Genomic DNA, 130,989 nt, shown 5'->3' with positions numbered 1-130,989 from the left:
TCCAGAACTGTGTGAGCGGAATTTGTTTTTCCTTGTTTGGCTTCCAAATAGGAGCATTACAAATCCCCTTTCAAAGAAGGAATGGATAAAGTATGCAAAAGAGGAGCGGAGGACGTTCAGCGGAGTCTGATAAAACTGTTGGGTCTGATAAAAATTCTCCTGGTCTAATAAAAACTTTGGGGGGGAAAAAAATCCCTGTTTTCATACGACTCAATAAACGCAACAAAGAGGTCATGTTCCAGCCCGCTATAATGGGAAACAGACAGCAGTGTGTGTGTGATTACAGGGAACCGGAGCAATGATAAATATGGGCCAAAAGTCGTTTACTGTAATGTTGCGTGAGCCTGACGAGGCTTTTCCACAGAAATGCTCTATGCAAGACATGGGCGTGGGTAAACAGCATGCCTATTCCCGGATTTATATCCTTTTATTTTTGAACATACGGGTCACGGCGTCCTCTTGCCACCAGACCGGTACACCTACAGTATATCTAATCACATTTACCTCTACAGGCATAACCTCACCGCGCAGATGGACGGTAGTTTCTACTCTCTCTGGGTTATCAACCCGATTATAATGCCACTTCCTCGGTAAGGAAACACAGGCTTTTGATTGTGCTCCCACTCTGAGCGCGCTTCCCGCTGGAGGAAATGTGCCATGTGCATGCGTCCGAGAGCCGTCTGATCATATTAGAATCTGGCTCCACGGCTGTTTATTGGTAACAACGAATGAAATGAAAATATCTGCTGACTGAACTTAAATCACATTCTGCAACAACAAGGAACCTTAACAGCTGGCCAATAACCCGTGTGTCTATATGCTTGCATCAAGTGGTGTACATACCTGTTGCATTCACGATGAGCTCTGTCCATTGCTAGACAGCTTCTAAATTGCTCAAGGTATGGTATGCATCTGCACTAATGGGATTTTCGGTCCTTATTATGCGCGTAAAATGCGTCTGTAACATTTTATCTGCTGGATGAGAGCTCTCCAAATGAATTTGGCATCTGGAAATCGCTGGCTCAAACATCATATCAATCTGCCACCTTTCAACACCACCTGCACTTCTAAACCTGGACAGTTTCGTCGTATAATAGCGATCACTTAGATAATAAGAATTTAAATTCTGATCTCAAAATGCATTTCCCCCTTTTTGCCAAACGCGTTCAGTGCGTAAATATCATATCATATATCGCCTCTGTGCATAGATAGCATTCGACAGAATTCAAATCGACTGTGTCCGAAATACTTGTGCACAGATCGCACCCTGCATCTGTTGAATCACCGATGCAATCTGTGTCATTGGGTTCACCCGTTTTTCCCCCCATGGCAACCGGCAGAATTCCTATTTAAAGCCAATTAAAAGCGCGCAGGATAAAAAAAAATAAATAAAGAATAAGTAGACATGGTCATGCAAAGCAGCTGTGCACTTGAAATAAATTGTTTCCTGGTGTTACCTGGTAGCTTGAGGTAGAGATCGGACTTCCGATCGTGCTGCTGCCGCTTGTGAAGGACTCTGGCTGGGCCGGAGAGGTGCTGCTGCCGCGAGAGGAGGTGTCGTAGTTCCCGGAGTAGTCCTGGTACATGGTCCAGGAAAGAGGAAGATTTCAGTAGACTGGTTGGGCTCTGAAACCTTTCTTTTTTTTTTTTTTTTTAAATCCCCGCAGTTAAAAAGGCACCGACAGAAAAAAACTTGAGACGTTGTTAATTTGGAATATCCAGAAAAGAGTTAAAAAAAACAACAAAAAACAAAGTGCAATTATGCTCCTCTAAAGTAAATCATCCTACAGATATTGCAAGTTAGAATAAATATTTTTTCCTTTTCCTGCTTTAAATTCTATTTGTTGTTGTGCTTTTATTATTCTTGAGCCGCAGGTAAACTACACCGATAAAGATCTTCTCAGGTGCGCAAACTTCAAATTAAAGTCAGCAGCACACCTTCGGCAGTCAAATCTAGCAGAGACAAGTGAACCTGTATTTAGAGTGACTCACGCAGGTTAACATTCGCTTTAAAGCCAATTGCCTCTCTTAATCTCCTGAATATTTTCCGTCGCCTTGCCCACTACACTAGCTGCTCTGAGCTCTCTGCTGTTCACGGAACAGTTCTAACTTTTTTCTTTTCCTTTTTACCACACTTCCTAGAGATGACTCACTTCAATGGCACTAAGAAGAACTGCAACGGCTTTTCAACACCAACGAAACAGCCCACGTCACGCCTGGGCGTTGCAACTTCAGCCAGGGAGGGGTTGTGTCTGGATAAGGCAGTGCAAAAAAGAAAGATCCGCTGTGACCAGCCTTCGCCCAGCGGACACTGGAGATATAACCGAAAAATCTGGAATGCAGTAAAAGCAGCAAAACACATCTCTAGAGATGTATTTTTTGTTTCGGACGTCAGTGCCTGCTGCGGAGTTCACTATTTGTTTGACTTGCTTTGGTCCATTGACGCATGTTTCCAAAAATGGGCAGTTGCGTCAGAGAGCGCGTGTGGGTTTCCTTGGTAAATGAAGCGTCAGACACTGGAGGGATTCCCTCCCCTCGCTCAGTGCGCTCCGGACTCGGAACTCACAGTGCGCGGGTCCGGTCCGGTTATTTTACCAGTAAAGGAAAACGAAGATATTAAAGCTTAACGCATAAAGATATGAAGGTATTGATGGCTTTCGAGACGTACTTGCGCCTGCGCTCAACGGGAGACAGTTTAGCGCACATAACGCGCCTCTTTCTTTTCTGTACCATATTAATTCCAATATTCTCACCCCGAAAACGAATCTGAATCGAAGGCAGAGATTTGAACACATCAGCATCCAGTGGCGCTCATCTGCCTCTGATGCTGTTAATAAAAACCACCCAGAATGATTGGACATGCAGCGTTTCTTCACAATTGGGAGTCTTTTTGTTATTTTGGCACCGAGGCATTGTGCGTAATTTGGAGAGATGACATGGAGCGAAAAAAGGGATGGCACAAAACACAGCACGGCGCCGCGCGGATGGTCAAATGAATATGGTCCATTGGTTAGGGTCTAACAGCTGCTTCAAAGGAATCTCATGTGAAATGTGGGCTAATTGTAATTCGGACGCACCTCATAAACAAGGGCACAGCGCCCAGAATATGACACGTTACACGATATAAAATGGAGTATTAAGTATAATCCAATCTGCTATGGTTCCTATTTTAATCTGTATCACCATAACTGTTCTGCTGAGCTCTCTTAAAGCTGTTTGCCGCGCATATCTGTGCCAGATAGAGTCCCTCCCGTCAAAAAAAGTTTCAGCTGCAGTCAGTAGTCACTCGGGGAAGTTGTGTTGGGGGGAAAAATAATCTGCTGGGGGTTTTCTGAGGTGACCATCCGCTGCGCAGTAACCGACTTTATGTGCTTGCTCATAACGTGAACACGTCAATTATACATACTAGGTACTCCAGGCCTCCAATATGTCACCCTTTCCAGAGTTACTGGGTGTCATTTTCGCTGCATTGGCTTTTGACCTGCGCACTGATCTGTAACACCATGTGTGGAGCATCAGCGTCTTTAAAGCCAGACCACTGCGAACGTTCGGTCTCCTAAAACATAAATCACGCGGATGTTCAATAAATCTTTATTTGAATTATATTAATTAATGATTAACGTTCATCTTGTGCCAACGGCACCGCTTTTGAACGGTAACGTGTTGCTAAGCGACACCGTTTCTGTAAATTGCTTCGGGGAATGTAATTTGCCATAGTCCTATAATTAATGCTGCAATATAATTTGAGATGCACCCATCGGCATCAGTTTGGGTAAAGCATCAGCAAAGTATGGCACCGTGACAGGTTCTTTTCCTATATAAGTCCAATTTTGATCTTTAAGTATGTAATGAGATATCCAGCAAAATTGGGATGCACAACAAACAGTGTTATGTGATGCCTGTCAGTCAGACATTACTGCTCCAGTTTATCATTAGTTCTACGGATGTTAAATGACTCTGGGGTAAAAAAAAAAAAAAAAGACAGACACAGAGTGCAGAGGCAGCCGATCAGTGCCACATGGTCCAAGGATGTCAGGTCAGAACAGGCTTGTGGGTCAGTGTGCGCACTGATGCCAGCTGATCCTCAGGCCGTGCGCCACTGGCGCGTCGGTCTCTCTATCACACATCATAAGGAATCAGCTGCACGTCACACCAAGCCTGCCGTACACACAGGAACAGTGTCACCTGACAGACACAAGAAGCTTACTGGGCCGTGCCCCACGCAGTACAGGTGATTGTGACGCAAGAAAGCTGATGCCTTCAGGTACCGCTTGTTAAATCCGAACGAGGTGGTAGTGTAGGGCAATTACCCCTTTGGTAAAGCGCGTTGGGTCAAAAAAAAGGATACAAAAAAAAACATATTAATTAAAATTATAATACGCAGAAATACAGACTATAGCAGCTGTCTTTGCAAAATGATGCAACACAAACTCAAAGACAGACTGCTGATGCTACACAGGGGCTAGTTCACATCATCTGCACATGTTCAATCAAAATCAATATGTTTTGAAATGATTAAAAAATGTAAAGAAACATAATCAAGAACAAAAGTGTGAGATGGAAGAATGTTTAAGTAAATTACACCTAACTGCTGCAGGATGCCACTGTTATGTAACCATCAAAGTATGATCTGCAACTCTGAAATGCTGCCTACACATGTAGGCATCAATATTAGTGATCCAATCATGTGCTCTGCAATGGAAGCATTATTTAATGTTTTCTATCTTATACTTTATGTGTGTTTTTTTCCCTGGTGATGCTCATGTGCTGTTTGCTGTTGTTGGTCCCTTTGGATTGATTTCAGGCTTGACTCAGGTGTGTTGTTTGATGGTTAGCCAGCTGTTTATGTGAAGTAGAAACACATTCAAAAGATCTACTCTAAAGTGCCTTTTACAGTGTGGTAATGAGTCACCTCATTGCTAAATAATTAGCTAGAAAAAAAAAAGGCTGAGCGGGGCAGAGAAAAGGAAAAGCAGTTCTATCTGAGCTGAACTTACATTGATTGTGTTTCATATGAAATGACTCATTGGCTTTTTCTGCCCTTGCATATCCCTGTTTACCTTTTTTCCCTTTGTCCTTTTGTTCACCTGTCATGCTGTAATGCCTTAACCTGGATAATAGCTCAACATGATCAGCATGGCTAATCTCACAGCTCAGATGCTGCCAGTAGGACACACGCAGGCTCCGAAGTGCTGACTATAGGAGCAACAGAGAGTGGGTTAAAGAACAATCAGAATGACTGACAGTGGGATTTCATGTTGTGCTAGTGCCCCATTAACACACAATACTGGCTGTAAATTCAGTATAATCCTGTCGTATCAAATCTGTTTAAACTATCATATACAGTGGTTTGCTGTGAAAACGCTGTTTTCACGGTGAACATGTGCTCTCTTGTCACAGTATCTTGTGCAAGTGGGACTTTTTAAATAGAAATCTAATCAGCAGTTTCATCAGGATGCCCACTGTGCAGGAAAATGGCTTTAAAAAAAGAGGCTACATGCCAGACTGGCAGGCAGGCTCCTGTGAATTAAAGTAACCATCCCTCAGTGATTTCATTTACTGGTTGCCTTGGTGACTCATGTTCAGCAGTCAAACACAACAGCACAGAGGGATAATTTGAACGTTCTTGACCTCTTGAGTGAGGGATTGTGGAGAAAAGAATATGAATTCATTGGCTGTACATATCCTCCAGTATCTCCAATCACATCCAGGTATGCAAAGAGCACTGCAGCTGCTCGCCTGCATGTACGAGTGGCCCCCGTCATGTTGATCTGTGTTTGCTGTAGTTTCAGTCTGAATGCCACATCCCATTTGCAAAAGCAATTAATTGACACATCTGCAAGTATTCAGTGACAACTGCAGCCTGGAACGGATTATATCACGAGTAGTGGTGTGGGACATGTCGCTACGCACATTGTGATGGTGTTTCTTTGTGAAGACAGAACTCCTCTTATAATTAAAACACAAACAATGCATTACATTAAAAATGTGTCACAAAAAAGGAGAGAAACATACAGAGATAAATATCACCACCAAACGGTGGAATCTAAAGAACAGTGCAGCTTTTCTTATGGTGATGATTAAGGCCTGATGCACTATCTTGGGGAGTATTGATTATGTTAAAAGGTTCCACTTCTATAAATATCAGTCAACACAGTTAAAAGAAAAGGTAGCAGTTGGGAGAAGCGCTTACTTTCCTGCAGGGCTGAAGTGTGGTTAAAGTGTTGCAACCTGAAACCCTGCCTACACATCACTACTGCTGGATATGGAGCCGACTCGCTCTCTACAGTTAACAAATGCATCTTTAACCATTTTTTTTAATAACGTATAAAAAAAATCTTTGACCTATGACAGAGCAGCGAATTATAAAATGCCATTATTTGTTCTAATAGTGAAACCTATATGAGCTTATCAACCTGTTTTAATGTCCCTGTGCAGCTCCACTGTGTGGCAATAAGAGGGGATGGGGATGGAGAGTGACCACAAGTCAACAGTCAAGTGGAGGGACACGTAATTACCTGTACTGAGCGTACAGTACCTTTCAATCAACACGTCCGAACACACTCTTTGACAGTAACTTCACAAGCACCGAAGGCATCAGTTCCTGATACAATGGAAGGAAGTGCGTCACAGACACGCTGCACCTCGAGACAAAGAAGAATGGAACGCCACACGGGCAAAAAACAGCAGAGAGAGAAGAGAAGAGAGAGAAGGGGAAATGTTGGAGCATGTGGTGGAAGAAGTGAACAAATAACAGGTCTCTGAGAAGAAAAGGCTGCGAGTGGTCGGGGGACTTCTGAGCAGGCAACCAGCGGTCAACACAGCCACCTGCAGCTAGCACATAAACAGGACCCTGGAGTTCCTTCCACTTTTACTGGACTGCTTGATTTCAGTGGAAGAAAACAAGCAGTCCCCTCTGCCCCCCCACTACCCTACCATAGAAGAAAGGGGGTGAAGGAAAATGAGGGCTGCCTGGCAAAAACAGGCTCGGTGACTGTATGTTATTGTTGTTTTGGTCATTCTGCGACTTGTTTTCCACGTCGTCAAATCACACAACATTTCTGAGTGGCGAGTCGCATTGCAGCAACATTTCACACGCACAATGGGCAAGTTTATCTCACTCCGTCAACAAGGTTGTCAGTGTAATTTATGAGCATGCTGGTCTGAGAGGAGTGCAGCTTGGAATGTTAATGGTTTTTGGTTGAGGTTGTTGTGCTGTTTTTTTTTTACCCCAGCTGAAAATGAGCCATCGTGGTGGAAGGGTTGAACCATAAGCACCAAAGGATGTTGTTTTTAAATCACTGATCAGTGTGTGTAATAAATTCCCTGCAAATCTCCCGTTCAACCAAAAAAGCATGAGCTGGAAGTCAGATCACTTCCTGTGTACCAAAATAAGTGGTAAAAGCCGAGGTTGCTGTCTCTTACCGTAAAGACTAAGAAACCAAACTGATGTTAGTTCCAATACTGAGTCTCCTATAGTCAAGCAGAGCTTCAGTGGAAAACTTTACTTCCTGTCACAGCTTAAGGGAAGATTAGTGTTGGCATGTCTCTAGACGCAATCTTGCATTTTTCTGTGTAAACATAAAGAATTCTTTGTGTTCCTCTCTTTGTGTGCCAGGATCACGCTCAGTCTCTCACATGCCACTGAGGCTTACTGACGCTGCAGCATAATCCACATTGTTTTATCACCATGTATCTGGGTCCTGGGGAATCAGATGAGAAGATGTACTGTAGTGGTGATCGGATTTACGATTGGCCACACTGCTGCTTCTTTGATATCTTACTACATGTCTGACATCATACAAAGGTGGTAATGATTGTAGAGAACATTGCATATGTGTTTTTTTTTAACATAGAACCTCCTAGACCTGCAGGAAGAGGTCAACAACATCATCCTCATGGTCAAAATAGTGACCACAAATCTCCTGTTTTTCAGATTTTAGGCATCAGTGCAAAGCACACACTGTCACCCCCATGTCTCTAAAGGTTGTTGGATTTCACATGTGTCAGTAGTCCTGTCCATTTGAGTCCATTTAGCAGAGTTAAGGTGTTTTTGGGGACCTGTGCACTCACCTCACCTCCCTCTTGGAGAACACACTGCTGCTTTCTGAAGGGATGCTTTGAATTTGCTGACATGCTGTCAGGACAGATCTGGGGAGCCTGGGTGACACCTGCACGTCTTGAAAAGTATCTGTTCTTAATGAAACGACAATGCGACAGCAATCAGGAGAAAGTCACACAACTTGTTTGCCATTGGTCAGAGAGAAATGTGGAATTATGGGGAGGATCAGGAAGGAGGCAGGCGGTTGATCTTCTTCCTGGGGTCGACTCCTCCGGTGCGTCCATTCCTTCCAGCTCAATGGATGCTTAATGTGAGTGTGGAAAAGTGGAAAATTTAATTAGGCTGCCAAGGGGGGTTTGTGTCACTTCGCACGAGCCAACCCCCACCCATGACCACCATCACCCCCCCCCCTACAAACACACTTCTCTCCTTCCCTCCTCTTCCCCACTCACCCTTTTGCTCTTATCTCATTTGTCGCATTTTTTTTTCGTACTTTTACCCACAGTCCTTTGGGACTTGACACACTGGGCCAAAAGAGCAGATAGAGGTCAACACTTTACAGCTGCACCGAGGTTGTGAAGTGGGTAAGGGCTGTTGTGTGCATACACTGAAGCAGTGTGCGCCTGCTGCATGGGGGCAGAAGGGCAAACGTGTCAATTGCCATTTTTATCTGGATGCACAGTGACATTACTACCACTTCACTACTTCATTTTGGAGCTCTGCACACATGTGAGTAGAAGTGACAGCAGCGGAGTAAAGATGTGACTACAGAGCTGCACCGAGACCAGATGAATCGATTTTGTAGTGACACAAATTTCCAAGAATTACATTTGGCATTACATTACATTTCCTCTTAGATGTTAAAAAACAGCATAGCACGCCCTGTATAGGTGCGCATATCTGCCAGTTAGTCCACCAGCAGTACACAGGCACCATGACTGCAGACGTTAAAGTTTTGGTCTTCTCGGTAGAGACTCTGGGTTCTTCCACTGTTTACATCCTTGTTGTGAATAAGTGCGTGGACATTTTCCTGTGATATACCCAGCTCTGTGGGTACAAACCTTGTATCAGCATGGATAATCATGGATCATTGATCTTCTTAAGGGCCTCCATAATTCTGACAAAAGGGAATTGCATGATGCAGTTGCTGCTGTTGGCCTCTTTCTGCAGCTAATTCTATAAAGATGGGACTGAAAAGGGAGGAAATATTCTTCAAATAACATCTACACCTTCAGTCGGCCCCTGTAAGGTGTCAGACATGTAGTAAGATTTCTATGACCCCTTTTTTCCGTCTGAGAAAGAAATGTTGAAACTTTTTTTTAAGGTGCTGAAACAAACATGAAGCTCATCTTCATCTGCTTAGGCCACAATCCTATTAATCACATACCTATACACACACAATCCTCAAACCAGTGTGTGGTCTAACTGCCTCACATATACAGTCTATCAATCAGAATCTTGGGTGCAGTTTGTAGTAATTTGTCTGCTGGGTAAAACTTCAGCCGGGTGGATTATGTACAGTAGCAATGTTCTCTTTGTCAGAATTTCATTAGGGTTAATAAGCTGGATGGAAAACTTTTACCTTTAATTTCATGCAAATCATGAACAGAAATAACATTCAAACTGCAAGTTGACATAATACCGAACTGATGCCTGGGCCGAGCTTCGTCACGTGGCCGGATCACATCCGCTCAGGCTCAAAAGAAAACTTTCCCTCAAGTCGTCAGGAAACGTGCTCATCCCCTGTGCACTCCTACAACTTATGGATATTTATTTTTCGGAAGAAGGAGAGGCGGCGGAGGGGAGAAGTGAAGGGAAGCGGGAGAGGGTGGCAGCTGTGGTGGTGGTGGTGGAGGGGATGAAGGAGTCTTGTCACATTACATGTACCTGTCTGTGATCGTCTTTACTTGCAGCTGTCATCTTACCTGACAGGTCTATCAGTGTCCACGGCTGATCAGAACGCGTCCCTCAGCCTGACAGGCTGAACCGACAGCGCAGCAATCCAGACTGACAGCTCCTCAGGTAGCTGGTGGAGGATGGGAGGAAGGAGGAGGAGGGAGAGGGAGCATTCTCAGGGAGCAAAAGGAGTAAATAATCACTGTTCTTAATGCCGGTTTCTTTAATTATAATCATAAAACCACCTGATTCTGAGATAATGCTTTCTAAATGAGCGACTGATGCCAAAAATTACCTTTAAAAACTCCATTATACCTTAAAATCCTCACATAGGCTGCCAATTTTAGAATGTTTAAGCAAATTGAATTTCATCTTTTTATGACTATCACATATACTGAAACAAGGCCAAGTAGCACGCTTCCAGAGAGCTGTATTCCAAAGAAAAAACACCTGAGGGATGTGCTTTGGTTAACCCATGAAGGGTTTAAATCAAGTGTCTATGATCATCCCCAAGAGGGGAAATGAGGATGGAGCCCCCACCGATATTGGACCAAAATCTGTCTTTATCTTGTCAAAAGTCATCGAAAAACAAGCCCATCCCAAACGCCCCAACAACACGAGACAAAATGGGGGAAAAACCTACAAACTCCGGAGTGAAGATCCATTTGATCAGCTTAGCTATGCTCTCCTGGCTTCTCATGTACTAGGAGTAATTAGCAATTAACAATCAGGGTTTAACTAGATCCAGTTATTATCTGTAGAGAGGGGGGGGGGGTGAAGGAAAATATCTGCTGCTTTGACATGGGGGACTGCAGGAGCATTCCTGTGCTCCTCGAGTTTGATAAAAAAAAAAAAGAAGAGTGAGGGACCCGAGCAGTAATTCTCTCATTTTCACGACATCTCTGGGCCATTTTTTTTCTCAAATTCCCAGATCAAACAGGCTGTAACAAAAGGCCCCAAATCCCCCCTCCGCTCTCCTCCTCCTGCTCTCTCTTTCCAAAATTAGTTAAGCCTCTCAGCTCCATCATCCTCAACAACCCTACGCTGCTGCGCAAATGCCGCATAGCCTCTGAAATCCACCCCTCTCCCCCCTCACACTCCCCCATTGCACTTACTCCTTCAAATACACTCAAGATGGGGCTGGAAGACTCCCCACATGTCAGTCTGAATTTGGACTTACAGACCAGACTCTACAGTTTGTGATTTCACTTCCTTTCTTCTTCTAAGTGTCTTTTGTCTAATGTGTGAAGTCAAAAGGCTGCTGCAGAAGACATGGAACAAATAAAAGCATCAGCCGAGGCTGACAGATTGGACAACTCAGACACGGTGACAAGAGAGGAAAGTAAACAATCCCAAATAGCTCCTGTCCGCCTTTACCGCTCTCTGACACATTCAGGCCTTTTGGATGCTCCTTGTTTCCTCCTGATTACCTCACCGCTGCTCCGGCTGTTTACCGTCTCCGTTCATGAGGTGATGATTCAGGATTTTCAATCACTCTCACACACATGTTCCTTCCTTTTCTGTTATCGCTCGTTCTATGCATGCTGCCTGAAACTTTGTCCGCCTCAGTACGTACTTCAGGACTCTTCAAAAAGTAGCCCGACTTCTGAGGTGAAGCGGGGTGAGTGATGCCAAGAGCTAACTCTGGGTTATTGCCCAGGAAGGTGCACGTTGCTGAGCTTTAAGTGATCCTGTTTCACACACTTGTCAGTTCTCCAGGCTGGCAGGTCCTTACTGCCTCCGAGCTAGCTGCTTACAGGGTTGTCACCAGTGCAGTTAATGTTAATATAATGCTAATATTCATGTTTGCCAGCTGCTTTAAGCGGAGGACACCTGTTTCCAAACAGACTGGCCTTCTGTTAGCGAGGCTGTTTCCCACCACAGGATAACACCGCTAACCTAGCTGTCCCACTACCAGCGAGCTGCAGAAATTAAATTCATTTCACCTTAAGAAAGTGCATCTTCAATCACGCCTTAAATCATGTCTCAGTCCAGCACGGCCTGAATTTACAAACACATGTAAATATATATATAATTATATAAAAATATAAAACGGTCTCATCAATTTAATCATCCCCGACCAAAGATTCCAAGCTAATTATTCCAGCCTTTAATTATTCCATCCGACTGCCGTTGAGATCTCTTAAACACGGCTGGATTAGTGGATTTGGAGTATTAGCTCGGAGGGTTGGCAGACCTCTGCAATGTGATTCAGGGGGGGGGGGGGGGGGGGCTGAGAAAACACATCTTCAAAAGGTACCTTGAGTAGCACCTTCACAGGATCATTAACACAGGATAAATCCACGTTAAGTTGCTTAAAAGCGTGTAAAGGTGAGCCATGTTTAGGCGCAGACACTTTAGAGGCAGGAGGCTAACGAAATGTGACTTAAGCATCGCGACAGTGACACAGTTTAAACCACTTTGGAAGGAATTGTTTACAAGTTACTTAAAGGGCTTATGTCAACTTGGGTCAAGATCAGTGACTTCAGGAAAACTTCAGGAGTGAATGCTCCTTCTAAGATTGCCAGCATACTTATGCAATGTCATGGTCTGCATTCAATGGAAGGATTTAAGCTACAATTTTACAAGTAATTCAGTCCCTCTTTGTGATTTGACTAATGTTAAGCTTCAAATTTCACACACAAAATGAAAATCACATCACTGAAAATCAATGGATACCTTCTGAGAGCAGAGACAGGATATCTACAGCCTTCTGTCAAGTCAAACTATTCTCTGCTCTTGGTTGTTAAAGATGCTACCCATCATGCTGCTACCCCTCCTCTGAACTCCATCTCAAAACAGCCCCCCCAGCTCTCCAAAATGAGAGCAGCTCATCCGCCGCTTGACAGCGGAGATGTTTTGAAAGCAGGTCGGGAAAGGTTAGAGGAAGAAACATGGAGCGGGGCAGTGAAAAAGACAAAAAGAATCTTGCTTTTTAATTATTTTACTAAGACTCTTGATGCTATTAAATGCCCCAGATACATTCACCCTATAGTTCTCAATTAGACTTGACAGTTGCTGCATTACCAACAATAAATATAGCAAAGGGCTGAGCCTTAGGCTAGGAAGGACCCCTAACTATGACCCTCACATTTAATGATGAAAACAAGCAAGCGCACACTCTGCCTCACTCAAGCACACACATGCACATCCACGCATGGGCATGTGCATGAACACACACTCTTCCTGTCTGTGCTGTGGCTTTATATTACACAAGCATGCTAAGGGGCCTGTAAAAACAGAACCAAGGGTTTGGGGAATGCATTTCACTTACACATATTACAGATACTAGAGGTTTTTCTTGTGGTGGATGTGACATTTTTTTTGTTTAATATATTTTCTATCTTTCCATGGAAATGACTAAACTGATAAGCCATTGAAATAACATACAAGGAGGAAGAACGGTGGGTCACTCACTGAGAATCTAAGTTTGACTCTGAGGAGGAGCCATTACTTTGGGTATTTGTCCTGCTTTCAGTTGCCAAAGTCAGGCCATGGCCATGGCCATGACTAAAGGGCTGTGTGAACGTTTGTATGAAGCCCGAAAGGATTTCTTCACGGCATTCTTAACACATCACAGGATTAAAGGACAAAAAAAACATAAAGCCTTCAGACATGGCCGTCACCAATATGGAGACAGATCAAACAATGATGCACGATTAGGGGATAAACAATTTATATAGGATAGAAATAAATTTACAGTACTTACAGTACTGTCAACATGTCAGTAAAAGACTTCACAGTCTTTAGAGAAATAAAACACTATAACAGCACTTTGACAATTAAAAGGCAAGATGTGGATCATTTTAACATCAATAGTGGAGCCAAACTTGACAAAGGCAAACAACAGTAAACAAGTATCTTCTGCATTGTCCTAATAGCTTTTTGTGAGTGTCCATGTATGCAAATACTACATGTGTTCTCATACCTGGATGGAGTGTTGTGAGTCCAAACTGGCCTGAAGTCAGGTGTCATCGGCACAACACATCACAACAACAGTGTACTGTTAGGTTAAACCAGTGCAGTGCAGGCTGTCTCATCAAGATCCTGTCATAGTTCAGCGTTTCTTTCCAAAATAAAGGTCTTACATGGAAATAGCTGGCTTTTGGCTGTAGCAGCTAAACCTAAGCTAACCTAAAAACTGAAGATACTGAGTAAGAGGCAGCGTCACAGATTCTTTGCACTAGCTGTCATTCACTCACTGTGCTGTCACAGATCAGTGCATTTCTAACAAATGTAAGTCTGTGCATACAGGTACACGATGGTATGAACAAACACACACACTCACATACACACTCCCACTCCCACAGGCAACTCTCCCGGCGTGTTATTAAGCAAGAGAGTACTAGAGTTTCCCATTGGCAAAGGCTCCCTCTTGGAACTGAGGGATGAAGCTCTTGAAGTACGCCCTTGGTGAGTGAGAGAGAGAGAGAGAGAGAGAGAGAGAGAGTCAAATAAAGCATTATAATGTGACAATAATTGTGTTTCAACTGCTTCGAAGCATCTACAAATTCAGCCTCAAAGTACACATGAAAGGCAGAATGCGTTAACTTCCTGCAAATACAGTTCAACATAATGATACTGCACTCCACTGCAGAGGGACAAAGCTCATCAGGCACTGACACTGTCCACACTGAAGCTTGCTGAGAATATCATATCAACAGAGTGGAAGTGAGACATGTGATGCATATGTAAGCAGTGGCTGGTGTGTTCATATAAACATTAGACAGAAACAAGTTCAAGGATTAATAACTGCACTACTAGTACATTAATGTTGTTTGTGTTCCTGATAACAAACAGGAATTTTCAGGTAGGTGTTGAGCTGAATGCTCATTTTAAGGGAGGACAGAGAGAGCGAAGTTTGGGAATAAAAAAACGTTAAATGTATTTTCCAAGAAGAGTCTCAGAAAAAGGACAATGAGCCATTTGCACTGACCGCCCAATGGATGAGAATAACACTCACATAACCATGGTAACCATACAGAAAGGCAGCACCTCGAGATGCTTACACCCAAGCTAACTAAAAACAAATGACTATGAAGACACCAGTTGCCTAAATGAACACTGGAATTCTGAGCGTGTTTGGCCTGTCTGGGATGTTCAGCATGTTTTTTTTTTTCCTAAATCAGAATGACGCAGGGTCTGGGTTAAAAAAATAAATAAACATGGTAATGTTCTTATATACTAAATACATAATAATATTAAAAATGAGTTTTACTTACTTTGCCCTCTTAGCCATCTCATTGCCATCCCAGCGGGGGCTGTAGGGATATGACTTCTGCACTTGAGAATAGAGCTGACCACTGTTGGTGAAGTGGTACACAGACTGGAAAGTGAGGGTGGGCTGGTCCCTGGGGAAGTAGAGTGGGAGATCCACTACGAGGGAAAAAAAGATAAAATGAGGACTGTGTGATATCTGAATTCCAAGGAATCCAAACAATAACATATGTGTGTGTGTGTTTTCCCTACCATGCACGAGGAAGCAGAAGTCTTTCCACATGAGTAGAAGGGTGAGTTTTGTGAATCCCTCTGCATCATACTCCACCACCCCCCTTTATAATAAAGACAGATGGATTAATGACTGCGGAAGATCATGCTGTGATCACTTCAGTGGAGGAGATGTGAAACAAGATAGTTGACTCACATTCCAAAATGGCTAAGAAAAGCAGCGATATACTCTCTCCTCTTGTGATAGCCTTGGATGACATACTGCACCTAGTGAGGGTGAAGCAGAGCGGCTTAGATTTAAACAGGAAAATCCAGATCTGTTACTGGATGCAAACATTAAGTGTGTCCTAGTCAGATAATTACAGATATTTCAAATAGCACTGTGGACCTCCATGAAAAATATGAAGGATGTATTGTAGGGAGAAGTCTCCCTTTAAGGCTAAATAAATAATGGTAATGTAATTCAATTACAGTTATATAAAAAGACTCCAGAAGACTTAACATAACAGGCCAAACTATTAAAAACACATTGAAATCTTGACTGCGGCACACCCAGAACTGTACATATATGGGTAACAAAGGTCAATGCAGCAGCCATACTGTAGCTCCACCAAGCTGACTGCAGTGAAGTCTGAATACAGAAAACTGTCAGAGCATTTTTCTAGTCAGTGTCAGAAAATTTGACATAGTTTCTGGAACTTTTTTTTTCGCCCCTGGAATTAGACCTCGTGAGAAGAGCTACATAACATTCTGTGCACATACTGGCAGTACAGTACATGCCAGCAGAGAGGCTTTCAACCCAGCCACAATGTAAACAAAGACACAACCTGGAGACGGTGTTTCAATCTTTGCTTTCAGTTTAACACCAGCTCAGAGCACAAAAGTAGCACTGCATAGAACAGGTTAATTCAAATGTAGCAGAAGTCTTTAATTAACCACTTCATAGCCAAATAAGTTGGTGTTAACAGCACTAACACAAAGAGTTCTCTAAAGAGAACAGCAGTAGTGAAGCAGGGAGCAGTTCAGACTAAATTAATACTCTGGTATGCTTTCTGTTTTGTGAAAAAAAAAAAACCTTTTGACAGATTTCATAACATTTTATTTCATCAAATTCTTTACATGGCTGCCAATCACATAACTGTATACTACTGCTGCAGATCAACAATGTCAGAAGAATAAGACTAGCAAAAAAAAGCTGTAATGAACAAACAGAGAACATTTCAGTTTACTGACGTTTCTTATAAGAGCACATGTTTATGTACCCGACTAACTAGGTGTGGTGGAGAGCCTGAATATTAGTCATTAATATACAGTGCTTAAAAAATTTGAATACTTTGCACAGGCCCTCCTTTTGCGTGACAGACGTGTCTTTAGTGCATGTTGACAGGTGCATCTTTAAGAGGAGAAGCTCAGGGCTCGTTTGACTGTTGAGCATCCTGGGCAGGTGAGAAGGCCTGCAGTCAGCCAATCAGCCAGCCAGCCATGAAGGTGACTCGCTTCATTCACCTATATCACTGCACTGAGGGTTTGCTAGTGTAGCTATGATTGCTACATAATATAGCATTGTGGATACTTCAGCTGTGTCAGACTGTGTATCTCCTCAAAGCTGAAGAAAGACTGAACTCTCATTGTTTTATCTGATGCAGATCAAGTTATTTGTAGCTGCAGTCACATTTTTTTTCTAATGATGTCTTAATGTTAGCTGATATAATGGTTTGTGTCTGTGATGCCTAATAAAAGTTGATGATTGATTGTTTACAGTCAAAAGCTCGTAAACTGCACGGTTCATTTGAGGACATGATAAAGCTGGAGGTAATATTGCCTTACCGACTGCTACTGTATGTTTGTGATTACTCATCAAGCACGTATAAATGACGGTGTTTTGTTGAAGGAGAAAGTAGTCATCTCTGGAACACACAGCAGTGTGTATGACAGGTCTCATCACGGTAAGAACTCTTAAACACAGGCACACATTGTGACTCAGCCTCCTGTTCAATTATGTTTACATGAAACAGTGGAGGCGGCAATTTTGCTTTCTCAAAAGCTGCAAGGCCACAATGAGCTGTTTACGTAGTTACACTGTGTGTGTGTGTGTGTGTTTTAAGGGGAACTGCGGATCACTGAACTTACACACCCATACCGGCAGGAAAGGATTTCCTGCTCCCACTGTCACTCTCACATGCAGCCAACTCCTTCTATTGGCTGCCTGGAGGTCTGAGTGATGCAAGATAGGTAGGTGATCTTGCTCTGCAGGTATTCAAACCTGTCCGCACCCATGACTCTCTCGCCCGCGCAGCCATTTATTACGTTTGTGCATGTGTCTTTAGGGAGTATGATGCAATAACGCCGGAAGTGCTCGCTGCTGTGAGATTAAGAAATCTCTCCTTTGACAGTCACATTATGCATCACACCACCCACAGCTTGTAATAAAATGTGACTGATCTGATGTACGATTAAAAAATACATTAAAGAAAATGTATTACATGAGATTAAATGTATTGCTTTGGATTGTCCCAGTAGATCAATTTAACGTGCATTTTACACATCCGCATATTAGAAACATCATGACTCACTCTTGAGTTTGCCGTCTACTCTGCTTTTGGGAAATGCACTCACAAAGCTCTGTACTCTTTCATCATGTAGTAACTGTAAAGATTAATCAGTGTGATGATTCATGTGTTGTGCTTTGTAGTGCCACCGCCATTATTATGGTGGCAGACTTGAGCTGAGCACTTGTTTGTGGACACTAAAACAAGGACGCTTCAATTCACAATCATGTGAAAGTAAAAAACCGGCACTGTTAATGTAAACAATCAAAAACTCTGTTGTGTGGTAGGATAAATATAACACATCCATTTAGCAAAACACCGGTGACCCTGTATGCAGCATAGCGGTCATAAAACTAATGGCTAAAACACAAAATCCGGACACAAAGTGCAACATACTTTAAAAAAAGTGGTATAATAAAGACAGGCCAATATCTAAGGACTTGTCCTCCCTCATGTCCTTATTTTCAACCAGTATTTCTAAGCAGAGACTGTGGCCTCTTTCAGGGAAGCGGACGGAGCAGTGCTGACACTAGAGGAGACGGGAAAGACGGGAACGACCAGAGACACGGAGGTCAGTCAGGGACACAAGTGTTCCAGACGCTCTGAATATGGCTGGTCAGATTCCAGGTGAACAGGAAGACATGTGTGCATCCTGTGTACGCCTGTGTGTGAGGGTGCGGGGGATGGGCATTTGCCTTGAGAGAAATGGCATTACATCGTGTCCACACTGCATATCTCTCCTTGTCAACCTCCGGAGGCCAAGGAGCACTCAGACAGCCTATGGAGGTTGGCCAGTACACCCACGTCGGCAGATGCCAGACACACGTGCTATAACTATACACTCACACACACACATACATAATTTGACATCCCTCAGTGGATGCATGCCTAGCTGCACATAGGCTTACAAATAAGCAATAAATGATTCATATACCTGCCACACTCCCACATAAAAAGTATGTGATTTATAATATAATAATGCAAAATACATACAAAAAACATCCATACTATAAGACACACTTTTACCTTGTTGGTGAGTAGCTGGCACACTTGTGGGACATAATCAATTAGGCATCCTCCACTGGGAAATGCTGGGATGTGAAGTGCTGAAGAGCCTCCAAGAGCACTGATTGGATAAAAAAAGACGAGAGTTAGTGAGGAAAGTGTCATTATGTAGATTTTATACACTACAACATCCTTAAGTCAGACTGTTGCATGGTTCTGGACCAAATCATAACTTTAGCAACACATAAACAAATACAAATCACATTAACCTATGCTGCTTTGTACCTGACAGTGTAGAATTTGAATAAAAAAAATGGGTGAGTCATGCCTGTGGCTTCCTCCTGCTTCTTCGCCTTCACTTGTTCAATTATTATTTTTGACATCCTCCTGATTTAATCCAGCAGCACAGCTCCATTAGTGATTAGTGCATGCTTGTTTAATCAGGAAATCTGCTACTGCAGCTCTCCAGTGACTAACCCACTGGAGTGCTCATATTTTTTTTCCTGATCTGGGGCAAAAACAGAGGGAATACCCTGAGGATGGGTTAAAGGTCTTTAGAAACTGCGTATTGGCTTTTAATGCTCATTTTAAAGACATAAAGGGGGGATTTCTTCCACTGCTTGCTATTTGTATTTCATTCTTCATTATAGCAGTCACAGAGCCTTTAGAAATGCTGTGATGTCTTTCAAAATCAATGCTGATGTGTGTGGGGTTAAGCATGAATGATGCATGTATATTGTGTACATCATGCTACATTATGTCAAATGTCAAAGATCCCATATGCTAGGATGAAGGCCTTCGGGTTTCTTGCTCCTCAGTTGCCCGGAAAACCTGACGATGTAAAAAATGGTAGTAATATAAAAGGTGAAATACAGCAGTGAATCACCGACCACGATAATGATCCCACCAATTCCATCATATCATCTGTTCACAATGAAGAAATGGCCGCTCTTCCCACGAAGCATGATAATATTTTCCACATTCTCTCACTGTGACATACGCAAAAGTCCTGAGAATTTCACAAAGCATAAAACTCCAGTTCCACAGAAAGGCTGTGGGAGTAAGAAGGTGGAGCGCATACTGCAGTGCTCCACCTTAACAACTGGACTAAAACCCACAAATGATAAATTAATATGTGATATCAGAGGTCAGGAAAAGTTCAGCTGGACTCAGAGGAGCGTTAGGTGTTCTTATGATAGAAGACTCATAATGTCACAATAAGGAGGTTACCGATAGTCTGCGCCTGCTAAAAATGAGCTAAAGATGACAATCACATCCATCCACAGGGAATCAATATGTTAACAGCTTTTTGGTGCTAATGCTCAGCTGAATATTAATAGGGCCCTATTCAGAGAGAAGCCATGCATGTCATGAACCACTTTCATTGTCAAAATCCTTTTCTCAAGGACTCCAAAGCCACCATTTACAGTAGGCTTTGTGCACATAATTAGCATTAGCCTGTGCATTTTGCTGCGCACCAACAAATGGTCGATTGAAAATGGCTTACAGCAACAAGAAGAGAGGGCTTTGAAAATGAAAGTCTAAATGATGCCCATCTATCCTCCCACAGATCTAAGAATAGCTCCATATCATTCAGATGGAAATGCGGACAGAGACACAAAATAGATGTTGGTGCGTTCGTCATTCATTTCTGTCAATGGCAGGCATCTGAACAAATGTGATGCTTTTTAGATTTCAGTGCTTTTGCCCCTGGAACATTTGAAAGGAGGCTGAAAGGTCCAAAATGTCTGTATTTGATCAGGTCTGGGAGACTGGTCAACAGCTGGTCATGCACTGGGGTGAATTTAACTTATTAACATTAAGTCATGGAGTGCTAACAAAGCAACATACTTTAACAAAGGGTTTATTTGCATCCATCCAATCAGCCTTTCATTTCATTCAAAGCAGTCCTCAGTGCAATTTATTGGTTAAACTCTCCTGCTTATGTAGAAGATAAGTTGTTTTAAAGCTTGATTTTAACTCGGATCAGCTGAGGTGAACTGTTCACAGGCTGGGTGGTAGTACTCCCCATGACTAGTTGACTGACCTTTATGTGTAATACCACTGGAGATCCCCCAGTGGGCTGAAAAAATGTTGCCTGATGTGACAAGCTGTAGGTGACGGCTACAAACAAGTGTAAACCCTGTGAATCTGGGTTATGTTTACATCCAAACAGACAGTGTGTGCATGTTTGTTTCCCAAAATAATGGTAACAATAAATGAAATGTTCCTGATTGGTACTCTGTCTTTGTTAATGTGACCGTGTAATCAAGCTTTCAGCGTTAGCTTCTAAGTGCTTTAAACTGAGCTTCCTGTGGGTGGGCTCAGAATCTAGACATAATGGTGTTTTACTTTCCAAGAGGCACCCTGAAGAGTCCCCACTTCTGTCTCCACTGGTGACACCACTCTCAACACTACCCACACACACTAGAGTCATCATGCAGACATGCTGCCTAACACAAACCCTCTGAGCAATGCAATCTACTGTATGACATATTTACAGTAGACTGTGTACATGCATGCATGTAAACAGGCTCATGCTGTAAAGTGACGGGGTGCCTGTGACTTCATCAACCAGAGAGATTATCCTCTGTGACTCAGGTGGATGGTGACGAAGCTCCGTTTGTTTGTTTTTGTGTGTGTGTGAGAGAGAGAGAGGGTCTGTATATGGCAGTGCAGTGACAGCGTGAGAGCAGATAAAGGCTCAATTGGAAAGAGGGCAGCCATGATTCATTATCAAAGTGACAAATAAGGCCAAGAAGAACTGTTTGGAGATTCAAATACAGTTTCAAAGCAGCAACATTTCCATTTTGATTGCCTTCTTCCTTTTCCTAAAGCTTGGAGGGTCCTCAGAGGACCTTGTGAGTCTGCTTGTGGACCGTTTTGAATTGTAAAATAACATCCTATTTTTCCTCTAGGAGTGGGCAAAGAACCTTTGGATATTGGCAATAGGTGTCAATAACCTCTCTCCTATAAGGTGACCATCATATAACAGAGCTATATTGACTCAGATTCTCAGCATGTATCATCCATGTGGTCGCCTGGGGAAGAAGAAGCCAAGAAATAATCAAAATATTTGTATAATACTTGTGAAGCGCCAAAGATGGAAGGAATGTAGATCAGCTTGTAGGTAAACTATGATACTTTTGACTTTAAGGCCCATGATTATATGGTCCTACATAACAAATCCTTTTCTATACTATTCTTATTGTATGCATCCTTATCTCATTAGTTTGAAGTGGGCAGGGCTAAACAGGAAGTGTCATATGTCACATGCACCATTAGAATTTTGAATGATCTGGGTCAGCACCATAAATTAAGATGGACGACATGAGAACAATTTGATGTTGGATATTTGTCTGTGTAGAAATAGCTATGGCTCAAATGAAGGAGCATAGTTATTCTATGGGGAAATAGACAGTAGATATGTAGCTAACTGTCCATACAGTTTTATCTTGTGAGGTCACAACTATCTCATGACAGTTTGTGTCTTATCTTTTTTTAATTCAATATATTTGTTTAGATCATTTTTAATTTTTGGTGTCCCCAATAATAAAGTGGCCTCACAAAACTCACTTCACACAGACTTATAGAAAAACACATAATACAGAAGTCTTGAAGGAGCGAGGAGGAGGAAGAAGTGGCAGCGCGCTTCGAGCCGCTGAGAGCGCGAGAAGTGTCGGCACTGACATCTTAAGACTGTCAAGTGGGCTTGCTGGGTTAGTGGAGAATTTATTTTATCAGACTGACAATTTCTGACTGTGACAAGATGTTCACAAAACCTTAAAACATATCTGATTGAAATGCAAAGATTTTCAAAGGCTATGAAACACCTCTACAGACCCTGGAGAAGGGACACACACAAACTGTACACCCACACAGGCACATGCGCGCGCGCACACACACACATCAGCATGCAGGAAAGCATGTGTGCGTGCACACACACACATACACACAGGCACCTAAAGGCAAATGCAGATACACAAACATTAGTGCACTGCAGCCTAAAACTGTCTCTCTGTGTTGATTTTTCTGGGCTCCTAAATCTGGTTTGGGGGCAGAGACGGTGCCCACTCGATTCTTTTATGCAATGCAGCAGGTTTTCTGGGGGAAGGAGAGATGTATCCAACTCATCTCATGGGTGCAGTACAATCAGGTAAACGAGAAGTAGAAGTGCAAATGAAAAGGGAGTCTGGCTAGAAAATGGTTGGAAAAGACACAGAATGAAGGTAAGTCTTTGCAGACATGTGATTCTTGAAACTGAACTGTCAATCCTCATTACAGGCAAGATGCGATACTGAACATGTTTATTGCTGCAGATTACTGCACAAATCCTGTTAAATAGCATTGTAGTAATTTGACAATGTAGGTTTTCTGAGTTACATCACTCCAAAAAAAAAAAAAAACAGTGACATCATGAATAGAAGTGGAATTCCTTCAGCCTGTAACAGCTCAGGTGGTAGTCATTCAGGTTGGTGCTATTTCTGTTTAGGGATCTCCAACAGGGACGACTCACCAGCGGGACTAAGTCACCAGCAGCAGTTGCAGGATGCCACCACTAGTTATGTGATGGTCACCAAACAACAAAGGTAGACAGTGCAAAGGTAACATAGCCCACAGAGCCATAATATTATCATTTACAGTCAGCATCTAACTGAACAAACAACTCGGTGAAATGATAAAAAAATGAAGTAAGAGCAATGCTGCCTGAAGCCACAGAAATCGCAATCTATGTCATCTCTGCACAAAGTGTTTGATGCCGAGCAGCTTACTGGTGCACAAAAAATCCACAAGGACAGATATGTTTGATCTGCATCTTCTGAAAATTTCTGCTCAATCCGACAGATCTTAATTGGTGTATATATACTGTATATGCAAGCCAAGACTCCCTTGATCCTGTGACCGTACTACAGCGCTTAAATCCAACTTTTTTTTTCTTTTTTAGGCCTAACACTACCACAAACCTTCACTACAACACAAGTTATTAAAGATGTGATTTGGCTCGACAAAAAAGTCGACACAAAAACGCCTCCAAATCTCAATTTTTTTTAAACTCTCCAAATGTCAACATCTATTTAACACTTAACAGTTAGTTTAAATAAATAGGGAGGGAAAAAGCATCACAGCTACACAGCGTAACACCATGCCTTTCACAGTATATTTTCTTCTAGGTGTCCTGTTAAACGTTATATAACAAATGAACACTGAATCTTAAGCAGGTAACTGTCAAGCCCACAGAATAAGAGCGTTTCGACTTCTTGTAATCAATAATTTCTACAGAAAAAGAAGCAAATCAGAGAAAAGAGGCAATGCAACCGACTATGTACGCTGTACATTATTGGTAAAAATGTGGGTGTCTGTTGGGGTATTTCAATGTATTTTTCCCGCTTTGCCGATCTGTAAGGCAGAACACATTACCGCGATGGTCTGTTTGATGATAGAGAAGGAAGAAGCAACAGAGAGAGCAAGAAAGGGAGAGGAAGAGGGAATAGAAATAGAGGTATAACACTGTAGCTCACGGGGCTTACGAGTCTGCAGATCTCTTAGATCCAAGCTCCTGCTGAAGGAGAGTAAAAGTGAGATATCAAACAACTCAGGAGTGATGGGAGAGAAGAGTAGAGAGGTGGAGAAAAGAGAAAATGAGAGAGAGGGAAAAGCTCTCCTTTCCCCTGTGTTGTGTATGCGTTGTGATTTTTTTATTTTTTTTTCCTCTCCTTGCTGCGTTTCAGTCGAGCAAGGGACGACCTTGCTGGGTAGAGCACAGCGCTTCTCTCTCTTTTAAGTCCCACTCACTCTCTCAGTTCCCTTTGAGGATCAGCCAGAGGGATCAGCAGAAGAGAGAGAGTGATAGAAAAGCAGAGAAAGATGGAGAGAAAAGAGACAAGCAGCAGACATGTGCAAAACAGGAGGGTGGTGGTGGTAGCGGTGGTGGGGGGGGTGCAATGTATGACCTGGGACACGAGTTAAAAACTCAAAAAAAAAAGTGAATTAAGATGGACGGGAAGACAATGAAGTGCACCAGGGAGCGAAATAGACAACAAATGATTAAATGCAGATAAATATAACTGGGAACAAGGACACTCAAGAGATTGACTCATATCCAGTCTAGTGAACGTGGTAACATGACGGTTATCTGTAAATAAACATTTAGAGAAATGGATGGAGGAAGATTGTGGTTTGTCCATGTTTAACTGCAAAATGGTTCCACATAACAGCAACCAGGAACACATGAGTGATCAGGGAACACTGTTCTGACTAATCTCTACTATGAAACATTTTTTCGGATATTTATAAATAAAAAAAATCTATCAAATCAAATAAAAATGTCAGAAATTTACTTCTTGAACAATATTTTACAGTAAGAAGGAAAGGGTTAAATGTAAAAGCAACCTTTGCAATACGGAAGAGAGTGAAGGAATAATGTAGGATAATGTAGGATATAAAATAAAAGATAAAATGTCAGATATAAAGAAGTTTGGAACATTTTGACACTGAATAGATGTAGCTGATATGACACCTTGTACCAACACTGAAATCTACCCGTGCCAAAGCCCAGCTGAGCCAGTTAATGAAGTTGTCAGCTGCTAACATTCACGGTTTGACAAAATTAGGTCTGATTTAAGCAATTTGAAAATCTGTGTTGACATGAATTTATATGATATTGTGAACATTTGTGGTCACTTAAAATGCAGAAACTCTTGAATGTTGCAGCCTATCAAATGCTTGAAAACGCTGAACTGTCCAGGCACACTGCAACCAATGAGCTTTCCTCTTCACTGGAGCCAATGCAGAGATAATGGGCAGCTACACAAGACCAAAAAACTAACAAGGGTCAGCAAGGACAAGGAGGGAATCTAACAGGGTAACAGATCTGCATAAACACGCAGACAGCGAAAAGGCAGGCTCACACACATCTGCATGCTAAATTAAGTAGCATCCACGATGAATATAACACAAATGCACTCATGCACACATGCGCACACACATGCAGTCGGTTGTCTTCAAACAACGGTGAAGAAGACATACATTTTTTGCCCCTGGGTCATGAATTAACACACTCCCACACAGCTGACAAAAAAGGTGCACAAAAACATGCAGCAGTGGATATTCATGGATGGCCTTGATATGCATATGTGCAAATATCTCAAGACAAAGAGGCAACATTAAGCAGGAAAAGAAGGGTGATAAATGAGAGCTTGGCTTAATGTGGCACTGCATTTTCAAATGTTTCTTAGAGGGTTTACACGAGGAGGGTTTGTTTCATAGCCTCTCCTACTTAATCTACCCCCCCCCCCCCCCTTCCACTTCCCGTTGCTCCGCAGGCAACCACCCCTCTCCATCCCCTGCACCATAGCTCCCCACTCTACTGCCTTCAGCCTCCTTCTGTCTGTTCTCCTCATACAACTGGCAGAGGAGGAAAAGCCTCCAACACCACTGCAACAGCTTCAGTCTGGTCTGGAGCGTCAGTAAGGTCAGTATTTTTCACACGCACATTATAAAATGGGCACAAATATATGCAATGAACACACAGATCTACACCCTTTAGTGTTCTGTAATTTTAACACCTCAACAGTGCTCATGATGAAAGCCTCTTCAGTATATAAAGTTGGTATTTTTGCATTCACTTCTGAGTGAAACAGTTAAAACAGAATATTAGTTTGTAGTGCGTTTTATTGCACGTGCAGAACATGGAGTAAATGAGGATCATGCAGGACAGGTAGCAGGTAGGTGACCTTTGTACGATGTGGTAGGGTATTTGGTTGCAGCCGCTGCTTGGGGATAAGGTCCTGTTAGTGTCAACATATTGGAGAGAAGTGTCTGTGTGTGTGTTGCTTTAGTGACAGTACACCGCAAATGGAGAAGAAATGTGAACAAATGTAATGAAAAAGACAATTATGGGAAAGATTCAAAGTGCAAAACAGCTCAAGAGAAAGACAAAACAGAGGAGCCACAAAGGCAGATGAGGGTAAAAAGCAGCATGTTGAGACAGGATGAGAGAAAAAGAAATAGAGGGAGAGAGAGAGAGAGAGAGAGAGAGAGAGAAAGAGTGGTGGAGGTGGGGGGAGAGCAGAGGTCTCTTAACCTGGAGCGACGGGGCGTGTGCTTGTAAATAAACATCAGCCTGAGATTATTCTGAGCACGGAAGTCCAGTCTGTCGGGCCCTTAGGTCAGAGTGGGCCCATACCTGGCTCTCTCTCTCTCTCTCTCTCTCTCTGCAAATACATGCACACATGCACACACACATTCATCTACATCCACACCTACAAAGAAATTGTGTTGATAGCAAAGACTATTCAAATACTGGTGCATACACACAAATGCATGAAAACAGACACACACTTTTGGGATATAAAAATCCACAGACACGCATCTGAACACACACACACACACAAACACACAAAAATATAAACTGACAAATGTGCACAGAAAGCAAAGAATGATTTAAACAAAGAGTGTGCAGTACCCACATAGTGCCCACAGACTCTCAAAAAACATTCCACACAAGTCTGCACACACACACACACACACACACACACACACACACACACACACACACACACACACACACACACACACACACTGCATTAACACCCCAGATGTCTGCAGACATCCAGTCATCCCTAGCTCAGACGCTGTGTGTCATCCATCTCATTTTTTTTGTTCTTGCTTTATTGTTTTTTCAAGAAACCGACTGATGAGTCCAGACACTGGGATGTAGGATTATTCACTGTGACATAATATGATGCTGGATTCACAGCAGACTCATGCTAATCCAGCGACTATATCCTGCATCCTTAAAAATTTAAAAACAGAGCAGAGATGACCCATATCACCTCTGGCTGACCCTTCATTTTGATTTTCAAGGTAGCTTGTCTTTATAAGACAGTTGTCTCAAAGATTTGGAGACTTTTGTAATAAAGTTTCTACCCTAAGAGAAATGTCTGATCTATGAAGAATTCCTGATGACTATCAAACTGCCGAACGGCCAGACATGTTGTGATGTTGCGTGATGTTAAAGGCAAACCAACTTTTGTACCACTAGTATAAAACAAAATATCTCAAAGGCTGAAGACGTCTATGAAGCTGCATTTTTATGCACCCATTCATTTACTGGCTCCTTGAGGCCCCCTCTATTACCACTGATTTGACTGATGAGTGTACTTACTGTTCAATGCTGGGGGAAAGGTACAGTTTAGGGAAGACTTGGGTGGCCTCAGCATCTTCAAAGCTCACGGAGAGAAGAGCCACATCCTCTCCAGGGTCCAGCGCTGTGTCCTTCGAATGAAAAAGCCAGGTTGTTAATGTTATTCAATGAACAGACTCTCCATGAGTTCTTAAAATACTATTTCTACACAGAGTTCCAAGGTGTATAAAGGAGCAAATCAATCACCACCCTGCAAATCAAAATCAATCTCTTTGTGGATTTCTTATATTGTGTGTCTTTTGGCAAATCATTTCTAGCTTTTGCTGTAAAAAAAAAATCAGATTTGACAGATGAAACAAGACAGAATCAAAAGAAAACATCCCAACAGCTATCAAACAATTGTATGTGTGCACAACAAGTGTTTCAAGTCTCAAAATGTTGAAGAAGATAGAACGGCGAGGAGGAAAGGCACCAGAAGAAACATCTGTTTTGTTTCATGCCACATTAGCTTCAACAGCTGCACCATGAGGCTGAGCTGATGACTGGGAGCACCAATCAAATCATGTGTGAGATGGATGCAGAGGCCACCCGGAGCTGCTTTACTACAAACCTCATCTGTCTCTCTTAGGTTCTAAAATTCTCATTCTGTGATGTTTTTCCTGGAGCATGGCTACTTCCCAGGCACTGCCATTAGTGTAATTATACATCAAGTACCATTCTCTCTCTGCTGACAGAGGCTCGCCAGCGTTAATCAAATGTCTTACAGATGGTTTGAACTCATCCATTTGTTATAATCGCTGCCCGCCATGGTGAGAGGAAATCTAACCACCACACATGATAGACAGAGGCACAGCGCAACCAGTTTGCAGCAAAACAGCCTCCAAAGTGATCATGCTGATTAACTAATTACACATGGTTTGGTCTGCAGATAATAAAAGCAAACTGACCACTGGGGTTTGAGACAAGTAGGTCTGAGTGGGCGGGAAAAAAATCCTTCACTGAGCATTTTCTCTGCAAGTGGAGTAGAATTAATTTTTCTGCATGTAATCTAATGATTTTGACTATTTTGTTTAATTAAAGAAAAAAACTATTTAATGAATCAAAAATAATATAATCAGTAAAAATTAGTCTCTGCCCCAAGTGTATAAAAAAATGTCAGGGACACAGGAAGCACGGAATGCAAATGAAAGGCTTGCGAATTAGCAGTTGTTGAATCCACGGAACATCTATATTGTAACACATGCAGATATTTGTCACAACAATGGCCGCAGCTCTGCTGATGGTCACGCATTCTGCCTTGTCGCAGCAGATACATTAGTGGGTAAGGAAATAAGAAGAAGATGGGAGGCAGAGAAAGACGACAGGGTGTGTGGCATCCAAAAGTGTTGCCTGATGGAATCAGCTCACATCAATATAGTGTGCATCAGTAAACAAGGACTGCTCTCTGTCTCACGGCAGCGCTCGCGGCTTCTGCTGCTGACAATATGGGACAGATAGGAACAGGCATGGAGATGTGGGGCCGGGGTGGGCATGGGGTTTGGGAAAAGATTGTTTTGCTCCAGTTTGTAGCTGTCACGTCCCGTTCTCATCTTTAAAGGTGATTTAATGGATGCTTCCTTTAGACTCGGAGAGAGTAAACAGATGGATGAGAACCAACAGGAAGGTGAGAGGGCCAGAAGAGGAACATGGCGCAGCTCTGCTAAGATAGGCTGCAGTGGACCATCCCTGAATTTGGTCAGACCAAGGGCACTGTTGAAGGGAGAGCCTTTTTGTGGAATGATTCAGACTCCTCTTGTCCTAAAAGACAGCGAAGAGCTGTCACAAGTCATACTGCATCAGAGAAACAAACAAAAACTAAAGGCAGACCCAGACCCTTTAACTTTTAGCTATTGCCATTCTAAATTAATGTGCTGTGCAAGAGAGCTGAAATGCCCAGATAAAAATAGTTGTTTTGTTTTTAAGTACAAGTGCACATCAAACTTTTACATGATAACCTTACAACCTTCCTTTTGGAAACAAACAGCATACATGCACTGCCACTTTTTAAATCAAAGTTTGATAAGTAAGCATTATTTAAATAAGTCCCTTTGTTTCCCAGCATGCTAGCAGCTCTGTACTCTAAAGCCAACTGGTGTTTTGACACAAATGCTAATGTGAGTAGCTTGAAAATGCTGCCATGCATCCAGTTCTTATCATTCATACAAAGGCACAGTCAGCTTGTTCTTATGCATGTGCTTTAAGGGCTGTTTGTAAAAATACAAACATGCAACCTAAACTACATTATTGATAATAAAATGATCAAATGCTTCAACTCGAGTATGACCATTGGTGCTCTCCAACTTGTTGCTCAATCTAATGATTAGTACGGCAGCCTTGTAATGACTTTGGAGAATAAAACAAAGATGTTTGTCTGTTAACGTCAAACACTGCTTATGCAATTTTCTGGAAGAAAAAAAGTTCCATTTGTGTGGGATGTTTAAAGTAAATTAAAGTGTAGCAGGGCAATATAAATGATTTACTTGACAGCTGGTTTTGGTTATGTAACACACAGAGTGCTGAATGATCTTCCTTGCAGTGTAGTGGTAGTTTAGAGGCTTTTGAAAACCCTGATGCTTTTCGCAAATCTATACAGGAAGCTTGTGAAAAGATATCCCAACGAGAACAAAAGTTGACCTTTTAACATGTTTGCCTTGAAACCATTACTTAAATTGAAACAGAAGAGCATTTTCCTCCTTAATGAAATAAAAAACCTCCAAATGAGAACATTAATGTTTCCCCCTTTAAACCAAATACACTTCAGGGCAACTGCTGCTTGCTTATGTAAAGACTTCGTCGAGAAGGAACATTAAAAAAAGCCTGTGCTCCGCAAGCCACAGGCGGGACCTTAATGAAGAGACTTCTTCATCAGTAAGTAATGAGCACTGAAATGGCCTCGGTCAGAAGACTGCAAGACAAGGAGGAAGTCGTGCAGCGGCAGTGGTTGGACGTTGAGGGAGTATTTACTGCCCCCAGAGAATGTGACTCAAGCGCTCAAGGACTGGTTTTAAGAAAGCGGGTTAAGAGAACGTACGTGTGTGGACATCAAGGTTAGAGGGTGCCTCCTAGTCAAACCTTTTCACGTGGCCACCACCCCATGTCTGCCATAGTCTTTACTCTTTCAGACACACACTCGCATACACATACATATGGGAAGACACTTCCTTGTGTCCGTCCTTGTGTTTCCTGATGCCCCGGCCTCTGGCATCTCCTCTATGTCGCATGTGACAGGTTGGAAATGTGACAGCTGTCCTTATGCCAGACCAAGTCTGGCCAAAGTCATAACATACACAAACACACTCATCCGCGAATGCTGCACAGGGGCTCCACTGCAGGGCTCATACGGAGGAGGTAAGGGCACTTTGTCCGCCTTCTTCGCCCAACTTTAAATGTCATGCCCAACATAATGGGGCGGCTTGACTGACAGCAGGGTTGTTGTGTGAGGACGTGTCCAGCTTCTAGGCGAGCGCCATTGAGTGTCCCTGAACATATGCTGGACACAGTGTTCCATCCCTGCTTAGTAACTGGGAAGCCATAGGGAAAACCGGAAAACTCTAAAAAGTAGTAGTGGGTCGATCCAGGTGGGTGATTTAGAGTACTCCTTGATATAGGGTGGCATAACAATAAAACAAAACCTAGCCGTTAGGAAACCTATTGCTGAGCCACAGTTTGTCCAACAGATTTAGTTGTATTTCAAGTGCAGTTACGATTCATATAATACTTTCAATTGTAAAAGAAGTGAAAAAAAGTGTTCTCCTGTTTAAGAGACTTTTGGCAAATAACAAATAAAAGCCAATGTCAACCTGCAACAACTGTTGAACCACAAAGCTGCACAAAACGTGTTAAATGTCGAGAGCCACGGACAAAGAAGACAAAAAGCATTGACCAGCCTGAGAGTACTTTGTGTCCTTCAGCAGAGCAGAGTGAATGAATGTCTGACATGTGTGTGTGTCAGCCTTTTCATAGGTTTGACAGAGACTTACGCCATCACACCCCGAGGGACAGAAGCTAAGGGTCAAGGTGGTAGCTGCCAAAATGTCCCATTGCATGACATGAAATGTTCTGATTGAGAAAGATAGTTGAGGATATTGTTCCTAATGATGTGGCGGTGCTACTGCTGCTTGTGAGGAGGGGATGAGCAGAGCTGCGGTGTAATCCGGGGGGCAAGGGGTCCCATCTTAGCCCCACCTCAAAATATGAGCATGGAAGAGCAAGCACAAGCGCCACTGTGGCATGTCCTTGTCTGAAATATCTGTCCTCCCCCCAGTGTCGTTCTCAAAGCCTCCTTTCTACCCTGCTCATACAGGGTAGATGATTAACCAGGCAACTTTGTGTCACCACATACTTGTACCCCGTGCCAGGGCTTAATTTTGACATGAGAACAATAGACCAGAGATTACAGAGCACACATGCTCCACCTGGGACCATGTTGGTAAAGCAGCACCCAAACACACCTAAACACTGCCCTGTTGCTACAGTCACAAAAAGCTTTGAGCAGGGGTGTGTTTTCAAACTGCAGAATATAAACACGATTGTGTGTACACATGTCTAAATACATGTCTATTAGTATGATGGGTGCGGCCACAAATGATACTCTAGTCAGTATCAGCCAGACTGTTCAAAGACAGCAGGCATGCTTAATGAAACATTAAAGAAGAAGAAAAGTTATGTATGTTGAGACTTTTTCATATTATATATTTTTACTGTGCAAGGGTATGGTAATTAAAGTAGCAGGGGGTGAATTCTACAGTTCTTGTTGAAAGCATGAGCAGCTGAACTGTTTGAGTGATTATGCACAAAGTTTGAAGTCATTAACTCTTATGTTACTTTTGTTTTTTGGTAATTAAATATTGTTCACTTGATTTGGCACCCTGAGCCCACTACCTGAAGATGTAGGAGGATCACAGTGGTTGCCACTTTGACAGTAATGATGATGTGGCGTCTCAATGAGCCATTTAGATCCCATAAGAAAAATTTACAAAGCTGTGAAAACAGAAAAGCGGCCACAAGTGCAACGTTTAAACTTGGCATCCACTGCTTGGAAATGAGATTGAATAAGAAACTGACTCATAATCATATGACACCCAGCGTAGCATGGATGCAACACAGTTAATATATGATATTGTGAACAACAGTCGCCCGGGAGGTCAATACAATTTACATGAGTCAACAAGCACTGAAACAATATACAGATATGTTAAATTCTTCCCTGTAAACTGGCCTTAAACCCTATTTACATGTGCAGTATTCTTCATTCTTAGGCTCAAGGCCACCAGCCAAAATCTTTATGTTTCTGTGACAATAACTGGCGTATGACCAACTGATGTGCTACAAAGACACAGAAACACGAGTCATATGTGTGACTGTGGCCAAGTGTCACTGATAGTGTGTCACTGATAACATGTCACTGCAATGATCTTGCCTGTGCCGTACAGTCCGCAAATCCTAAGTGTGTGTGTGTGTGTGTGTGTGTGTGTGTGTGTGTGTGATGTTAGAGCTGGAAGCCACAAGGGTGACTCAAGTGCGTGACTTTGCATGTAGATAACAGCACGTCTGCGTGTTTCATGAAAAATAAATGAATGCATGTAGTATGTTCATACTGATGACACAATACTGGGCGACTTGTAAGTCAACTGCCTTCTGACCTAATGATGACAATATTATATCCAATGATCTTAAATAGGATTTCATGGTTATGACACTGCAGAATCATTTTCACCTTGTCTCATTCAACTTTTGAGCTGAAAAGAGGATTTAGTTCTAGCAGAAAAACATTTCACACACTTCTCTGGATACTGTGGCATTTTCTGGGACTGATAATTGTAATTGCATTAATATTGCTTCACTGACAGAGTTGCAGGGTGTTTTTGACCCATTGCATTGTTAATAGGCCCATTCCAGCCATTTGAACCACAGCAGCCCCCTACCCCTATTTAGGACCTAAATAGGAACTTAGACCTAAATAACCATGAAATCATAAATCTTCATAACCCCCCCCCCCCCACATCAGATTCAAATTGTCTTCACACATTTTGGAGAACAGGTGCATATCAAAACTGAGTCCTTCAACCAGAGAAGTAAAGGTTGTCTTGGACAGCTTTTCATGTATTTTCTAAAGATGGGTATTTATTGGGTGGCACTTGAAGCCCCTTAAACCACAGCTGTCAATGCTTACACAATTACAAATGACATGGACATTTCTTAACTTTTTCAAGGTGTAGTTGATCAGAGTTGCAGCAACATCAGCTTGATACAGACTGCTGACAAGGACATACACACTGCTATCTACTGCTTAAGGTAACACACACCTGTAGTTTACAATTCCACATGGGAGCTGTAAGAGACAAAAATATCCCACTTATTCTCTTTGTAGTTTCCTCAGAAGACCAATACAACTCATATGTAATATGGACACTATATTAACCAGTTTTCCAACAAGGAAGCATGATGTTAAAAATAATTAATTAACTAAATATTTTATGTCTGAGAGGTTGTGGCACTTTTACTCGTGCTTGAAATAAGTAATAGGGGGAAAGTTGACCTAGGCAGAGATCCACTCATTTATTGTGCAGCTGAAATTATTGGTAAGCCAGGAGTAAACAAATGAGCAGAGAAAAACAACATATAGAGATACAATTTCACCCTGAAGCGATCATAGGCGCAGAGAAGGACAAGGATTTGAGACTTAAATGAAAGCTGACTGACACAAGAAACAGAAGAAAAGGATAAGGAAGAACAACATCTGGAGGTGTTACAGAAAAATAACATATAGATAGTGTACAACTTAATAGCGAGCGAGGGCGGAAAGTAGGCCAGATGGAAGTAATTCCATGGAGGCGTGGAGAAGTGTGGGGGGGGCGGAGGAGGAAGAGGAGGAGGAGGAGGGTGGGGGGTAGTCTCTTGAGACTGTAATGCTGAAAACCTCTGATGCTCAGCTGGGGGTAAAAACAGGTGGGTGGGAATCTTCGTTCGGAGACGCAGTGTGGGTGGTTATAGGATGGGTGTCGGTGGATTATAGATACGCTAAGGGAGACAGGAGGGGGCCATGACCTTTGGTATCGAGGAGTCATATTGGGGTCACTGGAGCAATGGGAAGTGGATTTGAGCTCTATGCTCGCTAACCACCCCACCTTAGGCTGTGATTTTTCTCCACAAAGGATTCTGTGGTGCTCGTCCTTAAATAACATTTTGCCAGTTACTTCCACAAAGGAGGTAACGGAAGCTTCCATTTGTACACGTCTTCTGAAAGATGAGTGCTTTATCTATTTATATGTACTAGCGGGATGTAAAGACCATCAATAGATGAAAGGGAGGGGGTGTCCTTCTTTCCAAAAGGCAAAAAAGGAACCATTTCACAATTCTTAAATACAAAAATAAATAAAAAACCCAGTGATAATCTGAATTTAAGAGCAAGAGAAAGCTACACACTGTATATGTTCAGCATAAAAACAGATAAAACAAATGGCCTCAAGTGTCATTACTATTGAGATGAGATGTACTGAGAAAATATGCTCCCTGATTGCATATCTGCAATGACATCATGAGGCAAGAGATGACTCAGATACAGTGAGGAATTTGTTGTTTATCATGTCCAAACTATTATCAATTCATCAGCGTCAGAGGCATTCTGTGGCATTAGTCACTGCATATGGTCCCACACCTAGCTATGATATGACACGGAAAGACTTGAGAGGCCAAATGTGTGTCATCATCAGTGTGATGAGAGTGTGCCATGGTGTTTCTGATGAATTCTCACTTCTGTGCTACATTAAAAATGAATATAGAGAGCAGAAAAAAACAAAAACATTTAGGGGAAATGATTGGAGCTGCTATAAAGGGAAGAAAAAAAGGAAGAAAAGGTCAAGGAGCTCACATTTTCTGTTGCTAAGCACCTCATCATGCGCTGAGGCTCTGGTGCCACCAGTCATGTGTCACAATAAGGCATGATGGAGAATGCCTGACTCTTCTACCTCGGGGCACGACCCACACACAGCACAACCCTGCCTGTCAATGCAGCACAAGGGTTGAAACTGCGAGTGACGGGTCACTGGAGAGAATGCAGCGGAGCTGAGGATGTGTTAAAGCAACTGCCACCTACATGCAAAGGGATAACCAGACTTTATGACTGTGTCACATGTACACTTGTAGCTTCACATGTTGGAAATATCAAAAAATTTGGAGGCTCGGCACAAACAGATGTCTGCTGACGCTTAAATTGGGTGGAGTGATGCTGAAATGACCAGACACTGACCTACACATCAATATCCAATAGCCCTTTGTCATAGTGGACCCTTTGACCTCTAACAGCAGGAAAAAGCAAAAATGTGAAAAAAATGTATACAGGTGATTTCACTTTGGGTTTAAATATGTCAGGAAAGACTAAACTGTGCTTCTTTTGTTCATGAATGCAAACATGTTTTCATCCGTGTATTGTTCTCGACCTCTTCTCAGCTATGCCAGCACATTGCTGTAATTATTGGTGAGAAACTGTGTGTTTGTATGCATGCGTGCAAACAAAAGACACAATCATGAAAATTACCAGCAGTTAAAAACCACCAAAGGGCAACCTTAAAAAGGCATGCACACTACCAAGACACTGCCAACGGCAAGTCAAAAAAAAAAAGTCTTATTTTGGATTTGTTTTTTATTTTACAGAACAGTATCATTAGCCTGCCACCTGAGTATAACACACTGTAAATGCATTATTTCAGGTCCTGCCTGATTTGCCGGTCAAAGCTGCCCTGCCCTGCAGCAAAACAGTAGAATGAAGGAGATGTATATTATGCACAGGCTTCACATGCCCACACAGTTATTACACTTCTTGTTAAATGGCTGTAGTTGTGCAGGGCTGTAAATGTTTCTACAAATTAAAATAAACAAAATTAATGACTTGTTTGATGTTTTTTTTTCCTTAGCTGCTTTTCTGAAACTAAAAACAAGTTTATCCAGAGTGTGGAGTGTTAACAGTGCAACAGTAATCGTTATGTCATAAGTTCAAATATTTACATTGGGCTCTCTGGGTGTTTCAGGGTGTGGGCATCACTAACCACAAATTGATATTTACAAGAACAAGGATCAGCGACTTTCTGGTTTCCATGGGCTTTCTATTTTTAGGATTTAAGGTGGAGGTTACAGTATATACAGCTGTCTACATGCACAGTCATATCTATTCCAGGTGATATGATGCAATCATTCTGTGCAGTAATTTGAAATGATCTCACAATTCTTATGAACTTAGTGCAAAAAAAAAGGCTTTAAAGATGATGAATTAACACACAGTGGTTCACCACCTGCCATAACAAGATGTTAACACACGACTGAGGCTTAAACAGCTCCTTATTTAGAGATTTTTATCTGACATTTCATAAGGAAAAACTTTTTTAACCTCACAAGCAAAGAGTGGGAACTTCCAGAAAGCTACAATCTCCTCTAAGAATGTTTTCTTAGGCCCAGTTCTAATGTCCACAACAACTGCCGAATTCTCTCTCTCTTATTTTCACCACCTATGCTGAAGCCAAATATCTAAACTGTTTATAAAATGGGACATTATAAAATCACATGACCTGGGCCTAATACATGAGGGTCATGTAAATAATTGTTGTTTTTAATTGCTTACACTATGAAACAGGTGTGTACCTGACACTGGTTCTAAGAATGATTCATGTGTTTAATCATTTATTAAAACATATCGTAATTAATAAATCTATTTAATTAAGTAAAATGATGTCACATTGTTCACTGAAAAGGAGATGTTTGGAAAAGAGAAAATCACCCATTTAATTTGATCTAATAGCTGCAGTTCTGAAGGTCTAAGATCATCCTTGCATATGATAAATGCAGTTTAACTACTGCCTTTGTGTGGGGAAACCTAGTCCAAGCCCTGTTAATGTCACAGGGACATGAATGCTTTTACAGCCAGGTTTGGCTTTTGTAGAGGAGGCAGCACACTTGCAGCTGTACAGTACATGTATCAGATGCTTTCATGACAACAGGTGCTTTTTCAGAGATGCTTTAAGAGATCACTCGCATGCACCAATGATTAAAAACATTGTTCTGTCCATGTCTGTGATAGGTAGCCCTCCACATTATTTGCTTACACGCAAGAACACAGGTGTCCTTTGATTTCAGTACTTTGGAAACCGTGTGTCTGTGCTGTTTTGTGACGGCCCGAAACACGAGAGAGATGAAAGCATGTTGTTATTAACAAGAGCAGCTTCATTCAGACTCTCTTTAACTTTCTCATTGTGTGACATTTTCCTACGAAAGGCTGGAAGCTGTGGAGTGCCAGATGTTAAACCACCTGGCAGAGATCACAGCAGGGTGCTGAAATTAATAAAGCTTCTGAACAAGACAGAAATTCTGGTCCTCCAACAATGTGAGTCCATTGTGACAAAAAATAACCGCTGGATTTATATCAGCAGACAGACAGAAGGGTCATTTAATACTAGTGTGGCAATACACCATAGAGAGGTAATTAGTAATAATAATCATCTCGCGGTCGTTCCACAGATGTGTTTATTAGCTTAAAGTCAGAGGCCCCTGTTCTCCTCACCCTGACATCAGAGTAAGGACTGATGAAACACTTATTTTGGATAATTACCAACCATCCACTGACCCACCGTATCCTTCTCTTTTGCAACTACCTCCAGCTTCTTGCAACAGAAGGGTTTCAGTTTGCTGTGTCAGCAGTGTGTGGAGGAAAGTGTGCATTTCCTGCCATCAGTTTGCACTTAAAGCCAGTACAGGTCAGACTGTGCCCATATTTGAACAGAACTGATCAGAAACAAGCTTATGTGCATTATCGATGACAAAATTAGTAATCAAAATTGTTGTTGAAAGCTAAAATGATTTTAACACTTTTTTCCACTTCGTATTTCTGTTTTAGACCTTTTATGCCTGACATTTAAATTCATCTTCAAGAGCATATGAAGCTATAATACTTCCACCGTTTAAAAGCCACATAATTGTTTATCTGCATGGAAGCATTGGTTGGCCTTTTCAGATTTCAGTCGTACACTACATTAGTGAAGCCCAAACTGGCAATTACTTCACAATGTCTTTTGGGCAACTTACTTTCCTACTAAATGCCATGTCTCAGTGTTATACAGGATTCACCATCACTCTGCAACAGGGCTTTCGAGAAAGAATGACAAAAACATAATGACGTCTTGATATGGTTCGGTTTGCCCAGATGTTACTGCAACCGTAGACGACTATGCATTTCCAGTACTGGAAGTAATAAATGTAAATACCAAGACAGATATATAAACACATGTGGTGCACATCCGGTGACTGTGCAGATAGCAGGCTGCATTTAGAAAAAAGATGTAACACTGATTAGCTCTATAGCAATGTGCTTATCTAATATAGAATCTATTCAGACATTAGGAAAGAAAATACAAAAAAATCTACCTATTTCGATAAACCTTTCAATACTGCAGTAAACAATGCAAAAATCCAAACCTCCTTTTGTGTCAGATTCACTTTTTTTTTTAGTACCAATAGAGACCAGACTGAAAAAAGAGATGAGACAAAAATGGCAGAGCTGAGGCAGAGGAGTAGCACACTCTGAACATTATGGGAGTAACCTGCAATTATTTTATAGCTCTTAAGATTCCTGAGCTCTTAGTCAGTGTTTACCGTGCAAGGGCAAGGCAAGGCCACAAATTACAACCACTTGCTTTGGCACCAAATGCTCAACAGTCACGCACAGGCCTGAGGTTTCTTTCAAAGTAGCAGCCAGGTTGAGAATGAAAAGACAAAAGGGTAATGGATGGAAGATGGCCATTAGGCGACTTTTGTTATTTTATCCTGTTATGTGACAGCCAAAATTAGTATCACCCTTGTCTTTTTAAGCTGCATAGAAAAGACTACAGACCAGAGGCGGACAGAATGCAAGAAACACAACTGCTATTGAATTCTCTGGCCTTGATAAAGCAAGGTGCAGTGATGGCCAGCAGTAATATACAGCTGACACCTTTAACAATGTTACAACTACAGTCCATGTTCATATGGTTAATTATGTGTGTGTGTGTGTGTAGCATCCACAGAGTTGTTTTCCAGGTTTGTTACAGAAAATTGTGAAAGACTCATCATGTGACACAGCGGGCTATCTCCAGCCACGACTTCTCCAAAAGTTCAACTGTCGCGCACAGAGGGACGTGATTTGACCAGAAAACCACAACAACGAAAGCCTCATGAGCGGTTGGGAAAGGAGCAACAATTATGTGGCAACTGGAGAGGTGAGGCGACCACAGCTCCTGTAAGTCGATGATGAGGTTTCTTTTAAAAAAAGGTGAGGTAGCCACAACTACAGTAAAAAAAAACAAAACAAACAAACACATAAAATAAGAATGGTGTCCTGGCATATCCAAAAGGTGCCTCTTTTGCCAGTGGTGATTCGGTAGTGTAGGCCGTCACATAAGTGGCTTTGTGTCTGTCTCCAGCGCTCCTAATCCTGGCTTTCTGAGGAGGAGTTGAGTTAAAGTGGTTTTTAAGGGAGTAGTCAGGTGCAGAGATTGATAAGGCTCAGAGAATCATGGCACCATAAATGTAATGCTAAAGGATTAAACAGTTTATACACTTCCTTTTGGTTTAATGTGATAATGACATATAGATGTCATGTTCTGTGGCTGAGTTTTACTCAGCAGCTTTTAACAGTTTGCTGGAACAACTCAGGGTAATAGTTAAAGCTGACAGTGAAGCATGTTTGCTTTAAATGTCGATTGTCATTGATGACTATCAGATATGACAGCACGTCACGGATAAGTGTAATTGTGCATCTTCTTGAAGAGATGTGAATGACAGAGTGATATGTTGTGAAACAATAAACCTGTGTTGTGTATACCAAGAAAAACGGTGGAAAAATCTCCTACAATTACAAACCAATCTAAGCTTATGTTCCAAAATTGACTGAAATAGGAAATTTTTATGTAATTTTATTGATTAAATAAAGCTGTTCTTTAATTCAATAATGATAGAGGAGTCAATAATAATAGATGATAACTTTCATCATCCTTAAATAAATAAATAATTACGGAATAAATAATATTTTGCTGTCAGAATAAATCACAAGTATATCACCTTTTCTGAAAATGTTTTAAATGTAAATGACATCAATATGCACACTTATCAGCTGTTTATGTGCCTAATCCTATAAATATTTTTAACACGTGAATTCAGCTTTGACCAATATGCTGCAGACAACTACTCCATAACATGTAAATCGAGTGCTGTTAATGTTCTTTATCTGTTTTAAAACCTTACTTAAAGAAACAGAGAGAGGCGAAGAATAGGATGCTAATATCAATTGTTTAAAATGAACAACACCTACTTAATCGGCCCCATGAATTAATCAAACGCTGAACTCGGTCCATCTGTAATGCTTCTGGTTTGAACGAAACCCATTTGGCAGTAACGTGCTGGGAGAACTCTTGAGCAGGCTATAGGTTATACATGTTTTACAGAACCAAAATAATGCAGAGAAATGGAGGCAGCAGCTTTGAGTAGAGGTTAATGATTGAGATGACATTATAAACTCAGTACTGCTACACGTCCTTGAGCAGTTTTGCAACCTAAGTAAATTAAAAAACATGGAGATTTAATACATAAATAAACACTGTAATGCCTCCAACTAATCTGTTCAGGTCAAATATATATTGCACATTATAAATTATGGAGATGGTTCAAATAAAAATATATTAGATAAATGCTTTAAGGTTACTTTGCTTTAGGCAAAGCAATTATTTAAAAAGAATTTCTGTGGAAGTCTCTCACTGGAATGTGCGATCCATTCTCTGAAAAAGCACCTCTTTGGTAAGCGCCCTGTTGAATCCTTACAATTCTCAAGGTTTGGTGACAGTGACTGACCGTTTTCCACTTCTTCACTAAAGTAAGGTGAAGCACCCTCCTTGGTATTGCCACTGTATTTTCAGGCAGTGCTAGGCCAACCTAAAAAATATTGGCTTCAAATTCTCTGGATAATCACTCAAAAAAATGCATCATGGCAGCACGTGTACAGGTATGTACAGCTTCATGTTTGAAGTCCCAGGTGTAAGCACCGCTGAAGACACGTACAACACTGGTAAGTACTCTTATGAAAAGGGCCCTCTGCCCAGGCAACAACGCAGAAACGTGCTTTCCGGCACCAATCCCAGCAATACCCTTGATATGTCCTCAGCTCCTCCACTGTGCCCCTAAGGGAGGGATAACGCTGCGCTTTCACCCTCCTGCTACTGAGGTGGAAGACAGTACCATTGTTAAACACAGCCCCGAGGAGCATCGGGAATTTGTGGCACTCTAAATAACATTCAGAGCAGACATTATTAAAATAAGAAAAGTCCCACATAGCCTATACATTCCTTTAAATTATGTCCAGTTACAACTGAGATCACTGCACAGTCCAGAAGAAAGTGACAGTATGTGGAGTATTTTTTTTTAATTAATTTATGATTTTCGTATTCTTTTTTTATTATAAGTTGATATTTGAATGAAAGAATAAATAACAGGACAAGAAAGAAAGGGAAAAAAAATCAGAAAGTCAGTGACGCTGGCACAACAAATGAGAAGACAGAACGAGAGCCCACGGCTCTGCTTCACCCTGACCCTCCCCTCTCAGTTGCTGCCAGTAGAGCTCCGAAGGTTAAAGTGGGTGTGTGTGAGTGTGTCTGGTGGTGGGGGGAGGGGAGGGCAGGAGAATGCAGGACCAAAATTAATTAGAGTACAAATAATTAGATGCAAGTGCTCTGTTGAAGCATGCACAGCTTGTACAGACAAATCGAGCATAGAGGGATGCCCAGGGCACAATGCAACACTGCCTCGGGTCAGGATGCAAAGTGGGGAAGCTGAATACGGATTGTTTTTTTTATTTGAATTTTACTTTTTTATCATTTTATTTAATTTAATTTTTACAAATTATATAACAGCTTTGATAGCTTTAATAGTTTTTTTTTTACTTCATATTTCTAAGAAAAAAATTAGGTGTGTTGGGTTGTTTTACTTGGCAAGCATAGCATGATATACTGTCACTTGATATAGGCTTTCATGTTATGGACGTGAAGAGTTCCAGGTCCATTGTGTCACGCAGAGGTTAGTACCCGAGGGTAATTGATGCTCACGAAGGGCAAAAGATAGCTGATGTGGACTAATCCCACCAAAGAGTTACATCACCACAGATTCCTGAAAACCTTCTTTCATTGAAAAGTGGTAGAACACACAGTGCAATGCAGCTTACTGACACCTGTCAGCCACTGGAAGTGCTACAAAGAGCATGTGAGCATCAGTGCTGGAAGAACAACAACCATTTCTTGGTGGTTTTGTTGTGGCTGATCACTTTATCTGTTTAGACTTTGGTCACCTGAAACAACCCAAGATCAATGACAGCTGCTTGGGATCCCCAAGCCTGAGGACACATCAATCTCTCTCTAGCTCACTCTCTCTCTCACTCACACACACACACAGCAGTCACTGTGGAGCTGGTGACATGGGTCAGTGCTTGTGGGGGAAACAAAGCTCAAGTGAAGCGAGAGCAGAGGGTTCAGTCACGAATGTATCGTCACTCCACCCTGATCAGTGTGGACGTTTAGAGGCAACCCGCCACTGCACACATCCTGTATCTTTATCCTGTAGTCTAAAAGCAAGGATGGACAGACAGCTGGCAAAAGGAGCATTATTTTAAGAAAGGTCATGATTGCAATTACACAAAGGCATGGTTGACAAAACAAACATGTTTACTCGGGGCTGCTGCTGCAACCACCTACACACTATAAATCTAAACCAATATGCAGGAACATGCTATAAAATGAGAGGTCAAAGGTTAGTGCTAAATGAGAGGGTTTGAGTAAAAAGCAGCTTCAAATGAGTGACAAGCAAGAGGTCAAGATACGATCAAAGGATGAGACACTAAAACAGTGCCCGAGAGGACCACATGGCCTTTAAAGGGGAAGAAAACTGCCAACATCCATCTGTGTGCATTTCACTTGCCTTCATCTCTGCTCACTGTGTCCTTCCAACTCTTTCATTTTCGACTCTGATGGGCTGCCCCCTTTAAAATAATGAAAAAAAACTAGAATTCCTCCCCTCTCCCTAAGGCTGGGTAGTCCATGCAGGAAGGTAAACATGTCCACTGTGGTGAGCTCAGTCCACACGGATGCCTTGCTGCAGGTAACAGTCGTCCTCCACAGCTCTGTGCCCACCAGCAACATCTCAACATTCACTAGCAGTGCGGACTAGCCTATGTCTGAACAGATTTCCGCTTCACTGCCAAACCTTCCCTCCTCAAGCAAGGACATCCGTGGATTTGATGGGGAGGTTGATTCAAATCAGGGTCAACAGCCTGACCTCTACCTACAGCACCTGGCTGATGGCTTATATTCTGGCTGAAAAGCATCACCTTTCTGACTTTCTGAAGAGCTTACTCTTTTTTTTTGCGAAGACCTTCAATTAAACAGGCTGTAACTCATCTTGAAGGTTCAGTGGGCGTTCAGACTGAAACAAGCGAGTAATAAAATAATGCAAGGGGATTGAGCTGGTGAGGACAGGTTGCTTCAGGTATCAGTGAGTCAATGAAATACAGGCTATCACAGAAGTCCAGCTTCAGAAACAAATCCAGGGTTCTGACTATTGATCAGAAAAAAATACACTGCTGACATATCTGACATTAGAGCAATTCTCAGGTCCACAATGGAGCAAAAACCAACTATCCATTTTGGCCTGAGCTAATAGAAAATCCATCCACATCAATTTGCACTTTTATCGACACGAGGATAATAGCATTCATTATAAACTGCCTTGAAGCAGCTGCAAAACAGCAGGGACAGGTGAAGTAAGCTCAGATAAAAGGTCAAGCGTCATTTGCATAAAAACAAATCTTGTTTGTATTTATAGACTTATAGCTACATCTTTTGAGACATCTGGTCTAACAAAAAAGAAAAACCCGAAAATATATCACCCATTTTTCTAGGTGTGACAGACGGATATTTAGAAGACTTTCTGATCATCAAAATAATTTAAAAAGAATTTTTTTTCTTCTTCTTCTTTTTTTTTTTTTTACAGCTTATAATAATTGGTTGGATTTGGCAGCTTTCAAGAACAGCACTACAAGGACCTCTAGCTTAATCAACTGAAACAGAAAATTTATGCTTTGTTTTAACACTGACCCAGAAGCTGAAGATAACTGGTAAGGTGATGCATGTGTAGAGCATTTAAACACGAAATGACATATATAAAGCGACACTGAAATGAAGCATGTTCATGAATGCTGACTTCTTCCATTGCGTCTTCATTTGTCAGAAACTACTGGAATAAATTCTTTGCACTGTAACAATATGGCATCACTTCCAGTGCAGAAATGTGCAGTGCACAAAAACAACTGACTTGCACTCACACTGACAGAACTAATTGCATGACAACTGTCAAACTGAGAATTCAGGTCATTGGTTTGGAGTCCAGTGCATTTATGTTCTTAGAGTCCGGCCTATATGCTGCATAATCCTGTTTTTCCTGTAATGCGTAGGTGGACAAGGTGTGGGCTGATGTTCATTACTTTCCTCTCTCTGAGTCGATATTCTTCCTAAGTCTTCAAGCGCTCCCTTGGTGATACTATGTTTACCCCAGCTGCCAAATACAGCATTATACTGTGAGTGTGTGTGTGTGTGTGTGTGTGTGTGTGTGTGTGTGTGTGTGTGTGTGTGTGTGTGTGTTCGTGTGTGTGCAGCACAAAAAAATGTGATATGATTAGGGTGACAAGGAATGTTCATCCTCATCCAAGATTTCGTCTCTAATAAAAATCTGTAAATATTACATATAGTTCTTCTTTGACAATATTGTCTGGTTGGCTACATTGCTACCACCACCCACTGGTTAAAGGTGTGTGCCTCGTTTCTCTAAGTGACAGCAGGCTTGTTGGAAAAAAAACAAAAAATTCACTAAAAGTAATACCCTCAAGGCTGAGCCTGGAAACTTTCCTGCCTCTAAACAGACTTGGGGAAAAGTAAATAAAAAAAATCCCACTTTGACTGGCAATGTGTCTGTAAAATATATTATAATTTATAATTTAACTTCCAGGTCTGACAGACACTGGGACAAAGGGTGATGTTTCCCTTATATTTACGATCATTTCTCTTAAAACACAGAGCAGATTGGTAAGGGCCAGGGAGCCTAGGCCTCCAGCACACAGGCAGTTTAAGATCAGCGTTGGGGGGCAGAGAGTGAAAAGAAAACCTGGGATAAGAGAGAGAGAGGGAGGGAGGGGTAAAGGCAATCACTGATTGTGAGTGAGAGGGAGAGAGAGGGAGAGAGAGAGAGACAGTGAGCGAGTGCTCAGGCTAAGCTGCCTCCAGACACCACGCCGCTCAGAGCAGATCGACAGTGACGGCTTGCTGATTAGTCAACTCACAGCCCTCAAGAATGGAGTCTGTGCACAGTCGCACGCACACACTCACACACAAGCACAAACACATAGCTGCATTTAAGTTCATTTAAATAAACCCTGCTTTTATCATTGCGAATATTCCAAGCATATAGATGCAAATGTAAACATGCTTGCTCAGATAATGACTCATTTACCTTGACTCTGCAAGGCCTGTCTGTATCTCTACAATCTGTAAGGTGTGTACTGTCATTATGACTTAATGTGTGAATGTGGCTGTTGGTGTTAAATACCTTAAGGAGATAGATAGGGATGTTGCTAAAGTCCACAGGGAGTTTGAGAAGAAAACGGGCCGAAAACTCTCCTGTCTGGGAAACAAGAAATGAAATATTCAGCAAAACATTAGTGTAGACAAGAAAATGTACATACAAATATATGCAACTACATTTCAGATGATGGAAATATTAAGTACGACCAACTTTACAGTACATTGTGATAACATTATTTATTTATTTTTGGAATAATGGGAGAGAAATATACAAGAGGAGACTATATAAGAGGAGTATTTACCATAAATTCCTGATTGGCCAAGCTGTTAATTATTAGGCATTACTAATAAACTGAATTTCCACCACAAAGTCCTTGAACAGGTCCTTACCCAGCTGTTCTTGCGTCCGGCATAAATCTCCATGTTGCGGCCATAGTTAGGATCTTCCAGCAGGCTGTCGTACTCAAACAGAAGTCTGGAGCTCTCACGCAGACGCTGGCACTGGTACTGATGGTACTGCTGGATGAGCTCCTTCACCAGCTGGAGCAAGCATTCTGGGTTTTCAGCATCCCAGTGGACCAAGTGCTGAGGGTAGACATAAGAGATGAAGCATAGGGACAGATGTAAGACACTACATTCATTTCCTTTTTTTCCCCTTTTGCAGTGTTAGGATGTTAAATTTGTAAACGGTCCTACTAAATGAGGATAGTATTAACTGGGTTTTTGGCCTTCAATTTTCCAGGGCCCGTATTTGACAATTAATCCACTCAACTATTTGTTTTCTTTCAAATCTTCTAATGTCCTCCAATGAGAACAAATGTTACGCATGACTACTGAAATATATAAATGACCTCTAAAGAGATGATCAATGTGAAAGACCTGGTTAGAGACACACAACACAGGGTAATGTTAAAAAAATAATTGAAAGTAGTAGAATAGAAGGCAGAAAATAGGGCTATTAGTAGCATTTAGGAAGTTCATGGTAATGGAAAAAAAATGTTTGTCCCAGAAAGAAGCCAGTTAATAGCCAAATCCTGACAAACAGTACTTCCTATTGCAAGATCAGAAGGAAAGGGTTGTGCTAAAGGATGTCCTGTGGTTGCACTGTGATTTAAATTGCAATGGAAAAGTACTGAGCCTGACCACCTCCATCTACCTCTATGTTTCTGACCACAGTGATTGATAGTTAGTTACTGCAATTTACTTATATGGTTTATGCTTATATGGCATGTTTTAGGTTTTGCATACCCTCTCCCTCTTTCACCAATCTCTATTTCAGTCATTACAACCTGCACTTGACCCTTTTGACTGAGGCCAGAAGCCAGTATGCAAATGTTCAGGACAACACTACACAATCTGTCACATGAGTAAGCACAGCCAACCAAACATGACCACCTGGTCTAATTTCTACAAAACAAAGGTTTTTTCCTCTCTTAGGCTAACCCTGCCCATTGATGCACAAAGAATAAAAAGCCTATAATTAATATGAAACAAACTGTGCAAAAATAAATAGCAGAAAACGTCACATCTAATCAAGACAAATGGATGCCTGTTGAGAATGAATGTTGTGAGAGCTTTATAATGGAGAACTGCTGCATGCAAATCAAGACCAAAGGGGGAAAAAATATATACTTGCTTAATAAGTTTACTGCACTGTTTGGACTTTGGAAAATGATTGCACAGGATCGTTTAAAGAGATTAAAAAAAAATGTAATTTTTTTTTAGGAGCTGGCATTTGTCAGTTCTAGTTTTCACACAATCACGTCAAACATTCTGGAAAAGGTGAGATTAAATGTGCAAGTATGGCAAAACTTTTTTTCTCCCTGACACATTTAATGTGAAGAGGATGATCGGGGTAAAAAAGAGGGTGTGTTTGTTGGGGGATGATTCAACCCTTCAGAAAGTGAAGTGAAGTGAAGTGAAAGTGAATCCTTTTCTCCAAATCATTCTGAAACTGAAATGGTGTCATACTTGTACTATGATTTAGGTAGAAATACAACTATCATTTATGGCCCTGGCAGTAAGTTTCAGGAAGAAACATAAATTAAAATGTGATACAATGACAAATAATAAGCCATGTGTCCTGATGACATAACTGCAGTTTTAAAAGTATGTGCAGCTTCCCAGCTTTTCTGTAGCACTCAAGCCAATTAAATACAGGTCAACCTAAATGATGTGCAAATCGAAATAGAGAGCCATTTTAGTGTGCACCGAGTGGGTGTGAGGATTAATAGGTGCTGGAAATGCTGTTACCATTAATACCCATTACATTAAGGTGTCAAAAGCAGGATGTCTTTGACTTGCATTAGCTTGTCTCCTCAACTGTCTGTCTCAACATATCAGCCCAATGGAGAAAGCTTCCATTGTTTCACAGCAAACCCACAGACCCCCTCCTTACCATGTGAAGGGAGGGGGAATGGGCAATGGCAAGGGCAAGCTAAACAGAGACAGTGACCTCATCGTCCTGATCCACCAGTGGTTACCAGCAATGCCGGGATTCCCGAAATGAGGGGGAGATGCAAACAAGGATGGGCATTGTCCAAAAGAGGCAGTCAGAGCCTCGGGGCAGGCGCTAGCTGAAACTAAGGAGGGAGTAAGGAAATGCTGTGTCAGGACTGTGACATAGAATATCAGTAAAACTCCACTGAGGAGAAGAAGAGACAGGGAGAAGAGATCGGAGGTGGGAGGGGGAAGGGGAAAAAAGGCAAGTAGGCCAAGGCCTGTGAAACTACAGCCAAAGTTTCATTGAAATATAATAATGAAACTGTAAACCAAATGTAACCAATTCAAATGGGGAATTTAAATTCTATGTTTCATGCACATGCCTGACAGCAGCATAAGAACAGGCAGACCTCTGTGTATGTTAGGGCATAAGGGCAGGAGAAACACTCCCTCAATAATAACAGTTAAAGTGCCCTTTAGCTTAGTTGTTAACCTCACTCTTCTCATTGGCCAATGAGCGCTGGGTTTGCATTGGGCGGCACCCAGGTGAAGCAAGTAGTTTCCTTAAAGCATCAAGAAAGGCTCTTATGCAATAAGGCCTCTGCGATCCTTTGTTATTAGTTGTCATCACTGATTGCTATATTTTATTGCAGTAAACAATTACCATCAAAACATCTGTGGGTGCTCTCATTCATCCAGGTCATAGATATTTCCAAGAGTTTAAATCAAGGCAACTGGACTCAAGACTCACTGGGGGAGTGGCGAAACGTCTTCAAAAAACAATCCTTGAGTCCAGTTGCCTCGATTTAAACTCTTGGAAATACCATCAAGACATTTGACTCAAAGGATCAACAAAATCTGCAAACTTCATCAGAGGACCATTAATGTTTACAATTTCTTGGCTGTCTGAATACATTTGGTCTATGAGCAGACTTACCCACCTACTGTCCACATGACCAAACAGCCAGCATGCACCAGAATCAAATTCTCAGTTATGGCTTAAAAAAGAGGACATAGGACTAGTCGGCCTCATATTGTACTGAATGTGCTAACTTCAGTACACAAAGTGAATGCTGCGACAAAACATTGGTCAAATGCAGAGGGATAGAGAATGAAAAGCACTGAGCCAAAAAGCAATGTTCATGTGTTGCAATGTGTGCACAGTTGTGTGTAGACATGTGAGTCTGTACAGACTCCTCACTGAATTGATTTTACACGCTCTGCTGAAGGCTGTGTGTGCCAAAACAAATCTATGTGTTTTTTCATGAATAGGATAAGCCCTGCGGAAAATGTACAGATCTGATACATGAAAAAAAAGAAACAAAAGATGGAATAGTCACAATCTAGGCTATTTGAAAGCTGTGATTTAACATTTGATGAAATGAAGTGAAAAAAAAAATCCAACTACATGCCCTCTAGATTAGTCTGTATGGAAGAAACATCTTTCTTAAGGGTTTATCCACAGGGGGTAGATTTCATAGTCCTCAACAATAGTCACTACTTCAATCTGGACCTTTTAATCCAATTATTGTGTCACAACACACTGGCTAAACCTGTGTCAAATGATTAAGCCTAACCTTGGCTGATGATAAGACCTGTCACCTCTAATAAATAAACCACTGATACCTTGCTTTTTTTGAAAAGAGCGCATATTTGTAAGGGAAGCAGTTCATAATCGTATTACCTTGAGATATTAGGATTTGATTCAATATCAGTGTTTAAAACTGCATATTAAAAATATATTGGATTAGCATTAGGATTTAGCATTTTTGGTATTTATGAAGCAGTGTGTCCAAGCCAGTGCTGAAAACAATGTCAAAATAGCACAGTTGGTGACATAAATATTATAAATCCTTATGCATTTCAAAAGCTACTTATTTCTACCCATTGATTAACTTACTTAAATTACACCTTTTCAAATTAATACTAGCCGTGTGTAGTTTTTAGCTTCACAAAAACAGAGAACAGTTTGTTCTTGAACTAAATATCAGGAATATTAAGTTTAAAAATAATAATCTGTATGTGGCCTGGATTAAAAAAAGTTTTTTTTAATATTTACAATATAATCAAAATCATTTTCCCAACAGGAACTTTTGCTGATAGAAAGACATACAACACAGATAAGCCAAAAAAACTGCAATTCATTTAATTGCCACTTGAGGCTGGCTCCAAAAGACCCAGATTTAACAATGTCTAATTTAATAGGAGAAATACTCATGTTAACAGTCTGGTACAATTTATTTATTTTTTTAATATAATCTAGCTGACATCTTGAAATTCCCCTGTGACAAAAAGCAACTAACATGGTAGTATTATTTAAATAAAGAGATGCAGTGTTGCATCAAACTAAAAAAGATGTTTCAGCATGCAGCACTGTGTGCCCAGTGAGTCTAGCAGATTGTAAATGTGTTGAGGATAAGGGGGATAAGGGAAGAATGCAACAAAAACAGTGTTTTCCTTTAGGAACAAAATGTACACCTAAATTGGGCATCTTCACACTGAATAGACCGAAGTTGACAGAATCATGTCTTCCTGTGCCATCCGTCTGTACCATCTTCGATCCAATATTTATCTTAGGCCAATGAGAGAGGGACTGGCATCTGAAAATGCAAGATAATTATATAGGCCAAGAGAAGATATTTGTTTTTAACGTCTTAAATGTGATTTTTATAGATGCTGGCAACCTGATCCAATAAATCGCTGTAGACTTGAAAGTGTGAGGCATTAAAAAACTCCCAAGTATTAAATTAATCTCTGTTAGTCTCTAATTCAAGTGTGGGCTCACACCCTGTTTCGCCCCCAGAGAGTGCCAAGTGTAAGATCATGCTAAATTGCTCTTGTCATGTGTTTAAGACACTTGGCATTCTCAGCCCAGTGTTTTTTTCCCCCACTGTGATCTATGCCATTTGTGTCCAACATAGTGCAACTTGTTGACAGAAATAGCACTTTTCTGACTACTTTTAATGCAGCTCACCAACCCAAGCGGCTGATAACATTGTCCCACCATATTCTTGGCACTGCTGCCTGTTTTCATCCATTTATCAGTTGATGTTCAGGAATTGCCAGAACACTTTCAATCAGCAATCCCTGGTAGCAAACAATACCCTGCCCACTAAAAAGGCAATCCCAGACCTGTCAGTGAGCACTGCCAATAATAAACTGCAATTAAAGCTGTAGGCAGCATTGCCTGGCTAGCTGCACTCTTTGGGCACCCATGGGTGCAGGTGAGGGACTTTCATAACAGCATGTATATGCTCTGGGTCCTGGCTTGACTCTTGCTGATCTGCTTGGTGATGCACTTCATATTTGTGTACAAAAGTCTTAATACATTGATGATGCCACTTTATGAGTATCCTGTGTTTTGTCACACTACGTGGGTCTGGCAGTGCAGTGAATATTCACAACAAAACAAAATGTTGTAAGTTGGGCTGAACAATTAATTGAATTGAATTAATTAAAAAAACTGCAAATTCAAACACTGCAATTAATAAATTGCAAGGGTTGATTATAATATAAATGTTGCAATTTCCTACTGGTAGTATGTGGTGCTATGACTGTATCAGAAGATGTGTGCAGGCTTGGATGCTCATCCTTAATGTAATGTTTGGGCAAGACTGGATGAAGTATGCAAGTAATACAACAAGTAGCTGCTGTATGGCGAAGGATGAAGGATGATTAGCTCGCCACCACGACCACGTGGTCTGACAATAACTCAAGGTTTTAATAATTGTTCCTCAATAATGTGTTAAGAGTTGGTTAAAAAGATTTTAGAATTATTTGTTAAATGTGTGAAAATGCCACATTCCCATTTTTTTTCATTTTTCCAAAAAGGCATACTTCTTGTTTGGTTTAGTGGATGACTCCAAGAGATGTTTTTTTGTTCGGGTTTTCTTTTGTTCAGCACTAATAAAACCTGGAATGCATTATTCCCTGAAGCAGGAAGGAAGTCAGAGCAACGGTTGGTACACTATGCCCAGGTTGACATAATCTTGCTTTATGGGCCATGTGAGGTCCTTTGTTACAACAGTAACAGGGGACGAGCTGGAGCAGCAGATAGGAAGCGCTCATCAATGCTTGGCATACAGGATTACCAGGGGGCAATGTAAGGCTGAGAAAGTTTCCATTTCCTACAGGGCTTAAATTGTCTTTACACTCTATTTACTTAGTGGGAGTTGTCCCGATATCTAAATTGCAAACAATATCTCATTGTTCAATACCTCTGTCTTTATTTTTGTACAAATAAGAAAAATAAATGCATTTTATTTTTAGAAAAATTAAGTTATTTGAGTTAATGGGACAAATTATAGGCCAACAAACCTGACATGGATAAATTATGAATAAAAATCGAAACTTGACTTAAACTGTTACTCCTCTATACTTTCCGTGGTTCCTACAAAATACGCAGCTCTATAAAAATAGGTCACACATACAGTATATAATTTTCATAATTTCCTACAATTTCTTAAGACATACGGGCACTGCAGCTCTCAGGAAATGTGGGGAGTATTTGCAGTGACAGATTAACACAAGTTGTAACATATAATCCGCATTAGCCTTGTTCACACAGTCCTCTGGTGTAATTCATTCATGTGTCTTTAATAGCACCTATTAGAGTGAGGCAATAATATGAATTTTATAGTTATAAAAATATTAAATATCACCATACTTTTAGGTTTAGGTTGGGTTATTTTCTGCCGGTCAACACGGCCAACAGAAAACCCTTGACTAAATTAAAGGGGAGGAACAACAGAAGCACATTGCTGAGTTGATCACATTCAAAATAACCTGCTTTGCCCACTGAGGGCAACAGTTTAAGTATAGGTTTGTCCAAAGATGTCTTTATCATTGCACAAAACCATCAGGGTTATCAAAATCAAAAAATCTTAAGTCAATAAGTCAATTTAGATAATCTAACCCTGAAGTTGTGAAGTTAACCGACACTAAGGCAGCAGATTGTGAAATGTACTGTCCAGCTGGGAGGAGCATAGCCAAACAACAGATCATGACATTGATATAGACACAGTTGCTGGAATTTACAACTAGACAGAGCCTGCCTCTGCTCCTCATAGCAGAGTACTGCAGGCTGGATAAGTGGAAACATGTTGAAGTGGTGTGCGTATATAGTGAGAGGCTATCGAGGCTAACCCCGAGTCTCGGGCACATGCACATGCAGACAGGGAAAGATGCAAAATGCTGGGGAACTCCCAAAATGTTTAGTGCCTGCACGCATCACTGAGCAAGTCTAGACATGAGAAATGATACTTTAGACACAAAGACTAGGGACAGAGGGGGCAGACAAATAGCAGTATTAGGTGAGGGAAAAAAGAGAGGTGCAATTAGAGACAGCCGCTCCTATGGGCTGCACACGTACGTACACTATCACACGGTAGGATAAAGAAGATAAAGGATGTATTCTTCCTCACATTTTGTTAACATGTAAGTCTGTTTCACATGAAGGGAATGAGGTACCTTTAAAGATCCAGATGCAGATCCTCACAATGTTGTTACAGTGGCAAACCATACCAAAACATTTTATCCACAGTTGTTGTCTTGGTCTGTCTGATGTCATTGTGAGTAAACTGAAACTCTTCATACTCATGATTTAGACCTGCTGAGCTAAAACACCAAAGACCTCTATAGTCTTTTCATGGTTTCTCATGTTACAACTGGACATGTGGCTGTGTTTGGTGAGTACGACGACAAATTATGGAACCAAATGGGTGGCAGAGACTTAAGTATTACAGAACAGCACCACAATTGCAAATAGCCACATCAATTAAAAAAAAACAAAATGTATCACCATAACAATCCTAAACTACATATACATATATATAAAAAATCCTTGACCTATACAGTCAACTTTGTCAATCATAAACAACATCTGATTCGTCTGGACTGAATCATTTACTGAATTAGGGAAGAAAAATGTGATGCAACTTTATCTACGTAAGAAAAATTTGGTAGTATTGCTCTTCACCTTCCCTCCCTTCCTGCATCTGTCTTTGTCACTTCCTCCCCTTTGGTCATTTTTCCCAGCAATCTGTGGGCAGTCCCACTCTGTAGTATTCCTGTCACTAAGTGTGGTGCAGAGGTCTTTCCAAACTCCTCTCCGTGGCTTTCTACCCCTGCATCCAGGCAATGTTGACCACTGTTAGCCTGTTAGCTTGTCACAGTCTTACTAGTTGCACCACAGTTACCCTGTGCAGTCTTTACTGAAGGCCTACTGTATCTGTTTTAGCTGTGTGTCCATAATTATCAAGCACACTACCCTTAGGTTGGATTAGACCTGCCCACCACACCACTTCAGTCAGCCTGAAGTTAGTCAGTATTTGGAGTGAACTTACACTGATCTTGAGTTCCCATAATAAAGTCAACACAGCATGGTGCATGCTATAAAAAACTTCAACGACAGTCTCAACATTTTCACCACAATGTAAGACTGGTGACTCTGATAAGCCTTTCCACTCCACACTGGCATTGATTAAATCTTTAGGTTTAGACAGCCGTAAATGTGTCAGAGTGGTTAAATGTTAATTAATGTTATGGGGGCAATCATTGGTGGATTAAAGATTTATTTCATGTCTCAGCCCAAAATAAACCTATTAGAGTAGCAGATGACTTTCCACAGCCTTAATCTAATTAGAGTCATGAAGCTGGTGTGAGGGCTTGCACGAATGACCAAGCATTACACTCCCAGTTTCAAAGAACTTTGAGGTGGGGAGCAGCCCTGGTGGCCAATTAAGCCATAGTTCTGGCTGCTATTTAAGCTACATTTGCACTTTCTAGTCAACCCTTGCACCCTAGCAACAATGTAACAGTAAACCTCAATAAATTTGTGGCAGCCTTTGCTCATATTCCATGGCTCATGGAACTGTTCTGCTATAAAAGGTTTAATTGTGGGACATGTAGTCTCTCATCATCCAGCCAGAGTATTTAAGTCTCTTTCATCCCACATCCATTGTGGTTTAAATGTTGAAAGGAATTTTCTTAATAATCATACAGGTTTGAAGATTTTCTCATTGTTGCTGCCTTAAGTAGTTCATGTTTGAGTTACAACACCTTCTTAAGGTGACAAAGAAAGACAGTTTGGTATTTTAATGAGATTGATTGGTACTTTTTCCCAAAAGGTGAGATGGTATACTGTGAAAAAGTTTCAAATATTGGATTATAATTACATTATTGTCTATTTTCAGAAACAATTGCCACAGAGTTTAACACTTAGGACAAACTGGTGGTAATATTATCTGATAGCTAAAGCTGCTCATCCAACTTTAGATGCTGAGCTGAACTCTTAATTAAAATGAATACAATAAACATGAAACATAAACAGGCAGCTAAAAATATGTATTTAACTGTCCTGACCAACAACATCACAAGTATCGTCTTTTTTTTTTTTGCAACAACAATTTTTTTTTGTCTTAACAGGATAACAAACCTACGTTGACCTGGTGACAGCAGGGAAAAACATAAGCCTAAACAGAGAAGCTAATGATACCCTTGGCTGGCTGTAAACAAGAGCAATGTGCTGCTGAGACATCAAGAATTCAACCAGCCACTGACAGGAGACCTAAAATTAACCTAATGTTTACCCCCACTGGATAACAAAGGCCAGAAACAACTGCCTGTGAGTTCCACTTCTTGTGGACTAGGTGCCAGTAGCACACAAAATTCAGTATCATTGCAGCAATATCATTCAGTGTCAATTTATTTCAATGAAAAATAATATTTTGTACAAGTCATCAATTCAACTATTTTTGTGGCAGAGCCAGAGCTGATGGTAAAAAACAATTTCCCAGGAGACGAGGGAGGAAATTTATGGAATTCCTTGGAACCAAGAGTTCTTCAATACTAAGAGGGGGGTGTTCTTACTGAAAACATACAGGAAAAAGGGGGGAGTTGGAGAGTTGGAGGATCTCAGGCAAAGAGACAGACGCAGGCGGATTATGAAAGCATGGACTGCAAAACACAGCAAGACCATAAGTGAGAAAATAAACAAGCGATGGGCTGCCAGGCACTGGCTCAGCAAAGGTACTTCCCCTTATGTGCACAGCTGGATTTATGAGACAGTGAGCAATACTCCCCTCTCTTCTCCCAGACTCTGACACAAGCAGGGGAATTTAGCTCCTCAGTGCTAGGCCGCTGTAAAAATAGCAATGGATAACTGCATGGTAGTAGTTAAATACCTGCAGTGACAAAGTGCTAAACTGTGAGCAAATTTCTCCCTGTAGGCCTAAGAACACAACACAGGTTTGAATCAATTTCAGGAAATAATCTAACAAGCTTAAGAATTAAGGTCATAGGAATTTATAAAAAGGATCAAATGTGGACTAATAGTATTGTTTGGTGTCAAATACGCCTACAAACAATCCTACAGAAAACAAACTCCTGAATGTTCAGTCACAGTCTGAATGTACACTGACTCATACTAATCTAATCATACCCACGATCTTCCTTCACAATCGGCACACTGTACAGTAGCTGCCATGCAGACATATGGCAAAGAAACAGTTTTGAAATTAACACATAAATGTAGAGTGGACAGAAACAAGGGACGTGAACATGGAAGAAGCTTTAAGAAATCTTACTACCCTTTTTTGTTTAAATTACAAGATCATTTCTACAAATAAATCATATTTATCTGAATCAAGGCCATATTTGCTGTGGAGCAGCTGCTTGTATTTTACCATGAAAATTAAAACCATACGTTATCTATTACAGTGCTATCCTAACCAGTTTCCATGATGTTTTAGCATAGCTCTATCTTGCCATTTTTCTGTTATAAAAACTATGAGAAGATAGAGTTATAGAAAAAAAAATTAATTTTCCTGGAGGCCGAGCATTAACATTAACCTTTATTCTGCTAAATGAAATGCTGTACATTTAAGTGCTAATCTATATGTAATCTCCTTTTGGTAAATAGCACACAGCAAGCATGAACAGCACATGTATCCTGTGTAGGCTAGCTTTTTAGTGAATCAGAGGTGATCACATTAAGATTAACAGTAAAGCAAAACAGGACTTAATGACATGCAACTGACAATTATTGCAACATTTCCAGCTATGTCACTCTGCACGCCCACTGTGACTGCATAGTTAACTTTTCCAAAAAGGTGTATGGGGCACTACCCAAATTCACTACTGGAAAAGGTGAAGTTATGACAGGCAATTTTAGGTAGTAACCTGGCATTTAAAAGCTAAACATATCAGTAAAAATATCTGGCTTTATCATGGGTGAAAATAAAAGAAAAATGGCTTTCTGGTACAGCACAGATCAGCATAGTCACAGTAAAATGCAAGAAATCAGCATTTCACACTCTTCCAGAATACTCACTGGTAGCTCTGAGGGTTCAGGGAGAAACTCTGCATCTTCTCCAAAAATAAAATCTGGAGGCAATTCTGGATACCTTGCATTAAAAATGATATCCCCTGGGAAAAGAGAAGAACTTGTTATTATGAGTCCGAGTTAGCACACTGTGTATGCCAAATGCTGACTGGCCTGTGTTACAGTATGAGCTGTAAAATGCCCACTACAAAACTGATATTTATAATCTTGGCAATCCGGTCTGTGTTTTAATATACTACGCACAAAACAACATAAAATAGTTTATTAATTCATTAGGAAAATACATGGAACATCATGGCTACATAAAATAAACAAATAAATAAAAAAATGGCCCTCGCTACAGCATGGACATGATCACACAAAACATTGTTCAGAAGAGTTCATCAAGTTCTGATATTCTGTTACACAATTCTATTTCTGTGCTGCAAGAATCTTCTGTTCTGCTTTTTGGTTGTTCAAACGACAGCGGGAAGAGACAAACGTACACATATGGAAGTATTTTTCCAGTGGAGACGAGTCAAACAAGGAAACGAGAAGACGCACTTTAAATCTGTTACAATCCACTGTGAGCATGTCAGAGAGTTTTCTGGCACAGTTCCAAAGTGAAATGGAAGTTTTTGTAAGGGCAAACTTTACAGGTTGCAACTGAAGGTAGTACATGCTGCTCTGTGAGACAGCATTAAGAAAAGACTTACAAGTGCACAAACATGCCTTCTATTTCAGCCAGATGTTTTACTGAGGGGCACAATGTATATAACAAAGGCCACACATTTTTGCTGAGCATTACCAGCTACAGTGGTAAAGTAGAAGGGGCTGGATTTGCATTAAGGGTTAAGCATGTGCCACGCTTTTGCACGCTATCCGTAGGCAGGTCCGTAGACAGGCACAGACCAACCTGCAGCTCTGAGTCTGCACCCTTGATTAAACAACCCTTCTTCCTCAGGCCAAAGCACAGGAAAGAAGGCAGAACAACTGCGGAGATGTCGCATGCCATGCCAGAATGTCAGATCAATTTTTTTGTTTTTGTTCTTATTTTTTGATTTTCAAGTTGCTGTTGTTCATGTCTGAATCAATTAAAATGTCTTCCAAAACTATGGCCAATACAGTCGTATGTGGTGGTAGACAGGAGAGGCAAGAAACAGCTCACACAGTACACTGAGGCTTCCAGGTATTCATAAATTTCTTTTTATATATTTTCTGAGAATGATTTCATACTAAACTGTTTTTTTTAACTTACTTAATTCACACAAGACTGCTCTGTATGTTGTTCTCATTGTGTTCTTTTTTTGGTTACAAGCACGCCAGGCTCTTGTAGAAGCATTGGCTTTTACCAAGTTAAAATATTTAATCTTCTATTTGAAGCCAATTTTGTAGGAACTTTACGTGTTACATCTACACATTCCTTAACTCTGAAGCCACAACATCCTGACATCAGTCACAACAATATCTACCAACACAGATTTTTTTGCACATTGTGCAAAATAAGAAAAGCTTACTTCCTCTAAAGTGCCATATGGGGTTTTTTCTCCTACGGAGGGCCACAACTGCACCAAACGTAACACACGACCAAAGAGAAACTCAATTATAACTAAGTATCTCATTAACTTAAAGGACACGCACTGTAAAGTACCTGTTTTTTAAGTACTTGTAGTTAACTCATCTGTAACAAAACCCTGTTCACCAATCTAGCTAACAAATCTAGCTTGTCACGTGCTGCCTCTTGATGTGGGTAAGAATATGGGCAGCAGTCCCTGCAGCACAAGCACTAAAATGAGAACAAAATTGATTGTGTATCTTTACGAGCTTTGTTTTCAGGTAAACCAGTACAGAGCATTTCATTCAGGAAGCTTTCATTAAGTTCTGTAGATGCTTCTCATAAATACAGAATAATATCTTTAATTAGTACCAAACCAGGTACCACTGGTAAAGCTGACACACTACAACTGAAAGCATCTTTCCGAATGTGTGTTCAAGCAGGCATGACATCTTGTGAGTCACTATGATTCCAGTAAGATCAAGTTATAATCTAATTCATGATCATTATCACAAAGTGATATTCTCAAACAAACAGGCACTAGAGGAGAAGTGGGGACTTGATTAAAAAGTGAGAGACCCTTCCAGTAAAAGTTCAGTGGCACAAACAACATATTTACTGGTATCATTTCCCTGATTAAGCTTTACCATTGAAATAATAAAAAAAAGTCATCCTGTTTTCGTAGTTAAGGAATTCCTGTGGGTGGCGTTTGGTCTTGCCGCTTGCTCAGTAACTGCAATTACAAAACATTTACATGATGCCATTTATTTAAAAAAAAAAATACAGTGTTTAGTGGGTATTTTAATTGGCAAGCCTTTTTCATTCAACCAGCCTTTTAGGCAACATTCTTGGATTGAAACCAATACTTCCCATTTCTATTTCAGAATGCAGGGACATTGCTCATGATCAATTAATTTATCTGAGCACAAAAACACATCAAACAGATACACAACATGGAATCAAAATCGACTGAACCATACAATCAGCATGAAAAGTCTAATTTCAAGCATGGCTTAATTACACAAAGCAGATAAAGTGAAAACACCAACAAGTTCAAGCATGAACACAGACAGTATTGTCAGTACCAGCAGCTATTTATTCAACCAGCATCAGGGTCTAATTTGAACATGCCAAACAAGACTGTGTACTCATTACTTACATTTCAGGGTTTCACCAGCATAAGGGATGTGAAGCTTGAAGCGATCACAGGAAGGGCCAGGGGTCAGAGAAGTACACCTGAACATGGGGTTGATTAAAGACAGTCAACATAAAATCTACATCTAATTAGGATATAAAAATTATGGAAATGATAGATGCTTTGGACCGATTTATTTTTCTGAAAATGGACTTAAAACTGGGACCCCTCATTGCACCTAAACAGCTACAGCCAGAATATGAATGTGATGGTTAAATGCAACAACCCAGACTTTTAATTTTTTAAATATTCAACTTAAGTCAAATGTCAGTGTTCAACCAGGTCTGATAAATTATGGGTATATGTATGAGCTGTTTAAACATTTGGAATATTTGACTCTCGAAGTCCATATTATCTTAATGCTGGAGGATTGATTTGCTGTTGTTTATAACATTAGAAACGTTTAAGCCATTACTACACCTCACCCAGTTTTGAGATCTGTGACACGAAGGCAGTTTGTGGAGTCAAGTCCCACACGACCGTTCCTCACTACACTGCACAGCAAGGGCCGCAGCTCAGGTGAGATCCGGTGCAGCGCAACCTCAGGGGACATGTTGTTCATTTTATCCAGTCTGAGGCGTCTGTGGAAAAAACGGAAACGGACCGTTTACGGCAACGCAATAACATCACTGATCATAAAAAAGCAAAGACATATTCTATTTAAGCTGATGACTCAAAAAATGACCTACTTCACGTAGACGACGCGGTTATTTCCTTATCTCATGGAAATGTTTTCACACACATCAGTTTTATAAGCTTATTGTCCTGTTAAGCAGAAAAAATGGTTTCGAATAACACTGAGGAATAATTCGACTTAACGAAAGATTTCCACCCACAGTTCTGGACATTTAGGATTATTTTACAAACATCTAAGAACCATGAACGATAGACAACATTTAGCTATGGCAATGCTAGCCGCTTCGCTCGTTTTGTAAACAACTTGTTTGACCTCGTTCTACGGAAATCACATAGACTATACAATTGTCTATTTCCGCGCGGTACATAATAAGTTTGGTATTTTAAAGAGGAATTAGACTGTACGTCAGTTTACAGTAGGATATTAATGTTCGTAAGGTTTGTATTATTAGACATTGCTAGCATACCCCAGATTCGTGAGTCAATTTGACAACATGTGACTATTCATTGCACTCAACAAATAGCTTGTTCACTAATGTTAATTCAAATACATCAACTGTTGTTTGTTAGAGTACCTGAACGAGTTGAAAATCAAATAATTTGAGCGTTAATTCCAGTGTTTACTTCATGCTCTCAACATTTCCGGTACATGCTGTTTGGGTCCTTGCGAGAGCCCCACACTTTGCAGTCTATAATAATGCCTGTTGTTATTTTATATTTGTTTTACTCCATGAAACCAATATGTCGGTGATATATTACCCATGAATTCGTTTTTAGTTTTACTTCCATATACTCTAATCCAATCAACAAATAGAGAATGAATATTCTCTGATTCAAAGCCCACAGTGAATCCGGCATTATCGATAGTAGCAGGCAGCTGTCAACCCGCACTTTGACCGTCACTTGGAAGTGTGTGTGTATAGTTCAGCATTCTGCATGTACAAAATTGGATTTTCAGGTAATTGTTGTGTCGCTTCTGTAACAAAGTCATTTAAAGTAACTTCAGCGTGTTTCAATTGTAGGTGACGCACATTTACATGTGAGTTAGTGGGTGGTTTACTCTAACATGTCAGAGCCAGAAAGAGCATTTTGTTTGCAGACGGTTTAAAGTTAGCATATTTTGTAACATTTTGACGTACCTTTACATCAAGTACGCAATTACTAAAAAGGTGAATTGCTGAGTATTCACACAATATGCATATAGTTTATCACAGCACACTGCAAAGACCATGACATTATATCAGCAAAGGAGGGCAGTTAGGCTGATTCACAGCTGGGAAATTCCTCCCCCCTTCATATGGGTGATTAAAAAACACTTCATTAAAAACAGCTGTGGCAAAATATGGTCAACCAGTTATCATCCAATCCATTTACTGTTATAAGTCATTGTACGATTGTTGGAGTTGTAATGCTAGTTTTACTGTTATTTAGATAGCAAACTGTAAGTGGGTAAAGAAAAACAAGCATTTTGGTGATTAGATAGTCTTTATCTAAACTTCTGAAAAGCATTTCTACATAAATGGTCATACTATTCTAATAACAAACATTATCCAGTCAAGGCTTGATTCCACAACCGTACATAGGCAAAGTACAAGATCCAACAGCATTTTTGTTTATGGCTTAGTCTAAACTGTTTAACACACTGTATGCAACTTTTTTCTGAAGGATCACATCATGATTTCTGATCATATTTGTGATGATAATACTAAAAATCTGCATTAATGCACTTGTTTGGCACACATACTGTGCTGTAGCGGGAGTGGGAATCATTGTAGTCAAACACCGACCTACAATATATATTTAGATTGGTCAGCTACTATACGATAATTAAGCTAAAATTCAAGTTTAAGGGGTTCCCTGCTGTTTCAAGCTGTCAGACAATGCAGGTCTCATAATATTCCCCTGCAGTAGAGGATAGCCTATCTTTTCAAGTCTGCAAAGGGAAGACAATATTCTGCAGGATGTGGGAGAGAGAATTGAGCCATCCTACAGCCAGCGGCCAAGCTTTCCAAGTCTTCCACTGCCTAGGAAGAGATTTGAAGAGATTAACACACTAGCATTAGCTCCGATACAAGCCGAGGATTGAATTAATTAAAGACTTTGCTGGGCTGTGGTGCATTCACGTGGTGTAGCATTGAAATGCCCTCACCCACTCCCCGTTCCACCCCCAGTAAGATTGGAATTTGTCCAACTGAGCCTGCGATGAATGCTCTATTTTTACCTTCTTCCTTGTTTCAGTCAAGCTCATGCTAATGTGGGAGATAAATAAAATCAAGTGATTTTTGTTTGGAGGCTGTTGAGAAAGTAGTTAACATATTTTGCCTGAAATGCCCCCAAGATGTCCGCTATGCTTTAGAATATGGCCTCATTGTGAATAGGTTGTGCAGGCTGGATGGATGTTGGAAAAAAAAGCAAGAATCTCCTAAATCTTCACCATGTAATTTACAATATGCTTCATGCCCAGACAGGCGAGTTGTTGCTGTAGCAATAACACAAATGTGTGTCTTTATCATCAGGCCATGGCGGAGAAAGCATTTGACGTTGTGGTTGTCGGCTCCTGTATGACTGACTTGGTGAGGTAAGTTCAGTCCTTACTTGGTTTTTAAACCATTTTTTGTGTGTGTAAACACATTTTTAGACCGTGTACGTCCTGAAATGCCAATAAACAAGTCTTAAATTTTATGACATGGCTGAGTAAAAATATCTTTAGCTTAATCTGAGTTCAGGAAGCTCCTCTGCTTCCTCAGGTGGGACCAACAGGACGCAGCAAATTGGCCAAATGTTCCTTGCCATATTAGGACATAGATTTCAAAAACGTAAAGTAGAGTTTCTCAACCTTTGGGTCAGGACTGCATGGGACGTTACTCAATACATAAAAAGACATCACTGATATTTGGCATATTTTTGTAACTCAAATGCAATCAATTGATTTGACCATCCTGTGATTTAATGAATTTATCTTTTTTTAATTGTGAAGTTGTACTTAACAAGGAATTTTGATTTGATATGGAATTTCTTCTAGTTTTATTTTTAGTCACTGTTTGGTCAGATTTTAGCACTTGGTTAGTTTCAGGAAAAGATGGTTTGTGTAATGAGAAATATAACGTACACAGGTTACAAGACAGACATTCCACACATTTCTCCCCCAATTTTTTGGTTATTATGGTGATGCCACTGAAATTTTACAGTTCACTAGGATGCATAAACAAACATGTGTTTTCATCGCTCTAAAATTTGCCCCCTACTGTTGTTTGTCTGGTGACTACAGGCTTGGCTTTCATCCACGACTTAGGTGTTATCTTTTTGTCTGGGAAAAGTGTACAGTAAAACATAACAATGAATTTTCTTCTTACTAATGGGCCTAATGTTTGCCTAATCCACTATAGCTACAGCCGATAAAGTCAACTGCAACTGTTGTCCATTCACATTTAAAAAAACTCAAAACTTGCAGCAGCAAATAAGAAGCCTGATTCTGTGTAGCTTTCAAATTTGAAGCTGTACATTTTCCACCATTTATCAATGAAAACTGCATCATGTCTCGCACAAGCATAAGAAGCTCACATAGTAACTTAAGAGGATGCTGCTCAGCAAACAGTCAATTGTCTTTACATATAACGTGTTTCCATTTATTATTATTAACCATCATAACCACCCTTTTCCTTCAGGGATTTCATTTCAACATGCACGTCTGTGGAAAATATGGCATATGGGCTGAAGGATGTTTTCCATCGCGGCTTAAAATGGATCGCGCAGTCCTGCCTACACAAGAATAGAGGAAGTGTTCTAAAGTTAGACAATGCTGCTGCCTTTTCAGTGTTTGTCCTTAAAACCTTAAACGTTATAGGGAATGCTCTGTTACTGTTTGATCCAGCAGCTTTTAGTCCACCGTTTGACAATAATAGTAAGCAGACTCCAGGTCTAATACTTTTGCTAAGTCATAACACATGTCCCTGTTGAGCTGAAAAACACTGCCAGTAGCACAAGTAGTTTTTCAGGACTTTTTAAAAGACATAAACTGCTGTTCTCAGACGTTAAAGCTGATTGATTACTGCTGCAGGTTGTAAATCAAACATCACTCGGAGGTGATACGGGCGAGACCATCTGAGGGCAAACCTAACTCAGGTTTCAAAGCTTTAAAGTGAGCAGCATGATAATAACTGCTTACTAAAATGTCAGCATTGCATCATCCTCATACATGGTAAGATCTCTTGAGCCAAGTGAGATCCATTCCCACAAATTATCAGTCATCAGCTCCACAAAGCACAAAGAATTATGTGGCAAACAATTTGTCACCCTCGTTTACCATAACCTCTGTGAGCAACAACACAATCTGCAAAGGCACTCAAAGCAGTTACACAGTCGAAAGACTTCCTGTTAGCATGAAGGAATGCGTTATTTGTGCCTCTGCAACAGTTTCTGCCATCATTCTAATAATATTTTTATGTGGAATCTGGTGAATATAACTGTCACTGTTTCCAACAGGTGAAGATCAGAATAAAGAACCACAATCCTCCGCTATGTTTGTCACATTTTAGTTGTTGCTCAGACTTCGTAAGTCACCCCTTTATCAGAAACACATGCCTTCTCCTACTGTGTTTTTTTTCCGTGGTGGTAGTATTTATTTTGTTGCTCATTAGCAATTCAGCCAGTGACTTTCCGCTTTGAAGGGCAGGAGTTGTCAATTAGTGGCCTAATAAGCTAATGGAAAACGGCCTGTATTTGGAGTGTGTGTGTGGTGTTGTGGCTGTTTTGGATGGAGGTCAGAATGCGAATAGGGGAAATGTATTTGCCGCCCTTCAAAGTGATATGCATGGCTTTGAAGTTAGAAAATCCAGTTGTCTTGAACAGCCAGTGTTTGGGTGGCAGTACAATTGACTGACTGACAGAGGAGACACACACTCACATGCTTTTCCCTGTCTGCTGCTGCCACACAAACACCAAAAGTATCAGTCAGGCTGTGAGGCGTGTTGATAGTAAAAAGGTTGTGTTTAATTGTGTACTATCTGCACTGCTCAAACAGGAGGTGGAGAGCTGTTCAGGCTTTTAACCCATTGTCAAAGCCATACAGTGCCCCCTACTGCCACAGCTTACTGAGTGGATGCACTGTCTACCTGCTCTGAAACAGAGTTTCCCAAATTATGAAACTGATCCTAAATACAACACAGGACCGTTCCTGTTGAACTCTGTATTTTTATACAGAGGTTATTAGATGTTTTACTTTAATCTAAAGCTGAGACTCACAAATATGAGCCTGTACTTTGTAACTTCTTTATCTAAGTGCACAGCCTTGCTAAGTGGTTACAGCTGCAACACAAGTTATTTGCTAAAGTGACCTCAACAGTTAAAAAGATTATATCATATTTAATAGCGATCAATAGAAGAATGGACAGGACACTACTCCACCGTCACAACCCAAATAATTTCCATCCAAAACTTGTGCGTTCAAGCTTCTGAAGTGTGGTTATTTTCTGTTTTTTCCTCTCTATTTTTAGAAAGCATTTCTATAGACATTTGTTGTAGCTGTCTCCATGTCAGCAATAAAGAGTAAATAATCATTTCTGATAGAATTGTTACATTTTTTGTCTCTTATACTCATAACACTCTCCTTTCATTGTTTTTTTACAAGTGAAATGTTGGTGTTAGTATTCTTTTATGTTGTTAGTTTATTGTACCCATCTTAGCATTATGTTTCTATACCATTGGATGTGTCAAAGACCTGCCCAGAAACCTTTTATGTTAATGTGTGAATGTAAAAATAAAACAAAGCTGTGGTATTTTCCTAAGTGCCAACCAATTCAGACACTGAACAGCTTGTTAAGTGGCTAATTATATCTCCAGATATACGCCTTTACTGACCAGCCAGTGAATAATGGCAACATGCACGTGGCTCCAACAAATGGTGCAAGCGCACAAAAATAAACTCCCACGTACAGTATACTCTGACACTGCACCTCTTGTTAGAGGAGCTCAGTGTGTCCATGTGAGGTATGCTGTCCTAGCCCAGCCTGTTCTTTGTAAGATCTCCTTACCTTGTCCTGAATTACCTACCGGACCTTGAACTCATGCTGTGTTTTTGTGTTTTGCGAGCAGGTTGTGTTTGGTATTGGGAAAAAACAACCTGTAGTTCAAATTTTGGAAATTTCAATTTGTTGTTGTCCAGGTCTGCTTCCCCCTGTTGCTAACCAACAGCTGAGGAATGGCTTTAATAGAGACAGAGAAGAGAGAAGGGAAATGAGAGCCAGCCTCAAAGCAAACACTTCACGTCACTGAACACCTGCTTTGGCCTTTTGGTTCCGTGGGAGAAAACGCACTGAGGTTGCACTTTAGCACATAACTGCCCTGTTTGTTTGGTGCACTTACCACAGACAACAATAGCCAAGTGTCTCTCTGAGCATGAAGAGGCGTGGGTGGGTTTATTTAAGAATTTGGAAATCTGTTTATCTTACCTGCCAGTTATCCGGCATCAGGTGGCTGACAGCCAAATGTGGAGTCATTATGTTAAAAACTTTTTTTTTTATCATTGACAAAGGTTGGGCTCATTATTTGTTATAGTTTTATGACGATTCAAGAAAATGTCATGGGTTTCTAAATGTTAGCTCTGTTCCTGGGTGTTTTGAGAAAACAGGAAGGCAGACCTGTGTAGGAAGGACGGAGATAAATGCTTTCAGCCTCATGTGAAAAGAAGCCTTCCTATCACCTAGCTCACTAGCATTGTGCATTACACAAAAGAAGCGCTGTTTGCTTTTCTTTTCAGTGGTTTTACCTCATAGTGATGTGTTACACAAACAGAATGCTATATAAGCTGTTTATTACTGATCATTGAAAGTGCTGCTGGATTACCAGGGTATCGTGGTTTCACTGTTTTCAGTCTTTACGGGTCCCTGGCAGTTCTCATATTTACTGTGCACTAGATGTGTTTACTTGTTTGAACCACCAAAATGTAGCCTGTCAGTAGTTGAATGAACTTAGAAGGAGGTGAGACAGGTGGGAAAAATCTGTGTGGGAGAATAGGTAATGCATGTGTGTGTCCGTGGGTGTAATAAGGACGAGTGTGTACGTGTGTTTTTATGTGTTCAACCTTTGTTCTGTTTCCTTCTAACTACATTTCAGCCTCCCTGACCCAACATCCTGTTATAGCTTTGGGTATTTTAGTGCTTTCACACGCCGGTGAAAAAACAGTGGCATTTATAACAACCTCCAGTGTTTGCCACCAGACTCTCAGTTACTGGAAATCCTGGGATTGAGTGAACTTACTGTAACAGCACACCTGCCACAAACAAGCTCACACACAAGCATTAAAAAGAGCAACAACAGGGTGAAAAACAAGTTTATGACAACATTTTGCCACCCGCAAACCATTTGGCCCCAGGCCAGTACTGCCCAGGGCCAAACCACGTAGTCTTGCCATGCACCATAAAGCTGGCTGTTGTCTTACTCACTACCCACTCTGGCTCTGTGATTGGAAGAATCAAAGAACAGACAGCTCCTCCCGAGGGGAACCCACCTGTGGCAAATCATCCATCAAGGGGTGGTGCAGGACTTGACCAACCCCAATGACTCAGGCATTATTGGTGCGGCCAGTGTCAAGTTGAGACATCTATGGGATTTGCTGGTTGTGTCATTTGCAAAAATTTGGAGTCACTGACATTGGCCTCTGACTGATCGTCCTAATTACAGAGTAAAACGATAAACCAAGTAGACTCCATGTTCTGTGATCTCATTACTGCTGTTGTGTTTGAGTATAGAAAACACGATGGAAACGAATACTCAAGGGGGGAAAATTCCTATGCTTCATTTATTGTAGCAATGTTGGCTCTTTCTTGACCTTTCTGTGAAAGGCACTCACATGTTCAAAGGATGGAATTCTCAGCAGACTCCTCAAAAACAGTTTGTTTGTGTGTTCTTGCTCATTTTGCAAGTGATATATCAAGAGCTCAAGAAGCAGGGATTTGACCCAGGGTTATCTTCACATTTTGACTTGCACTTGCACTTTCTCAAAAGTTTGATAGAAGATTTTACAAGTTTTCTCTACATTGTCTTCACACTGCAGATAAAAGTGGAAGAACATTTAAAAATACAATCAAGGCACTTCATAAAGTATAGAAATCGTTTTATTGTTGGCTTTCTTATTACCATGTGATTTATTCTTTAGTGTGTATTTCTTAATATTGTTTCCCACTAATTTCCTTTTTTTTCTTTTTCCTTTTATTTTACTTCTGTAGCCAGGCTCCAAGGTTACCCAAAGCGGGGGAAACTATCCATGGTCACAAGTTCTTCATCGGCTTTGGAGGCAAAGGTGCCAACCAGTGCATCCAGGCTGCCAGACTTGGGGTCAAAACCGCCATGGTCTGCAAGGTTTGACAGTGATATTGTGTTTGCGTTCAGACAGTGCTGCTGTCCTGCATCTGTTTGTGTGATACTGTGTGGTCCGTTTGGATTCTAGCAGTAATGTGTTGCATGTTGGCTGGAAAAGCGATACTTTTACTTGTCCAGAATTTGGCTTGTCCGTGTCTTACTACAAATAATCAGCTTTCAGCCCACCAACTAGTTAACAACTCTCAAAAACCTTTTAGCTTCGTTCACACTTCAGTCATTTCGCTACATCAACTCTCCATGCCTCATTTTCTCTTGATCAATACCATACCGCATGCATACGCCCACCCACGCTTGCGTGTCTTCAAACAAGCTTATTCCCATACCATACAACCCAGAGTCTCCAATCAGTAAGCTCAGTGTGGCCTTTCAACCTGAGCACTAAAGCACCAAAGCCCCACCTCTTTCAGAACAAAGAGGCCCGATCGATAACAACCCAGTGCGGGAGGAGCTCTCCGGGCATGGGGAGAACCCAAAAATAGACACCCGGGCTTGTCAAAAACATCCAAGACAGAAGGCCGCTCTTCAAAGAGAATGGGGCCAAGCAGCCAATACCATCCCAACCCAATATCACAGGCAGCTAGAAGTGCCCGCATTTTGGCACGTTTTTTGGAAAGCGTGGGTTCGAAGTAGGTGCCTCAGGGCAAGGTGGGGACCCTTTCCACAACCCAAAGTAGCTACAGATGTGGACATCCCAGAGCGGATCAGGAAGAGGGGAAGGAGGGAAAGTAAACGAAAGCGAGGTGGGCATGAAGAGGCGTGAAGGCGGGGTTATCGTGTCTTCAAGGCTTGGCGCAGCTGGTCGTGTGTTTGCACGTGTGTGCGTTTGTCGACTTTGTGTGTTCGTTTGTGCACATTTTCGGCGGCGGCACCATGCCAGTATGCTGGCAGGGCACACGAAGAACCAGCCCAACAGAGATTTGAGTATACCACTTTTCAAAAGTTGCCGCTAACCAAGTCTGACCCCGCTTGACACTCTCTTTGTTGTAATCGCTTTGCCTTCAATCTCTTCTAGGTTGGTAAAGACTTCTTTGGAGACAATTACATCCAGAATTTTAAGGACAATGGTGTACACACAGGTAAGATGGAGGTTTATTTTGCATCACAAATTGGTTGCCATTTTCATGGTGCTTTGCAAAACGTTCACGTTCATGAGCAATCTTTTTTTTTTTTAGTTTCATTTCAAATTGTGTTTTCAGTTCACATACTGGGTTGTCTTATGCCAAATACACATGGAGTATTGGTAGAGTTTACCATGTAGACATGTCATTTTCCAGATGTGTGTTTTGCAAAAGTAAAGAAAAAAATCTCTTTTGCAGAAAATACAAATAATGGATGCTTTCAAACTTTCTTTCAAACTCTTATGTACTTTTCCTCCTTCCTCTGTCTTAGACTTTGTATGGCAGACCTCAGATGCAGCCACAGGAGCTGCCTCCATCACTGTCAACGATGCTGGTAAATGCTTTTGCCACTAACCTTTACTGTCCTGCTGAGATCCTAAAAGCTCTTTGAGTTGCAGACATGGTTTCATGCACACACAGCCAAGAGAGCATGTGGGAAACCAGCACAGTCTTTACCTACTACACAGACAGTACACCCAGGCTGCCATTGACTCACCACTGCTCACAAGGCTGTAATCATAGACACACTCAGATACACAAGTGAACCAAACCATGCAAAATGTAGCAATCTGATAAAATCTCGGACTTTCAACACAGGCAGGTAGTGTAACATATGATTCATGGATGCTACATTTTTATGTAGTGAGACTGAAAGCGGTTCATTGAGGAAAAAATAATAATAAAACCATAATTTGCACTGGTGTGAAATGATAAAAAAAAGGTTGCGTAAAAATGTTGTTCCTGAATTGCTAAAAATTAAGTACATATTACCTAAAAATGTAAGGATTTAATTGTTTTATGTTGGGTTAAAAAAGTATATGACATTGAAGAAGTCACCACAGTTTCTCACGTTAAATATCAACACACATTTATGGACTCGAGAGTTCCCATAGAGTCTCACATTCGTCATAAAATGGCTGCTATATCCTCACACGTCTCTGTGGGTGTCCACGGGCAGGTGAGAATGCCATCGTTATTGTGGCCGGTGCCAACATGCTGCTGGGCAGAGCGGAGCTACAGGAAGCACTCCCAGCTATCAGTCATGCAAAAGTGCTGGTGTGCCAGCTGGAGGTCAGTCCACAGACGTCCTTGGAGGCACTACGCATGGCTCACGACAACAAAGGTCAGTCAGTGTTACTGTATGGCATCTGTTTCCACCATCACACATGAAACTTCTTCTACAGTCAGAGCAAATAATTTAGTCAAAGAAGAAAAACATTCTAATTTCCATATTACATAATATAGGAGAGGTGGGTACATTTGCATACTAGTCTTTAAGTCTTTAAAGGCTCATTTAGTGATTTATTTGTTGTCAGAAATTCCAACTACTTGGTCAACATATTTGAAAACAAATCATTTGTTTCAAGCTGACAAAAGTGTAGACCTAAAAAAGGCAAAAGTTAATTTAAATTTTAGTTTTTTTTGTCTCACATTTGTTTATTTCGAAAGACTCATTCATCTTGGCTGAGAAAGTAGATCTTAAAAGTTGGTGTGATCATTGTGGATTCATGGTCTTGAAAATGGATCTTGGTATTATAGGTCGAAAGAAAATGTGTCCAAAAAGTATCAAAGTGGCCATAGAAGCTTCTTAAACCACTTCTGCAATAAAATCCACTTGTCTTCAGGCCATCTGTGTGCTAAGCAAGTTCCAAACCCACATATAGTTTTGCCAAAAAAATGACTCTATGCACTGCTTCTGCCCTAATCCTCATTCACAACCCTGTTGAGCCTGCTTCTCTGGCCAGGGGACCATACTCGGCTCAGAAGAGGGTTTTAGAAAGAATGAAGATATGAGGGTGACTAAACTAAAAGCATGGCTTTTCTCTATGTGTGCGCTACTGTTAAACTGCCATTCTGTACCATTTGCGTCTTATTGCAAAGTAAAATGCACCAGGAGGAGTGCTGCTGCCAAAAACGCACATCTTAACCCTACACCTTTTAAATCTAAGAGCTTGTTGAACAAGAACAGCAAACACAACATTTGTTTACACAAAAAAAACTCTCTAGTCACTCCTGCAGGACTATTTTTTGTTTCTTTCTTCACCTTCACATTTGGTTGGATTCTTTTCACACAAACTAAAATCACAATCTAGCTCTAAATGCGAATGTCCGATATACATGTACCTTAAGATTCAGACTCCAATAATGGTATATCGTAGGCAAGAGAAATACAGTCATTGTCCCTGGAAATCATTCCTGTTTGTTTGTCTTGCACAGTTCATAATAGAAGCTTCCCTCTGATCATTTTACCACATTCAGTGTGAGAAGTGGGTAAAAAGTAAAATTTCCACAAGCATTTGTTTCTGCTGCCTGTGATCTACATTAACCAGCGTGTCTTTACACACATTTCTAGGATTCATGTAGTCTTTCACCATCAAAACCCCATTTTTAGACCCCTCCTCCCTCCACCTTTCTTTGATAACCAGGTTATTGAAATAATCATCTTTTACAGCATCCTATTATTAGCAGCTCTCCGCGTCATTCGAGACGTCTGGGGAGCCTCTCGCCCCTGTCATCAAGGCCCGTCGTCCGTAATCGCTCGCTGCAGGCTGCCAGTACGAAAGAGTCGCTGCCATAGCCGTGTTGCAGATGGGATACCCAGATGGCCTTGCCGAGCACCACCCTCTTTCCCTGAGCGAACAACCCCCCCCCCTCCCCACACCTCAGTGCATCGACTGTATCACGAGTTTAGGCTTGGCATTTAGCACAAGAAGAGAGGCAAGACAAGAGAAGATGCTTGGCAAAGATGCCACCTCGACGATACTGCACCAGAGCATTGCGTAAATGGAGTTCTCTGGAGAGATTGGGTGTTAATGGGTTTGGCGGCTGGGACTTAATGACGCGTGGGTGAAGCAGCGCTTAAATTACGTAAATGTCACCATTGAGCCACATGTACTGTACTGAGGATGCCAGTTCTTAGAAACACTCAAGATAACCTATTAAGAGTTTATTCCGCATGTATGTAGTATTTAAAAGGAAAACATCTATGTACTTAATTTATTGCCATCCAACATCTAATATTGAGAAGTGAATAGAATTTAATTAGTTCTATCAACTAAGGAAATTGTGGGGATTTCTGGTTTGACTCTTTCTTCTTCTTCCGTTTTCACCCCGTCTTCCTCCCTCTCTTCCTTGTCTAAGCAAGAAGCCGCTATTATATTTCTCAGCAGATGCAATTAGAGCCTCTTAAAGCCTTTTCACATACTCACTGATGACTCATTTCTTTTGTGTGTCTGCATGCATGTTATGGTTTGAGTGATCTCTGTCTTACTCATTTTTTTCACTTTGCCCTTGTTTTCCATCCACCTTCCCTCCTAAATTGACCGTGGCAACAAACTGTTGTATTTTAGTGCTTTCTGAAACTGTTCCGGCTTCTCTTCCAGCACACATGTGCGACCAGACTTTGAACCTGCAAGCATAAAAAAGCCCAAAAGCCCAGAGTCATGACACGCACACATGCCCAGCTGCCAGACGTGACTCAGTGTGCACACATCCCAGTGTTACCACATCTGTGCCAGCAGCTGTGTGTGTGTATGTGTGTGCTGGAGTGTGTGGTTTCACTAACACCTGGAGAGCAAAACAAAGCAACCTGAGACAGACGTGCCAGTTTAAGTGACATCCAGAGCAGCTTCACCTCATCAACAGTGAGGCAGATTTCGTCATGCTCCCTGTATTGGGGATTTCATTAAAGTTGTTTTTCTGTGCATATTGATAAGAATCTAACCTCAGCACTTTTCTAGTTGTTATTGCATGTATACTTAATGAGCACAGGACCTGTGTGTTTGACATCAGCACTTAAATGACACAAACACCGTGGTTACGCCACTGACAGCAGCTAACGGGAAGGAAGGCTTGTGCTTTGTACGTAATATGTCCATGGTTACAAATATAAATGTTGTTATTGACAATAGCATGACTAAACCTTTTACATGATCCAGTGATACTTTATTTATGCTGCTTACGTTGCATACAGTATGTGGTGTGCGCTTCACTTGATGTTGTGACTGTGCTAATGGGATAAAAGCACTTTACATATGTTATGACAAGTACTCTGGTGAAACCATGAATCATGCTTAATCGGTAGAGAGTTTTCATGTGCTTTACATTGATCTGTGTTATGCATGTGGGAGTTGAGCGGGTTAGATTAGTGTAAATAAACAGGTTTCTATGTGAACAAATTAGAGTAGACAAATGTTCTTCTCAATTCTTAGTTAGGCCAAGGACCAAAAACAAGGTTAGTCACTGAAATACAAGGACACTTGTCTCGCTTTGTTGTTCTCACACTTTCAGGGATAATGATTGAAAAAATAAGTGAATGTGGAACATTTAAGCCTGTCTTTTTTTTTTAAAGAGAGGACAGAAATCCTTCCTATTACGCAAAACAGAGGCGTCACATTTCGGAGATCTCACACTTCTCTTGGAAACCAAAGTGATGGAAACTGAGGTGCCATTCAGTTGGGAGAGAGAGAAAGAGAGAGGGAGGGAGAGAGAGAGTAGTCTGAAAGAGCCTGGTGTCACTTGTCTGTGACATGGCTCTCGCTCACGTGGATATACATGGATTACAGTATGAGTATGTGTTGAAAACGAGACAGGAGACTTTTTTTTTCACTTTTACTCATGTGCAGCCCAGCATCCACCTCAAAGCGCCAGGTGGCCAAAGCCCTGCGCAAACCCACGCAGCTGCTCTCTTATGTGCCCACGCAAACACACACACACAGCAACTAGGCACACACTCTTGCACAACAGACTTTGATGTCACCAATGCTGAACATATATTTCCCTCAGACACACAGACACTTGCATGAGGGCTTTATTTTGTACACAGAGATATCAGAATTAATCGCTTCGTCAAGCTGGGCTTATCCTCGCACATACACAGAAATCATGGTATTAGATGCATTAATGCTCTCTGTTCATGAATATGCATTAGACAGTGATGTGCAACACGTACAGAGGATTACTTCTGACAAACACTCGCTCTCTTGTGCTTCGTAACACACAGAAAGGGTCACAACTCATCTCACCCACACACTGGCACACATATAGTTTATACAGTTATATGTACATCCACACATACAATCCTGGAACTGCAGGGGTTACAGCAAACCACAGGATATGAGGTCTATCCACCAGGGTTTTTTTTTCACAGGAAATGCAAATGTAATTGTTTAAAAGGTGTCTTTTTATAGAAGCTTATCCACTTGAGCTTTGCTTATGAGAGCAATCCCCAGACGTAGCCTGCTAGCTTTTGTTCCCATTGAAAGTTTAATTAAGGTGTTGCCATATCTTAGCAGTGAGGCTCAGAAATGGAAAAGAAAATTATATATTGAACATTAAAGAAGCAAGCTAACAGCTATAACAGCGTGTATCAAAGCGAAATATACTATTTTTAAACCTTGTCTATTGATCACATATCATCCTGGAATCTGATGTTTGACTGTGTCTCTAATGAAATGAATGACTCCTTGGTATCTTGTTACAGTTAAGACAATATTCAACCCAGCGCCGGCCATTTCTGACTTGGATCCAGATTTCTACAGAGTCTGTGATGTGTTTTGCTGTAATGAGTCTGAGGTGATGAATCACACACACACACATATACACACACAACTCACAGTATTTATCACAGCAGCATTTATGCTTCCTCACACAATAACTCTGCTTTTCTCACACATGCATACACACACATTTACAAGGCCAAAGGAAACTAGTCGTACACATAAAAAAATGGAGGATGCTGAATTCAGCTACTGCCTCTTTCTTGTACATTAGCAGATTATCCATCAGATTAAAAAAATGTACCCAAAAATTAATTTAACCCCGCTGCCCTCTAATTTTACCATGACTATTTTGCCCTTTCCTAAATTGTAGATTTCAACACCTAAACTTGTTTAAGTGCATAGGTATATTCCTACAGACAGAGTGCCAGGATGTACTCAGTGTACGAAAACACTGATTTCCTATTTCTCTTCTGCTTCCAAATTAAGATTATTAAGATTTGCTGTGTGCACCCTCTTGATATTGCTTGGATACTGTATATCATGGAAATTTATAAAACTGTCCTTGGGTTACAGCCACCCTATTGAGCCAACCTATTATTACAGAGCAATGTTTTCTCAATGTGAATGCAGGATGAATTAAGTAAAAGAGCTTCTATGTATGCTGGACCTTTTACTCAGAACCTTAGGCAACTTGTATCAAATTTTCTACAGCTTCCTTTCTCCTGCTGTGTAATTTATTATAGTTTAAACAAGGCTTTTTCATCATAATCTGAAGTATCACAAGCTAATGGAGCTGGTTAATGATGTGTGGCTTCCCTTGAAAGTAACTCGTGTTTATGTTCCTGTTGGTTGCTGGGTGTGCTAATGATTGCAGCTTATATTAGACTAGATAAACAGTGTGTAATTGATTCCATCTACTCTTGCTCTTGAGCTCCTGGTTTAGAGGGCTAGAAAATAAGACCCCTCCTCCATACACAGTTTATTGATCAGCACATGTCCCATTGACACAGACACACTGTGATTCAGCTGTACCTCCTGGGTCATGACCCCCACAGGGACATCAGTAACCCCATCACAGCCTTTAGCTATATGTTAAATCACAGGTATGAAGAGCAGAATAAATACGGCTCCACCCTGTTACGGTAAAAACGATGTCATGGCGTCTTAGTTCTTGACTGTCAGGTGATGACAGATGAGCGATCGAGGGCAGGGATAGATGGGAATGGTTGTAAAAACAACAAGGCAGATGTGCTCTTTGGCTGAGTCAGTCACCCCCTCAGGGGTGAAGTGGATGTGAATTTGCCTGGGAGCCATTATTTGATGTGGTGATGCAGGACGGAGAGGCGCTCTATCCAGGTGTGGGAACATGAAAGGGAGAGTTGACGAAAGCGCCACATATCTTCTCTTGTTTAAGGGTGGCAGGTCATGGAGGAGCAGTCATATTATACATTATTTATTATGCAGGGATGGAAAGAACTCTCAGCACTTAGTCAAGGGTAACCGCTTTGTGTTGAAATGTTACTTGTGAAATAAAATAAGATATGATAAGATAAGATAAGATAAAACTGTATTAATCCCGAAGGAAATTCTTGTGCCAGAGGGTATCAAGTTACATTAAATACAGTTAAGTACAGAGTATAAGAGTATGTGTCACTAAAATCCAGATCAGAGTACAGTACGCAGTATGAGCACAATATATGATGCATGGATACAAATAGAGAGTAGTTTTTATTATTATTATTATTATTATTAATAAGTTAAGTTACAAGTTCAGTTTTTTTTTTTAGTAATTTGTATTTTTGTACCTGAGTAGCTTTTTAGTATTGGACATGCTTCTTGGTTCTGACATGAATAAAAGGTGTTCCTGATGCACAAATGTGCCTGAAGCAGGTGTGTATGATATTAAATTTAAAGCTGAAAAAAAAACAAAAACAGCTTTAACATCAAAAATGCTATTTTTTTTAATCTTATTATTACAAAGATTGGCCCAAACAAATAATATTGGTTCATTCCACGGTTTTAAAAACTCAATTTCAATTTTCATAAAAACTTTTTAGATTACATATTATTCCTGCTTTTGTTTTCAGTCTGTGTAAAGTCACAACATTGCAACAACTTTTTTTCCTAAATATTTTTTTAAACACACCCACAATGTTAGTTTTTAACCGCACATGTTAAAAAAAATAGGTGCTCACTTGTGTTTCTGGATGCATGTGTGTGTATGTTAAACACACACACACACACACACAGTAAGAGAAATGTAATTCAACTCTCTCTTATTCTTGCACACAGAGGGAGGTAGATTGATTCCCTGCCCTGGTGTGAAGCTGATGACTAACAAAACGGCTCTTTTTCTCTTTTGGCATCCGACAGCACCGGGGTGGCTGCGGGCTCTAAAAACACCGATACACTCTGCGGTTTATTTTTGAACTGTCCAAGGTCATTGTTCACTCTGACAGATCACAAGCAGGTTGGCGAAGGGGGGGCGGTGGGCTTGATCTTCTGTCCCCTATTCAACTCTTGCGTCAGTAGTGTCTTGACCCTCCCATGCAAGGTTATAGGTGGCGCACACTCTACAGGTGTGTGTGTGTTAATGTGTGGTCTCACTGTATTGTGCTCAGGCTTAGGGGTAGGAAGGGTGAAGGGGAGGCTTAAGGATGACAAAGTGCAGGCGCTCTTTGATCCTCAGCCCACATAGTACGCTGAAGTGCTTTATAGTGAGGGAAATTATCTTTGATGTCCAGCTGAGGACCTCCCGCACAAAAATACATCCACATTTCTGTCATCCACAGCTCTGACAGGGGTCTCACCCACACTTTAGGAGCACAATTGTGTTTGTTTTAACTACTTTTTTCCCCCTTACTGCTGTGCTATTATTCAAAAAACTTCACTGTCATCACCAGTAAATAATGTTAATACAGTAACACTTGTTGCTTGTTGAGGCAATGGTGATGAAGTCTCGTAATCATGCTAATTATAATGCACCTCACTGGGGAAGATGAAGACAAATGTGTGTTGACACGTAGCATAATAGTGAGCACTATTTAGGGTAATTTAGTAAATTTGTACTGTTAAATAGAAGTCAGTAAATGAACTTTGAAATCGAGTAGTAATTTATAATAATCTAAATAATTTATCTTTTAATAATGCATAAAAGACACAGAACTCCTCCTTTGTAGATGCCTTAAATCTCAGGGTGTTTACAACATTACTACTCTTTAGATAGAAATTTATTGTAACTCAGTGGTGCCACTTCGCTTTAGAGAGAGCTGCTGTGGTTCTGAGGTTCCTTGAAGTTAGTCAAACATCAGCTGTGGAGTCCTGCTTTGTCACTGTTTAGTCATTTGGAGTCAGATGAACCAGCTCAGTCAGAGGATCTACTCTTTGAAAATGTTTGGCCCGCAGACTGCTGACAGATCCAGCAAATCCCTAACAGACTGAATGTGTTTTATGAGGCTGTCGGACCACGGTCAACGTATAATTAAGCGCTGAGTCACTCCAGAACTGTTAACACAGAACAGTAAGCTATTGCAAGAAAGCAAGAGACTACTAATTAGGCACCCTTAGACATAAATAGTTGTGATTTACTTACACTGTTCATTAAAGGGACAAAACAAATGTGTTTATAAGAGAAATGCAGGAAATGTTTTTTTTCCTTCAGTTTGAGGTGTTGAGGTTTCGCCTCAGGGAAAATCCATAATGCAGATTTGTATGACATACAACTGCTGGTTTTGCTCTTTCTTTAATTTTAATTTCTAACCTCTGATTAACTCTTTGACTTGAAAGAAAAAAAAGGAGAATTTAGAGAAAAATGTCAAAACTGTGTCTGCTTATTGTCTTCTGCTTATGTCATCTAGGCAGAGCTGCTTACTGGTTTCTCAGTGGCTAATGTAGAGGAGGCACTGCAGGCCGGTCAGGAGCTCCTGAAGCGAGGCTGCGGGGCGGTCATCATCACTTTGGGACCCCAAGGCAGCGTGGTGTTCAAGACCCAGGAGTCAGCCTCAAAGCACGTCCCAACTACTGCAGTCACAGCAGTGGACACTACAGTAAGAAGGACACCTACTTGTGTTTATATATAATATCTGAATAATCACAGAGGTGATTCTGAAGATCGTTTGACATTTATATTCATCAAAAAAAAAAACAGGCTCGGCAATTTGGACCCTGCATTTATTTATGTATTTTACTAGTTTATTTGGGAGGAACAAAAAAATAAAAATTCTTTATTCGTTTTTAGGTCCAGTACTGATATACTATTTGTATTTTTTAAGATAGCACCCTTTAAAAACATTTTTTTTAAATAAGTGTTATATCATGTTTCAAGTAAAAACCATTCTTACCATTTTTTTTGTCATTTTACTCTTACTTTTAGTAGGTTATGTTGACAACAAAATAAAAGCAGGTAACCTTTCCATATTAACAAAAATGGAAAGTATTTTAAATGGAAAATTATCACCATCTTTCACTGAATTATTGACAAAGGTAGGAATTTCTTGTTCTTGACAGTAATAACAGAAAAAAAATCCTTATTTTATTTTTTTCAGTCCATTGATCATAGCCGAGAGAAGTTCTGTGAGTCTGAGCTGTCTGCTGCTCGAGTAGAACAGTTGAAAATGGTTGTGGATGTGGTGGCCACTGGCTGTTTCCCCTCGTTGATTTTAATCTGAGAGACAGTGAGCGTGGATTGAGTCATTTCACACCAGCCTGTGTGGCTTGTTTTCGTCATACCAGTCTCGGGTCTGTGTTAGCATTTCCTGCCACTGAGGATTCTGTGGGGCCTGTGTTCTACCAACCAAATACGTCATCGCACAGTGGTGTTAATCACCTCTTCGCTCTAATCAAACCTAGTGAGGTTCAATTATTTGTGCAATGGGTTCTTTTACACAATACTTCCCCCAAGGGACTTTTATTGTGCTATAATTTCCAAGCGTATCATCATCAGGTAGTGTAAAACCTAGATGCTGTGCCGTACATAACACCCTCATCTTACACTGAGAGTGTGGAAAAAGCAACTAGTAAAGGCAGTAAACACTGAGTGTGTGTCAGAGAGAGAAAAGAACACGAGTGTGGTATGTTTGCACATTCCAGAGGTGGTGCAGCTGAAGTGAACAGCAGCATCTACTTGTCATTCCAGGTCACTTTGGCATTTCAAGAACAAAGCTCTTGCTTTCTTGCGTGGTGCATGACTGCCTTCTTGTCCCCACATTTTTAAAGCAGACACACATAACAAGCCTTTTTCACCATCTTCATTCCCCCCTCTTCCCGATACCCTCAGGAGTACTTACCCACAGCCTGTACTCCTCCTACCCTCTTTCCCTCCCATGACTCACCTCTTGGGCCTGCATCAGTCAGCAGAAAGCTGTGGTCGGGCCTTCTGCTTGCCCCCATCTCTTAGACACACACACACACACACACTCCACCCCTTGTGTTCTTTGAAGGGCCCATAAATTCTGTTGTGTTTAACTCTTTTGGACATCATAATTCCTCTTCCAGTAAAGCTCTTTCTTTTTTACTGGAGTGAAGAAAAACAGCAGGTTGTTATCAAGATCGTTATTCACTTCTTTTGAGCTCATTCTGGTAACACGGGCCTCTTAGTTACGATTACATCTTCTGTTATTACTACTTTGATTGTTTTCTTTTTAACTCACTTGCAGTTGTTCTGACGGAAATGTTTTCGAAAGATACCCTCCAAGCTTGTCAGCACCGGGATTTTTCTTGCTTGAACTGTGAATTGAATCTGCTGTGATTCCTCAATATCAACACAATGAGTCACTTGCCGCTTGTCGCTACTGTTCGGCTGGGCGCCGCATGTGGCATGACCCACTAGTAATCACAACAACTCTCTTTTTTACTTTTGGATCAGTTTGCTCTAGATGGAAAAAATCTGAGATTGATTGGCCTAGCTTGGTTAATGAGGTGCCAATAAGGCTGCTAAATCATTTAACCCTCCTTTGACAGTAACTATTTCATCATCATCCTCACCTCCTGAACTGTCTGAATAACACATAGCAAGAGCAATTATGGGCTGAGTCAGGGCTGTGAAGCTGGATGAATAACAAAGCAAATCTACTCATCTGCTGTGGGTCTCCCCCAGCCCTCCTCCTTCATGCATTCGTGTCCCTTTTGTCTTAAATTGAGTACAGGCTTCCCTTGCTGAGATCACAGCTTTGGTTGTTTTGTGTGGACAGTTAGATGGCAATGCACACAAACACACACACACACTCAGTACCTTTTAGCCCCAGCAGGACTTGGGTGGCCTTGGTTTTCCACTGCCCCGGGAGGTCCACTGTGTAGGGTGAAAGGTAGACAGAGCTGTCTAAACCAGACATTACAGCAATACGGTGGGTCTGGACGGCAAATCATTCCCAGTCTTCTCAAATGACTGGAGACATGTGTGAAGCAATTGCATGATTCCTTCCTGGAAGCCCGGGGTAAGGGAATACCTCCCGAGCACTGCAAATCTTATGGGTCACCATGACACAATGAGAAAAAAAAAACTGCCACATCACTGTGTTTTAATGGACTGCACGTGCTACAGCAGCTGCTGTTTAACTACTTAGATGTTAGTCCAGACCTCTGTCAGTGTACAGTCTTGTCGAGCATTGTTATACACAAAAGGGTGACAGAAGACAAAACATTGGGGATGGAACAAAGATGTAAGGGGCCCAATTGGTTTCAATTAAAGGTGTTTTTGATCTCAGAGTCCTTCCTCCCTGTTACTTCAGAGTCATCATCCCCAGCTGAGTCTTACTGGAAACTTCCGGCGTGGAAGCCGCTGTGAGTCATCACTGCCCCTCAGTTGGTCTTTGCTCTCCCCAGGGTGCCTTCCATTGACAAAGGCTGTAGGCTTTAGGAGTTAATGCACACAGCTCCATCTGTCATAGCAGGATGAGAGTCAAGATAGCAGAAGACCTCTGGGTGAGAGACACACTCATGGGTTGTGGAGGTTCGCGAAGGTTCTCTCGGTGCAGCAGACTCTGTAAAATGACAGACATGAAATGTGGAGACTTTTTTGAAATCCACATTTTCTATAGGTTTTGTTTTCTTTGTGGTGCTTAGTGCTCACTGTGTCTGTGTGCTTCACTTTACAAAGATCACTTGTCAATCAAAGTGTGTGGGCGCTACTGTTGTCTTTGGATTTCTGTTGATGGACTTCTATTTTTCTGGATGCACTCCTTTGTTTGACTATGCAGCCACAGCAGTATTGCTGTTTGGATTAGCTATTCAAACGCACTCTGCTTGTGTTTCCACAAAAAGCATTAAAAAAGGGTCATTTCTCTGTTTTGTCAATGACAGCTGAGGAGTTATAAAAGGGTTCATAGCGGCCAATAGAAAGTTTTCAGTGGTTGTTTGTTGTTGCTGTTATGCTAAATCTAACCAAGTGAAATCATTCTAAAGTAATTTACATTTTATTTTACTCTGGCTCTCAGATCAACCTGTCAAACTGTAGAGAAGTTCTGAAGGCACACTTTGTTAATTTGGTGACTTTCTCACAGAGGGGTCTGCCATCCTAATTTCTAACTTCATCATGAGTACCAAGCAGAGAACAGGCAGAGGAACGGCACAGAGGTCAAGACGTAGCGGACGACGCCAACCAGCAAGAGCATCACAGCTCATCCATGGCAAGTGCTTGTGTCACTTGATTGACAGGCCTCTATATCTAACCTTCACCAAACTGTGTCGAGGGCAGCAGTAGTGGAGCTACAGGGGGTAGCGCTTGTCAACCTTGTTGAGCTTCATTCACTTGATCCAGTAGCGTCACATGCCTGTCTCAGGGATGGAGACATCGTTAGTGAGAAAGAGAAGCGTTGGATGGCAGTCAAGTGGTCAGAAGTTTAGACTGGAACAGTAAAATGCTGTGTTTCTGTGTAGATTATCACACAAACATCTTTGGTGAACTATGTTTATTTTTCCCAATGCTTTAAAGCATCCTAAATATTATGACTCATCTACTTTTGTTATTCAAATATTAGAAGATACCATTTCTCCTGTTATATTTGCAGCATATTGTTATTATTGATGCAAAGCATTCAGCTTTCAATACTTTAAAATATTATTATTATTATTATTATAATTTTAGTGTTTCCATTCTGGGTTTATCAACCCAATATATTGGCCACCAAAGTGCAAACATTTCACATCACAACACCAGAAGCAAAGATCTTAACTAATTATATACACAATTACAACACAAATGACCAGCTGAGTTGATGTGAGTAAGTTTCATATGTTGAACACATCAAACATTTGTATCAGTATGGCCAAATACAAATATGAGAGGTTTGTTTTCTGTCTAAAAAAAGGTCAATTTTAGTGTGGACTCTACCAAACCTGTTTTAACCCCACATTGTTGTAGTGTGACAATGCAACAGTGGATGTTTTCACAGAGATATGTTGATGGATTACTGGAATTTCAACAGGTATTTCCAACAGTGAAGTGGCTTGTGGTTAAAACTAATCGTCTCTTGTCTTGATTACAAAGAGCTTTTAGTTTCTATCATCTAATCTTGCTCGGTGAATAGGACGCCTTATGTTGTGTCGGCCATCAGTTACCAACCCCCACATGACAGAGTGGTATCATCGCTTCAGACGCTACATGGGAACTGGGAGATGGGCCAGAGACAAACCAGTGGGACCGCTTCACTAAAGCCTTATTTCCAAATGCTTAGCCCAGCCCAGCTACCAGACAGGAGACATAAACACAGCATGGGTTTAAACATGGAAATCCAACAGGCATGTGAAATGTTTCATCTCTGATCTCACTCTTTCCAGCATCTCTGCAGTCCAGGAGTTAGACCAGTGGTGAGCACAAGAATGGGGGAGGGGCCTTTTCAAAATGTCAAATCATTAAAAAAAAATTTTCATTGCATACAGCTTAACAAAGAATGCTTGTTTAAAGAAAGCCGGGTTAGGTGGAATAACCATGTGCCTTTTTGCCAAGTTTTCAATGCCCTATCTGTCATCATCTTTCTCAGCCTTCTGACTGGCTTTTTGTTTTTTGCCCAATGCCACTGAATCATCTCCACACAACCAACAACCATCAGCCTGACAAAAAGGTTACTTTGAGGTTGGAGGGTGAGGGAGGAGGATTACAGAGGTGATCAGAAGCGAGTGTGCAATGAACTCTTTGAGAGCCGAGGTGATGAGTAATGGAGCGGGTTTGTGAGAACAAGCGTCAGGGGGGCCATTTGTGGTTAAACATGAGCGTGTCGCCACATACCATTGTGCCTTTTCCCATCAGCAAACCCCCCCTCTTGCCCCACACATCCCCCCTCCCTTGGCATCCTGTCTCAACCAGCCCCCTTCAGGGCGTAAACAACACATTCCATCTTTATCAATTGATGAGGAGAGAAAAAAAGGATTTATGTGACTTTGGTGATAGCCAAAATCAGAGCTGTTGACTGTTGTGCTATTCAGCTGACTTTAAATAGCTTTTAGGGAACCAAGTGGATTTGTGTTTTTTTGTGTGTGTATTTATTCTTTCTCTTCATTTTTTAAAAATTATTAAACTGTTTCAGCAAACAACACATAAGTTTGTTGATTAAGAACCATTTGCAGATTACAGAATTCAAACTAATAAAACTGCACTTGAACTCAATGTTTTCAGACATATTACATATCATTTAGGATGTTTAATCAGGGTATTCAAATTTTAGAATGTGTAAATGATTATTGCCCTTAATACAGATGTTTCGACTGACTGAGGTGCACTTTCATAGCCTGCAACAACCCAGTTCCTACCAAGATAGATGGCAGACAAATGCCACAGCACCCCCTACTGTTGATAGCTTACTGAATATAGTGTTTACATTTTCTCTCCTATACGCATCAAGAAGAATTTTATAACAGCAAAGCATCGACATCAGTCCTGTTTCTCCACACATTCCCAAGGCCCTCCTGGGCAGAGATGAGACAATGGAATTACAAAATGACAAAATAATGCATTGATGTAATATTGTTTTGTTGCAGGGTGCTGGAGACAGCTTTATTGGAGCGCTGGCATTTTACATGGCTAATTATTCCACAATGCCTCTAGAGGAGATGGCCCGCAGAGCCAATCAGGTGGCAGGCGTGAGTGTGCAGGCCGCCGGGACGCAGACGTCATATCCCACCAAACAGGATCTACCAGATGAACTCTTCTAAGAGCTGAAGTGGCTCCCAGTGGACCAAGTCTGGACAAGGTCAGGTCTTATTGATACAAACAGTGCACTGTGTCTCATGAAATTAACTTAAGGAAATTATTATAAACCAGTGACGTACATGTCAGTTATTATACAGTAACACTTGTATAATATAATAACTGACATCATTTAATAAATCATGTCACAGATGGTTCGAGTACATTTTCCTGTTTTAAATACTGTATATACATTTTCATTTTGACTGAATAGATGATGTATACCATATATAGTCACTACATTTTCATTGAATGAATAGCTTTAGATGAGAACAGCTGCAGTAGTCACCAAAATTACTATGGCTTTTACATACAAATGGTAGTTTGTTGTTCAAAGTGTTAGTAACCAAGTCTTTGTTAAAGCTCAGTACTAATCCAAGAAGACATCCTCTGAAAACACACCAGTGAGCCAGTCAGTGCTGTATAATCCATGACAATAAAAACTGTCCATTTAAACCTCAACAGGTTTATGCTGTCCATACATTCTGGTGCAATGTTAAATTGATCTGATCTTCCTCTTCTCAAAAAATAGGACATGCTTGTTCACTGAAAAGATAAAACAAAGAAGATGGAAGTCAGAGAAAGTTGTTAACATCAGGTGAAAATATTACACAAAATCTACCACACAGTGAGTAGCTCCATCCTAAACTACAGCAAAAAAGTAACTATGAAAACAATAAAAACATGAAAATACAACACAAGCTGTGGTATGTAATAAAGTTTGGGCCTTTACTAATCACTTCAGGTTCTGATTAAGCCATCTGTGCAGTACAATGGGCAGTACAGTTCAATTTTCTTTTTCTACCTGTCTACAAAGTTAATTTAGGACTGCATATCAACTACACAGGAGAAAGACATTATCTATCCCACTTATTTACTCCAGCATTCTTGATTCTGTAGATCATAGTTCTTAAAACTGCTGATCAGTCACATCTTACCCAAAGGATCATGCTTGCGCAGCACCAGTTTTTCTCTTAGACGGTTCCTCTTTGTGTTGAAGCAGTATCCTGTCCCTGCAGCACTCACCATCTGCACCAAGAGAGTTCTGATAGAAGACAAAGCCAGTAAATTTACAGTGACCCACCACTGTTAAATGTGATATATCCACTTTCTTTACTTACTTGGATTTAGCCTTAGCCACTGAAAAAGAGCAGAAGGAAATTACATTCATATAATATTACTTTAACATTATAGATATATAGTGATATATAACAGGTCCTTGATGTACAGTCGGCTACCATCTATGTTTTGACCTATGAATAAGAGGCGCTGCATGAGAAGCAAGTTTTTTTAAATCATACACCTGAATAGAGCAGCATTTCCTGCATTCAGCACAGCTGTAACCCCGTTTAAACCACATCTGGGGTTTTCAAATATTAGTTACTTTGAGAAAAATCAGTGGTTAGCTTACGCTAATAAGCTAAACAGAAGCTAAATCTAACGATAATTGATAAAACATAGCAAAGATACTGGAAACGTGGCGTGAAAATAATAACTAAGGATCGTTAACCACATAGCGACCATTTAAAATGTGTAGTTGGAATAAACAGGCAGACACATTCAGCATGGGAGTGCAGAATTGCACCAAGAACGTCATGTGAGCTAACTTAAGGCTAACTGACCGGATGCTTTACGTTTAGGACAGCTCTGCATCGACTCGTTATTAGTTCTTCGAAATATTTTTGATTTATTGAACAAATACTCACAGTTTACGGTGGTGAGAAACATTATGCACGCACTTAATTACTTCCAGAAGACAATATTATAGCACTACAGCAATTCTGTTTAGCCAAGCTAGGTCACATTGAGCAGATGTACGTCCGGGTTAGAAAGCACTTCCGGGTCTTCTTAAAGGCGTATCTCTTGTTTAAATAATTTTAGGTGGATGCCGTGGCGTTTTTTTTAAATAATGAAAACTAATATGAAACCATAAATATAAATGTCTAGTAAAAATGATAGTAGTTAGTAAGATAAAAACACAATGTACTGACTCAGAAAATGATTTCTATAAAATGAGTGGCTGTGATGGGATTGTTAACTCCAACCAGACTCTTGCAGTTAATTCTTTTAAATTTAATTATATAAAGTCATAAAATGATCAAAGTAATGATGGAAAATCGCCACAATATCTCTAGTTCATAGTCCCCATGTCTCTGCCCTTAGGCAAGCAACTCATATTTCATGAATGGGACTGTGAAGAAATAGATAAGGACATTCTGGAATGTCCCCAAAACTTTAGTGAAAGCCAGTCTCTGGAGGGCAGATGAATGGGTTTGTTACTAATAATACCAGCATGGAAATCCCCTTATGTCTGTAGAACTTAGTAACTTGATAGGCTTTATTGTGGTGAGTGTGATAGGGCAACGAGAATTTAACCTTCTCTGAAGTATTTTTTGCATGGGGTATGATGATGAGACAGCTTACTTGTTTTACTCTCATGACGTTTCACCTCTCTGTGTAAAAACACGTCAAACACTTGATGATGGTATTTACCTTTACAATACAAATTAGTGATCATAAAACAATCAATCAATATTTCTGTAATTTTCTCTCAATGTGTCCAAACATTAGAACATGGTTGTTTTGACTTGATTGCTGGTGTTAGATAGGCCCTACAGTAACTCAAAAAACATTTGTTAAAACTGTAATGTGCAGAAATGTAGACACAGACTCATTACATATCTAACCTTGAGGTGGGGCCAAGAACAGAAATCTGAGACAGTGGGTACAAGCTGGTAAAATATAGTGTTGGGGATGTTTCCCTTAAAATCCTTTAAGGTTTGAATGCCACAGCTAAATCAATATTGCTACAGTGACTGCTTCCATTATATTAATGCGCCACATGTCACAGAGCAGGAAATTATCTCATGCACAGTGCACTTAAGTGACCTCCCCTGTCACCAGATGTGGATCCAACAGAACACCTTTGGGATGTGGTAGAAGAGAGAGATTAGCAGCATGAATGGGCAGAAGTTGTTCTAGTAGTGTTATTCCGTCAAGTCAGCATACAGTAAAAACTCAAATAAAGGTTTCCAACATCTTGAGGAATCAAACAAAAATGGCAGTCGAATGTTTTCCATGAAAATGTACAAGAATACGACCTTGCTGGACCTGTTTTGGCATTTAATTTGATTATGTCTCTATGTCGGTTTGCAGTATCCTGGACAACTTTTCTTTAAAGGTCAGTTAAATCAGTATTTTCCTACTAGACTTTGCTAATTCAATCTCATTGCACATCATACAGCTCTTTAGATGTTTAATTGAGAGGCTCCTGGAAAGGCAATTATGTCATTACTATATTGCTACAGTACTTTAAAGCAAGAGAACCATTATAAAAATGGTAGGTAGCTTTTTTCTGCAATCAGAGTGGACACTTCACCCACCTCTTTGGCATCTGGTGTATTTTGTTCTGTCTGTCGTCACTCAGGAAGAGAATGGACTGACATAAATGGAAAAAGACTAATAGCTTAATTTTCTCCACAGCTTATCTTCATTAAAAGGGAAGATACATTGTGTGAGACCAAGGTCCCACAAGTGCATAGATTAGATGAAAACAAAAAACTTAGTAAGGGAACATGTACTAATGAGGCTAAATGTAGCTGCATTGGTAAACCCAGTGGGGGAAAGGCCATGCATTAAAGCGGAAATGAACATGAATGTTATTGGGCAGGCTGAGGAGCGCTGTAACCAGGCAGGGAGCAGCTGTCAGGATGTGTGTGGAGGAGCTTGCGTCATTAAGGGATAATTCTGAGAAGGAGGCTGAGACCACAAGCTCCAGCTTCAGCTCTCCTCCCCCTCCTACTCCACCACCCCCTCAGCACTCTCCACAGCCACTCCGGACGTTAGATACTCATTCCTTCTCCCACTTCATTGCATGCATACTCCTCATTCTATCTCACATGTTTTTCCTTTTCATTTACAACCTATTATTTCACAGCTTCTTCTCATGTATTTTTTTTTCATTCACTTCAGCCAAAGTGGCTTATAATAAGTGAACAGGTAGGGGTTCAGTGTCATACAAGCTTCATTAGATTTGGCAGTTTATTATCAAGACCACAAACTGAGAATGAATACTATGAGAGTGTTGGTTCATTTACAAGAATAAAGAGCTGGCAAGGACTGATTTGTAAGCACAGAACAAAAGCTCAAACGCTGTCAATGTAATCATTTAACCTTAATTGTAATCGATGGTTGCATAACATTTCTGTTCAAATGTTTGTTGTAAATATGTAAATAATAACACCTAAAAATTGAAAAGAGAGAAAGAAAAATTGACAACATGCTTTAACCTGCCAGCTGAGGATTGTACCATCAAATGATCAATAGACTCGAACAATCAGACGTTCCAAGTGATGTAGAAATTAAACAAAGTCAGGTTAATCAGGCAGAAGCAATAAAGACACGTGATGAACTATCAAGTTGCAGCCACTGGGCTCCAGAAATGAAGCCAGCATGGAGGACCCATCAGTGTCCTTTTGGAGCAAGTCTCCCTAAATGGCCACTTTAGAACCAAAGCAAAAACAAACAAAGCAGTCATTGTCTCTGTCATTATACAAAGCTATACTATATAAAGCATGGATTCTTAAAAAAAAGCCCCAAAAGGCTAAAATGCTGCCCCCAGGGCTGAAGAGAATTGGGGAGGTTTGCAGATCCACATGATTTGTTTCTTTCTTCATATCAAAATAATGATTTGTGCAGCATTGAGATAATACATTACATTACAATGTAGGCTAGATTAATTAACAAACAAAGCACAGGCTGATAAAGTGCATGTTTACTGATATTACCACTTCTGGTAATTATTGCTTATTTTAAGTAGTATGTTTTGAAACTCCATAAATGTACTGACTACCTCCACCAAAGAAGTCCCAACTCTCATTTCATTATTTGTCACAACAATAGATTGTTGTTCAGTTGACCTACCAACCTGATCACAGTAGGTGACACAATGAGTCATACACACACACACGCAGAGTCTGAGGCACTAAACACCACACACTGGTTCACAACTCCCCAGCTTGCGTCAGCACTGTGTCCTATTAACTATTATATAAAAGGAAGGAATGAATTACAAAGGGGGAGCTCATGAGTGTTTTTTTTATACTTTAACCTCATACTGCCTGAACTGTTACCATGTAAGGGTTTTTTTTTATTTTGATAGGGCGTGGAGAGGCTACGACCTTTAATGCACATAAGAAATAACCTGCTTTTGGTTCCTTTTTTAATCAGGCATAAAGAGGGGATACTTTACACTGGGTCCATCTGGTTAGTGATTACAAGAACAAAATGGAACAGAACATATCATGAGTCATGATGAGTTCATACTGATGAGATCATACTGTACAGTATACATATATAAATGATGACTCATAATGTTACCACGTTTACTAGCTGCTTATTAATGGGGCCCACTAGGGTGCACAAACGTGCTCACGTAGTTCATAGGGTGGTTTGTTTTTTTGACTTGATTGTTTATTTATTCATTTATGTATTGACAAGAAAACATGCAACCTCCACATGATGTTTTCAGTCAGATTTTCATATTTTAAGTCACTAGACTGGCACAAACAACACAACATGTGCCAAGTTTTGTGAAATGTTTGCTGTAAACAGTGAGCATTGGAGTGCATCTAAACATAACCAAAGGGCTGACAGAAATGTTGACACCATCATCACTAAAGAAAGTAAGGTTTAAAAAAAGTGAAAGTCAAATTATTTTTGAACAGAAAATCCCAATCCCAGTAAGGAGTTCCAGCTGTCAGGAGGTTAGCTCCCTGGACAGCTCCCTCATCCCTGGTGGTCCTGGCTTCAGCACCATGGACAGTGGTTGTGACACAATGTAGTGCAGTAATTGATTAATGTGTTCAGCTCAGCAGAGCCTTGGTGTGACCTTCTTAAGCCTCCAGACACATACAATCACAGTAACGTTATCATGTGCTGGCAAAATAAAATCAGTGGGAAAAATGCTGCTCTGTTTCAGAGAAACAACGTCAACAGTACATCTAGACGAGCATCACTTAAAATCCTACATGTAGTTCCTTATCGTTGCCATAGCGTCCTCTGGTGGTCTGTGTAACAGGAGATCGGGTCAGCGGTCGAATGGCTAAGCAATAAGAGGCTGTAACACCCTCAATATGGATGCAGGATTGCAAGAGGTGCTGATGTGTGTGGGCATGAGTTTAAGTCAATAGCACTGTTGACGTTGACCATTTTAACATAGGGGTTACTGATGGACTCCTTTTAGACTCTGAGCTAGTAGTTTCTTAATGCTTAATAAAGCTAACAGGCTGCCAACTGCAGTTTCAAGTGGTACCACATAGTGAGCCAGTGTGTGTATCCCTCTAAATATCAACAACAAGCTTGTACTTCTAATCATGTATCTTCTGTGCAGGCTGGTGCACCTCCATAGATTGATATTTTTAACTTGTGTTTTGGAAAGTCAACAGCTCAGTATAATTACACATTTAATTCTCAAGATCATAATTAACTCAGCAGCTCTTATAATGCTGAAATCACACAGCTGAATAGTGGATCTACACCTCTGACAGTTTGTAGGAGGCTTGTTTTGTGGACTTATATTTGTGGAATATTACATTATCCTTTTTACACCCACATCTTTACTTACGTTGCAGATCTGAACCAAAAAGACATTCTCACTTACCCACAAAACCACCCTGGGCACTGTCAGCGTGTCCTCACATTCAGCCTCTAATTCATTACCAGTGAGGCGGTTCCAGAAAATGCTGCATGATCACATCACACAGTGGCGTCGGCTCTCTCTGGACCATTTGAACCAACTTGTCTGTGTTTGTATATCTTAATCCAGCTGTCCAATATCATTGGGAAAAACATGAGAAATCTCTCCCAGGGTGGATTTATTTGCTTTCAGCCTGACCCAGATTTGACTGTTCTTGCTCAGCTTTGCAGTGAGAAGATGTAATCTCTTGTTTACATGGCACCACAAATCTAATTTTTGCTTTCTTTTTGTGTAAATCCACTAAACAGCATTTGCATTTGAACGTGCTGTATTATTAGTATCCTCTGAGCCAGTTTTGCAAAATACAGCATCTTTTTTTATGATTACTTCCAACTGGCATCTTATGCAATGAGCTGGTACTGGCAAAACAATAAAGGCAGGAGAGTCTGAATTGTCTTTCCACTTGCGCAAATGGGAGCAATTGTGTCAGTTTTGATGTCATGCACTGATGTGCATCAGGTCGCTATGGTTACACCAATCTTGTGATAATGAGGCCCTCAGATTCAATTTCCACACAGACAACAGGTCTGTGAGGGTGAGTTTTTGGAATGAAAAGTTGTGTCCGTTTAATCCAAATAAGTGTAATTTTTTAGAAAGCACTGTAATTTTTGAATGAAGCACTTAACCTTGCCCAAAGTGTGGGATGTAAATTTCCTACTCACACCAAAGGTGTCAGTTCCTGCTACTCTATATTCAGCTCAGTTCTATATATAGCCCTGCTTGATGAGTCTACAATAGGCTGGTACTTTACATAGCCGTACTGATGACCACAGTGTTGTCAGGAGTAATGTTATAAAACAGGCAGCCAGTGTGTCCTCCTCCCATCTGTTCTCTCTCCTCTGTCTCTATTTCTCTGTGTTCCATGACGCAAAGCCTGAGTGGGAGTGGACAAACCTTCTGCTCCCTGAGAGGACTGAGTGGGCCGTCGCCATCCGCTGTGTGCGCACCAGGGATGCAAGCGGAGATGTAGGTACAGAAAAGAGGGAGGGGAGAGGAAAGGGAAGGCGTTTGAACTAAAGTGAGTGGAAGCCTGAGAGAAAGTGACAGTGATAGATATAGAGAATTCAAATACAGGAGAGATGCAGGAAAGGAGAGAATGAGCGATAGTTCAGATTGTAGGATGTTTTTTTTGGCGGGAGGAAGGAGGGAGGCAAAAAGGAGTGAAAAAAATGCCAAGTGGAAAAAGAACGGGAGGGGTGGGGATGAGTGCCTAATAATGGGGAGATAAGGATAGAGGAGCGGAAGCAGGCGGAAGGCTCAGACAATGAGACAGGACCAGTCAGATAGAAAAAACACACTAATTAGAATGAGTGGCCTCGAATTACAATTTGCTGGAAAATGATTCCAAGAACGAGTTTCAAATAAATTGATTGTTTATAGGAATTTAATTGGCTGTGCAGCCCAGTCAATGGCTTCAGTGCTCAAGATCATAGGTAGTTTTCGGTACGCTTAAATCAACCTGTACCTCTGCAGAACAAGGTGCATGACACGTGACAGGAGGTGCAATTCAGTCAAGTGAATGTTTTAATAACTATTAATAATTATTCTACAGTCGACAGTCTTCTCATCACACACATTTTTTCACAAACTGTAACATCACTTGTAGGTTTTTGAAGAGCAGTTTCAAGTCCACCTAAACCCCTGGTTATTCCACATACAGGCAAAGAGGTGGAGTGCAAATGCGGCTGAAGTGCGCCTGCAGTTTGCAATGTCAGCACTTTGTGGATTAGCCTGTAATAAAAACAAATCTCAAGATAATAACATCAAGTAAATTGTATACGGTTGTAATAAATATATAGCCCAAAATTGATTTTTGTACTTTATCATGTGGCTGCAAAATAGGGCGTTTTAACATGGGAGTTTAGTGATTCACTGTTTACAGCCAGCCCCTCCCAGTGGCTGCAGAAGGAATTGCAGTTTTGTCAGGGCTTTGTTTCTCAGCCCTGGAGGTTGCCACATGAATTGACCTTATATTTTTTGTTGTCAGCCACTAATTCTACTGTTGTCTCATTTCTGTAAAGGTGATAATAGAGTGTGCCCCTCTGCAACAGACTCAGCTATAAATAAAACTAACCTGGCTTACACATATAAGGAACATGTTTTTGATGGATCATCTTTTGGGAAATGCTGAGCAGCAAGCTTGCAAACCAGCCAACACCTTTCATGAAATCCAGCGAAACTGCCAGGCATTTTTACAGGTATGGATTATAGGCATTTAGTCTGTACTGTGATGGTAGGATGAAATATGTGATACTGTTGAAAAGATGCTACAATTGTCCACGAGAGAAAGAATTTCACATGGCTACAAATGCTCTATGTGATCTCAGAAAGCTAAACAGTATTATAAGTAAACACTTTTATCATTGTGTGACAAGGTGTAGTAAAAACACATTATCAGAAGTATTGTGATAAAATCATGAATCAATGAACCGCACAATGACCTCTGTGTATTTTCTGTTTTCCTTCTGCCTTCTACTGCTTATCTTTAGTAACTCTATCCCCCTCATGATCCATCGATGGCTATTTTACAATTTGGCTAAATCCAGCTCTGAGGTAACAAGTGACACCTTCTGTTTCCATGCTTCCGGTCGCTAGGCAACCTCAGCAATTATGCCACTGCCAAGAGAGGGAAGGGAGGAAGTAACCCCCTGCCTCTTGGCCGCGTCCGGTCCGGCTTCATCCGTCATCTAAGTGCAGTGCTTCCATACTAAGCCAGTGATGAGGACTGCTGGAACATGCTGGGCTTCCTACTGCTCTCATTAAATTAGCTCTCCGTCCTGTGTTATAGTTGTCTGGTGAGGATGTCTGTGAGGAGCTTGCTGACTGCACCAAAACACTCTGCTGCCCTCTCTTGTTTTTCTGTGTACTGTTCAATAATGATTTCCTCATTTAAATGAAAAGAACTGCTCCAGTCATAATAATATTTTTATTATTAATATTATTATTATTATTATCAGAACATACTGCCTAGCTTCACATTCTATTCTATTCTATTCTATAAATTGAAACCACAAAATGGTAAATATGTTTTAGCAATATTATAATTACATAGGAATTAGAAATAGGTTGCATCCATCAAATCTTTCACATCCAGAAATAGACATACCTGCTCTAGATATAACCGCTTTCACCTGTTAATTATGTCATCTGATTGTTAATGTAATATAGTTCAATCTAATCCATTCATTCCAACAAATCACCAGTAGTTCTCAGCCACTATAGTTAAGGATTATTTAATCCCTGACATCCATTGTCATTATTATTTCCTAACTATGCAACTCCAAATGGCCTTTTAGTGATAGAGATACTGGGGTTCTACCAGCACTGACAAAACCATTGTGCCCTTTCAGGTCATCATGACACTGTGATGAACAGACACATTCACACAACAGTAAAGTGCCAAACTGCACCTTAATTTTGGAACATAAAACAAGATTGTAATCCCAGAAAAAAAACACTTTCTTCCACAAGAATAAACATGACTGGAATTATCCTCAAGTAGAACCAACCCACAGAGGGAATGTTTTTAAAGGTCAATGTGCGGCTAACATCATATAGAAAAGATTTAAATTCCAAGCCCTGGAGAGATTTTCCTGTACTTACACAGAGTTAGAACTAAAAGCAGAATTGTTCAGACAGTGATCATTTTTCTGCTGTATAAGAAGTGGGGTGAAATGTCTTCATCTTCTTCTGTGATGTCATGTGGTTAAGATGATTAAAGGGACAAACGCTGACTTGTTGGACAAGTAGCTATCTTTACCAACAGTGCGTGCATCAGCTGTTTAACCTGCAACCTAGATCAGTTCTCTCTATTTTTTCCTTGACAGTCATCACAAATAGTGAAGTGATTACTTCATCTGTTCATATGATAACATCATGTGTTAGTGGAATGTTGTAAAGCATATATCGCACAGAAAAGCTACAAAATGTTACTTTGTAGACTTGTCTTTATCTTTTATTTTATAAATATTTGTGTTTACATTATTTTTTTATATTGTATATATATATATATATATATATATATATATATATATATATATATATATATATATATATATATATATATATTGTATAGGCTTTACCCAGTGAAGCACTTGAGACTGGTTATTCAAAATTATACAGAAATACACTAACCAACTGAGTTATAGTCTAGATAAAATATAAAAAAGTAGTATGCTACACAGTGGCATGCATTAACCTTTTTATAGAACATCATATATGCAGTCTTTGAAATGTCACTGCTTTTTTATTTTTCAAAATTCTTGAGGGCATTTGTGCTGTATGCCTTTTCCAGCTGTATATTTTAACAGCATTTCACTGAATGTATGCAGACAGTAGCAACACAATAGCATTACATTGTTGTTGAGCCATTTGATATTTTATTGCTCTAGAAAGGTTAAAAAAAATTAAAAACAAACACTACATTGTCTGTTTCACTTTCTCATTTGGTTTGAAAAAAGTGTATCTCATCTCTAAATGAGACCATCATTCTTCCTGTTAGGGGGTGCTGCCATGGGCCAAGTGCACTGTTGTGTAAACAAGACCTGTGAAGCAATGGGAGAGAGAACCAGAGAGTGAGACAAGTATTGCATAAGTAAGCTTGTGCTTTGTGTGTTTTTTTTTTTAAAAACAGTGAAGAAAAAATAGCAGCCTGGGAGGCTAAAAGTAGCCTCTCCACCACAGATGGCCCCCACGCTTTCCGCCAGTGGGTCAGTGGGTGAGGGAAGAGTGGAGGGGAGTGGAGGCGAAAGGGAGAGGCTGTGGCCATGCGCCACTATCCAGGGGAGAGTGTGGGCGACGCGGGGCAGCAGGAAAGAGAAAGACAAGGACTTCTAAGGCCAAGTGGGCCGAGGTTTGCAGTGTACACTGTTAAAAACAGACATGATGACGCTGAGAGGTCAGCCGGCTGATTTGTCATCAGCTATTTCAGCAATGTTAAACAACTGACAGGGAAGAGGGAAAAAATGTTGACATCACCGGTGGGTGCTTTCATCACTTCTTGCCCCCACATTCTTCCGATTGTGCAATCACAAAGGAAGAGAAATCAAACAGTGTTTCCTGGAGGTACGATTGAGCCATATTTGGTAACCACAGGGTCTAAGAGGCTGAAAAATAGTGTCACAGCATCACCTTTAGGTGGCCTGTGGCCCTGCTGCTGCAAGTGTTTGACCCAAGTCTTGTCTTGTCTTGTCTTGTCTTCTCTTCTCTTCTCTTCTCTTGTCTTCTCTTCTCTTCTCTTCTCTTCTCTTCTCTTCTCTTCTCTTCTCTTCTCTTCTCTTCTCTTCTCTTCTCTTCTCTTCTCTTCTCTTCTCTTCTCACCTTGTCACCTTGTCACCTTGTCACCTTGTCACCTTCTCACCTTCTCACCATATGAAACAGCATAGTGTGAAATAAATTCTTTATTATAGTAACACGAAAGAATAACCAAACACTTTCCACACCCTTGCTTACTGTTCAAACATTTCCTAACATGAACAACCTGCTCAACCTCAGACTGTGCTCTTTGTAGTGTCAATGAGCTGCCGCTAGAGGGCAGACAAGAGCGCAGCTGTGGCTGTGTTTGCCTTGGCAAGGCAGTCAAGCCATCACCTTACACCCATTGAAATAAAATAGATGAAATTAACAACGTTTATGGTCAAGCAGTTAAAGTCCAGATCACACCACTGCTGTTTTCTGTAGTTATATATGACAGAATTTAGGTCCAAAAGTCTTCAACCACACTACAAATCTCACATATCTCCTATAAGCCTGCATATAATTTGACGCTTTATAAATATATTTAACAAATATTACAACCTGCACTCAATGCTTATCCTAACCTTTAATTTGTTTTTCAAGCAGCACATTACTTATGAAGTAGTTGTGATCTAAGTGTAAGAGCACCAGATATAAGATTATATTCTAAATGAGGAGCGAATGCCACACCTGGACAGTCTTTACAATCTAGGATGCTTTACTAATCCATTTATTCCCAGCCTCTAAAACAATACAAATACTGCCCTCATGTGGCCACACATGTCAAGACAGGAACCCTGAACATAAAAAATGTATTTATGTGCATAATATGACTCAATCGTAATCATAATTTACATTTTATTTGCTCATTATGTGCAGCATGTACCTATAATAAAATCATATATACAAGTAAAATTAGGTCTTAGGGTATTGTTGACTGGTTGACTATATTCAGCTTCAAATTGGATTTGCATTGAGCTTGACCTGGGGGCAAGCCACAGGTTGCTTGGAAAGTTTACCAGGTCATTGACCGGAGGTGTTAAGTACGAAAGCCTCTCTATCACACAGACACACAAAAACACAGGAGGCAGCACTCTTTAAAGGCACAGCTGGCTGTTTGTGTGTCTGACTTTACTTTCCCAACAGCAGATTTTAAAGTGGGCCAGCATAGCATCAAAACTAGCTGCCATGAGAGTTCAATAGTCAAGACTATTACCAAACCTGCTTTAACTGTCAACTAAATAATCTGGTTTTAGGACCGATATGCAAACACAGATTCAGCCATGTGTGCAAAATGGGATGCAGTGCAGAACATGTAACATCCTAGAGCAGGCAGGGGTTGTAAAAAATGACATCACTGAAACTGGATATCTCTTCACATCAGACTCGCTGTCTCACTGCTGGACAGAGCTGCTGGATGTTGGTGTGTTTGCTTTCAGGAAACTGCTGCAGCTCCTACACCTATTTAAAGTGTTTGCCCATCAGTAACAAGAATAATCTGCATTATTGTGATTTACACTGGTGATTTATAGTGAAAATAAGAGGCCAAAGATCAGTGTGTTGTCATGGTGCAGGTCAGGCTTCTTCTCAGCACTGGATTCTAACATGAAGTAGTAGTATGAGTCTAAGACACTATTTTACACTACCTTTAACTTTATTAGCTTTTGGACTGTAAAACATCTACATCTCTTTCACCACTGTGTAAAAGTTGATCTTTCTAGAAGTTTAATAACAAAATAAATCTAGCATTTAACACTGTAATAATAAGAACATTACCCTAAAAGCTTCCATGATATGTGGAAAACTGTAGTTTACTACTTTTCACCGTACAACACACAAATCACAGTGGGATGAACTCATAACATTATACAGTCTGGGATTATTAATACACTATAACATCACACACTGCACATGTACAATTGTTTACCTGATGTAGCACACATGCACATTTATATGTATATAGATTCATTTACTTCTATAGTTTATATTTTGTGTACTTTTTTTGCTCTTCAAATTGCTCTTTTGCAAATTATTCTATTTTGATTTCTTAAAACTTTATGGCATTCAGTGTGAGCAGCAAAGTAAGAATTTAATTGTACAGGGAAACCAGTTTCTATACTGTGCATATGACAATAAACGCTTTGAATATTGAATCACTCCAGCCATTTCTTACACTGAATTATCAATATGTTAAATTGCTCCGTGAACTCTGAATGGCATGCTTCACTTTAGCCTGTGCATGCAATGTGAGCTGATCTCAAGTGTAACTCATTAACTAATAAGTGATGAACCATTTGCATTTGTGTCCTTTTTATGACATGTCAGCAAGGTAGCAGGCACCTGAATAAGACTCATTTGTCTTAATAATTACACATTCTTATGGAGATTCAAATAGTTATTTATTTTATAGATACATATTTTTCTTCTTTTTTAGTGCTTCTTGTGACAGTCCTGAACTATAAAGAGGAAGTAAACAGTGCAGATTGTGTGGCTTTAACTCTCTGAACCTCCTCCTCCTCCACATAAATCCGACGTCACCCGGCGACGCAGCCAATCAGAAAGCAGGACGCTCAGGCCGAAGGAGAACTCTGTGTGTTGGTGTAGCGGGGCGTGCATTTGGTTGTGTGTATGTGTGAGTGAGTGTGCGTGTGTGCGTGTCTGAATGCGAACAAGTTGATGTTATGTTTTTTTTTTTTAATTTTTGCCAACATCTTTCAATTAAGCCGTAGGAGTGAGTGAGTGCGTGTGAGTGGGGGCGCTGCCATTTTTAGAGCCGTTGGAAAAATACGGAAAAAAAAGAGAGAGAACATCAAACTCCGGTGAAAATAACAAGTTTCTGCTACGTACAGCCTCTGAAAACAATCCACAACCTGCGCAGTTAAGCGAAAAGCCGTGTATCACTTCTTCTAGCATAACTTGAGGTGTGTAAGCTGCACACGTATGTATTTTTTGGGTAGGTTTGTAGCGTGCCTTCTTCTGTTAAGTGTGTAAAGTCGCTCATGTTGGCTAATGAAGTTGTCGCAGTAATCGTCACAGAAAGAAGACACAGTCGTATAAACGTAGCTAATTGTTGTGGATAAGCCATAAGCTACTACAGGACAAAAAAAATGCTAAAGACGCTGACGAAGAAGCTAAGAAGACATTCGCTGAATGAGATACATCCTTTCCAGCTGAAGGTAAGTTTGTTTTCACAGGTATCACTGTAGATTATTGTCACTAGTGCACTTGTAGAACAGCTGAGAGAAATGATCTTGTGTGTACACAGCGTGGCTTACTTTTGTCTTGTGACTACGCAGCTTAAACATGAGTAGTCTGTAACCTTGCTCACTCAAACTCTTTCTCTGTAATAGTAGGTGGACATCATGCTGAACAGCTTCTCATATATTGTCCTCTGTCCTCTTTTCCAAACCCCTTTCATTAACCATGCTTGAGGGAATTCACTCTTCATGGCTTACAGGACTTTGTCAGATGTTTACAACAAAACCCACATTGCAACATGTGGCATGTCAACAAATTCTTTCATAGACACTGAGTTTTATGTTGGCTCTGTTTGTGTGCACAGTTCTCCTGTGTCAGTGCCTCATTTAAACCTTGTCCAGGTTGTTCATCTACAGATTTTTTTTCTCCAGGTGAAAGTAGCTCTGCATGTGGTGAGAAAGAGGAGAAAAGCAATGGAGGCTTATTCAGTCGCACACAAAGAACTGAGCAAACAAACATTTCAGTGAAAACATTATTGTTGTCAGCTATAATTGTCCTGGCATGTACATCTTTACCCTCCAATTTTCCACAACAGTATCCCTATAAGTGCTGCTCAATTGTTGCTGCCTGTTCTGTTTGCATAATGCCTCTTTTTTTTGGAGGGGAGAGAATAGAAGGATGAATTGTATCCTGCATGGGTCACTAACTTGCTCTATCTACAACACTATTGTGCGTCAACCAACTGTACAGTCGCATGGCAGCCATTTTGTGCCAAAGTGCCCCCTTGTTCAAAGGCCTGGCGGTGGATACGGGGCAGAAAGTGTGCCATCCCTATTGTCTACTTTTGTTTGTGTTTGTTGCTCTGTGCAGTGGTGGAATCATTTTTGCTGAAAGTGTTTAGTGGGATGGGAAAAGTGAATTGTGAGGTAGTCACTAGGCCTGTTGCCTCAACTGATACACAGGATGTCGTGCAGCCCATGATGGCTACTCCTTGGTGATTAATTTACAAGGAATTCCTGCTGGAAATAACCCTGACAGCAGAATATATAAATTCAGTAGGGAACAGGCTCCAGGACCAGCGTCCATGCAGTAATAATTATTTTTAAAAAGCCTGACAGCGTTAAGTAGAGAGTCACCTTTGACTGTAAAAGATATCATGATAAAGCAATCAATATTAATAATAATAACTTTTACTGCAGTCTTCTGAGTAACCTACTACTTAATGAACAACTCAAGTTGTTCATTTTGGCCAACATACACAATTATATGTGAAATATGCTGACAGGGTACAATGGCAGACAGGTAAAAATGAAGTTAAAACAGGCTAGGATATCCCAATTTCATTTGTAACCCTCCTTGCAGGAGGCTTTCTGTAAAAAATGAGTTATTTTATCTTCAGTAAGATGACACATGTCGTAAATGTTTCTACAAACTGGCTACCGTCCCTCACAACAAGTAAACTGACAAGTTTGAAATTGTTTGTGAACCTCTGTGAAGTGAGCTAACCGCATTTTTATTGAGTGCTGATAGCAAGTGCTGGAACTTTTAGACTCATATGTTATTTACAGCTCATAATACTTAAGTTAGAGGTTTGAGGGCAGAATGACCATTTCAGGATAATCAAAAGGGGACTTAAGATCTCTTGAGGTCCTGTTCAGTACTGTTCCTAGGAGCTTACACTAATCAAGACTACTTATAGCTGCAGAAGGGAAGATCCTCTGGAGTGTAAGAGACAGGGAATCGACCACCTCTGACCCTTCGTTGTGTGTTTTTATGAGGTGTGTTTGTGTGAGGGGGGGAATGGAGTGTGACAGTGTCCATGACAGCGTGGAAGTACAGAGCAAAGCTGATATGTGTGTGAACTGTGTGGTGTGCGTACGCTGTGACATTGCCATTGATCCAGCTTAGCAAGCTGCTCAGTGATGCAAGGAACTGACAAGGATTTCATTCAACTGTTCCTGACACACAAACACACAACTCTTTGTCCGTCTTTGCATGTATGCACAAAAGCAGTTTTTATGCTGTGTTCGTTCGGGCTCACTTTAACTTTACTTATTTGTCTGAGTTCTCTGAATGATATTAAGTAGTCCGCAACTTGTCTTAAAAGCAACTAATATTGGACAATAATGTAAATTAAATAACATCTGATTCAAAGCTTGAGACTAGGAAATACACTTATGTCGTCGCTAAGTGTGACCTGATAACCTGACAGTGGTTAATTAGATGTGAACCATTCTAAGCATACAGAATACATTTTTAGATATTTGTGTGAGAAAAGGGTGAAATTAGCTTCGAAGCTAGTGTAGTGCTGTTTCTGACCCAGTTTCTACAGATGTTAGAAGTCAAAATCCTCACCTCAAACATCATTTGAATATTTGTCATTCAAAGTAGCAGCAGGGTGTATTCAGTATTTGGAAAAGATAATGAGTTAAACTAACGTCTCAGACACGTCTGTTGCAGCATCTTTTTTTCCTCTTTCTTAATCTTAATGCAACAATATGAACTGAAAATATTGTATGACTAGTACCACAGCTTTGGTATCTTCTAGCCAGCTTTATCAGAGCCTTAGCATTGCAGTTGCATTGCTTTTCATCCAGTTGCTGAACTTTAGTTTAACTCTTAACTAAATAAGACCACGATTACAATCTTCTGTAACTGCTTACTTAAAAAAATATATTATTGGGTTTTGTGGATTTCTAAGGTAGAATTGGATGAAACCATCCACTAGCACAATCTCCTTGAATTGCGCAGATGGTGTTATAGTAGAGCACAGCGGGGAAACCCTGTTACATCTTCTAACCATAGCCCTGCCATCCTGTCAAACCATAAACTGAATGTCAGTTAGGCAGTCTAGTGTTTGTTGTAGCTTTCTATGCCAAAGCAACAACCAGATCAGATGTGGTTCAGTGAAGTGAACACATGCAAGGTTTTTTCTTGCTTGCTCTCTTACTCACAAATTCACACTGCATGTAGCACAGAAGCCATTTGTAACAATAATCTTATATACACATTCTGACATCGTGTATTCGAGAGGTTTATATGCTGCCTACAAATTGCATGCTTGAAGGAGAATTTAAAATGGGTGGAGAATTTATTTAAATACTTGAATGTGCACCAAGTTTTTGCTTTACGCTCCCAAATGAGATTTGCATGGTTGGATTTTTATGGGCTTGCTGATATGATCTGGCTTTGCATAAGTTGCAATTACACGGTGTCTGAGGGTTACTGTTAACGGTCACTGTGCATCTGTGTACCAGCAAGGATGGCAAGGATGGATTACTCAATTATTTGTTGTGATTTAATGTGTGTGTGAATGTTTGAGAGGTAAAGAAGTTACGTGACTGAAACTTTAAAGACGGTATCCTTTATATTCTGCATGGTTTCTCTGATCCAGTAACAACAGCTTCTTAGACAATTCCCTCAGGGGAAGGAAAGGCCAAATCGCTGCTGTCAGCCTACATTTGTATTTCTTTGTTGGACAGACAGTGGTTGCTGTGTTGAGAAACTTTCAGCTCAAAAGAAGCACAGAAATCAAAACTGCAGAGACTGTAATTCATGTATTCTGCGTGCAACAAAGAGAAGAAGTTTATGAGCCACCAGCGTCACTTGATTCTGATTATCCTTCTCTAGTAACTTGTAATAGGATTTCTGGTGTTTAATGGATGCTACCCAACAATAATTCACTCACAGTGTAGCTAAAGCCCTGAGAGAGCCACATGCCAAAATACATTTCCTTCTCACAGTTATTCCTCATTGTCATTTTCCTATGGAGTTCATGAAGTGATGTTTCACTTGAGATTCCTCTGTATTAACTCTGGGCCTGTTCATTGAGAATCCATCCCATAGCTCTTCAACTGTTGAAATGCAAGAAGGCAGCAGTCAGTCCTTATCCAAATATTTCTGTCTATCAATTTTTCTGTCTAATCTTGCACTAAATAAACTTTTATCTGCAAGATTGGATCATTGGAAGCTATAATTAGGCTTTATGCTACATGCTACAATGCATGCATAGAATTAGATTAGATATTAGTTATTTGATTGGTGACAGAAAGTTTCAACAGGAATATAAAGTGCTGGGACGTAGCCACCACCTGCTCAACAGTTTTTGAAACTGTATGTTGGAATTTCCACTTAATACAAATTGAATACTGTCTTTCCCCCTATTGAGCTTTGAAGCTGCTTCCTTTCCCCCCTTTTCACTTTTTTTGTTAAGCTTCAGAATAGGAGGGGTGTGTGTGTGCACATGCCACAGAGTGGAAGGGAGGACACTGTATGTTTGTGTGGATGTATGTGTGTAAGCATACACGCACAGGCACAGATGGCAGCTGCTCAGCGAAGCCTCAGAGTGGTAATTACTGAGTGTGAGGCGCATTACTTAACTCTTAGCATTGCAGTCTGCAGGGTATCTGTATTGTTGCTACTGCTGTAGAGGAGGACGTGATTTTAAAGGGACAGGCGGGTTTAGGCTGTGGGAAAGTAATCTTCACGTAGATTCACATAGATTCAACTTTGGGTCTGTCTTTTGTTACCAACAACATAGTATAAATTACTAAGCATTTAGATTTAATTATGATCTGTTAGAAGCCTATTACAGATTACATCAATGTTGTTACTGATGGTTTATAACAACATCATGTTTGGGTTAATGTGTGATATGTAATTTTACTTATTACAGAATAATATAGTGGGTTAATTCATGATGGCATATTTGACCTACACTACAAGCTTGGCTCCTTTTTGTAGATTTCTTACCACGGCAGTGGCGAAGGCGGGGAGAGTGATGATTCAGAGGGGGAGAACCAAGAGCTTGCACAGATTGACAGAGGTATGTGCCAATTGCCAACCATACAGTATATAGTATAGTATATATTTTTGTTGTAAGTAGGTGATTCTCTCCATCGCCTAGCGATTCTCACACATTGCGATTAGATGTTTTAGATAAGAACGTTTGCACTCTTTTGCAAGTGTGCCTCCACTATCTTGTTTGACACTTCCTGCTTATCAACCTCTTTAGAGAGACGGAGAAATTGTGCCCTAACTCCCTTGGCCACCAGCCAGCAGCACAACCAAGGTCCCCTCTCTCCTGCCCGGTTACGACGCCTCCGCCTCCTTTTAGATGCCAATCTGGATCGCCATTCTTCAGAGGAAGAACTCGAGCGAATCAGCTGCGGTGACAACAGGAAGTGGGTGTCCGCACTTCCCCAGCGCCACAGTGATCATCACAGCAGTGCCTCCAGTGATGAGGAGGTGCGGGACCTCTGTGGGTGTGGGTCGCCGGCTGCCTCCGCCAGGCCACTGGTTGAGCCTGGTGCTTGCCTGGCTGCATCCCCCAGCCCTGTACTCTTCAGCTCCAGCCCACCGCGTAGCCTCAAACCACCTCCCATGCGATTTCAGCTGCAGGTGGTACAGCCAGTTGCACGGCCCATCATTTTGACCCACTTTGACCAGTCAGCACCTTACAGAAAGTATCGGCACAGCTACAGTGGTGAACCAGGGAGACCCAGTCTAGACTTGGAGAAAATGCAACAGGTTAGTAGGCCAAGCTCCAATATCGCCAAGTGTACCAACTTCTGCCAATATCTTAAGGCACGCAAATAATGATTGTCAGATTATTGACAGTAAGAAAACTTTTTTGTTGTTTTTAAGCAGAAAAATGTGAAAATTTACACATTATGGTGCGGTGTTAGCTGACATTAATTTCAACATGTAATTAATATTTAGCTTATGTGTTCCACCAAAAATGTACCAATCAGCAGATGAGCCTTGAATGACCCCCCCCCCCAATCAAACGGCACTCTTGGGTTGAGGATTTAGTCCAAAAATACAATGATGACTACCCTTTGAACACACAAACACATGGCCAGACAAATGCGTATGTACGCTCACACAGACAAACAACGTCTTGCCTTTCCATAGCCGGACGCTGGCCACCACGGTGGTCTGGCTGGAGAGGGATGAAGGAGAGGGAGGCACGAACGGCAGATGTCCGCCCTCGTTTCTCACAAAGGATGGTGAGCGAGGGGAAACGATGGAGGGGTGGAGGCAGAAGGAGAGGATTAAATAAACAACAGAAAAACGACAGCCTCTAATGAGTCATGGAGAAGCTGGTCCACTAATCATTAAAATCCAATAGATTTGTTGGCCCACACTGTAGATAGGAAAGTGTGTAGTGTGTGTATTTGCAGAGAGAGAAACTGCAGGTTTTGGGGGTGCATATGTCCATGTGGGTTTTAGAGGGAAATAACAGATGATGAGAGACAGCGGGCAGCATTGAGATGGGTGAGGAGAAAAAAAAGATGAAGCGTGTGCGTGCATGCGGGCGTGTGTGTGTGGTTCGGGTACGCATCTATCATCCTGTCTTATCTGTTTGTGTCTGTGTTTGTACATCCTGCCGTCTGTGAGTTTGTTGCTGTATCAGTGTGTGTGCGTGTGTCTGTCTGTATGGGTGAGAGTGTGTGCGCACTCAGTCAAGTGGAATGGGAGGTGCTGCAGGGAATACAAAAGGGGGCCTACAGAGGTAGCTAGCAGACACAGCTCAAGTCTCGCGTTAACCCTTTAGCTGGACACCTTCCAGTCACAAAGTGTGCCTCAACTTCTGCATCGTCACCATGTCATTTCTTTAACAGATGCTCTCCTGGGGTTTAAACCAAAGAATGAAATATGTACACCTTGGTTCTTGTTAAAAATGCAATTTAAATGTGTCAAATCTGGGGAATTCTATGTGATGTGTGTTGACAATGGGGGGGATAGTACACAGCTGAGATGGGTTTTTCAACATTTGTCATGACGAGCTCTCAGATAAATTCATTTTAGACCTTGAACTTTTCAGTTTTTTTCCATTTGATATACTGGGCTCAAAACATGTGTGACAGGGGTCACTGGAGGATCACTCAGGAATGAATATTTTAAAGTTGAATCACACATCCTGCATTTTTAAATTCCTAGTTCGAATCTTGGAGACATATTGGGGAAAAAAAAAAGATCCAAGACTAAGACTGGCCTTTAGCTCGAACCATATATCTGTTTCATAATTTTCTTAAAGGGTTAAAGGATCAGCCTGTTGCTTTTTTTTGGTCTGTGATAATCCCTTATGCATGCTAATCCATGCCCAGTAGTACAGACGTGGCTGTGTCACTGTTTATTAGCCTAATTAACATGGAAGAACAGTTTGTGTGGCAGATGCTGGTCAGTTGAGAAATATGTCATATATATCTCTTATAAGTAAGAGATGCAGCATTGATAAAGCTCTTAAAGTAAAAGGAAAAAACACACTTATTGCTCAGATGTCCATAAAAGATATTCATTTGTGTAGCAAATTTCATATACAAAAAGCTAATTTAAGTTTTATTTAGTCATTGAGACAACAGGACAACCACATTCAAAACAGTTAGCTAACTGGCAAGTCACAGCCTGTTTTAAAAAGAAGTGTGTTGTAGGGTCAACACAATGTGTCTGCTGCACGGTGGTGGAACTAGAGAAGGACTAAATGATCTCACCCTATCACTTTAACATTAAGTGGGACCGGCTCACTGAAAGTAGACGTTATTTTGTGAAGCTCCGTTACACATACATATTTATATTTTGAAATTCTTGTGCAGGCAGCTCGCACCCAAATGGACTGTAGTGCCACTGATACAAAAAAAAGATAAGAGTTGGCAGGGGGTGAGCATGAGGGCAAGTGCGCACCGGCTCTCTCCCACATCACAACAGCAGGAGTCTTGTGTTTCCATTCTTTCCTGTGCTCCCTTCCCCCTTGGAAGCTGCCTCCCCAACTCGAGACAATTCGATGATTGTGTGGTCCCTCCACCCCCACTGTTTTTTGAGAATAGTGGAGCTGCGTGGACATGGCGGGGAGTGGGAGACAGGATATTGCATAAGCTTCATTGACCAACTGTTTAGTTTAGTGAGACAGCTGGATTTGCCTCACTTCCTTCATCATCCTGATTCAGAGTTAATTGACTGCCAACGTTCACTTCTTGTCACGTCATATGATGTGAAGATTATTGTATAATGCTGTTGAAATGACTATATATAGTAATATGCATGGATCAATTTTCACATGTTTGGATTGCAAGGTTTTATATCATAAAAGTTTAGTTTATAAGACTTTGTGTATTCTTGTACTTCACAGAAAATGCTACTGAAAAAGAACTGTGGAGGCAAAACACGCACTATAAAGATTCGGGTAAGTTTACTTTTAATTAACTTTCCCACACAAATAAACAGTGATGTTTTGACAGGATAAAGTACACATTGCATGATAGCAGGATATAGATGCACATTTTTATCATCCCCTCTGATAAACATTCTTCAGATATCATTTTTTAACAAAAGTACATACTGTCTGTCATTATACCTTGCTCATAATGTTACTATGTCTCATAATGATCCAAAGTCTTTTGCACCCCTTCCTCACCTCTTTAAGTAGTAGAGATTAGAAAAATATTTTGACATTGAAGTCTGCTAAATGTGCAGGACTGGTATTACTCCCACTAGACTTGTAGGTCTGAGAATGATTATCCAGAACAGTGCTGGCATGCTTGTGAAAGCAGAGGTCCACACACACTGATGTCAGTTGTCTGGTTTTCTTTATAGGCAAGTTTGAAAGAAACTTAATATCTTCATGTGTTATTATTTTATCCCCTCCTACCCCTTCTACTGTGAGCCATGTTTTCTCTGATAGTTGGGCATGTAAATAATTAAAAGTCATTATAGCAAAAGCACATAAACACCCAGAGCTTTTCCTTCCTTTCATTCTGATTGATAGGAGGCAGTCCAGATCTGGGTGTCCTTTACAGTAGTGATAAGGTTGCAAGGTTGCCTGGCCCCCGTGAACAGCCTGGCCTGTCTTGTCGCCAGCACCTTGATCTCTATCCAACTGCATACTGGGACAGCATCTGGCTACAGTGTTTGTTCCCATGCCCTGCTAGCTACAGGGCCATGCCTGATACGTCTGAAAATCTGATATGCACCATCAGTTTCCTTCTGCAAACAGCACTCGGTAAAACACTGTTTACTGCGGTAATACCCAAGAAAAAAAATATGCATTTGGTTTTTGATTGATCTCTTGATCTCAGTCAGCATTGGTATACGAGGTGTGCATTTACTGGCCTAAATAGGTTAATAAATACAAAGGTGTTTTCCCAAGGTTTTTTTTTATCCTGATTGATCTCCCTGCAAACTGATTTTCTAATCACAGTGACCAATAATCATGCACCAACTCAGCACCACAACTGCGTATGAAGTGATTCTCTTTTTTGTTGTGGGTAAGGGGTGTGTGCTGGAGAGCCGACTGGAACAAGCCTCAGCATCTTGGCACAGATCAGGGTACTCCAGAAGGATGCACAGTGTGGTGAGAGAAGTGACGTTATTATCACATTGTGTGGGATAGTGTCAGTGAAACCTTATCACACACTTGTTTATGTATACACACATACACACTGTAACAGCATCTAGTATACTTGGAACATCCATATATGCACTGAGGTCTGTGTGATGAGTACAAATATGTAAAAAAAAAAGAAGAAAAAGGGATGAACTTTGAGAGGTTTAGGAAGAAGTGAGGGAGATAGAGCTGAGGAGGAGGAGGAGGAAGAGGAGGTGGAGTGTGTGCGCAGCTCCCTTGTGCTGTATTTCCAGGGATGGAGTCACTTTCCATTTATAGCCTGGCCGGCTGCTATCTGTTTAGCTCCACTGATACATAGAGATATTGCTCATTATCCTCTGTTCTCGCTGGTGTAGTTGGTAGTGTTGTTGTCCCCTTCAGTGACGTCTGTGGGCATTGGGTTTGTTCCAGTTCATAGCTTTTTCTTGAAATGAGTACACAGTAAGTCTTTGGATTGATGAGCCATTTGGAGGATTGTGTTGACTCTTTATGTCACTCCGTACTGTGTGCCTCCCATCTCTATTTCTCTCATACGTCTCCCCTCTGCTGCTGCCTCTCTCCTTCTAGCCCTCTTTCCCTCTTTTTTCCAACTCTTGGTTTTCTGGCAAGGATCCAAGAGAGACACTGGATCTGGATGGGGCCCTACCTTTGAGACTGGATTCAAGCATTGAAGCATGGGAGTTGTTACAGGGGTTGAGGAGGTCGATGATGGTAGTTGTGTGTGTTAAAGGGGGGTCATTTGGAAGCGGTAGGAAAACACTGCTTTGGCTGTTGCTGCTGCTGCTGAGGCCTTCCCCCTCTTGTGGTTGGAGGTGAAAAGGAGAGCGTATTGATGAGAGCTTCCCAGGCTGTGGAGGGCAAGAGTGATGCCGTCTGGTTTGAGCCACCATAAAGAATGGGTGGGGTGCAAAGCGAAGATTGATTGGGCAGACATGGGGCACATGGAGGGGGTAACTAAATTAAGGAAATGTGCTGCATACCCCTTTGGTTTCTGATTGAGGTAAACTACATTCCTCCTGCATAAGAACAAACAGATGTTGTAATATTAACATTTGCCTTCTGAGTTGAATGAAACGCTCAATACTACTCCTATGTTAGCTGTTAGTATCGCTAAAGACAGTTTAGCCTGTTGACTGTTGCTAATCCTGATCACTACTGGTTGTGCAGATGCTAGTCTCTTAAAAAATGGCACATTTGAGTTGTTGCTGATGCTATTCATTGATTGATGTTTCTTCAGATACTGTAAACTGAGCTGGAGGAAAATGTAGTGCAGTCATCTAAATACATATACAAATCGTTACCTTTGTAATAAATAAGTATATATTTTTAATATATATATTTATATATATTTATTTTTAGTAGTTCATAGCATTATATACATCACACTTGTTAAGGTGGTATGAATCTACTTCCTAGGAAGAAAACATTTTTTCTTTCCAGACTGAGGGAAATTAATGTGTAACAGGAAGAACTTTTAAAAACCATAAATCACTTTGTGCTATATTAATGGTGACGCAATTTCCCACTGCTGCTTTTTGTGTCTGTGCAGGCACAGAGATTTGCACTTAGCTTTACCCTTCAGGGCTTTAAATGTCTGTTGTGCTGCAGATGTGAACACGACATCTCTGTGAGGATTGTGAACGTGGATAGGGAGCCGTCCTGATGTACGACTCCCCCACAGCTGAACTGACTTGCAGCAGCCATATGGAGAACATCTTAGCACAGTTCACATTTATCAAGTTGTACTGTGACACACTCTGGGGCTGGGATTTGATTTGATTTGATTTTTTGTGTGTTTATACCAACATTGGTATATAGTTTGCTTTAAGTGGTGTTGGGAATTGTTGCTGAGTTACTGTGGCTTAGTTGTCAGCCCTGAATCCCTAAAGATGTTGTCTGAAGTCATAGCAACACCTGGTACTTCACATGTGCTCTTACTAGGATTTCTTTTTCACATGGGCTGATGTCACTGGGTACTTTTCCAGTAGCAGTAGGCACTTTCTGTGCACCTCAGTGGAATTAGTCACTTACAGAGGTGCATCTGTCTCACTTTGCTGAGAGGTGTTTGTTTGAGAGTGAGAATATATAGCCATCCATATAAACACACAGTCCAGTTTTTCCCAGGGTTCAGCGCCTTGCAGTGAATCTGTCTCAGTGTACCTTCTCACAAACTCCGCTCCCCTTTAGCAGACTCTGGAGAAAGTGCTGCCTCACTGCCAAATCCAACAAAGTCATTTCCTGTCGTTTCCTGTAGGGAGGAAAATGACCAAGGCTAATTTTAGACGGAGGGCTTTCTTGAACCACAAGAAGTGAGGTTCTGCTCAAAGGGGGGATGTCTCTGCTAGTGGAAAAGTATTTAAGTCACTGAGCTTCCAGTGTGAAAATGTTCTAATGAGGTGCAGTCATTTTCAACTTCCGCCAGTGTAATCCCTTCCCTCTCAGCCTTATGACAGCCACACTGTTATGCTGTGTAAAAAGAAAAACTAGTTGCACTAGTGACATGAATGTACCTATAGTGACCAAGCACTTATACTTTAAGTCAAGCACAGCAAGTAATCCTCCATAGTTCCATCCAATAAAGGCTGGATTAACCCAAACACCTATCTCTAACAGCTCCATGAACACTCATCTTTCATTTTCTTTGTCCTCAGAATCTGACCAGCAGTCGTCCTCCTCCCAGGTACACCTACGACCCCTCCATCTTCGCCTTCCGCTCTTTGAGCACCGTGCCCCCCTGCAGTCCTCTGACCCTGTCTGAAGATCCACCCTGCTCATAAATGTATCCCCCTTTTTGCCAGATAATCCTCTCCCTCCCCTCTCTTCATTCCCAGACAGCTGCTTTTTTTGCAGCTTCTGCAGCAAAGACCAAGGAGTGACTGTTATGACACTGATTACCAGAATGAAATGTTGTTTGATGGTCAAACTATTGCACACTCAGGTAATCCCACCCTGTCACTTTGATTGTCACTCTCTAAATGAAATCAGCAGGACCGTATAGAGAATAACATGGCCTAACAATATTTCTGAGGACGCCTCGGGTATTGTTCACATCTCTCTGAAAATGGTCCTATGATTGGAGAAGAAACAAACATGGACTGCAGACCATTGGTTGCACAAAGGGACAACCTTATTGAAACCTGAATTTAGTTTTAGGTTGGATCAATAGTCAAGGGAAATAATGCATGTGAGACAATCAAATGGTTCCAGGGTTTCTCTTCGATGTGATTACTGGACATCTTGTAAGGTTCTTGGTAACTTCATATTCTAAACATGGCGAGGAGAGTCATCTGATAATCTTGTTATTGTTGAGATAAACATAGACAATTCATATTTGTCTGTCTGAAAAGCTACTTTTTTGGATGTGTTATTGAATATGCAGGTCACGTAAGGTCGAGCTATAACAAACATGTATGACTGTAGTTAAATAGTTGACCTTTGACCTTTTGGTGATGTACGTTTCCTAATGAATATGTCACTTGTAGTCCAGGTCAAAGTTGAGTACTTGTATCCTCTTTCACTGCATGAGTTCCACTGTTTTGCTGAAAGAGAGATAAGTGGAAATAAGGAAGTATGAGTATAGTTTGCTGCACATTTGGCAAGTGTAAACAGTGCTGTGTTCTGCATAGCCTACTTGTAGTGTGCCATTATTTTTCCGATGTTGTACCTCATTACATTCTAGGTAGAAGAGGACCACTGGATTCACTAAGACACCCCAGTGTTTTCTAAAGATCTCCTAATGCCTTGATATGACATTCCTGTTGTACTGAATGAAACTTGAGGTAGTTGTCAGCCATTGAAGTAAGCTGATAAGTTCATTAAACACCATGTCACCACTGTAACCGAGATTTAACCCAAGTGAATGTAACATTGTGACATTGTCCATTGTTGCACAAAAATGAATCAATAAATGCCCTGTGGCCTCTTTTAGGAGGAGATTCTGTTCATTTTATGAAAATAATATACAATAGTGTGGCATACACACATTCACCAACTCTAAAAGTGTCCCAAGCAAATCAGTGAATGCAACTTTTACTAGACTAGCCTTAAAAAATGTGATAACTTGGTGTTATCAATGTACTGCTGTGATTATCTGTATGCAAAAGCTTGTTTTATCATCTTTTGTGTGTGAGGTGAGAGAAGCAAGACTCCTCTCACACTGTGGAGCCAAGAGATATTGCTTTCCATCACTGATTAGTAGGTCACAACCAAGAACACATGCCTCTCTGTGCCAGAGAAACACTCTTTGTGTGAGTTTGGGAGCTTGAAAGAGAGAAACTGGGTTGAGTGAGAAGGTGGCCCAGTGGAGCACCCGAGGATGGCTGGATATATTCAGAAGGTATAATGACAAAAACTTTAAGTTATATACAAACAATTTTTATTATGCATTTATGTAACAAAATACAGTTTACATTTTTTTTACTTACTAACAGGACAGAGGGTGGAAAGTATGGCAGGAAACCAAGAGAACAGCTCTGAGTGGGATTTCACAGTGAGGAATCCTGCTCCGGGCAAACACACACCAATAGCTGACTCGCTCATAAAGACAATCTTGTTAAAAAGAGAACTTTGAGAAGGTTGGGCTGTGTGAGTGTGTGTGTGTGTAGACACAGGCACACACTCCACTTAGCTTGAGTCATTATCAGCTTGCATTTCATCCAGTAAGCCATCCAAGTGTCCAGATGGTCAGAAAAGCTGCTTCAATGCTCTCCCTCTTTCTCCCTCCCTGCTACACACTCTCCTTTGGAAAAAAAAGGTTATGCCAGCAATCGACTGAAGCCAACTAGAGGAGGGATACAGATTGGATGTCAGGTGGATTTAACTGCAAGAGGAGCAGCCAAAAACTAGAAAGCTGAATTGAGATCAGTTGTTACTCCTTCCCTGTCTCTTCCTGTTTTCTGCTTGGATGATATAGGATTCAAATAAAAGGACAAAATTCAAGTGCTACCCATCTCTATTATTGTCAGGGGTGACAAGTGCCAGCAGGCTGACTGCCCAGAGTCTGCGCTGCCAATTTAATGTGAACTGAAACGGTGTGCTTTTTGTTTATCACAGTCTGAGACTGCAAATATCCTCAAGAGGTAAATAATAAGGTGCAGTGTTGTTGTCTCTGTGTGTCCCTTTGCTCTGCTTCCATTTTTCTAAGCTGAACCACACACAGAGACCTGGATGGGTGGATGGTCAGAGCTGAGGAGAGTGGAGGCTTTGTGCAGCAGGTATTATCTGCACTATAAAAGCAGCTGGAGTGGAGACAGAAGAGCTCTCTTATGTTCCCTCTCAGTAGCCGTACTTGTCATTTAGATGTGTGCGCCCATCTCCAGTCTGACCTGTAAGTGAAGGAAGAGATTGCTTTAGCATACATAAAAGATCTTTTTATAGGCGCATGACAAAGTTGTGAAAAATCCCAACTGGCCAGCAGAAGTACAGATGCTGAACAGCTGACGTGCATGTTTCCATACCACATTATCAACGAATCATGGGAGAGTGCAATTAACTCTGACCCTGAGTAAAAGCTCAGTCTGGCATTATTTTATTCCAGCTTATCTTATCACTGAAGTGACTTTGATCTGCATTCCTTCAACAATGAAAATATCTGCATTTCTGCAGCACAAATGGGCCCTGTGAAGGCCTGATTACTTCCTCTAGAGCTCAGCAGTTTAGGGGCATGCAGCGCTGCGTGAAATCCCACCAGAAGTGAACTAATTCTCCTTAGACTCTGCATTCTAGTTAAAAAATGTCTCATTAGCACAGATGAGGTTGTTTCTGCCATATAGAACTTGGTTGTTTACCTGTAGGGGGCATCCATACAGAATAATCAGGGTCGTCTTCTGGATACTGTCCTGTTAGTTGCACCGGTGGCTGTGGAAACACACCACAAAGAAATTCACGTTACACGGTAAAGTAACTTTTCTGTGTGACAGAGGTACATTTTATAGCTGTGTCTGAGAACATACCCTGCTGGGACCCATTACTTTCTTCTTTTTGGGGCTGGGGTCTTTTTTAACTTCTGCTTTGGGCTCTGTGTGGACACCAGTATGGTATATTAGAGGTGGTTTATCAGTATATCAACTATACTATATTACATTATTAACTATTTATAATTTATACAGTCTGATACCTAAATATTTCACAAGCAACACATTTAATCTACTGTCTCCACAATCTGACCTTTCTTACTATAAAAGTGATAAAGTGGATTTTCGGATTAATAATTCACAAAGACAACATACACATATAGACTCTTTCTCCCACTGACATGAGATAACCACTATCTGAGAGAGAGCACTGGCAAATATTAAAAGCAATAAAAACTCATCCGCCACCTGGACTCTGGGGGGCCGCGGCCTTGTCGCTGCTGAGCTGAGGACCATTACTGTCCTTCCTCCTCCTCTGTTTGTGGGTTTGATCTGACATGAATCATCCAAACAAATAAAACCACAATAATGAGGACATGTATGAATCAACGCGTTTAAAACATCCTCTTAACACTTCAAATGTGAGTCACATATTACATGACCTTAAAGTACTAAAATAGAATATGATGAACTAGATTGCAAAAAATCTTCAATCTCAGTTTTACATGAAGAAGCTGTTTGTATATATGCTGTAGATCTACTGCCACCCAGTGGCAACATGAAAAAATGTGGCTAAGATATATGATGAAAAAAAAATTAAACATACTGTATATTCTCTCTTATGTTTCTCATTATTATGCAGTTTTATGGCTTATTACCTTTCAGCTCAGGGGAATGTTCTGGTCGATCTCTTAGCTTCCCTAGGGGTGCGCTCTCTTTAGATGTGGAGGCACTGGAATCCTCCCTGTCAGGTTCAGACTCAGCAATGCTTGCACTCTGTTCACCATCATTATCTGTATTTTTTTCTGCCTCCACCTCCTCCTCCTCTTCCTCCTCTTCCCCATCTGGTGGAAGTTCTTTCATGTTGAAGAGCTCTGCGGGCAGGTTGGGCCTCTTAGGAGGCAACTTCTGTAAGAGAGAAGAAAACATCAGCAACAGATATGAGAGGGGGAAAAAGACATTTGTTATTTTAGATGATGCGAGCACCTACCCCGATGGTCCCGGTTTTCAGTCTGAATTTGCTCCCTCCTTTCATGGCTCCAAACAATGGTAAGGTCTTCTTAGGCTTCCCTGCCTCTGAACTGCCACTATCACACCAACACAGACCAACACATCACGGAGGAAAGATTGTGAATTCAGTTCTCATATCTATTGGTAAAAAACAGCTCAACAGATCACACACAACTGCAGCAGTTCGTTTCTCTCACCTGGGCAGCAGTGAAGGCATCTGCGCTGGCCGTGTGAGTTCGACCAGTCTGCGGAGCCTCTGAGCATCTTTGCGCAGGTCAGCTACATGTACGTGAAGTTTCCTGCGCTCCACGGCGTCTATAACGTCCTCGCTTTTCACTGCGGTCATGAAGGCATCCAGCGAGTCACCAACAGATGAAGACAAGGAGTCTGAGGGGTGGAGAAGTGTGAAGATGCATATGTTGGTAAGGAAGCAGAGCATTTAACAGCGTTACAGAGTGTGATGGTAACTCACCTCCTTTTCCAGTGTTGAGCTTCTTCTGAGTCTCTGCCAGCTCCTTCTCCACTTCTGATAGTTTGGCCACCTGCAGAACAGTAATCAACAGCAGACACATGTGAGAATGCTCTTTGTTTTATTCCGATTTTTCTAATCTTCTGGTGTTAAACTGGTGTTTACCAATGATTCATAGGTCTCAGGCCGCTCCTCGATCTTTCCTGCCTTTTTCATTCGCTCCTGCCTCTTCCTCTCCACAGTGCCAGTTCGATCCAGGAAGGTGTCATCGTCACTGTCGTAGTAGTCCTCATCTTCCCAGTTCTTCTTCTTGCGCTTGCGTGAAACTAAACACAACATGCACATTTTATAACAAGTTCTAATCTTCCCCACTGACTTCTACTTTGATAGCACAAGGGCTCACCTGCTTCTTGACGCAGCAGCCCCCTCGCTTCCAGCATTCGACAAGACTCCAGACAGCACTGGATGGCTGCTTCTTTCTTCTTCCCTGTGTGGGTCACCTCCGCAACCAACTGGCGTCCCAAAGCATCGTCGACCGGCAGCCTGACAGAACATAAACACTGCTGGTTGATATACACTTCAAACTCTTAAAGCTCACAAAGCTGGGCTTCAAGACACTTACTTTATTCTGCACAGCCAGGAGCCATGGCCTTTGTCTTCATATTCAAACTCCAGTTCTTCCCCTGAGTAAAAAAAAGAAAAAAGATTCAGATTGAAGTCAAGAAATTCAAGGACAAAAATCTGTTTGTACACTAGCAACACATATTCTCACCTTCCCGGTCATAGAAGCCCTGTAGAGCCTTCTTGGGGTCTTTCAGGTAAGCTGCCTCCTGGTCCTCATGGAACTCTGTCGAAAAGGGATTTTCCTCATTTTCATCCTCCTCTGGAACCGCCTCTTCAGCTGCAGGGTGGATTTATCAAGACAGATTGAGCAAGTTACCTCTGACTCTCAACACAGCAACACATCATGGACAAAGAAAATACACATCTGGCCAGCTCACCCATTCCCCACGAACAGCCGGAGTCTTCATTTGACCCTTTGCTCTGGCTTTCCCCATCCACCTCCTCTTCCTCCTTTTCATCATCATCAGAACCCTCTCCCATCATCCTCTTCTCCAGCTCTTCTTTCTGTTTCTGGGCTCGCTCCCTCAGCTCTGTCACTGTGAATTCAGACTCCTCTTCCTCATCAAACTCTGGACCCTGTGAAAAGAAGGTAAAGCTGAAGATCAACTGTGTTCAAAGATACACTGTCAGCTGCAGACCTTTGTCTGTTTTACCTGCAGGATAAAAAGCCGTGTGCTTCCACCAAACTTCAACACGTGTCCAACGTGCAGTCTGATGTAAGTCTTTGGGGGGATCTTGTTCTTGTTCACCACAGTGCCATGCGTGCTGCCCAGGTCGTGGACGTAAAAGCCCCTCTCCTCTCCAACAGACCCTCCCTCCCCGGACTGTGCACGGTACTGAACCACTGCATGGTACCTGGAGATGGAAGGATGCTCCAAGGAGACGTCACATACAGGTAAACGCCCGACCACGAAGTAACCTCTGTGAGTGAGAGGTACTGTGTCTACTATGGTGCCGTTTTTGAGAATTTCAAGAGCATATGGCATATCTGGAGCCCTGCCACCCCAGGAAGGCTCTGTGTATGGGAGAGGGGGGAATTTACCGGCTGGGGGGCCCTTGGCAGGAAGCACCCTCTGTTTAGATTCTGGTTTGGTTTTGACAGGAGCTGCGTTCTTCTCTTTTTCGCCGCCTTTCTCATCTTCTTCACCATTCAACGAAGATTCGCTTTCGGTAGCAGCACTCGAAGATGTCTCACTGGCTGTATCTGCATCTTGACCTTTGCTATTTTCTTCTGCTGTTTCGGTCTTTGAAGGTTTGGACGCAGCAGTGACATTACTGCGTTTGCTTGTGAGCGAAGGTGCCGCGAAAAGAGCCGGTTTCTTGAAAGGATCCTCTGCGTCCTGTTCGGGTTTTGGTACGTCTTTATTTTCATGTTCGCCTGTGTTCTCTGTGACCAAACACTCACCGGTTTCCATCGCAGAATTTAAGCCTTCATCCGTATTTCTTACGCTCACGTCTGATGGCGGGGACGCAGCCATGTTTATTTGGTGCCACTGTAAAATCCGTCCGGGCGTTCTGAACCCTTAAAACATGTCACAAAACTTCAAATGACGAATACAGTTAAGAAAAGTGTTAGTTAACATGTGTATTTAATAACGTACATGGAATTATGATATTTGTAATTTTATTCCGTCAAAACGAATATGTTTTGTCATAACAGTTGTGTTGCGGAACCTTCTATCTTAATACGTTAACCAACCCGAGATTTTTTGGGTGTAGGACGAAAACGTTCGATTCCTGTGCAGCGGCAGCTTTCTTCAGATACGCAATGTCCACCGGCGTCATTTGACGTTTTATCCACCTCAGGTTATAAAATAATACATATACATATATATATAGATTACTTCTATACAGCTAACTAGCTAAATATGCAGGGTGCTTACTTAACCATGTAATTTGTACATTGCCTGGTGCTGTCTGGGGAGTGTAAGTTGTTTGCTGTTGCGTTCTTGCATTGTTGCACCAAACTCCAGCCAGATACTTGACATCTTGTTATTCAGATCACATTGTTAAGACGTGGTTTCATAGTGTTAGCGCACCAATGTTATTTACTCATTATTTACTCATCATAAATAGCTATTTCCCATGTTTGTCTAACCTGCGACGCTCGTCTTCTCAGAATGTGCAGAATGTTTGCTGCATCAATGTCTTATTGTTATAGATGCATGTGAAGTAGTATTATAAGCCAAACAGTGCAATGACTTAAATACTTGTAGTTTAAAATCGAAATCAGATTATTGTGGGATAGATGACCATTAGTTTCACTGTTGATTATCACTCACACAGCTTTCTCTCTCCTTTTCCAAATTATTTTTGTCTCAAAGCAGTTCTGAATCCAGCCTGTCCATCATTATGATGCGTTACTGGGGTGAGATCCCCGGACCTGCGGGGGCTCCTCCCAGTCGCAGCTCGTTTGACTTGCTCCAGCGTGAGTTTCGCTCTGTGGAGATGCAGGACCCTCCCTTGCACCAGCCCTCAGCCCAGCGTCCCCGGCCCACCACAATGCTGGACATACCCTCAGAGCCTTGCAGCCTCACCATCCACACAGTGCAGCTCTGCCAGCACGCCCGCCGCCTCCGGGGTCTTTTGGCATCAGCACAGGCTCAGGCTCAGGGTCAGGGTCAGAGCTCAACATCCGCTGATGGTGGCACCAAGCTGGAGGAGGCAGATACCAACTTGCCGCTGCGTCCTCCCACCCCACCTGTCATGCCAGATGATTTGCTACCTGCAGACAGTAAAGCCCCGCGGCAGCCCTTTCAGCTCCGTCACAGTGACCCTGAAAGTGACTTCTACAAGTAAGTTTGAGAGTGCCAAATTAAATGCCATCTATCTCTATTGAGGTATCTATACTGATAACTCATCAGTGTTTTACAGTTCAAATTATTCTATACATTCATTACATCACATTACATAAGTATAATCTCAGTCAATTGCTCAGCTGCCTTAATTAATGTCTTCTTATCTGGTTCTTTTATCATAAGGGGGGAAGGTGAACCTGTCACAGAGCTGAATTGGCCTTCCTGCAGGCAGCTCCTCTATCAGTCAGTAGCCACTATCCTGGCCCATGCTGGCTTTGAGTCTGCTCAGGAAAGCGTGCTGGAGACTCTGACCGACCTGGTTCATGAGCATTACTTGCGTCTCACTCACCTGCTGCGGGTGGCAGTGGACCGGGAGGCTCGACTGGGAGCCAGTCCCTTCCCAGATGTGGTGGAACAAGTGTTCCATGAGGTTGGCATCGGCAGTGTGCTGGCCTTGCAACGCTTCTGGCAAGTGAGGATCAAGGACTATCACAGCTACATGCTGCAGGTGAAGTTGGAAATATTTAGCTGCTTTAGGGGGCAGAATGTCAGTCAGTAAACATTTTTCAGGTATAACATATTTGATTACATTGAGTTCTGTAAGAGCTAATAAATTAACAAATTAAATTGTTATGCATTACAGCTTTAACATTGTCAGCAGTAGAGCAGTTGCAAAGAGTGGCTGCTTAGTAGTTTTTAACATTGACTGTATTAACCTCTGGGGTTTTCTTCCTCCAGGTCATTAAGGATCTGTCAGAGGAATATGAGCGGCTGGTGAATCCAGAGAAAGCTCTTGAGGACTCAAAGCCCCCAAGGATCAAGGAGGAGCCCATGAGTGACATCTCCTTCCCCGTTAGTGAGGAGCCTGAAGCCGACTTGGCCTCTGGGGACCAGGCTTTGCCCATGGGGGTCCTCGGGGCCCACGCTGAGAGGCTGACTTCAGGCCTGGACGGTGACCATTCTCCTCATACTTCAGGTGAGACCAGCATTTCTGATCAAATGTACGGTATGCTTTCTGGATTTATAAAGAATTTTACAGCTGAGGTTGATGGAAAATCAGTATTGAATACACAGTTCTTACAGGGAACCCTTCCAGAGTAAATCATTGAATATCTTTCATTGGGAAGGTCCCATCTCTCAGTACTTTGGGTGTTGCTTTACATTTACAATCTATACATAACAATATTACAGGTATATTAAAAGACAGAGGGAGGTGTGATGAAACTGTTTTTATTTATCATTATCAATGGTCTTATTTTTCACACTCACATTTGCTCCCTTGGCTAACTGAAGCCAAGACTACCTCACAGGAAACAAAGGCTGGTTCACAGATGAACCAACAAACAGAGAGAAAATCACCAGGTTCAGCTTATTATTGCCACTTTTGATGTGCAATCTCTGATTAAACAGACCTTAAAACTGGCAGTTCAATCATAAGAATGTTCTACTAAATTTATTAAACATCCCCTCAAAAAAATCAAAATAAATATTATTGAGTCTGTAAAGGGTTTCAGAACACAATTGTAGTTTTTGTTTTGTCAGGTGGAGCCGGGGGAAACAACTCTCCTCTTTGGCCTCAAGTAAAAATGGAGCCTCAGGATGGCGAGGACGGCCAGGTTGCTGGCCACCATCACCACCATCACCACCACCACGGTGTCCTGGGTGGAGATGTGTTCGAGGAAGGGGGGCCCATGTCTACCATGAGTGAGTCAGGTGGAGCTATGGCACCCTCACCGGGAGGGGCGGGGTCTGATGGCAGCTACGCCTCGCACTCGCCTGATTCCCTGATGGGGACCTCGCCCGTCTTCAACCAGAGGCCCAAGAAACGGATGAAGAAGATGTGAAGTAGTCTTTGGATGCAGATGCTTAGAGAAATGACTCTGAACTCACCAGCAAATCTTCCACGTGAGTTATTTTTCAATGAAAGAAAAACGACTGGCATAAAGCGACATTTAACAATAATGTCATGAAAGAACTGAACTGAAGGGAGGAGGAATTTTTTTTTTTTTAGATTTTTTTCTGTTTGTTTTTGATTATAGTTGCTATGGAGTATAAAAAATGGAGTTAATCTTCAAAAAATAAATATCTTTTAAGCACCCTTTGTATTAATTTCAGTCATAAGTGTTTTTCAGGAAACATACAAGGAGTTTTACAATTAGCCTAATCAATTGAAGAACAGGAAAGCAAAGAGGTCCTAAAGCAAATAATTTAGTTGAACAGCTTAATAACTCGGCGGCATGGTTTGTTTTCCTCCTCTTGCTCCTCCTGTAGCAATTAATGCCAGTTCCAGTCATTATGATTAAAAGATCATCACAAATTGATTAAAAGCTCCACCAAAAAAGAAAATATTTTCCCCAGGAGCATGCCGCTGCATATTATGATGTATTTTCTACTCCTTGTTTCCCTTCTGAGGTACTCTTTACATGTAGCCCAACACAGTGGAACGATCCACACACACTTCACACACCTGTCAACCTGACGCTGCTCCACCTCATAAGCATATGTTTCAGTAATGAGGCAAAGCTGCGAATGCAACAGCAGAGGCAATTATGGCTTGGTTGTCTGCACCGCAAAGGCAGCATCAATCCATCCTTAATGGCAAATTAATTATGGCATGCATAATTTTTGCATGCTGAATGAGCAGACCTGTTTGAATAACATGTGACTTTTTTTCTTTTGTGTGGGCCTCTCTCATCTTCACAATTAGGCAGGTAATCGTCTATGCCTCTGGGAAGTGCTGATGCGGGTCATATTTATTGATATTTAATTAGTTGCATTGATAGATGATTCATGTGTTTTGAGGTGTATCTCAAAAATGTGTCTGACATGCAGTGCTGTGTGACCCAGGTGCTAGTTTAGAGCAGCTGGAAAACCAAATCAGTATTTCAGACTTATGATGGCTGATGATGGCTCCCCTTGTCGCTGCTAATAGCTGTAAGCAATGTCACCTGTCTTGGATTATTTTCTGCTCTGACATGCTGGTAAAACCCCACAGCTGCCATTAAATAACACCATCAGTGGTGACCTCATCACTTCCAATCTTGAGGTACAACACTAAACCCTGTGCCAGATGTGGTAATGAGAGGTACCCAGTATGGCCGGCGTAACCCATCTGTAGGGTTATTAGAGTCATTTCTTGGGCGGGGTGTTTGGAAACAGCAGTTTATAGAGCTGCCATTGCTGGACCAGTGTGGTGCAGTAAATCGTGGTTAGTGTAGGTCAGTATTTTTCTAACATGGAAACACTTGCTGTGTGAACATGCGCTTAGCCTCAATGCTACCAAGTGTATTCTTTATTTAGAGAATTTAGTACCTGTGTCTTCATCATGCACTTACCTTTGAGTATTTACACTCATTTAATGACACAAATTGATCACGTAAACAAAACTCCTAAACTTTTGTAAAGTATATCTATGGTCTGGAAAATGTGTTTTTTACACATTTGGGATTAAACGTGCAGCTCTTTTATATCTGCTGTGGTGTGACCCCCTCAGTTTGTGAACAGCTGCTGAGTTGCTTTACACTGAGGAGAAAAGGTGTAATTACAAAAATGTCAAGATGTTTTTTGACCAGGGGTCTCTGAGAGGGACCGGAGCATGCTGAGAGCCAAAAAAAAAACTGCCCCAACAAATGATTAATTGCCTTCCTACGTGCGAACCCATTCATTTAGAATGAAATTTAATCTCTCCAGCCGACTTGTGAGTTTGTGAGCAGAATGAAGAATATGTTTAATTTTTACACAATGAGCTCAGAGACTCCTCCAGGGTGCACATTTTTTTTTACCCAGTCACGAGTAAAGTGGAGATGAGACACTCAGCCTAAAGTAATGTCATCACAGGATTTCTGAGACCTCTATTTATTTTAATCACATAAGAGATACTGTACAAGTGTGGAGGGCGGGAGACAAATAATAAATTATGAGACGAGATGATGGTATCAAGAGAAAGATGAATTACCAGACATATGGGATGTGACAGGTACAAAGGGGTCCTATGCTATTCATGCCACTGCTGCAGCCATTTCATTGCGCCCCAGAGATGAGGGAATTGATTGCACAGCGTCAAGAGTCCTAGTCTGAATCAATCAATGGATATTTTCTCTTGGGTGATGTGACCAAAAATGTAAAATGAAGCTTGAATTGATGCAGACTCGTCAATCTTGGGATGCATCGATCATTTTTTTTTATGGAAAACATCTAAAAATATCATTAGGAAATGGAACCTATATCAAAAATATCAGAATGAAAAATGAAACATCGTTCTCACTTCAGAAGCTGTTCCGACTTTTTATTTCCACTCTACTAAACTTCACTCATTCTGCAGCATCTTCCTATTATGATTACGCACTATGTTTATGAAACATAGTTAATAAGTTATTGTGTAAAAATGGTGGCAGCTTTTCTGAGTGCAGCTGTTGTTAGAACTAAGCTATGATCTTCCTCCCTATACTTCAATGTATTGCCACTATAGTCAATCAAAAGTCTAGATGATCAAACAGCTTTGGTATGGCAGCTTATTGGCTGCTTTACCTTCACTTCACTGCCCAACTCATTTCAGACCACATCAATTGGGTTTAGTACCTCTTGTCTGGGCAGCTGATGCTGAAATGTGTCTGCTTTTTTTTTAACTCTGGGATGTGGGCTTTAATCTGACGTTCAGTTAATTGTTGATTTTTACGAGGCTGGTAACTTTAATGAACTTCTCCTCTGCAGCTCGGTCTTCCTTTCCTCAGGCAGTCTATGTGAGAGACAGTTTTATCACAGCTCCCAGTGGTTTTTTTTAGACTGAATCTGAAGAAATGTTCTAGATTTTGTAACTTCCTATAAACTGATAATGTAATATTTGCAAGGATGGTCAACTTTTAAACATCTGTCTCAAGCCATTTCCCCAAATGCAGTTTTTTAATTGTTTCATCGTTGCAACTTGTTACTATTTTTCCTTTTACTACAAAACATAAAAAAATACTTAAAGGATATCTACATTTTGTTGCTGCGTTTTCCTCAGATCCTTGTGTTATGGCCATAATAAAGCTCTCTTAAGATCACAGTGATCCTACTTAGTCCACATCAGAAGTGTTAATAGTGCTAAATAGTGCTACGAAGCCCTCTAAGCAGTTTATTAGGAAGGACTAGTCCTCAGGAAAGTGGCCCCTGTGTTCTTTGCCCTCAGTCTAGTCTTGCAGGCAGTCCTAGGACACAAGTTAGCACTCCCTTTAAATGACTGGCAGATGTTCACACATAAACACAGCCATATGTCTGAGCATTTGATTAGCAGACGCTCAGTAGGGAAGCAGTATCCAGTGTAGTCCAGCTCTCTGATGATGTGCTTTCATATGATGGCTTTTATCTTTTTAGACTAAATTCATTTTACTAACAATAATATTACTTTTTTTTAAATAATACATTTCAAGTGAAACAATATGGTACTATTATATATTTAGTGAAAATGCACCATTCTTCCATTGGAGGGCAGTCTTGTGTCATACACACACATACAGTACACACACGTACACACGCACACTGCAGCTAGAGACAGTGGACAACTTCAAACGCAGGATCTTCTGTTGTATTCTCCCAGTTAGCACAGAGACCTGGGCACTCCCATCCCATTCTGTGTGAGCAGCATCACAGAGCTGCTGAGATGTTACTAAGGAAATATATTTTCCCAACACATGAAAATACTTATCTTATATCTGAATGCATGCAAGTAACAATATAAAAAAAACATTTGCATGATGTTTCTGCAATCAAACCATGTTATTTCATTTCACTGTGAGATTTTAAAACCAGGTTTTATTTACTGTAAGGTGCTCCTAAAAATCACTTTTCTCTTTCTCTTCCTTGTCAGCATGGCAGCTGGTTGTTGGGTTTTGGGTGTTTTCTCGTATTTGCCTTTGCAGCACAAGGCCTAAGGTATCCAATTAGGGGATTGTGCCTGAGTACAGCTGGCAGCAAATGCACACAAAAATAGCACCACCATTTTCTCATTTCGTTCCACCACAATTGATATGGCTGTGGGTAATGTATTCACATCAGGCGCTGAAAGCACTTTAGATGGTGGTATTGATATCGTAAGGAAGCCTTCCATCCCTCCCCGCACCATCTACTGTACATGCTCTTAGTGTTCATACACGTTAAACGGCCTCAAATTTAAACGTGCCTAAAAATTAGTTACAGGAGCTGAGGAGATTTCAAAGCCTGACAGTATAGAACGTCCTTCAGACTAACATGTTACTTTGCCTTACTTACAATGAGGGAAATAACCACTGCACTGCTGTGCCTCACCATTGAGGAGTTAAAACTGTCAATACCTAAGCTACCTATGGGGCTTAGGTCAATTCAGAAGTTCTAAAAACTGTGATCTCGTAGGTGGGCAGGTCAGTCGCCATACACCTTTAATGCTTAACCTGGCTGTAGTAGTCACCCAGCTCTAGTCTCCAGCCACACCAGGGGTCATGCCACAGAGGATCCTTCCATCAGATTACGGGGAGATCTGGGGTCTGCTGTTGAATCCTTCACTCTCAATTACTATCTTTGCATCACTTCTGTACTTTTTCTGTGGCCCAGTTTGTTAACCTCTTCCACAGACAGGACATTAACTGTTAGCTCACTACATAAAACTGGATTTATCATTACATATAAAATGGTACAGTGTCAGTTTACACAGGCTAGGAAGTAGTGAGAGGTTACTAAGGACCATGAAGTGTATCTTCTATCTTCTAGCTCACTATTGAGCCAGCCATTATGCCGACAGGTCACCAGGTCTGTCCACCTTCCACCTCTCAGCCGGCTCTTGAAAAGTGTCTGTGTTAAGTCTGACACACTGCCATGAGCCTGCATCAGTTTGTCACACTGTGGTTGTGAAGTTGCTACACTTTGATGAGTCCTCGGTGTCAGCTTGTTGATACCAAGTATATGACGCCATCCCATCCCCGTCTGCTATCCGTTGGCACATTCTCTGGAACTGTCAAAACACTTCGAGATCGTGCAAAACTTGAGTGTTGAGCAGCAGCGGCTGACAGTTGCTGCAGCTCAAAATGAAGGTGCTTCGGTTTTTTTTGATATATGTGACACCATTCAATCACGATAGTTATTTGTTGGTATTCCCTCCAAAAGTGCTGAATTTAGAATGCTTGGAAGAGAGGAGGTTTGTTTACTTGCTCCAGGGGGATGTTGAAATGAGGGATAAAACGATGACCTAACCTTTCTGTAAAATCCCCTTTGGAACGCAATTTAAGGTAAACCGACAAGTTTATTCCCGATCATGAGTGCAAGAAGCCAGATACTGTAGAGAAGTGATTTTTCAATTCTTAATGCGCCAACGTAACCGTGTACTTGTGAAGCAACACTCTTCCTCCTCATACTCCTTCTACTTATTATTTGTCGCCTACGCAATCTTAGTCATCAGATTACTTTCCACATTCAAAGCTATAAATTCCAACTTGACAGTTTGTTGAAGCATGTGCTATTTTCATCCTCACTACCTCTCTTGCTTTCTGTGATGTTTTTTCAGTGTTAATTATTGTCACAGACACAAATAGGGGGAATCAGATGAGCCCATGCTGAGAGCTCCATACTGTCTCACTTCACTTTGTCAGGTGTAATAAAGTGCATGGTGGCACTTCACATGCCTGTGTTGTGTTTTGTAGCTGTTTCCCCCCCTGCATCATTATTTCATGCTGTGTCCTCTTTGTTATCTCTTCTTGAACCTCCTAAGCTTTTCCTCAGATCTTGCTGGTTTTTTAGTGAATTGAAAGTGGTCCACATTTCAGTGTTGTGTAAATCCTGCTGACTTTTGTCTCCTTTCATAGCTGTATCATACTTGAGCACTTGTTTCGGCTGTTGTCTCACGTCACTGTAAAACTTGCCTCATTGTCTACAACGAGTGTTTTCAGGAAAAGGCAGCTCTTTGGTGTTTTGAAAGAATTCCGGTGAAAGAACACATTTTCCAGCAGTAAGAAAATGAAGACTAGCTGGAAAAACACACAACGCTGTGCTTTGTATGCTTTGACACTATTGTCAAGTATTGTGAAGTATCGGAACAGCAGGGCCAAGTCTGACAGCGCTGGAAGGATGAGGAGTCGCTGAAGGAACGATTTGACATTTTCTGAGATGCACTTATTTCGCCTTATCAAATGATGGGCAAATTTTTGGGAAAATGTGGTCATCACTCATTCCATATTAGCTCAGAAGCAAAAGGTACACCATGTTTCACTATGAAACAGTATTAGTATCAATCTTCTCGTTTCATTTCTCATACTGAGCATGTGTAAGTAAAAACAACTTTTGTTTTGTCCTAAATAGGATTGCAGGTACAAACACATCATGCCAGATTTGATGGTAGGA

The 130,989-nt window shown here is 41.1% G+C and overlaps 7 protein-coding genes and 1 long non-coding RNA gene across 13 annotated transcripts in view; 4 read left to right on the top strand and 4 right to left on the bottom strand.

The window, feature by feature from the left end:
* Window positions 1–2,173, bottom strand: part of fosl2 (FOS like 2, AP-1 transcription factor subunit) — a 6,585-nt gene extending 4,412 nt beyond the window's left edge. For both annotated transcript variants that reach the window (XR_003669446.1, XM_028395110.1), the window contains exon 1: window positions 1,458–2,173. Coding sequence is in view for 1 of the 2 variants with exons in the window: in XM_028395110.1 (XP_028250911.1) it covers window positions 1,458–1,586 (129 nt within the window). In the remaining variant the exon portion in view is untranslated. The remainder of the gene's footprint in view (window positions 1–1,457) is intronic.
* On the top strand, window positions 399–3,999 carry LOC114427216 (uncharacterized). The gene is made up of 2 exons (XR_003669447.1): window positions 399–590; window positions 2,143–3,999. It is a non-coding gene; the product is annotated as an uncharacterized LOC114427216 (long non-coding RNA).
* A 9,613-nt stretch (window positions 4,000–13,612) lies between these two features.
* babam2 (BRISC and BRCA1 A complex member 2) lies at window positions 13,613–62,626 on the bottom strand. 2 transcript variants are annotated; one of them, XM_028394670.1, is made up of 13 exons: window positions 62,502–62,605; window positions 61,980–62,055; window positions 61,716–61,871; window positions 61,255–61,331; window positions 58,550–58,644; window positions 47,167–47,361; window positions 46,802–46,876; window positions 28,127–28,236; window positions 18,982–19,081; window positions 15,603–15,673; window positions 15,428–15,510; window positions 15,181–15,334; window positions 13,613–14,367 (listed from the first exon to the last, which is right to left on the bottom strand). In XM_028394670.1, exons 3-13 carry the CDS (start codon window positions 61,850–61,852, stop codon window positions 14,304–14,306), a joined length of 1,161 nt encoding a protein of 386 aa, XP_028250471.1. In that variant the 5' UTR covers window positions 61,853–61,871; window positions 61,980–62,055; window positions 62,502–62,605; the 3' UTR covers window positions 13,613–14,303. The 2 variants fall into 2 exon arrangements, with proteins under 2 accessions (XP_028250471.1, XP_028250470.1); XM_028394669.1 differs by lacking the exon at window positions 61,980–62,055 and having other exon boundaries at window positions 62,502–62,626.
* rbks (ribokinase) lies at window positions 61,727–87,560 on the top strand. 2 transcript variants are annotated; one of them, XM_028394672.1, is made up of 9 exons: window positions 61,727–61,809; window positions 64,443–64,504; window positions 70,149–70,281; window positions 71,315–71,378; window positions 71,692–71,754; window positions 72,379–72,543; window positions 76,903–76,994; window positions 80,779–80,967; window positions 86,891–87,560. In XM_028394672.1, exons 2-9 carry the CDS (start codon window positions 64,446–64,448, stop codon window positions 87,062–87,064), a joined length of 939 nt encoding a protein of 312 aa, XP_028250473.1. In that variant the 5' UTR covers window positions 61,727–61,809; window positions 64,443–64,445; the 3' UTR covers window positions 87,065–87,560. The 2 variants fall into 2 exon arrangements, with proteins under 2 accessions (XP_028250473.1, XP_028250472.1); XM_028394671.1 differs by lacking the exon at window positions 61,727–61,809 and adding an exon at window positions 62,793–62,884.
* Window positions 86,862–88,946, bottom strand: mrpl33 (mitochondrial ribosomal protein L33). Its single transcript, XM_028394674.1, has 4 exons — window positions 88,805–88,946; window positions 88,220–88,238; window positions 88,037–88,143; window positions 86,862–87,644 (listed from the first exon to the last, which is right to left on the bottom strand). Exons 1-4 carry the CDS (start codon window positions 88,824–88,826, stop codon window positions 87,595–87,597), a joined length of 198 nt encoding a protein of 65 aa, XP_028250475.1. The 5' UTR covers window positions 88,827–88,946; the 3' UTR covers window positions 86,862–87,594.
* A 12,720-nt stretch (window positions 88,947–101,666) lies between these two features.
* Window positions 101,667–115,603, top strand: LOC114427926 (uncharacterized). Its single transcript, XM_028396167.1, has 5 exons — window positions 101,667–102,266; window positions 107,032–107,113; window positions 107,303–107,817; window positions 110,420–110,473; window positions 114,325–115,603. The coding sequence occupies exons 1-5, from the start codon at window positions 102,198–102,200 to the stop codon at window positions 114,448–114,450; spliced, it is 846 nt and encodes a 281-aa protein (XP_028251968.1). The 5' UTR covers window positions 101,667–102,197; the 3' UTR covers window positions 114,451–115,603.
* Window positions 115,604–116,034: 431 nt separating this feature from the next.
* On the bottom strand, window positions 116,035–121,330 carry slc4a1ap (solute carrier family 4 member 1 adaptor protein). Its single transcript, XM_028396364.1, has 14 exons — window positions 120,502–121,330; window positions 120,226–120,424; window positions 119,997–120,125; window positions 119,847–119,907; window positions 119,628–119,767; window positions 119,390–119,550; window positions 119,228–119,297; window positions 118,953–119,142; window positions 118,736–118,832; window positions 118,404–118,653; window positions 117,994–118,077; window positions 117,625–117,689; window positions 117,460–117,529; window positions 116,035–116,997 (listed from the first exon to the last, which is right to left on the bottom strand). Exons 1-14 carry the CDS (start codon window positions 121,324–121,326, stop codon window positions 116,948–116,950), a joined length of 2,391 nt encoding a protein of 796 aa, XP_028252165.1. The 5' UTR covers window positions 121,327–121,330; the 3' UTR covers window positions 116,035–116,947.
* A 238-nt stretch (window positions 121,331–121,568) lies between these two features.
* Window positions 121,569–124,744, top strand: supt7l (SPT7 like, STAGA complex subunit gamma). 3 transcript variants are annotated; one of them, XM_028395494.1, is made up of 5 exons: window positions 121,569–121,654; window positions 122,176–122,643; window positions 122,830–123,154; window positions 123,385–123,622; window positions 124,189–124,744. In XM_028395494.1, exons 2-5 carry the CDS (start codon window positions 122,201–122,203, stop codon window positions 124,488–124,490), a joined length of 1,308 nt encoding a protein of 435 aa, XP_028251295.1. In that variant the 5' UTR covers window positions 121,569–121,654; window positions 122,176–122,200; the 3' UTR covers window positions 124,491–124,744. The 3 variants fall into 3 exon arrangements, with proteins under 3 accessions (XP_028251295.1, XP_028251293.1, XP_028251294.1); XM_028395492.1 differs by having other exon boundaries at window positions 124,174–124,744; XM_028395493.1 differs by having other exon boundaries at window positions 121,581–121,654; window positions 122,173–122,643; window positions 124,174–124,744.
* Window positions 124,745–130,989: the final 6,245 nt, after the last annotated feature.

This window comes from Parambassis ranga, chromosome 22, assembly GCF_900634625.1.
Source record: "Parambassis ranga chromosome 22, fParRan2.1, whole genome shotgun sequence".
Taxonomy (NCBI): Eukaryota; Metazoa; Chordata; class Actinopteri; family Ambassidae; genus Parambassis; species Parambassis ranga.
This window is presented reverse-complemented; position numbering and strand designations above follow the sequence as displayed.

What these genes read in the sequence shown, in the direction of transcription:
- supt7l (XM_028395492.1), top strand. Translation starts at nt 122,201, where the DNA reads ATGATGCGTTACTGGGGTGAGATCCCCGGACCTGCGGGGGCTCCTCCC. An exon ending in CCTGAAAGTGACTTCTACAA is followed by an intron (nt 122,644 to 122,829) that starts GTAAGTTTGAGA and finishes TTTTATCATAAG; the next exon opens with GGGGGAAGGTGAACCTGTCA. An exon ending in ATCACAGCTACATGCTGCAG is followed by an intron (nt 123,155 to 123,384) that starts GTGAAGTTGGAA and finishes TTCTTCCTCCAG; the next exon opens with GTCATTAAGGATCTGTCAGA.
- babam2 (XM_028394669.1), bottom strand. Translation starts at nt 61,852, where the DNA reads ATGAACAACATGTCCCCTGAGGTTGCGCTGCACCGGATCTCACCTGAG. An exon ending in GTCACAGATCTCAAAACTGG is followed by an intron (nt 61,332 to 61,715) that starts GTGAGGTGTAGT and finishes CCCCATGTTCAG; the next exon opens with GTGTACTTCTCTGACCCCTG. An exon ending in TGCTGGTGAAACCCTGAAAT is followed by an intron (nt 58,645 to 61,254) that starts GTAAGTAATGAG and finishes CTCTTTTCCCAG; the next exon opens with GGGATATCATTTTTAATGCA.
- rbks (XM_028394672.1), top strand. Translation starts at nt 64,446, where the DNA reads ATGGCGGAGAAAGCATTTGACGTTGTGGTTGTCGGCTCCTGTATGACT. An exon ending in AAACCGCCATGGTCTGCAAG is followed by an intron (nt 70,282 to 71,314) that starts GTTTGACAGTGA and finishes AATCTCTTCTAG; the next exon opens with GTTGGTAAAGACTTCTTTGG. An exon ending in CATGGCTCACGACAACAAAG is followed by an intron (nt 72,544 to 76,902) that starts GTCAGTCAGTGT and finishes ATCTTGTTACAG; the next exon opens with TTAAGACAATATTCAACCCA.
- mrpl33 (XM_028394674.1), bottom strand. Translation starts at nt 88,826, where the DNA reads ATGTTTCTCACCACCGTAAACT. An exon ending in GCGCAAGCATGATCCTTTGG is followed by an intron (nt 87,645 to 88,036) that starts GTAAGATGTGAC and finishes TTATCTTTTCAG; the next exon opens with TGAACAAGCATGTCCTATTT.
- LOC114427926 (XM_028396167.1), top strand. Translation starts at nt 102,198, where the DNA reads ATGCTAAAGACGCTGACGAAGAAGCTAAGAAGACATTCGCTGAATGAG. An exon ending in GCTTGCACAGATTGACAGAG is followed by an intron (nt 107,114 to 107,302) that starts GTATGTGCCAAT and finishes CAACCTCTTTAG; the next exon opens with AGAGACGGAGAAATTGTGCC. An exon ending in CACGCACTATAAAGATTCGG is followed by an intron (nt 110,474 to 114,324) that starts GTAAGTTTACTT and finishes CTTTGTCCTCAG; the next exon opens with AATCTGACCAGCAGTCGTCC.
- slc4a1ap (XM_028396364.1), bottom strand. Translation starts at nt 121,326, where the DNA reads ATGGCTGCGTCCCCGCCATCAGACGTGAGCGTAAGAAATACGGATGAA. An exon ending in CGCGGCCCCCCAGAGTCCAG is followed by an intron (nt 117,690 to 117,993) that starts GTGGCGGATGAG and finishes GTGTCCACACAG; the next exon opens with AGCCCAAAGCAGAAGTTAAA. An exon ending in AAGTAATGGGTCCCAGCAGG is followed by an intron (nt 117,530 to 117,624) that starts GTATGTTCTCAG and finishes GTGTTTCCACAG; the next exon opens with CCACCGGTGCAACTAACAGG.